General features: G+C 48.8%; 10 protein-coding genes and 6 long non-coding RNA genes across 35 annotated transcripts in view; 5 read left to right on the top strand and 11 right to left on the bottom strand.

Annotated features, from left to right (window-relative positions):
- Positions 1–18415: 18415 nt before the first annotated feature.
- On the bottom strand, positions 18416–20926 carry HOXA1 (homeobox A1). Its single transcript, XM_084508032.1, has 2 exons — positions 20193–20926; positions 18416–19806 (listed from the first exon to the last, which is right to left on the bottom strand). Exons 1-2 carry the CDS (start codon positions 20803–20805, stop codon positions 19451–19453), a joined length of 969 nt encoding a protein of 322 aa, XP_084364158.1. The 5' UTR covers positions 20806–20926; the 3' UTR covers positions 18416–19450.
- A 120-nt stretch (positions 20927–21046) lies between these two features.
- LOC311430992 lies at positions 21047–24758 on the top strand. Its single transcript, XR_014689161.1, has 2 exons — positions 21047–21213; positions 24414–24758. It is a non-coding gene; the product is annotated as an uncharacterized lncRNA (long non-coding RNA).
- Positions 24759–25353: 595 nt separating this feature from the next.
- Positions 25354–50472, bottom strand: LOC311430985 (homeobox protein Hox-A2). 15 transcript variants are annotated; one of them, XM_084508017.1, is made up of 5 exons: positions 50273–50472; positions 46605–46688; positions 34824–35415; positions 26854–27073; positions 25354–26103 (listed from the first exon to the last, which is right to left on the bottom strand). In XM_084508017.1, exons 3-5 carry the CDS (start codon positions 35296–35298, stop codon positions 25380–25382), a joined length of 1419 nt encoding a protein of 472 aa, XP_084364143.1. In that variant the 5' UTR covers positions 35299–35415; positions 46605–46688; positions 50273–50472; the 3' UTR covers positions 25354–25379. The 15 variants fall into 15 exon arrangements, with proteins under 15 accessions (XP_084364143.1, XP_084364152.1, XP_084364151.1 ...); XM_084508026.1 differs by lacking the exon at positions 50273–50472 and adding an exon at positions 48832–48969; XM_084508025.1 differs by lacking the exon at positions 50273–50472 and adding an exon at positions 48554–48628.
- A 1456-nt stretch (positions 50473–51928) lies between these two features.
- On the bottom strand, positions 51929–54292 carry HOXA4 (homeobox A4). Its single transcript, XM_084508035.1, has 2 exons — positions 53612–54292; positions 51929–53111 (listed from the first exon to the last, which is right to left on the bottom strand). Exons 1-2 carry the CDS (start codon positions 54216–54218, stop codon positions 52783–52785), a joined length of 936 nt encoding a protein of 311 aa, XP_084364161.1. The 5' UTR covers positions 54219–54292; the 3' UTR covers positions 51929–52782.
- Positions 54293–54441: 149 nt separating this feature from the next.
- Positions 54442–76348, top strand: LOC311430991. 4 transcript variants are annotated; one of them, XR_014689158.1, is made up of 3 exons: positions 54776–60326; positions 74094–74887; positions 76028–76348. It is a non-coding gene; the product is annotated as an uncharacterized lncRNA (long non-coding RNA). The 4 variants fall into 4 exon arrangements; XR_014689159.1 differs by having other exon boundaries at positions 54777–60326; positions 74094–74567; XR_014689160.1 differs by having other exon boundaries at positions 54777–60326; positions 74094–74173.
- Positions 65293–68028, bottom strand: HOXA5 (homeobox A5). Its single transcript, XM_084508033.1, has 2 exons — positions 67249–68028; positions 65293–66272 (listed from the first exon to the last, which is right to left on the bottom strand). Exons 1-2 carry the CDS (start codon positions 67808–67810, stop codon positions 66022–66024), a joined length of 813 nt encoding a protein of 270 aa, XP_084364159.1. The 5' UTR covers positions 67811–68028; the 3' UTR covers positions 65293–66021.
- On the bottom strand, positions 69860–76213 carry HOXA6 (homeobox A6; the record flags this gene model as incomplete). Its single annotated transcript, XM_084508036.1, has 3 exons — positions 69860–70151; positions 71505–71762; positions 76021–76213. The coding sequence occupies 3 exons, from the start codon at positions 76211–76213 to the stop codon at positions 69892–69894; spliced, it is 711 nt and encodes a 236-aa protein (XP_084364162.1). The 3' UTR covers positions 69860–69891.
- A 925-nt stretch (positions 76349–77273) lies between the features above and the next one.
- Positions 77274–80696, bottom strand: HOXA7 (homeobox A7). Its single transcript, XM_084508034.1, has 2 exons — positions 80199–80696; positions 77274–79092 (listed from the first exon to the last, which is right to left on the bottom strand). The coding sequence occupies exons 1-2, from the start codon at positions 80572–80574 to the stop codon at positions 78809–78811; spliced, it is 660 nt and encodes a 219-aa protein (XP_084364160.1). The 5' UTR covers positions 80575–80696; the 3' UTR covers positions 77274–78808.
- Positions 80697–86411: 5715 nt separating this feature from the next.
- Positions 86412–89828, bottom strand: HOXA9 (homeobox A9). Its single transcript, XM_084508121.1, has 2 exons — positions 88927–89828; positions 86412–87827 (listed from the first exon to the last, which is right to left on the bottom strand). Exons 1-2 carry the CDS (start codon positions 89495–89497, stop codon positions 87589–87591), a joined length of 810 nt encoding a protein of 269 aa, XP_084364247.1. The 5' UTR covers positions 89498–89828; the 3' UTR covers positions 86412–87588.
- Positions 88926–92272, top strand: LOC311431023. Its single transcript, XR_014689194.1, has 2 exons — positions 88926–89056; positions 90270–92272. It is a non-coding gene; the product is annotated as an uncharacterized lncRNA (long non-coding RNA).
- Positions 92273–94719: 2447 nt separating this feature from the next.
- Positions 94720–104918, bottom strand: HOXA10 (homeobox A10). The gene is made up of 4 exons (XM_084508119.1): positions 104805–104918; positions 104505–104612; positions 97649–98608; positions 94720–96227 (listed from the first exon to the last, which is right to left on the bottom strand). The coding sequence occupies exons 3-4, from the start codon at positions 98466–98468 to the stop codon at positions 95953–95955; spliced, it is 1095 nt and encodes a 364-aa protein (XP_084364245.1). The 5' UTR covers positions 98469–98608; positions 104505–104612; positions 104805–104918; the 3' UTR covers positions 94720–95952.
- A 1941-nt stretch (positions 104919–106859) lies between these two features.
- Positions 106860–118849, top strand: LOC311431022. 3 transcript variants are annotated; one of them, XR_014689192.1, is made up of 4 exons: positions 112812–113013; positions 115105–115195; positions 115732–116532; positions 118711–118849. It is a non-coding gene; the product is annotated as an uncharacterized lncRNA (long non-coding RNA). The 3 variants fall into 3 exon arrangements; XR_014689191.1 differs by lacking the exons at positions 112812–113013; positions 115105–115195 and adding an exon at positions 106860–106900; XR_014689193.1 differs by lacking the exon at positions 112812–113013 and having other exon boundaries at positions 114618–115195.
- Positions 107343–110269, bottom strand: HOXA11 (homeobox A11). Its single transcript, XM_084508120.1, has 2 exons — positions 109556–110269; positions 107343–108096 (listed from the first exon to the last, which is right to left on the bottom strand). Exons 1-2 carry the CDS (start codon positions 110217–110219, stop codon positions 107864–107866), a joined length of 897 nt encoding a protein of 298 aa, XP_084364246.1. The 5' UTR covers positions 110220–110269; the 3' UTR covers positions 107343–107863.
- Positions 118850–124503: 5654 nt separating the features above from the next.
- Positions 124504–126653, bottom strand: HOXA13 (homeobox A13). Its single transcript, XM_084507666.1, has 2 exons — positions 125876–126653; positions 124504–125298 (listed from the first exon to the last, which is right to left on the bottom strand). Exons 1-2 carry the CDS (start codon positions 126546–126548, stop codon positions 125054–125056), a joined length of 918 nt encoding a protein of 305 aa, XP_084363792.1. The 5' UTR covers positions 126549–126653; the 3' UTR covers positions 124504–125053.
- Positions 126654–136217: 9564 nt separating this feature from the next.
- Positions 136218–137130, bottom strand: LOC311431025. The gene is made up of 2 exons (XR_014689196.1): positions 136888–137130; positions 136218–136776 (listed from the first exon to the last, which is right to left on the bottom strand). It is a non-coding gene; the product is annotated as an uncharacterized lncRNA (long non-coding RNA).
- Positions 137131–137636: 506 nt separating this feature from the next.
- Positions 137637–137876, top strand: part of LOC311431024 — a 3029-nt gene continuing 2789 nt past the window's right edge. Inside the window, exon 1 of the long non-coding RNA XR_014689195.1 lies at positions 137637–137697. This is a non-coding gene — a long non-coding RNA (uncharacterized lncRNA). The remainder of the gene's footprint in view (positions 137698–137876) is intronic.

A 137876-nucleotide genomic window follows, 5' to 3' on the forward strand; every position in this document is an offset into this window, starting at 1 on the left:
CAAAAGTTTAATTAGAAACACATTAAGATAGACTAGAACTATGCACCAAAAAATTAATTTAATGCTAACTGCAAATATCTTGTCACATTTTGGCCATATTTTCTCCAAAATCTTATCTAACTAATGACTTACCAAATTTTCCATTGCCCAGCTATGACTATTCTCGTGTGTCCATGCAGCTTTTCTGTAGCTGATCATTTCAGGTCATTTCCATTTCCCATTGGGATAAGCATGTGAGCAATCATGAAGCAAATACTCAAGGGTACTTCGTACAGATATCTACATACTTCATACTAGTGCTATCTAGTGACAGGAACACAAGGGCTTCCATGTGAAATGGCTATAAATAGAGCCCGACCATGAATTTAGAAATGTAACCACTGGAATTCATATTTGTTAATCCTTTGAGTCCTTCTCAGATCTTCCTCAGAAATATTTTCTCTCTCATCAGCTAGCCTAGCTATGGGTTATGGGTCCTTTTTGTACTCTCTGTATTCAGCTGTGGCAGAAAGTCACAGGAAATGTGTACGATAGCTACTGCTTTGTGCTCATCTGCAGACAAGAGGAACATGTCATACATACTACCCCATGTAACTGTTGTGCTTGTTTTCAGTGCCCAGGCAGAGAATTTATGGTGTTGATTTTGAGATATCTAGGTTTTAAGTAAGTACGTTTTAGATGAAGGTGCAGTGCACAGCACAGAGGAGTTTGCATTGCTGTAAGAGTGAGCACTCAGCCTTTGAAACTCATCCTTGGCCTCTATGCTGATAAACCCTTATAGATGTAGCTGTATCCTATAATAACAATTTTTGGTGAAACCAGCTTCCCTCAGCAAAGCCATACTTTAAAGGATACTGTTATTCAAGTCATGTTCCCTTCCTCTGCAGAGTTACAAGGGGGCAATGCCAGCCCACTATCACCATCCTGCTGCAATTCCATTTGAGTTTATGATGCAGAGCAGTCAGCCCTGGCAGCTGCCACCTCAGAAAGCTTTCATGTTTGAGTCAAGTTAGGTCTTTCAGCAGTCCTAGACCTGGGGTTGCCTAAACAGCACTGATAACAAGCTGAAGAAATCTGAAGCATGCAAATGAAGAAGTGCTGTGATGAAACTGCTTGTTCCCTCTTATCAGATGTTTTTACTGGGCTTTGGGGAGTATCTATAAATCCCTCCTCTGGTGCCTTGTATTGTTATACCCCTGCTCCTTATCTCCAAGACATCTTACATAGCTGTTCATGCAAAATTCTGTTTATTCCATACCAAGAATTCTCAGGTAGCATGTAGCTATGTGTCTGTCTCTCCCTGGGAAGCCTTCTCTCCTCACCAAAAAGCCCTTTCTCCTGTGAAACAAGCAAACAGACAGAGGGATGAAAAAAAATAAAAGAAAAAAGAAAAAAAAAAAAGTCCTAGGAAAGCAGGGAGGGTGAGGTAAAAAAGAGAGGTAAACTTGCCAATGGAGGCCAACAGGGCAACACAAAAACTCCATGTCCTACTAGACACCAAGACACTGGTCAGTAAGTTAATCAAAGAAGTTATTTTCAGCTGACTACACTGAGGCATCTTCTCATCACCATAACAAACAGTACAGCAGCAGTGTTGATTATTTCAACTTAGTTACTTAGTTCTGCATCCAAGTGCTTGGCCGTGATGCCATGGCTTATGTTCACTGTACCTGGAATTTCTGTATGGTCATTTGAGTCCGCTGGTAAGGCCTGAGTGTGCTTATTTTCCAAAGCAGGTGAGAAACAAATTCATTCAGCTCATTATGGGTGAGGCTTGCTGAATTCTTTATTGTAGTAGTGCTTCGGTGGAACCCTGCAGCTCTGAGTGATTCCCAGCTAGGGACTCTCTTTACATGGCACTACTGAGACTTGCATTACAATAATAAGCCATTGGAAAAATTATTTATTATATGTAATTAAGATGTTGGTTAACCATGACATCCAGAATGAACATTAGAGCAAAGACACTATGCTAAATTTGCAGCGGTATTCCAACCCATCAAGATATCAGTGTGACTGACAGATCAGATAATCTCCTTAGTAATCCTCTGAATTCTAAACACAGACATCCATAACTCATCATCAGATAAGAATATGCTACCGTTATGCTTTACTGTGATGAAGAATGGAGTTTCAGTTGACTGGCTTTATTGCCTTGCTGTTTGCACAAGGTTCTTAGAGCATCTCTGTTTAAAAATAAAGTTTAACTTTAACTTTACTAAAGTCTGGCATATTCATATCAATGACAAGTTCTTGCAGGGGTTCTGCTTTTTTTTTTTTTTTTTTTTTTTTTTATAAGGCAGTAATGATGTAATAAAGATTAATTAATGTAAGTTATAGTGTCTGAAGTGTATACCTTCAAGCTGTTAAATGTGTCAGTGGAGATCCATTATGACAACAACAGGCATATTATTCTCAATAGGGATTGCTCTATTTGCCAGTATGAGCTGTGTGCTTGTTATTAAGACAAAACCAGTGAGGAGATCTCAGATCTGAATGCAGCTGAAATAAGAGCCTTGCTTTACACAGCATGATAAGCCTTGATTTTGTAAACACTATTACTTTGCTTTCATTACATATTCCTGCTGGTATTATTTCAGATCGTCTGCTATTTTATAGGCTTTTATCTGTCATCATACAAAATCAGGCCAACAAAACATGCTTAGCACTTTGCAGCTACAAAAATAAATAAAAGCATCGTGATGATTTATGAAGGATAAGTAGTTGAATTTCAAATAGGAACTGTGTATCCATATCAATATCTGCCTAGGCCTAGGAGGCCCATCAGATGAAATAGGTTCAAACTTATTTAGTTACTACAGCCAAGAGCACACTAGGGTCTGTTGGCATTCTTGGAAGAACATTCAGACACCAAGATTAGATATCCTTTTCTATGTTTTTTTTTTTTGTTTTGTTTGTTTGCTTGCTTACTTGCTTGTTTTTAAGTTGTAGTCTGTAAAAAGGCTAATTACCTTACTCTTTTGTGAGTTAAAATTGGATCAAAGAAATTTTCTTAAGTCTTCAGCAGGAAAAAAAAAAAAAAAAAAAAAAAAAAAAAGTCTTTTTATATCCTGAGATCAAGCATGAAAGCTTTCATGCTTCAGACTGCTTTCAGAGTCTGAAGCAACAGGATAGCTTTCCGTAGGTAGAAATCCAGAGTAATGCCTGTGCTTTGCTGTATATATGTAGGAAGGAATTGCCTGTGCTTTGCTGTATATATGTAGGAAGGAATTGCTAGTGTCACAGCCTAAGCAAGTCTGTAAGATTGGGTAGCACACCAAAAATTATTTCCCAGTACTGTCAGGAATTGAAGAGTTGGTGGACTATGGCTCAACAGAGCTATGAAAACCCAAAACATTGTGTGTACTTTACTGACTGTGATCTGTTTGTTTGATTAAGGTCTCAAGATTAAACCTGTGTAAGGGAGAAACTCTCTCCACAGAATCTTTCCTTCCTCAGAAACAAAGGGACTATTCTGACCTGTATATAATGAAATCATAGCTTCCTGAAAAAAAGCGTCAGGGTAACCAACCCTGCAGGAGCACAGACAGACACACTGAGAGTGGGCAGTGTTTGTAGATGAGGTGAGGGTTCCCCTGTACAGACTTGGCCACTGCAATGTGGCCGGTCCTGGGCCATCAGCCACAGCTCCCACTGATGCTCATTGAGCCACAGATCAAGAATGCTACCAAAGTGCCAGCATCTGGCATGGCTTTCTGTTACAGAAGAACAACTGGAATTACTACTGTGGTATCGATTAACCATCCCATTTGTGAAAGGTACTGAACAAAGAACCAAATATCTTTTCCTTCATAGGTTTAAATTTAAAATAAGACTTAAACTATCATAAGGTTTCCTACCTTGCAGTCTGTAGTCCAGGAATTAGCACATCTAAACTACAGCTCATGCTACTTTCCATATATTCATCATTCCTAGAGTTCAAAATGTTTTTATTTCCTTCATATAAATCCATTAATATACTGGCATGAACATGTATTTACTGAAGATCACATCTGTGCTTTGGCATATTTATAATTAGTTGTACAGTTTATCAGGCACTTACAGAAGATCTGTATCTAGCTCCAACCCACTTAACGATTCCAACCATGTAACTTCCCTTTTTTTTTTTTTTTTTTTTTTTGGTAAAACAATCTTTGCTACTACTTAGAACTATATATTAAAAAATGCCTGAATTATGTGCATTTCACTATGAATGAACCTATTTCTAATAAAAGCATTGCACCTGTAGTAATTAAATAGCTGTAGAGCTTATAATCACAAGAGAAATTGAATTCTCAGTTAACATATCCAAGGTCCTATTGATGAAGATTCCTACTGATTACAATTCCTATTGATTGAAAATGATTTTAATCAGTTCAGTTGTTTTTCTAGGGGATTGACCACAAAATAAATACTCTTTTCCCCTATGAGAATATTTGCATTGCTAGGATCCATAAAGGGATGAAGCTTAAAACTCAGTCTTGGTTTACCTTACCTAGCTGTCCCCCCTGAAAAGATAAAAACAATTCTTGTTTGAAGACACTCTGCACCAAATTTTAAGTGCATGGATGTATATATTCTCTATGGATAAAACATCATGAAATTTTAACATTCCATTTCTGGGATTGCAATAAAGCTCAGCCAGTACAAACAAGCCATACTTGCTTGAGTTCCTACGCATTGAGAAAGTATGGAAATTAACTATAAAAAATCAAAGCTAATGGCTTATCAAATTTAAAACTCAATTTCACTATGTAACAAGTAAGCTCTCTAAAGAACAACTAATTTGTTCATATTATATGCCTACAGTATTTTTTTTTTTTCCTAAGAAACATAAGCCCTGTACTTACAAACCAAACAGCTGCCTAGGAAACAGCTGCCTAGGAGACTTAGAGACAACTCACTGACTGACTCCATTTCAGAGGCATGAATTTCACCTCTGGAGCAGAAGTTTTGCCAGCAGCCTGCCTATTCAGGGGTACATGGAAGTAGGCTTCCTGAAAGTCATTGAAGAAGCAGCACTGAAGTCTCCACACAAATAAAAATTTGTCTTTAAGTCAGTCAGATCTAGCCTGTAGAATATAAGACCATAATATGTGGTAACAGCTGAGCTGATCTTGTCCTAAACCACAACACTTTCCTGACTTTTCCATGATCAGTACAAGTATAGTCAAGTCAAAAATTCCACCACAGCAGGGAGTACTCACCTTCTCTCACTCTTAGGCACAGTAAGAACAGACTTACAAAAATGTCTGTAACTGAAGCCCCGAAAACTCAAACTTCAATAAAGGGCCATTGTTAAAACATGGAAAACTTGTATTTGCCCCTAATATCTTAAATGGTTCCTTTGCATAGACAAATATCTTTGTTTAATAACTATAGTACAAAAGTATTCTTAGAAGGAACTTGGATAAGATGAGATAATGCTCTATCTTTTAATCTTTTTAGTACCTTGATTCCATAAATTGTTATTTGCTGACAACTCCAGAATACTTCAATATTGTGAATTCATCTTAGTGACTAGCACTAGGTGGGGGATGCACTTTGCTTCCCTCGCATTGTAGTGCTATAGCTGAGGACAAAAGGTATAACATCTGTAAGTGTTTTGATAAACAAGGTTCCTCTAAAGATACTTTTTTATTATTAAAAAAAAATATTATTGTTTTTAAATATTGAGTGAATTAAAAGCATTTGGATAGTGTGATAAATTATCAGAGAAACTGTGAAATACAGAAAAGATTCAAGATGCAGAGTCTGTCAATTTCTTTAAAATTTCACACAAGATGACAAACAGATGGTACAGTTAGGAAAATCTAGAAGGCAAAATATAGCCCCCATGTCACTTTAATGATGCCTCTGCTTATCACAGCCTATATTTTAGATCAACTTATAAAGTATTTTTCTAAATCATAGAACTCTCTTGAGCTCTATTTGCTAAAGACAAACTGGTCTGTAAAGATGCATCAGTCAAGCAGAAGATTAATTCCTGTTGTACCAAGTTGTTGTTTTTGGCACAGAAGTCAATATTTATAAGACAGAAAGCAGCTGTAGTGCACAAGTTAGCATAGTGCATAAATCTTTGCAGCAGGTTATAGCAAGATTATGATACTATCCACAGGTAATACGATGGAAGCACTGCCACAACAGAGCCTTCCTAATGGTGGTCATCCATTTACCAGTGTGAGCCGAGCTAATGAGGTCACGCTGAATCACTTTGTGTCGTTCCCCCTTTGGAAGCAATCAGCCCAAATATAAACCAGCCATGTATTAGGAGAGGTCACCCCGCGCAGCAGCTCTGTGAAGAGTGAGCTGTTTGTACAGGACTCTGAGCCAGGTTCAAGCTTGCCCAGAGCAATAGGACGTGTGGCTACCGACATGGGGGCCTGGGAAGCAGATTAACCCCCCATCCCCTCTGAAGCTGTTGGAGGTGAAGAGCCGCTCCCGGCCTTGCCTGCAGTGTGGTACGTCATCGCGCCACTCTCCTCACCCCAACACATCGGCCGGGGGGCAGTGGGGAAGGTGGGGGGTTAATGCTCAATTTTCCTTCTGCTGATTGAAGCCTTTGCCTCCTACCCGGCAGAGCCAGACCCTGGGGCAGCAGAGGAACTGGGGCTCCACACCATCTGCGGCTCCAGCAGCCATGGTTGTGCCTTCCTCGCAGAGACTTGTCCTCCGACAGACATGATGCTCCCGCCTCTCTCCTGTACCACACCAGCAGCTTAACCACCTCAGGCATTACTAGCCATTTGGCTTGTTTTGGCAGAGACCGTGCAGCACTGCACTCCTCCTGGGTGCTGAGTGCTGCTCTGAAGCATCACAACACCCAGCCTCCCACACCTCTGTGTCAGAGATGGGACGTGGGCAGCAGCAGAGTCAGGACGTGGAGGCTGGGGACTGACCAGCCAAGTGGCTCAGGCAAACCTCTTCCCTCCCCAGCCTCCAATTCCACATCCTCAACATGGTAATTTCTCTCTTTCATGGCATACGATGAGCTCTACAGAGGGGAGGCTGGAGCTAGTCTTGTTTTTAATGTGCAAGGTTATAGATTACCACTGCCTGTGTCTCCACCAGCTGTTTACCCTGTACTGAAATGGTGGATATCAGATTCCTTGCTACAATATCTTATTCTTAAGAGTAGATGTGAAGGAAGTTCAGTGTGGAAAGTTACTCAGATTTTTCTCCTCCTTCTTGAGAACTCTGTCACACCAAATTGTGTTCTCCTGGCACTGCTCACATGAGCAGTTACACACATACAAGACCGTATGCAGTTTCAAGCCCATGGCTTTCTTTCTCCCCTGCTATTCCATTCATTCTGACATTCCCAGCCTCACTTGACCAAATTATATGTGGTTTTAGGCGAAGATGTTAGAAATCTAATGTCGAATAGATGCAGATTGAGCCCACATGGGAAGCAGGAAATACAATAGAAATGTGCAAGTCCATTATATGAATTTATCAGTGTACATTCTGCAAGCTTTATAAATTTTGCTAGCATGATCATCTGTTTCGTTCCTAGAAGAGAAAAAGCTAGCAAATATGAATTTCTTGAAATAGGCGGCAGAAAGAGATTGACTTGGAATAAACAAAATAGTTGAAATTAAATTTTCTTGGCAAGATTTGCTTGTGTTGTTCATCAAATAAATGTACATTATGTCTTGCACTGTTACTCAGCTGTGATCCTATAATGTGTTCTCTGCATCCTGTCAGACATATGATCCTTTGTCCCATAATAGACCCAACTATCTCACAACCAGCTGAGCTCAGGGTCATCCCAGGGGCAGGCTGGTTAAAGATGGCTGTCAGTTCACCGCCTGACTCACAGACGCACTTTAAATCACCTTTATCTTGCTTGTGCTGATGCTTTCCAGCAGCCGCCGTAGCGGGAGCATCTCTGTACAATGTAGGAAAACATTTCACAGCATCCCTGAAAATTTCTCTTTGGCTACACAAAGTTCAGTGCAACCAGCGTAAAGAAAGTACAGCCTGATGCATAATGTGGATCGAGGGCTATTTCAAACAGCATTTTGCAAAGTGGGTAAACAGTATGGTCATCATCCATCTTGCAAATGAAAACAAAAAATCCAGAGAGTGAAATATCACCTTTCAGATCAGAAATATAATTATTACTCAGCCTGAAATTTCCAGCAAAAAAAAAGAGTATTTGCATAAAAAGGTACGATAATCTAGGAAATGCATCACCTGATGTTTTTATTGTGATAAATACCTCCCTTCAGTTCCTGATGCTATACAACTTCTTAATGTTTGTCACTACTCTCCGAGGTATAGAAGAAAGACAGGCCTTAATTGTAAATTTACACATGCTTTATTGCCGGTGCAATGGCATGAGCACATTTAACAGGATTGTCATTCCAGTTAATTATGCTGATTCTGACATGCACCTATCACTTCTAAAATTGATAGTGCTTTTCGGCCAGTTAGTAGCATCACAATATGTTGTGTCTTTCTCTCTAAGGTTAAGCATGTTAAGGGCCAGAAAATGGCAGGAAAAGGAGTCGCTGCATACTAAGCAAGCGCCGCTAGCTCAACCTCATTCTAGGAGAAAAGTAGGTAGCTGGAAACCAGCACATGTTCTGCATTTCTATGCAGAACCCAGCCCACCTGCCCCAGGCAAAGACAACAATCTTCATTATGCACAGTAGTAAACAACACCATCCCAGCCCCTCCAAAACTGTTGGCCCTGTTCACAACATGTAATACCAGGCACCCAAGCAGATGGTAACACTTATGAAAGATATTAAAGCCGAAGAAAGGACAGAAGAAAAGGAGGCAACTATTAGAAAACACATTGTGGCAAGGGAAAAAAAAAATGTTTTCTATGTTTCCCCTGCAGCAGGAGTCTGAGTCTGTGAATTACAGCATGAAGGAATGAAGGGAAGTCATGAAACCAACAGCAAACCACAAACAAATATCAAATGAGAGTAAAACACCATCCTTGGCCTCAGCAGAGTTATTGTTGATCAGATCAAAGCATTGCTTTAAAACCATGCACAGAAAAGGCCAATAGATATCTGGGGAAGTACACAGCATCCTTTCCTTCCCATACATACACCCATGTAAATCTTTTGGGGCCTTCCAGAGAGGAAATGGAGGTGCATGCACCTTACATTCACACCTGACTGACTAGGGTAATAGTTTCAAATTGTCTGAAGGGGAGGGAGGGAAGACAGAAGGAAGAATGGCAAAGCAGAAGGAAGGTAGGAAGAAATGAACAAACAAATGAGGGAAGAAAAAAAAATGTTTGCTTTTATTAAAAAAAATGGATAAAAACGTCAAGTCATTCATTTTCAGCCACATGACTTTTAAAAAAAAAGCAGTTTTTAAGTTACGCACAAAAGCACAAAACTATGGGTAATGGGAGCCAAGCTAGAGTAACCAGTGCAGAAACCTGGAAGGAAAAACCTAAAAAAATGATAAGATGCATTAAGGGACAACATTGTCTCATGAGATGCAGCTTAGAATACCTGACCATGCATCTCAGCAATTTCAGTGTGACCAGGAAAGGAGGTGATATCTCCTCAACCTGCAAAGTTGTCCCCCTTCTTGACCCACATCAGCTTTGCCTTTTGGCCACTCTAATCCTAACATGGATAAAAGCAATGGAAGTGCTGCACTACGAGCACAGGCTGGAGAAAGTAAGCTAATGAAGTCCTGAAAATACTTGGATCCTGCAAATACTTGGAGCACTGATGAGATCCTGAAGAGCTGGTCTCATAGATGTGGATAAGCATCTGGAAAACATATAGATGAATCTTCCTCCCCTCTCTACCTCCCCCAATTTCTTTTAAATACAAGTGTAAGCTGTATACAAGGAAAAATTCCTTTCCCCCCTCTCTCTCAGTAAGAATTTTTGCAAGTCTTCACCCTTTGAGTGTGTCCAAACTGGACAAGAAAAAGCAGTAATTTTAAGAGTGACATTCTGGCTAAGCGCACATACTCCTCCTCACAACCAAAGGGGTCTTCACACGTGCTGGCTGAAGGAATGTCTTGACACCTAGTTGACAGGATCTTTGGAGCAGACTGCCGTGCCTGCCGTGGGACAAACCCACCTCGGGCAGGTTTGTTTCAAGACAGGGCTGCTGACAAGCTTCATTCCTTCCTCCCACCCTCTTCTCTTTGAGATCAGATATAGTTTACCTCACAGACAGTGACTCTGGGGCTACTTCCACTGTCCCATTTCTGACAGTTCCCATTGGAACTTCTGGGCCTTTTATACAGCACAAATAGAGCAGGAGCTAGCCTCTTGTGATGAAAGGGAATTTTCTATTTGATGCCTGCAAGCATTTTCTACTTTAAATGTTTTACTCCAGTGAAGTCCTACCCACTGAGAAGTGAATGATAAATCTTAGATTATTTAATCTTCTCTTAAATGCAGATTGTTTTTGTTTTTGTTTTGTTTTGTTTTGTTTCAAAGGCTGATGCTTATTCCTCGCCTTGGAGAATGTTTAGAGACAAACAAACCTGATTTTGAAGCTCAAACTGGACTCCATCACCTTTAGTGCTGCTACTCTGGACTGATAGGGAAATGCGCTAAACAAAATACCTGCTCCAAGGATTAAACCCAAATCCTAAATCCTGAAAGACACACCCATGCACCCATATATCACTGTTCATTCAACGTGGACCCTCCAGCATGCAAAGTAGCTACCAAAGATGCTTCACAGAGAAGAATGGCTGCTTTAATTTCCCCTATTGCTTAGCAGCTTTCTTCTCCCTCTGAGGCTGCATACCGGGTGCAGACACCAAGGGTGCAGAGGACCTCATGCAGCTGCACATCGACAGCAGGGCCACGGGGATGAATGCACGCACTGCCCTCAAGGAAGGGGCCGAGCTCCTTTCGTCTCCCCTCAGCAAACGCACACCTGAATGCAGTTAATATTTCTCAGCTTTTCCATTCATCTCCTGGTCAGGTTTTTTTTCAGTTTCTAAGAGGAAAGGAATTTTATGAAATAAAGATCTAAGGGCTGAAAAAGTGTGTGCGGAGGAGGGGGAGTGTGACAAACCTCACAGCTCATGTGAAAGGTTGTTTTGCTTCTAGACCAAAGGGGAGGAGGCCTGATCCTGCTCCCTTGCTAGATAAGCAGATATCCTGCAGGCAAGCAAAGCTGGCAACAGGCTGAAATCATGGTGAGAGTTGAAAAGCTTGTTTTTCTATATGCACAACAAACCAGAATTGTTGACAGAAAAGCAAAAGAACATCTGCTCGTGCTGATCTATTAAAGCTTTCCCTGGCTCCATTAACCTCCCTTCTTTCTCTGCCTCTCTTTTCCACTAAGCTGAAAATTATCATTTAAGATGTTCGAGGTTTTCATTTCTCTATTAATCAAATTAAATCTCCTTAGCCACAGTTAAAATACTCTGTGAGGTGCTTTGACCAAAGATCATTTGCCTTGCAATTAGAACTCATTTTTAATACAACAGGAGGGAAATAGAGAACCGGAGCTTTAGAATCAATATAGCTATAAATTACATGGAAAAGGAAATGGTAGCATCCTCGCTTGAAACAACAGATTTATTATCAAAGGGGGTAGTATTGTATCGACAGAGTGCATAAGTTTTATAAAGAAAGAGAGAAGGAGACACACAGAGAGAAATCAATGTTAACATGGGCTCACTGTTGCTTTAAATGCTGCATTTGTGGTAACTAATTTTCACTTATTATTTTAAATTGCAAAATGTCACATTGAAAAATGGTTAGTGGCTCAAAAAAACCCTGTCTGCAGTATTTTCTAAGGCAAAACTGCACTGATTGTAATGAATAAGGTCTGCAGAAGAGGGTCCCATTATACATTCTGCATTTAACCCTGGTTAAGACTGGTTACCAAAGAGCCTTCTTCATTCCTGGATTTTGAATAAGATCGTAGCTAAGGTTGCAGATCAGATTTTCATTTAAACCTCAATGATTTGCATTTATTTTGAATCACATGCACTCTGTAGGGTGAGCAAAAATGTCTTTTCTGGTAGCAGAAATTATTTTAAATGCTTTATCTTCCCCTTTCCAAGCAGTGCTAGATCACAAGTGCAATGCAATAAAAAAATAAAATAAAATAAAATAAAATAAAATAAAAAAAAAAAAAAAACTTGAGGGTCTGACCAGACCAGATTGCTTGTTGGGTTTCCATTGCTTGCAGTCTACAGCCTGCCCTGCTGCCTTCTCAGTGAAAAGCAGAGGAGAAATTTTTGCACATTGTTGAATATGGAGCTTGCAGTAGGTACTGATCCAGAGCTCACTTGAATGGTCATGTCTTGTTCTGTCTCAGCCTTGGTGAAAGTGGGAGGCAACCTATATGGTCAACCAGTCTCAAAACACACCACTGTGTTTTAAAGGGGGCTTTCATGGAGACTTTTTTTATTTCTATAGTCTCTTGTCAAATTTGAGATCACTGGAGAGGTCTCAGCAGAATTTTGTGTTTTTCTTTATGCTCCTTATGTGCTTTATCATGGCATTCAAAACCCTGGGGTGAGAAAGATCTAATCTGAAGAGAGAAAAGGTATCTTTACTGGGGGATTTTCATATTCTCTTAGCCTAATCTTTTGATTTGCAGACCAGTGGGGCTCAGGTGAGCCAAAACTCCCTGGGCAATGGGCCACAGCAGGTCCCACACAACATCACTGTAATCATGGACAATCAGGGACAATCCTCTGCTAACATCTAAATGTTTCATTTTATGAGCTGATTTTAAAGAAGCTAGGATGATAGCTTGTTAAATTAATCTATGTTCTTTGGGAAAACATGTGTTCATATATATGTGAGCTGGAATGTTTATCTTCATCCTCATCCTCATCCTTTTCTGACCAGGGGATGGGCCTTCTCCAACCCTTTTTGCATCACTGTGTTTCCATGATCATTGCTTTGCCTCCTAGCACTGCTGGAAATGCCAAAATAAAATATATGGGGGAGGAGGAGGGAAATGTAATAAATTGCAAAGCCCCACGGAGTCTTACTTGTCTGCAATACCCACCTCCATGTCTAAAGATATTGTTCATGCTAATACTGTTTTCTGGAAGGAGGGTTCCTCCAATATAATATTTCTGCACAGTGAAATATGCATGGCTCTTCAATGGCTCAGCTCAGATGGGATCACCTTTCAGTTTCTAGACAGCCTTATTTTTTTAAACTATTTTTTCCCCAACACAGCATGAGGAACACAGCACTACCCCAACCAACACATTTTGTTTTATGATCCATCTGTCCCCAGAACTATGCACAAATGTTGAATCCACTGATGTTACAGAGCAATGCTGCAGGGATTTTATTTCTTGCAAAACAGACTGGGTAAAGTCTCCATCTTTGCTGGGTGCTGGAGGGAATATTTTACAACTAAGTCAAGAATGTGAATTGAGGCTTGCATGGCATTTCCAGTGTAACTGATGTTTTGCATGGGAGTTTGTTTAGGTAGTAGACTTGATGCAAAAGTCAAAAAAAAAATGTTTTATTGGTACAAAGGAATTTCAGTTAAAACTATAAAAGTTCCTACTGTCATGATGGAGCCCCTTTTGACCTTCACCTTCCTAGGAAGCCAGTGAGAAGTCTGGGCAAGTGGTTGTGCTCTGAGGCTCTTACCTCCCTCCTCTGCCGTGCTCACCCTGGTTTGTCCCCAGATGCAGTCAGACTCGCACAGATGTGCTCTGCACCTGAAGGCTCCCTGCGTGCCGCGGCACAGATTCCCACTCCCCCCGTTCCCACCGCTAGCCCCATCCTCACCCCCACCTCCTCTCACTGCTTAGCGAACCTGGTCTCCTGTGTTTTCTCTGCTCTTTATTCCGTGTCACCGGAGCTGAGTGACTGCTGAAGATGAGAGGGGATGAGGAGTGTGAAGAGGGAAGCTCCTGCCTTTGGTCTGAGCCTGACGGGGAATGATGAAAACCACATGGGCTATGAAAAAGTCCAGTCCAACCCTGTGTTTACCAAGCTCCCTAGAAACGTCAACATCTGTCACCGAGAAACCCCCAAAAGGGGCACCTCTTGCTGCAGGACCCTTGGTGGCAGGTCCCATCCCTCTTCCCCGAGCCCGGGCCGGAGCTGAGGGGTGTTGACAGAGGGAGAGGGAGGTTATCGGGGATTTGCTGATAGCTGCATTAATACACAAAGGAGCCCAGAAGCGCGATGCCCTTCTCTCGGTTCTGCGGTGCCACTTCGGGCTCAGGCAGCCACCGGGACGGGGACCCCCGGGACCTCCCCGGTCCCTCCCGGCCCGGCTGTACGCCTTGTCCCGGTGAAGACGGTGCATGCACCGGGAATCCCGGCCCCGCCGCCCCTCGGCCGGCTCCCTCGGTTCCTGTCACGGTGCGCACAACGAATTTTCCTTCTATTAGTCACTTCCCGAAGATCAAACCCGAGGACAGCTGTGAATGCAATCGATCCCTCCAAAAGGCGTTAGCGGAGCATTCAATCAAAGTAGATATTTCCCGGGATTTATTTCTTTTTTATTTTTTTAATAATCGATACCGTATTACTCGGTTTTCCTCTGGCGGCCAGTGGCCTGCCGAGCTAAAACCAGAATAGGCTGGGATTAGCAAACACAGAAATACTTCTGCGCCAAGCCGAGCGCATGGGATGCCAGTAACGGGGAAGCCGGGGCAGGGCTGTCGCTCCCCGGCCGCCCAGCCTCTTCCCACAGCAGTCGCGAAACGCTCCGTGAGCCCCCGTGTGCTCCCCATCCCTCTGCTTTGGGATGCACCGCATCCTAAACCTACGTGAGCTTAGGGGAAAGTTCGTGGCTGAGATTGGCTCCGTGTCCTCTCGCTGTCCCCAAACGGTAGCGCCTCTCTGGGCTCGTTTGGGCTTAAATTTGTTTTTATTTGATTTTTTTTCCCCCGCTTTTACAGTCGTGAATGGAGAGAAAACTTCGCAGCGTTGAGTTTGTATTTATAAACTGAACACCCGCAGAAGGCACGAACTGTTTTTTGCTTTCATCGTCTCTGTTGAGGCTAGTCGTTATCCGGTCACACTTTTATAAGAATCAATAGTCCTGATTTAAATTTACGAGATATAAACTTTCAAGGAATGTAAATCGGAAAGCCAAAATAATTGTAAAAGTAATAGCTGAAACATTCTCCGTGTGGAACAAATGCTTAAAATATGCCACTGCCCTATAAAAAATAGCGCGGAAGCATTTTTCCGGGCCAATTTCTGCTCGTATTACTGAAATGTGTAATCCTTTTGAAGTTATATGGCAAATAGGGCTCCTCACATGATCAAAATCAACAAAGTTTGCCCTCAGATTCTTAAGCACAAGGGAAGACTTTTTTTTTTCCCAGAGCCCCCATTGATTTCAATGGTCTTTCTGAGCCTGAAACAGGAGTAACTGTGACCTGTAATATTTTATGACACATAAACCATAAAAGAATAATGTTAACAGTGCAAGCCGGCCAAGTAGTGTGCCTGGGGGAGAAAAGGAATGTTTGCCTTGGAAAGGGAGAAAGGGAGAAAGGGGAAAAAAAGAAAGATGCAAAGAAAGAAATAATTTGAGTCATTTTCGATATTATGATGTTATTTATATACTATTCATTGAATAATTTCTGTATTTCCTTTTTTATTTCTTGTAGTTTACTAAGCTGGCGCAGAATTGCAGAGGGAAAACAAGCAAAGAACGTTGTTCCTAAGCTTATGAGGAAAATATGCCGAAACGATTATTATTCCTCCCCCAAAAAAAAAAAAGAAAACGTCCCCCGGGCCGAGTGCGAGCGGAGGAGTGGGCGCGGTGCCCGGCCCGGAGATGCTCGGCCGGAGGGGTCCCCGGGCAATACCTCGGGGTGTCAGGGGGTCCTGAGCAGCAATTTGCTGGTGAAAACCCGCTGGCCCCTCCAGCGTGAGCTGCCATTAGAGAGGTACTAATAAATCCCCGTTAAGCATGCATTTATGCAGCGATTGCGTGAACTTTGGCCTCCGAAGGGTCCCTGCAATTAGCAGCGCTGCGCCCGGGTTTCTCTCTCCTCTTTGCCCAGGGAGGACTGAAGGGGGGCAGGCAGCCACCCGGCTCCTCCGGCCGCCCCAGCTGACCCTTATCTCTGCGGGGATAAAGCCCCGAGCATCCCTTCCCTTACCCCAGGACCCCCCTGTCACCCCTCTGGGAAACGCACGGTCCCCGCGTGGGAAGGTGCGGGGCAGCCCCGAGCGGTGCGGGAGCGGCCGCTGCCTCGGAAAAAGAGCGGGTGAGAGCCAAAAAATAGCGCTGGGCTGCAAGGGGAGGAAAGTTGCCGCTGCCGGGGAGACGGCGAGAGGGACGGGGAGAGAGGGATGGCTCTGTAATTGTTGCCTTTGCCGAGGCTGCGAGATTAAGCACTGGGACTTATTTTAAAGTGACCCATCACTGAATTCATTTCTGCTTGAACTTTCGGTGAACCTGAGATTAAAGAGGGGAGAGCAGCTAAGCAGTTTGTTGTTAGCTGCCTTTTCAACAGCCCTTTCAGACTGAGTAAATATTGATCGGTTTCAATCTGATTGCCCCAGAGGAAAACACCAAAGCATCTCAATAGCCTCCAAAAGTAAACTTTAAAGGTGAACAGCAGAATTGGCCTTAAGTATGATAGGAAGATGCTAAACTCCGTTTGACATTTGAACGCGGCTTGGTTGTCTGGTGGGTGGTTTGGGGGTTTTTTTGGTTTGATTTTTTTTTTTTTCATTTTTCCCCTGAGACTCTAGAGAGAAAAATAGAAAAAAATGGTGTAAAAACAAAAGGATCCCTACAACCTGAAGGCCAGTTGAGTGACTCCGTCAGGCCAAAGCACGCTCCGCTTGCCAGTGCTATTTCTCTGTTAGAAACCCCGCACGTGGGGTGGGCAGGAGGTTCTCGGTCCTCTCGCCCACACCACCTGCCCTGGGAGTTTGAATGCATCGAAATAATAACCATAAAATAAGAAAACGAGACAGGATTGGGAGGTTTGGGGGTGTCGTCGCTTGAAATTATTCGGAGCTGTGGAAAAAAAAAAAAAAAAAAAGGGAAAAAAAAAAAAAAAAGGAGAGAGAGAAAAAAAAAGGAGGAAAAAAAAAAAAAAAAAAAAAAAAAAAAAAGGATAAAGTGAGGTTTCGGCTTGGAAGGAGAGGAGATTCTTTGCCGCAGCCCAGCGCAGATTGACGCACTGACAAGTGTCTCGTCTCCCGCATTTAGGCTATAATTTATGGCCGCTCTTTCTAGCACATTAAGTCAACACCGGGGGAGCCGAGTTGCAGATCCGGATTCCAGCAATGTTTAGATCCAGATTTCGATATTGAAATGCCCTCATTGGCATGCAAATGCCACTTTAACACATCCAAGTCCCTGGAAGAAGGCCATCTGTTTTGCTTTGTGGCTTTACACTAATAAACAAAAGGTAAAGTATATGGCAGGCGGGGAAATGAAAGAAATAGAGGCAGTGGCGGGCGCCTTTGGAGACAGCCCCGCTCCCTCGCAGCTAGCTCGGCTCTTGATATGGCCGCCGCGCCTTGCAAATCGGGGCTTGTCTCTTTTGACACCAAAGTGAAGAAAATTTTCCTTGCCTCTCCGCGGGTCCCGTACGGCACAGCCTGCACGGGCACCGACCCCGGCCCCGGGAGAAGCCCGGGAGCGCTCCCCTGCAGATGTGCCGGGTGAAGGAGAAGTCACGAGTGTTTGCCCCAAAATGCGAGGGGCAGCGGTGACTTGAGACACCCTCCCCCGTGCAGCCCAGCAGGTCTCTGCTCTCTCCCGGCACCCACTTTCCGCACACTCACGCTCCCCCCTCCCCGACCCCGCGTTCATCTGACACCTCTTGGAAACCTCAAGCTATTTACCTGCGAGAACTTGCTTTTTATTTTTTTTTTTTTATTTTATTAGGTTTTTTTTTCCCCGAAATAAAAAGTTGGTGGTTGGAAAATGGGCTGGGAGTTGCCAGAAGCAGGCTGCCAAGCACCTGGGAGCCATCTCCCTACCTTGGCAGTCCATCAGGATGGCAGCCGGGGGGGGGGAAGGAGGGAGAAGCTGGCCCAGCTCAGTGCCCGGGCTAATGAAATGTGCAGCCCTTGGCGAGGGGCCTGCGATGTGAGGAAAGACTGGCTGAAGACAGTTTCTGCTTTTGAAGCGTGCTCTGTTTATGTAAGTGTCAACATCCATCCCGAGGTGAAAAGGTTAGCACTTGACCCAGGAAGCTCTCGTGTTTGTGCTTCAGAAATAGATCGGGGTCATAAATTCCTCCCAGTTACAGTGGAGGGAGAGGAGGGCCTTATATCCCCTAAAAATAATATTATTTGAGCATAGAAAAGGAAGAAGGTTTGTGTTATGAGTCAGCCTGGGCAGCCCGGGAGGAGGAACGCTGGGAGACACTTCCTCCCCCTCCGGCCCTACAAAAGGCCCCAGCAGAGGAAAATTGGGGAAACCGAAGTGCTGGGCCCAGGCTGGGGCTCCTCGGTGATGTCACGCAGAGGCAGACACACGAGGTATACCTGAAAGCGGAATATATTTATTACAGACATTATAAGGACCCGTAAATCCTGCCCTGGGTTCCAGCAGCGGGTAATCCCAGAGCTCCGATGATTGTACAGAAAATCAGGAGGTGTCGCTGACACGCGACAACTGATAGACCTCAGTGTACCCGGGGTACATCAAAGCACGGGGCGTCATGCAACGGTCCAGACACCAACCACAGAAATGATACATTCATTTGGCCATTCGTCACATTCACGAGAAGGTTGAAAAGACATCGAGTCTAAATAATCCGAAAACGGGAAGAGGTGAGGTCTCTCTCGGACGGGTGTACCCTTCGGGCGGGTATAACCCGGCACAGCTTTAGGGCGGGGGGGCAAGCACACCGGGTAAGGGTTACAAAACCTAGTGCAATTGAAGCCTTGCTTGTCACACGGAGAGGAACAGCGCTACTCTTTGAGGTATCTGCTCGAGCTTCACGCGTTTGCTTGATGTGGTCGTCGGCTTTTGGCCGGTACAAAAGTGGATCCGGTTCTGCGAATGCACTCACCCTGCTCAACCTGATCATCTAAACGTCATTTCTAGAAAAATCTGTAAAAAGATAAATCTCTCGGACAAAGTATTTACAAGCAACCAACTCATAGACACGAACAAAGAATACATTAAATTAAGGGATGAAAGTCCTGTAAGTCGTGTAAACACTCGCAATAGTGCAGCTCTTCGTGAGGTCGTGTACCCTATGTAACCTGCCTGTCGCTCGGGGAAGGTCAGAGACCCGTCCTTGAGCGGGTAAGGGGCTCCTCCAGCGAAACGGGACGGGGGGGGGACCGAAAAAGGACCTTTGGGAGGCGAGGTGCGAGCCGGCACCCCGGGGCCCGGCGGCGGGGGGGCGCCCGTGGGAGCCGCGGGCACCCGTGGGAGATGGGGGCACCCGTGGGAGATGGGGGAACCCATGGGAGATCGGGGCACCCGTGGGAGATCGGGGGAACCCGTGGGAGATCTGGGCACCCGTGGGAGATCGGGGCGAGCCCCCCCGTCGGGGCACGGCGGTGTCAGTTGGAGGCAGGCAGCGTGTCCGAGGAGGATGAGGCTGGCGAGGCGCTGCAGGGCGACGAGCAGGACTTGTCCGAGGACTCCTCCGCCTTCTCCTCGCAGCCCGTGGGGGTGGCGGGGGAGATGGGCAGCAGCCCCTCTTTCTCCCTCTTCTTCTGCTTCATCCGCCGGTTCTGGAACCAGATCTTCACCTGCGTCTCGTTGAGCTGGAGGGAGGCGGCGATTTCCACCCTCCTGGCCCTGGTCAGGTACTTGTTGAAGTGAAACTCCTTCTCCAGCTCGGTGAGCTGCTTGGTGGTGAAGTTGGTCCGGACGGTGTTGGGCTGCCCCACGAAGCCGTACTCGCCGGCCTTGCCTGCAAAGGGGACACGCGGCGTTAAGTGAGCGCAAATGATTTATAGGCGACGTAATCAATATGTCCACACCGGCTAAGCGATAGGGAGCGGGGACTTCGCAGGATAAGAGGGAAGCCCCGGCAGGGTGAGTGATGGAGTGCGAGGTGCTAAACTGGAGTCAGCCTCTGGTGTCAGAGGAAACTTGATAAGTGGGTTATGAATTACAAGACGTACGACCAAGGGAGGGGAGCGGGGGGGCGGCAGGGGCCGGCGCTGGCTCCCAGCGCTGCGGGCAGACGGCTCCGGGGCTCCCGGGGGCGCGGGGCACCTGCGAGCCACCCCCGGCACCCCGACGGCAGGGAGCTGCCCCGACCTCCCCCCTTCCCCTCCACGCCGGGCCACTGACCTGTTTTGGGTGGGTTTCTTTTAACTTTCATCCAGTCGAAGGTCTGCGCCGGCGGCGAGGTCTCGGCGGAGGGGGAGCGGGAGTTTTCCTGCTGGTGGCCGGCGTGGAGGGGGGACAGGGCATGGTTATAGGTGCCCAGGGGCAGGCTCTGCTGCTCCTGCCCGTAGGCGGGGGGCACGAACTGGGCGGGCGCCCCCGCGTAGCCCTGGTGCGGGTGCTGCGCGGCGGCGGAGGAGGAGAGGCTGCCCGAGTACACGGCGGGGGCGCAGGGGGGGAAGCCGGCGGCCAGCTCCGCGTCCTGCCCCAGCGGGTAGGGGCCGTAGGCGGCGCCGAAGCCCTGCGAGCCGTACGTCGGGGCGCAGCCGGGGTGCGCGTAGGACACCCCCAGGCCGCCGTGGTGCTGGTAGGCGGCGGGCTGGCCCGGGGGGTGGTGGTGGCGGTGGGGGCTGATGGGCACGCCGCGGCCCACGAGGAAGCGGTCCTCCCCGCTGCAGCTGCCGGCGCTGACGGCGCAGGGCTGGAAAGTTGTAATCCCGTGCTCGGGGTGGTAGGCGCGGGCGGCGCAGGCCCCCGCCTCGCCGCCGAGGACGGGGTACTCGAGGAAGGAGCTCATCCTCGCCGCGTCCCGCTGCTGTCACGCCGCCACCGGGTCTTCAGCGGCCAGCGGGGCCGCGCCAACTTTCCCACATCCTCCATGGGGCCGGGAGGAAAATGACACGAAGGTACCGCGAGCGGGGAGGCACGTGGGGGGCGGCAGCCAATGGCTGCGGCGCCTGCGGGACTTTCCCGGCTCCTGCCGCTGATAGATCGCCGCGTCGGGGGCATTTAAACGCCGAGCGCTCCGACGGCGCGGCACGGCACGGCGCGGCGCGGCGCGGCACCGCGGGGCAGGGCGGCGGCGGCCCCCCGGGGGGCGGGGGGGCCGGGCTGCTGCCCACCGGGGGACGCCCGCCCGCTGAGAGGGGAAGGCTGGAGAGAGCCCGGCGGCGGAGCCCGGCCCGCGGAGCCCGGCCCCTCCAGGGTGAGTGCCTCTGCGGCGGCCCCGGAGCTGTCAGGCCGGTGCCGGGCATCTCCGACGCCCCTCGCCCCCCGGTTTGGGCCCCCCGGGGGGTGCGGGGGGAGGTGGAGGGGGCAGCGCGGAGAGCACCAGCCCAGGGGACGCGGATGGGGATGGAACCGGGAATGGGGACTGTTACTGGGGATAGAGACGGGGACGGGGGTCTTCCGGAGGATGGAGATGGGGCCAAAGGACCTGGGTCCTGCCTCGCCGCAGAGCCCAGCGCGACGCGACGCCAAGAGTTAAAGGGGCTTGTCCAGCCGCATCACCAGGCGGCCGCGGGCATTAGCATGGAAATGAGGCGCTTTTGGGACTGACGGCCATTGTGCTCTCCCGGGCACACCGGCCTCCCCCCGGCCCGCATCCCCGCTCCCCCCGCACCTCCGCCGGGCTCCCCCGCGCCAGCCCGGGACTGGGGCAGGGGAGGGGGAGCCGGGGACAAGGGGGGGACGGGGACGGGGCGGGGACCCGCCGGGCTCCGCAGCCCATCTGCTGGGGCGCCGCGGCGCCGCTGCCGCCCGCCCCGGGCCGGGAGGGGGGAAAGCTGCCCGGGGTGCCGCAGGTCGCAGCCCGGCGGCCCGGGGAGGCGGCCCGGGGCCGGGGCAGGGGAGCTGCGGGAGGTGCGGGGCCCGCCGCCCCGGCCCCTTTGTCCCCGCGCTCCGCCAGCACCCGGGCCGGCAGCGGCGGGAGGTGGCAGATGGCCGGTGGCAGAGGCGGCCCCAGGACCCTTGGGAACCGCGCTGAGCATCGACTACAGCTTGCCCCTCCCCACCACCAACCCCCCCCCAGAAAAAGAAAATTAAAAAAAAAAAGGTCCGAAAAAGAGGGAGGGCGGTGGGATGTGGGTTGCGACCCCGTATTCGGGTTACGTATGCGGAAAAGGAAAGGGGAGGTGAAGACCGGGCATCCGTCCGCCCCAGGGCACCCATCCGTCTGCAGGGAGAGGGGATGGCACCAACAGTCCTAACGATAACCTCGGGGAAGGACGGATGGGAAGTGGTTTTCCCAGCCGCCGGCCCCAGGAGGAGCCGCCTCCCGTGCTCCTGCAGGTGCATTCCCAGCCGGCTCCTCCATCGCTGTGCTCTCGTGGTCGGCTGCTGCTCGTTTGGAAATCCAAAGGGCTTCTTCTAACCCTGCCACTTCTCTCTGCTCACCAACACACACACACACACTCACCCGCAAGCTCCTCCCTCCCATCTGAACCACAACATCCTCTCCTAGGTGCAAGCTCTCCTACTGCTGTTAGGTCAGCCTTTATCCCGTGCCATCTCCAAGGCCTCCCTATGGCCAGCAGACACCGAAGGGCTGCTCCCTCCACCACGCGTCTATCCGGATGCTCCTACTATTTCTATTTGTTCTCATTTACTGCACAGGCACGAATGGTTGAGGGCCCTCTGGAAAGGTTCCTTTTCTTAAACTCCGGGGGGGTCGGGGGGAGGACAACAGAAACAACACTCCAGAGGCGTTTATGGCATTATACTGCATCATTTTGAGCTATGGAAAGGGACATAAACATATTTATTTCATTCCTGTAAACCTGTTGTGATAAATACTGCATAAGGCAGAGGAAAAAAGGCAGGCCGCTGGGACTGTTTACCAATAAAAGAGCTGACATCTTTTCAGCTTTTTTTTTTTTTTTTTTTTTTTTACAACAGCCGGCCAAGAATAATGTATATTTTACTCCAAATAGATTATTTTTACCCGTAAAATCCGACAAATTACAGCACCTCTCTTACAGGCTCCAGCATCCTGAAATCTGAAATCGTTTTTTTTTTTTTTTTCCTCCCTTTTCCGTGCCATTTTTGGGAAGAGCCCCCATCTCTTTTGTTGCATTGTCTCTCTCGCGATGCCTTGGGTTTTTTGCTGCCGGTATTGTGCGTGGGGCAGCAGGGTAAGAGCCGAGGGGGCAATCCCCCATCCTCGGCGAGGAGAGCTGCCGCCCCCGGCCCCCGGTCCCGCTCTGCCCTCCGCTACTCCTCTCCGGGCCGGGCCGGGAACTGGCGTTTCCTGTCCGAGACTGGGGCCAACGGGGCGATTCCGGCGATTTAGGCTTTTTCGTGGGAGTTCGCCTCCGCCCCCAGTGCCCCCGCTGTGGCCGCAGGGCTCATGGGAGACTCTGAGGCGAGTCGTGATCTCCGCATCCCCCCATTTATTTAAATATAGCGAGCTAAAGGTTTGAGCCTTGTAGCGTATTTTTTTTCTCCCCCATACTTTTTTTTTTTTTTAGTCCTTTTTTTTTTTTTTTTTTTCTTTTGAGTATTTTCAGCATCCAGGCATCTGGGCACAAAAGCGGCCCTGACCCGGCCGATGCAGCCCCGTGCCACGGGAGTTAAACTGCGGCTCGCCTTCTGCAGGGCTGGGCTGGAGCAGAGAGAAGGACAAGAAGCAGGGCCGAGGTTTCGCCGCGGCCGCAGCTCAGCCAACTGTTGTTTTAAAAGAGCAATAAAAATGAATTATGACTAAACGCCTTCTCACTTAATGGTTTTAGACGGGGATCCCCAGCCCCGGCAAATACGTAAGAGGATTTTTATTTGTGCATGTGTTCCTGCAATTGATCTCTTTGATGACATTCTCATTCATAGAAAGAGTTTGATTTATGACTTTCGGAAGAATTGCGTTCAGCCCTTCCAGCTATAACCCACGCATCCCAGCTCCACAGCGTGTTGCCGAGCTGGGAAGGCAGCAGCACTCCTCGCACGGACGGTGCCTTCCACGGCCCCCGCTCCAGCCATTCTCTCCGGGATGCCCCCACTCTCTCCGGGATGTCCCCACGCTCTCCGGGATGTCCCCTCGCCCTCAGCCCTTCGTGGAGAAGCCCCGCTCGCATCTGTTGCTCGCCCGCCGCCCCCGGACGGGGCTCGGTCCCCTCCCGAGCCCCCCGCCACCGCTGACCGGGGCCGCACGCACTTTGCCGGAGATTTTCTCCAAGCCTGGCTTTGCTGCCCCAGGGTTGGGGGGATCCCCGAGGAAATCTCAGCTTGGGAGTCACACCCGACCCTTTTCGGGAGCACCCCTTCGCCCCACAAGGAAGGGTTTAAACGGGAAAAACCTTCCCTCAAGAGGACCGAGCGGAGGGTGCGATTCCGCCCTAGACGCTTTTTTTCCTCGCTTTTGTGCCTTTTGATTTTGCAAACGCTAACTTCTTCTTTTTCCTCTCCTTTTAGGGCTGATTTCTTGGACCGCTCAGCACGTGAGGACTCACCAAGCGCACCCTCTGTGAGCTCTCGTATCTTTTAAGATCCCTGCATCAGCTTGCTGGCTAAGCGCTGCATTCTAGAAAAATATGCCCCCCCCCCCTCAAAAAAAAAAAAAAAAAAAAAAAAAGGTTTTCTTGTATGTAACAGGCTAGTTTCTGCAGGAGACAGCCTCCTGAATCTGCCTCACGTTTGGTCTGTAACAGAGAAAGTGCTCGCTTATGCTTTTGTTACAGTTCAGAATTCCCAAGCTTGGTATCGGCACGGAGATAAGATGCTGCGTTTATACATTAAAGGAAAGAAATCTCCGTCAAATCTGTGAACGGTTTTAGTTTCCTTTTTTTTTTTTTTTTTTTTTTTTTCCTTGTGAGAAACTCTTGCAATAAAGAATTTGAACGTTTTTTTTTCCTCTCTACTAAATGTCCTAAATTGCCAAAAGGGGAGAGATCGCAGTCAGAATGTTGGATTTTGATTATTAGTAAACAGTGGAAGGGAGTGGGAGAAAAACCCGTAGTGTTATCAGTGCTGGAAGGAGAGAGAGAGCAAGAGAGAGGCAAAAAGGGAAAGAAAAAAAGAGAAAGCTCCTTGTAGCAAACAAGAATTTATTCTACCAAAAATACTTATGACAACGCATCCTAATGCAATACAAAAATAAAAAGAAAGTGACGATACAATTCCTATATGATCACTTTCTTACAGACCTCATATATTGCTTTCATAGAAGGACCTAGAATGTGGCTAGGTTAAAATTGAACACAACTAAAACTTCGTAGGAAACGGTAAAATGGCACAGCAAAAGGGAGGTAATAAACAGAAAATACTGACCGGGAAAAGGGGTGGGATGGGGAAATAAAATTAATTCACTGAAAAAATAAAAATAAAGAGGGAGAATAAGGAGGAGAAGGCAGGACCCTTGGAGAGGACGTCTTTAATTTCTCAGTAATTCAGATGCTGCAAGTCTATTGTGGTGAGTGTGTCTGTAAAAAAGTCAAAACTGTCAGCTGAAATATCTACGGGACTGTCCAGAGATCCTGGCAAACTGGGGGAAACTGCATCTGAAAGCTGTAGGCAGGAATCTGTGGAGAAAACGTTAAAGTCCTGTAAAGAAGGGACATCTAGGGCCTCAGGACTGTCATTGTTTAGGCCAGCTGCACAGTTCTGGGCCATTGTTGAGAGGCAGTTTTGAACAGTGGGTGACTGATGTTGAAAATGTTTCAGATTTTTCTCATTGCTCGTTAAAGGCGAAACGGGGAAACTTTGGGACTCGCCATTGTGCGCATTCTGCGCCTGCTGCTGCGACAGTGCATTCTGCTGGAAAGCGTAGCCTTCCCTTTCCAAAAGAGCGCCTGAGACGTTGCTGAGGGCTTGCTCGAAGAGGGCTTTCTCCTCCTCCTCGTCCTCCGCCGCCTTCTCCGGGTCCTCTAAACTCTTAAATTTCCCCTCACTGTTTTGGTTCTCCTTGCACTGGGTCTGTCTCTTGTGCTTCATCCTTCTGTTCTGGAACCAGACTTTGACTTGTCTCTCAGTCAAATCCAGCAAGGCTGCAATCTCAACCCTCCTCGGTCTACAGAGATACTTGTTGAAATGAAATTCTTTCTCTAGCTCCAAAAGCTGGGTGTTGGTGTAAGCCGTCCTCAGCCGCCTAGATCCACCGTTACCACTATCGGGGATTTCAAGGGGGTCTGTTAAAAAAAAGAAAAAGAAAAAGAAAAACACCACCACCACCACCACCACACGCACACACCCCAAAAGCACCAGCACCAGGAAAGCGAAAAGCCAAAAAAAAAAAAAAAAAAAAAAAAAAAAAAAAAAAAAGCACACACGCACACACACAAAACGGATAAATGCACGGATTGAATTTCAGCATCCGAGCCCATCGCATCCCGGGGGGGGGGTGTGGAAGGGGGGGGAGCGCTCTCTCCCTCTCTCCCCGCGTTGGAAGCGGCTCTATCTATATGTCCACATAGCATAAACCAGCAACTGCAACAAAATGGCCGCCCTCGGGTGCTGCGAGCCCATTGTGTCGCCCTGCTGAGCGGCCGGTGCTGCGTGCCCCTCGGCCGCCTCCAGCTCGTCGCCTGCAGCTCGCCAACCTCCCCAGGCCAGAGCAAACTTTATATTAGCCATAGCGCAATTTATAATTAATGCATCAGCCGCCGAGCTGAGCGGGAGCAATCTATCACTCTTCATTACTGTCAAATACCCCGAGTCTAGGACAGCGAGACAAGAGAGGTCAGCTCCAACTCAAATAAATCATCCCGCGGCGGGGCAACTTGGGGGAAAAGTTTGGGGTTTGAGCCCAGCCCCGACGGCCCCGGCCGCCCCGAGCCCCCCGTCCCCCTTCGGGCCGGCCCGGGGGGCTGCGGGGAGCCCCCCAAAGCGGCCCGACGGCCAAAGTCTTGGGACTGACCTTTGTGGCTGAGGCAGGCAGGTCCAGCGGCTGAGGCGGAGGCCGAGGCGGGCGGCAGGGCGGATCGCTTGGACGCCTTTTTCTCTTTCATCCAGGGGTACTCCGGGGGCGGCGGGGCGCCGGCGGGGCCCGGGCTGCCGCTGCGGCCGCGGGGGCTCGCCTTGGGGCGGCCGCCGCCGCTGTGGCGAGGGTGGCTGCTTGGGTTCAGGCTGGGGATGGTCTGCTCAAAAGGAGGAGGAATCAGTGTCGAGTGTGAAAGCGTCGAGTTCTTGATTGATGAACTTTGAAATGTATCACCGACAGGGGGAAAAGATGTCAGGCACTCAGCAAGCGATGGCTGACTATTGATAAAACCAATCTCTCGCTCGAATTCGAAATTCATGGCCTTCAACTCGCAGCCCCCGCGGAGAAAAAGTTCCCTCGGATTCAGGGGGCTCGGGGGGGGGAAGGCCCAGGAAAAAGGAGAGAGAGAAGAAAAAAATATATCATAGAAGATCGCTGGTGGGGTGTTTTTTTTCTAATTCACTGATTACAGCCGTATGGGGACCGTGCTACTATTAAACTATTGAATTCATGGAGACAAGGTTGAAATTGGACCGAATTGGCTGTCACATGATTGCCTCTGCCCAATGACAATTTGGGCTTTAATCAAAAGAAGCCACTGTCTGTTTGATTGATCCAAAAAAGTCGGGAAGGAACGCCTCATTGGGGGCCAGAAAGGCTTTATTTACACTTTTTTTAAAGAGGGAAATGATATCTCTAGTATCTATCCCCTTGGCGTCCTAATCCGAAATGATCGGGGGTGGGGAGGGAGGTGCGGGTGCGTCTCTGTGTTTGGAGGGGAGGCTGCGAGTGTGTGTGCGAGTGTTGGTGTGTGTGTGCCAGCGTGTGTGTGTGTGTGTGTGTGTGTGTGTGTGTGTGTGTGTGAGAGCGGGCGAGTGTGTGTGCGGGTGTGCGGCTGCTTGTCCTGCAGCCTGCTGCCTCCCTCGCCTCCACCCGCACACTCCTCTCTCATTGTTTGGGACTGTCAGGAAAACGCTTTGCACCTCACAAATCATTTAAGCACCTCAATCTGACGCCTTGAGTCATTAACAAAGTAATCCATTAATCTTCAAAGTTTTGACACCGCCAGGCCCCCACATAAGAAGTTGCACCCAGGCAGGAGTCTGTAGCAGAGAGTCTTGATTTTTTCCTAGGGAATAGCACTTCCTCCAAAACTACTTTATCGCTCCCGACTCAGCCTCCATTGGCTCCTTTTTCTTTTCTTTCCTTCTTTTATTTTTTTGTTTGTTTGTGTCTTTTTTCTTTTTTTTCTTTTTTTTTTTCTTTTATCTTCCTTTTTTTTTTTTTTTTTTTTTTTTTTTGTGGCTATCGGGCGTACAGTACGGAGAACAATTGGCCGCCGGTGCCGAGCCATTGTTTAACTGGATCTTCCTCAGCAACCTTGCTTCTAGGGGAAGAGTCACATAGGCAGCAGCCCTTGCGCTTCGTGACTTCCCTCTCCAGTTGGCTTCCCGGGATTGGACCATAAAACATACCCTAGGAATACCTCTCTGGGCGAGCCAAATCGCGAGGCTGCGAAAGCGTCTGGCTGTTGCCTCTTTAAAAAAAAAAAAAAAAAAAAAAAAGACCAAAATCCTGTGCCTTAGCTTGCAAACGATACTCCCGTCTGCTGGCATAATTTGCTTAATAACCGTAGTAGGCTGGGTCTGGTGAGTATTTTCGATTACCAGGAAATATATGGGCTGGTAGCGGGTTTGTTTTCACGGGGCCAGGCAGAGCGAAAATGCTGCGGGGGCGATAACTTGAGGCACGGCTCTCGCCTCCGAAGCTTGGCTCTCTGCCGTCGTTTCCATTTTCCTCTGCCAAGTCGAGCCCCGAATTTGGAAGGTTTGGGCACAATTTTCCAACCAGACCGAGGCGAGCGATGACAATGATGGCCATGGAGCCAGCCCGATGAGTCCTACGGTCAGAGCCGGGCCGGAGCTCGCCTTCCCGCGGAGCCGGGCCGGGCCGGGGGCCCGGGGGGCCGGGGGAGGCCGGGGGGGCCGGGGGAAGGAACATCCGAGCCGGTCTCCGTGTCCTCGAGCAGCCGGGGACCATCGCCTGCGCGATGCGTTGCTGTCTCTCTTTATTTTCGGAGTTGCCAAAAAGGGGTCGGCAAGCGTCTTCGTATTTAAAAATAATAATAATTATAATAAAATAAAGAAGAAGAAGCAGAAGAAGGAAAAAAAGAAAAGAAGACCCCCAAGCATTCAGCGGATCAGTCTCCGTCCAGACTGCACGAAGTGCATTTAAAAAATCGGTTTTAAGTTAATGCACCCACAAGATGTAGCATATCTGCGAAGGCATTGGAGAGAGGGGGAGGGGAGGGGCTGGGAGGCTTTAAATGGGCTTTTTGGTGGTTGCTTGTTTAAATAAAATATAGAACGAGACTTGTCATTTAATCCCTCAAAAGGGATGCCTTACAAATATCGATGCTGTTGGAAAATGCGAGGGGTTTAATTTTCTTGCTTTTAGTCCAAACAAAGCTCTGGTGGTGTCTGCGCGCGATCAATCTTGGCCGCCAAAAGGTTTGACAGCTACTGGCCCTTAAGAACACATTTAAAGCTTCTTGCTCTTTCCAAGATCAAATGTGGCCGAGAAAAGAGGCAGAGCAAGAAACGCGAGTAAACAAGGAAAAAAGCTGCTTTTAAAATATGCTGGCAGAGGACTGCTCTGCTTGTGGGAAAGCCCGGTTTTATTTTGCTTCTCTGCGCCTACCTTGGGGTCGGGCTTTTCTTTTATTTTTATTTTCTTTATTTTATTTTTTTTTTCTGGAAAATATTGGGATTAACAGCAGGATGGCAAATAATAAAGAGAGAGGTTTGGACTTTAACCAGGCTTTGTGAGTAAAAACCTGCGTGGGTGTCTCTATTCTGCACATTTGTTTCTTGTGGTCATTCTAATACAAAAACCACCTGGAACAAAACCTTTGGAGAGGGGACGCGAAATTCTTGGGCAAATCAATTACTTCTGCCTCCAGAGGGATCTTTTAATCGGGAGAATCTTAAATGCAAAAATACAAATTGTTACTGGTAACGTAAAGCCTCTGAAGATGGGGTAGGGAACGGTTTCTGGAAAGAAGGGGCAAAATCGCCTGTATTTTTCTTTCTTCGGAGTGGGAGGGGGAAAAAACGCCAAATTCCTTCTCTTGAACATTTTCAGAAATGTTATTATTGCTGCTAAAGTAACCACACGTTAGGAATTCACCGGCTGTACCGTTACCTTTTGTTTTATCTAACGCAGCTTATCGGGGCGGGGAGGGGGGGTGTTGAATTTTATGTATGTGCGCTTATTTGAAAGGAGCCATGTCTTGTAATGTGGCAAAAAAAAAAAAAAAAAAAACATTTTCTCCTCCAAAATAATCATCAGTCGTTGGTCTGTATTGGGTAATAACCATGTTTCAATGAAAAATATCAGACTAAATAAGCCTCCCTTCCATGGTTACATATCTCTCTATGTAATAAACCGCATGGTATAAATATATTTACAATCCCTTTCTTTGACTGAGCATGCTTTATCTATTTATGCAGAAAAGCTCTATATAGCTTCGTGGATGCATGACAATGTTTCAGCATCAGGCAAGGATGGCTCTGGGAACAAGATAAAGCCCAAAGATTAATAATATTTCAGCATGAGACCAAAATGGCGACATTTTTTCTGTGCTCTGGAAGATACAGATGGTAAACAGCGTGCGTTGTTATCTACACAGCGTAGGAATATGTCTTTATAAACGTGCACGGGTATATTTTACCTAGTCTATTAAGGTCCCTTTTGATTTATCTTTCAAGTTTCGATCTAAAAATTACGGACATTTGGCCTGAAAAGGAAGAAAGATGGGATTTAAACCCACGTTTCCAGTCCCTGCCATCCCCCTTGGACCGATTCGGCCCGGAGACCCCGGGGGTGTCCGTTTGGGGCCAGTGGCCCTCCCGCAGCCCGGTGTGCACCCCACACACACCCCCTAACACACGCACGCACACACGCACACCCCCGCGGGGGGGCAAGGATGGAGTGGGAAGGGGGGGGGGGCAGGGAGAGCGGGGCTCCCCTCCCCCACTGCTTCAGGCTGCAGCGGGGAGGGGAGGAGGCTGGGGAGAAGGGAAAGGACCCCAGCATCAAATCAAAAATTAAAAAGGAAAAAATAAAAATTAAAAAAAAAAAAAAAAAAAAAAGAGAAAAGAGAGAAGCTGCTCGCTTTAGGAAAAGAAGCAAAACGGCAGGGGGGAGGAGAGGTGTCCAGAGGCAGCTGCGCCCGGCAGCCCCCCTCCCAGCCGCCTTTGGGGTTTGCCTGGGGGGGCTCAGGCACCCCCGCTGCCCAGAGCCGGCGGGGCTCAGCCGCCGCCCGGCTCCCCTCCTTCCTTCCCCCCGCAGGGAGCCCGGGCATTAAGCGGTCCCTCCATGCCTGCGCCTGGCTCTGTTCCGGCCTCCACGCCCGTGGGCTCGCCCCCGCGCACACGCGCGTGCACACCCACGCGTGCGCGCACCCATGCCCCGTCCCCCCGGCTGGGCCACGGAGGGGCGCGGGGGGGGGGAAGGATGCAGCCGCTGGCGGCTGTGAAACCCCGATGGGGAAAAAAAAAAAAAAAAGGAATGAAAAAAATGAAAAAAAAAAAAAAAAAAAAAAAAAAAGGAAAAAATCCACCATCCCTCTCTCTATCGCTACAACGCTGAAAAGGAGCTACGGAGCCGTTCGGGGGGGAGAGCCGGTCCTCGTGTGAGCTTCCAGACGAGTTACCGGCTCCCCACGTCATGAAGGGCTCTCCCTGCCCTTCCACTGCAAATAACATGTTCTTAACTCTTTATTATTCAGAATAAAAACTTTATTTTTTTTTCAGAACGTGAGCAGCAAGGAATGTATAACTTTCAAAACAAATCTAGCCTTTTCAGCTTTACACGCTTTCCGCCTAGCTGGATGTTACAAGCATAAATTATTCAAACTGTGATCTTTTTTTTTTTTTTTTTCCCAGATTTTATTGCATCGTCATCATCATCGTTACCATCACTTTGAATAAAGGAGTTATAGTTTCCTTTCAAATGATATTTCCTACGCGTGCCGATATGCCATCTAATGTATGGCCAGGTAAATACCTCCTGAATATTCAGGGTACAGATTTTTTATATATATATAAATATGAACAAATGGGGATAAATAAAATTTTAAACACTTAGATTATTCAATGTTTGCAAAAAAAAATATAAATAAATCTGAATGTTCACCAGCATACACACATTGAAAGACTTACACGTATTAATAATTGTCCAGGGAGTCCCTGTCCAAGCGCTTTTGATGTCTTTCTCGCTATTTAAAAGAAGTGCAATAAAAAAAATTGCTTCCCCGTGGGATCAATCATGTACGAACAAATTCACATTTAAGAATTCCTTTTATAGAAAATTTGTTCATATACCCTGTTTTGATAAAAGTGTAGAAGGTAAAGTATAAAGCCTATGTATACTCCCAAAGTGAGACACAAGGCTACAGTTCAAGAAGATAAATATCCACTAGTGAAACTATAGAGCAATTCAAGCAACAAATATTGCTACGTCACATGAACTAGAAAACGCTCTTACCAAAGGAAACAAAACAAACTAAAACGAACAAAAGAAAGAAGAAAGAGAGGGGAGGGCACATGGCAGGGAGGAGAAAGAGAGAGGAAGGGGTGAGTACTTCTAAAAAGTTGGGGGCTTCGTGTTCCACTTAGTGACTCCTGTCTCTTACAGATGGGTGAGTTTGGGCGCTTCCTGAATTCTTCCCTGAGAAGGATGGTGAGCGGTAAGGTCTGTGTATGTTGGGTGCGGATCGCAAGGTCCGTGGTGGTGATTGTTGCCCATTGGCCCAGCCCCGCTGTAGTCCATGTTGGCAGAGGGAGGATGAGGGAGATGAGTTAGACCAAAGATGGAAGGCCCAGAATTGGTCATGGTCTCCACGTAGTTGCCCCCTACGTAGACGGGGCTTCCCTGTATATGTGGATTCCCATAACCGTTGCCTTGAAGAGGATGAGTATCGTATTCAGGTGTCACAGCTGCTGTCCCCGTGTATCTCTTTTGAGGAGGTGGGCAATTATTAATAGGAGCGGTATACGATGCAGGGATGCCATAGGTGTTTTGATGAGGCTTGTTAAATGGCGGAGGCGACTGGGGCTCGTAGGGGACACTGTTTACTAAAGAATGCATAGAGTTTAGATATCCCCCCGCGGCTGGAGGGACAGGGCTTCTGCTTGGGGACTGTCCTCCTGAAGAGGTCATCATGCCCTTGCCCTTTTGATCCTTTTTGTATTTCATCCTGCGGTTCTGAAACCAGATTTTGATCTGTCTTTCTGTGAGATTGAGCAAATTGGCCATCTCTACCCTTCGTGGCCTGCAAAGGTATCTATTGAAGTGGAACTCCTTTTCCAGTTCTACCAGCTGGGCACTTGTGTAAGCTGTACGGGCTCGCTTAGAGGAGGCTTGCCCTGGAGGGCTTTTATCACCAGCACAACTCTCACCTATGTAAATCACACAAAGAACACAATCAGATGGTGAACCTGGACACAGCAACCACAGACAGCACCCTACAACACCAGCACCTGCACGGTCCAGCTCTTGGCCATGAGATGCCCACATGTGTGATGAGTACTTGCCCTGGCATGAGCTCAGTCACGCCAATCTACAAGCCTCAGTAGATTTTCTTCACCTCATTAACATCATTATATGGCTATCCTTGCTCCCTGTAAGAATGACAGCATGCAACATAACATGAACACTGCATAAAAGAATAAGAGAGGTTCAGAGAAATAAAGCTGAAAGTTTTAGAAACTCAGAAGGTGAATCTATGGCTTTGCTTACATACCAGGCTCAAGCAGCTCTTCAACAACTACCTGTCTTCTTCACTACTGTGAAGATCTGCAGCCCTCTTTTTCTGAAAACCCTGATGTATACACATCAGCTACAGAAGTTTGCAGGTCAGGTATCCACATATAAAGTTATAACATATAAAACTGACAGTATACTGTTTCTAGGACATCTAGCATAAACATATGGTAGTAATTGGGAAGTATAATGCACGTAAGAACATACGGTGGCTATGCTTGCATAAAGGCGTACAGACATATTTAAATGTTATTGCTTTTTAATAAAATAAATACATGATATGGAAGGCTGTAAACAGCAGTGTTACCAGAGCTCTAAAAAGCACACTGGAGAAGACATTCGCTAAAGTTTTGGACTCTATTTCCAAGGCATGTTTAAGAGAAGAAGAGGAAGAGGTTAATATAAACACAACTCCTGGGCATTGGAGCTAGCACTGGTGTTATCGATTTGGGTTTCCTTGAGTAATAAAAGTGTTAATATACACTTCCATCCCTCAAATAATATTTTATGGGCTTACGTTTATGGCACTACATAAGATTTTTGTTTACCAGGCTTGTAACTTTGCCAATCAGCCTGTTAAAATAGGAAGAGGTTCTGACTGCGTGCAGGGCATTGATCCTGACTGCACATGATTATGAGCTATTTTATTTGTGTTACACTTCAGCAGAGATAGGTCACTGTCTTATTAATCTAGCAGCACTGTGCCAACAAAGTACTTGGGATGGGCCTCTGGCTTAAGGCCTGGGCTGCTCCGCACTGACATGATTTACTGGAGTGGGGATTACCTACGAAATGCGATAGACACAGGAGGGCACAAGTACTAGAGCCGCAAGGAAACTGGATCACTTCGGATCCATCCTGCAAGTCTGGGAAAGTTTCCCAGGGGGGTGATCTCTCACTGAGCTCCCACTGCAAGCAGCAGAAGCTCCTCTCCAAAAGCCCAAGGGGGTCAGCTCAGAGAGGAAAAAAGTACCCCTCCCTTCCCTCCCCGTAGTGAAGGTGGCCAGGGCTGCCCTCCTCCCCGCAGGACATGTGGCTAGCCCAGGGGCACCCAGGGAGCAGAGGAGCATGGTTCATACCTGAACTGGAACTGCTGTTTTTCTGCTTTGTGTTTTGCCGAGACTCTTTCATCCACGGGAATATCTGTTTGGACATGGTGGGCGAGTTAAGAGCCGGGCTCTTGGTGGGGTTGGCCGGGGCAGTGTTGCTGCTGGCATTTTGAGATGGCGAGGCGGAGGACGGAGGTGGAGGAGGCTGTGCCTGCTGGGCCGGAGGCGGCTGCGGTGGGGCCTGCGGGTCCGCGAGGCCAGGGGGCTGGAGAGGTTGGCTGGGGAGGGTCCTCATGCAACTCTCACTGATGTCATTGGCCTTGTGGTGGGACACGGAGCTGCCAGGGGACTGGAGGGAGCACGCGGGGCGGTGGTACTCAGTTTCCACAAGTGACGAAGACGGAGGATATTGCTGCTGACTCGCATTATAAGTGAAACCATTTGCTCCTTGGTAGGGGTAGGCACCATAGATTGCAGAGCTGTCGTAGTAGGTCGCTTTTTGCATTTCGTTGTTTCCCAATATTTATTTCGCAAACTGACAGGGTCTTGACACCCTTGGAGAATAACATTGGCACCCCTCTGTCACGTGGCACTCTTCCTCCAATGGCCTCTCCGGGCAGACCTGGGGTGTGGGGAGAGCAGAGCAGGGTGAAGAAATGGTACAAATCCATCTTACTTTCAATAGCTAAGTGACATGAAAGCCATAAAAGAAAAAGTGGTCAGCAATATTTAGCAGCATGACTTGGCCTCAGGCACAGAGCATTTCGATATAAAAGCTGCCTGGATTTACTGGCAGCTACAAATATGTGCTTTGCTGCACCGGGATAGGGGCTTTCTAGGGTTTTTTCCTTTCTTTCTTCCTAAGAAACAGAGCTGGGCACCACACGGCACACGGGTTGATCATTTATCACCGTGAGGCTGTTTTAATACCGGTCTCTGAGATAAGGGTGATCGAGGAATCGCTAATGCAAAGGGGCTGGGCTATGCCTTCATTCCAGCTCCAGGATCAAACCCTCTCCTGTAACCGGCGTCATTTTATTTTTAGCCTTTCTCTCCAGGTTACGGCTCTCCATCCAACTTCAAAGAAATACATGAAATTGTTCCTGTCTACGTGTGGCAGGGGGCAGGAGAGGGGTGGAAAGGTTTTCTAGCCAGAAATATTTACACACGCCGATCCCAAGTGACGGATTTTGGCTTGTCTATGAAACACTCGATAGGAAAATAAACAAAGCCAGCGCCTTCTCCCCTCCGTGCTCGCACACCACCTCCAGCCGCCCAGGTCAAGCACCCTGGCAGCAGCGGTTCCTGCCCGGGCGAGCCCCCGCACCCACCCCGCAGCGGCTCCTGCACGGCCCCGGAGCGCAGCCGGAGCCCCCGGCCCTGCCCCCGCAGCCCCCACGCCCGCTCCCACCCGCGAGGGGCTCTGGAGCCTCAGCTGGACCTAGCTCCATGCAAAGCCCCTTCAGCAAGGCCAGCCGGGGCAAGTTAGGCGCTTTGGAGGTTGTTGTTTCGGTTTTTGTGATTTTTGTTGTTGTTGTTATTTTCAAGACACTAACTTTTTGTGGAATCAGCCAGATTCTACCTGTTAAAACATGATGGATTGGAAAGAAAAAAAAAAAAAAAAAGAAAACAGGAACCTGAAAAACCAGCGTTCATCTCCATGACCACGGCTTGAACTTTCCTTCCAACTTAGCGATAATAGGTTCTGTCTTGGAAACTGCTATGTAATTTGATGTATGAGGGTCACTTGGCTGGGGAGAGGGTGGACACAAACCCAGAGAATGCTTCTCCTGCCCGGGCGAATCCCTTTCTCCTCCTTTTCTTTTCCCCCCAGTCCTTCTGTTCTCACTGCTATTCTTCAAATTAAATTCTACTGCTTACCTGCCTGAAAATAACCAGCTAAAGAATTGCCCGCACTAATGAGAGCAGAGACCTATGCGCAATTTCGGATCTAGCAGCTCTTTCTACATGCACACACATTGTTCCAGAAATTAAATGTGTTGCTCACCGTCCCCCTATCCTCTTGCTGACAAACAACTCCGTCTTTTCGGGAGTCACATCAACCCTCATTTCTTTTGCCACTTCCCCTGCACTTAAGCAGCTGGATATTTTCCCCAAAAACATCTAACGACGACAAATGCTTAGGGGCGAAAAGTCTTACACAACACATACACCAAACGATCTCATTCTAAGCCTTTCAAGTTACACAAGTTCTTAGAAAACAGTATTCCCTTTGTTATAACACAACAAAATTAAGGTAGCACACCTACAGCAGGGCGGCTGCCCTATTATTGCACTAAGCAAGCTCTCTGGATGTTATTAAGCTAATAAGCCGATGGAGATCTGAGGCGCGCACACAATTTCCAGCTCCTCGCCTCCCTTTCCTAATGATATCTTCTGGGCCTGCTGTGATTTTTCTCAATTCCTTTGCTTCCAAAAAAAAAAAAAAAAAATGAGCACCGCTGCCAGAAGAGAATGAGGAGCCAGCAGCGATTTTTTTACAAAAGGCACTCGCCTTGTACGGTCGCGACATCAAATATTTCGCCCTTCCCTGGGCTCTCCAAGTTGGGGCGAGCCCCGCACCGCGCCGGGGGCTGAGCGCCGCAGAGAGCTGCGCGCCCCGAGCGCGAACAATGGGCAGCTCCCCTTCGGAGGCAAAATGCTAGTGAATCTTCGGCCCTCTGCCAGAAAAGGAAAATCGGCACCCGCCTTTGGCTGCGAAAGTTAATCACTTCCTACAAAGTTATAAAGGAGCGGGGTAACCTGAGGAGCGCACGGCCATTACTCGCGAAAAGAGCACTAGCGGGATTTATAGCGCCAGGGATCACGATAATAACAGCGCCCTAGCGGGAGAGGAGGGGGAGAGAAAGTTTGCCACCCAAACTGGTGCTTGGGATGGGAAGAGCTCTCCTCTCCCCCATCAAAGACAAAAGGCCAGCTCTCGCCAACACAGCTGGGCCCCCAAATTTTCCAGTGCCCGTTTCAGCGGCTCCATCTCCATTTGCGCAATACACCTCTCTGCCCTTCACCAACCTCTCCCCCCGCCAGACAGACCGGAGACAGCAGATGAAAGCTGCCTGGGGGAGGCATGTCCCCCCCGTCTCCCCCGCTCCTCAGTTCAGCTCTCCCCTACCCTCTCCTTCCTCCCCCTTGCCCGTCCCTAAAACCACCACATCTTTTCCCTCTAACTCCCAGCCGAGCCCCAAACTCTGACTCCAGGACGAAAAAAAAAAAAAACAGGCAGCCCCCCCGAAAGATTTCCTGAAAGATAAAGACAAAGTTGAGAGAAGGTGGGGGGGTTGGGGGGAGAGGAGAGAGAGCTGCCTGAACACGAAGTGTAAGGGTATCAGTCACTGCCTGGAAGGAAGCCCCAGCTTGTGAACTCTTCTTGAACCGACATTTAAGTCTACGGTCATAAATCACTGGGACATAAACTCCGCCATTCACGACTGATAGCAGCGTATTTGTGGCCTGCTTACCTTAACTTCTGACGACTGAGGCGGAAGCCAGCATGCTCTCTCTCTCTCTCTCTTTTTTTTTTTTTTTTTTTTTTTTTTTGGAAGCTCGGCGACACAGCCCAGGGAGAGCAAGGACTAGCTGCCCCAGCCAAGTCCCTGCGGCTGCGGGATGGGCACCGGCTCAGCTCCTCCGCACCCGGCCGGGAGGGGCGAGCCCTGCCCCGCAAGGGATGGGGACGGCTGCTCCGGGCACCCGCCTCCCCTGGCCCCCTCCCGCTCCACGCTGCCCACCCTGTCCCAGCCCGTCCCCGGGCTCCCCCTGCGAGGGGCACCGGAGGACGGGGACGTTTCCCAGGGCTGCTCCCCGCGCCTGACGGGGATGGGAAGGAGAGAGAGGAAAAGAAAAAGAGGGGGGGGATAGGGAAAAAAAAAAAAAAAAAAAAAAAGACAAATTAAAAAAAAAAAAAAAAAAGGAAGGAAGAAAGAAAGACGGCCGCCTGGGGAAGCCTGGGGGCTGGGGGAAGGAGCGGAGGAGTGTGGCAGTGAAGGAGTGCGGCCCCCCCCAGCACCCGGGCGTCACCAAAGTCCAGGAAAATTATGCTAATGAAGACAAACGGCGCTCACAAAGGGTCGCTCTCACCAGCCTCCGGGGTTGCTGTGGCGGGGTTGTTTGTTTTGTCCCTCTTACGAGTGGGGTTTGGGGGCGGCCGTGGAATAGCCCCGCCGCCGGGAGCCCCACGAAGCCCGGGAGGGGAGAGGCCGGGAGAGCCGGGTCCGGGGAGCCAAGAAAAGCCCACCAGGAGCCCCGCTCTGGGCAATGCTTCCAGAGCCACGCTGGAAATCATTAGAGTTACTAATTATTAACTCATGCATGCGTGAGCGCGCACACACACAGATGGACGCCCGGACACCCCCCTCGCCCCCCCAAATCTCCCCATTGCCCGGGACGGGCGCAGAGGCGCTCCCACCCACCCACATGTGCTGCACAGGCGGCCCGGGGTGCCCGCAGCCTCCCGGGGGGGGGGGGGGGGGCCGTGGGAGCCCTCTCTCGCCTCCCGCTCCTCGGCAGCTCCGGGAAAGGCATTCGCCTTTATTCTTCCAGCACCCCAAGCTGCGGGGGGCGGTGTCCCCCCTTTTTCCCTACAAGAGAAACCCGGGAGCGAGGGCGCAAGCCGGGCTCTCGCACGGGAACTTCAAGCAAGTGGCAGCCGCTGCCCCCCAGGCATGAGGGTCTGTGGGCTCCGCGCCCTAAGAGGGGGCTCCGCAGAGTGCCTAGGTGTAAATTTGACGTTACTTGGTTAATGGAGGCATTAAAAACAAAACTTGTCCGTTAAAAGCACGAGGGAGCCCGGCGTCATCTTAAAGCACAAACAAAGCGAGGGGGAAGCGAGAAATAAAAAGCACTATAAGGCTGGGGTGGCCTCTTACGCATACCAATGGTTTTTGTCATTTATGGCTATGCAAGATTTATGACTTCATGCACCAAAGCTGTAAACAGAGCACTAAAACAGAAAACACTTGCTCCTTATGGCATAAGTGAGAAGGCACCACATGAAAGGGGAAGCGGGCAGCGTAGGAGGAGAGGAGAGGCAAAAATCCCGCGTATGCATTTTGCTTCAAACAACCCCTTGAATGTTGCATCGGAAGAAAAGTCTTTTTAGTCAATAATCAACCCCACACTTTCTTCTGAAACTGCTGAGCCGCCATTCGCCCTGTTTGCCGACCAAAAAGCCAGAGGCACCGCTGAGCCCCGACGGAGCCCTCCGGGATAAAGAGGAGAGATTTGGCCAAGGGGGAACCGAGGACTGCAGAAACCTGCGGACGCCGGGGACCGGGCCGGTTTGGGGAGCGCTGCCGAAAGCTTGTGCCATCTTTTCCTAGGAGTGCACTGAACCGTCGGAGCTGGCTATTCGGGCTGCATGTCTGTATTTAAAAGCGGGGACGGGGAGGGGGAGGGGGGCTTTTTAAAACTGGAGGGATTTGCAAGGGACTTTAATTGTAAGAACCGAAGTGGCTCCTCGCAATACTGAAGTATTTCCTCCCTTCGTCTCACTGCCTGCAAAGAGTGTTTGCCTCTTAGTCCCGTTTCCCCACGCCCCCTCTCTCCCCAAAGAGGTCATTTTAAACACGAGAAGATGATTTCTTTTTTATGTGCCTTATGATGGAGGGATAAGTGTCCCAACGCACAGATTCCTGCTGCTTTTATCTGCCTTTCCCTCTCAGAGGCCGAATATTTTCTTTCTGCCACATTCCGCAGGGAGCGATAGGGCTCTGCTCGGGGAGGGACGGGGAGCCTTTGGGGCTGATTCCTGACACGGGAACGAGCCGCGTTTTCTTCCAAAAAGTCTCGTTTTCGGGACTGTCCGCCTTCGTGGAGTTATTCTTAGTTTCCAAATAAAATAATGCCCGGAAAGCGCTTTATCCTGGGATGCTCCGAAGAGCGGCCAGCGCTATAATTCAAGGTTGATATGGGGGAGGCTTTTAGGGATGAAAGGGCAAGGCTGCAGGAGAACGGGACAGACTCTGGAAGCGGTGTCTCTGAGAGTCGTTAGGGAGTTAGCAGGGGATAGTAGAAGGACTGGGCTATCGGACAGTCCAAGCAGACGTGGTTAATCGCGATTATTGTTTATGTTCTCTACCAGCAAAGAATCGCAATGGACAATTCGCTATTTGCTCAGCAGACCGAGGTTATTTACACAAGCCGCCGAAATGCCCCACTCCTACAAAACTCTCCTCGCTTTCTTTCGCTCCAGAGCAGGACTGTATTATTTATGAGTGTTTTAACTGGGTCAATATGCATCCGAACTGGGTCATAAATCAGAGGAAACGCTGCCAAGTAATTGAGCTGCAATTAAAGCTTACATTTTATTTTTGAGGCGCGTTTTGGCCCGTTTCAAAACATGGCAAAGCCAACCTCGGCTTTTAGACATGCTAAAAGAGCAAAGCAGCTCTCCTTCCCTGGCGTAAGAGATACGCTGTGTCTGATAAAGGACAACGTGCTTCAGAATGGTCTGAAGGGGAAATAGGGAGGAATAGGGGGGAATATTTGGGTCAGTTCTGTCCTGAGAGCGGCTTAAGGAGCAAGAAAGCGAGAAATCAGCGCTAGCATCTCGGCCCTGGGGGTCCCTGCACAATGGCCACGAATAGGTTCAAGGGAAATACTTTTTTTTTTTTTTTTTGGTTTGTTTTTAGTAGGTTTTGTTTCTCATCCTTCTCTTTTCTACCTCTCTCCCTCCCTGACCCCTTAGAAGACGAGTAATTGCCAGTACCTGGTAACAGGGGACAAAATGGTACAGCAGAAATAGGCGCTGACCAAATTGGAGGAAAGAAAGCCTCGGCGCTGTGACCTTTCCCAAAGCCGGGACCCACCGGGGAAATGTCTTTTTTTTTTTTTTTTTTTTTGTAACACTTTGCCCTCCTTGGATAACCACGTAATTCTTCAATACTCGTCATTTTAAGTGCATTCCTTATAATGTAATTACATAGACATATTTATACATACATGCATATACTCAAATATTTATACATACGGATATGTATATATTTATGTAAAAGACAGTACGAATATGAATTTAGGACTAGTATATGTTATCCTAGAAGATAATTTCCACTGCTATCCCTGTTATTCTCGCTTTCCAGATCCCCGTTCAGAGGGGAAAAAAAAATCAACACCACATTTCCAAGGCTGATTTATTGTTAGTAGCCATGGCTGGCTCTTGGTTCAGCTCCTTCTCACCGAGGAGAAATAAAGAGGAGCCCCTGGCTCATTTGGAAAGGGGAAGCCACAGAGCTGAGCCCTCCGCTCCCGGTAAACAAAGTACCACTAAAGCATCATAAATAAAATGGCAGCACAATTGCATACTCATCGATTTCCAGAGCGGCAGCGGCCGAACAAACACACATAAAACAACAACCGCCGCACACTCGAGCGCGACCCCAGCCGAGGAGCATCCCCCCCGCGCCGTCCTCCCCGACCTCCCCAAATACGTCCAGAAATAAACACACAAATATCAAAATTAAAAATTAAAAATTAATTTAAAAAAAAAAAAAAAAAAAAAAGGAGCCCGGCAAGAAAACAATACAAGAGGCTTTCCCATCTCTAGCCGATCATAAATAACGATAACATGGCAATCGAGGGGCTGGAGCGGAGGCAGCTGGCCATCAACAGCCGTGTGGGATCTCTATGGAGAAAAATAAATAAAGAAGCAAACTCTCCCTGCTCCGCTCGCTGCGAGGGGAGAGTTGAATATTTACCGCAGCAAATTGAAACAAAGGGGGAAGCAGCCTGGCTCCGGGTGCACACACACGCACGCACACACACGCACTCGCTTCAGCCTTTTCTACTGACCTTTGCCTCGAACAGCAATAACTCACCACATAAATGAACAATCAACGGAAATACCTTAAAATAAAATCCATCCTTTCTAACGAAGCATTTCGTCCTCTCGGCTCGACAATAATCTTTCCATAAGGAACGAAAGCTGTCAGCGAAATGGCCAGCTCTTGCGGGGACGGTGATGGGGGCAGGAAAAAAAAAAATAATAGAAAGCAGTGCTTGCTCTGAACAGAAACTGGAAAAGCGTAATCGCAGACGGAGCCAGACCGGGTCTCCACTCCAAATGCCACAATAATGCGCTGTATTATGTGCTCACGTGGTCATACGTCAACTTAAATCCTTTTATTTGAAATAGGGAATCATTGAAGGAACAGGGTTTCTTAGAGCGAGCCTTGGCTTTTTAAAGCCTTAGCCCGGTATGTTGAAGAAGAGTTTTAAGGGAGGGAAGAAGAAAAAAAAAAAAAATCAAGAGATGTAGCTGACTAAGGGGGGAGATTGGTTTGAGTCTTTTTCCTCCCACATCAATATTTCTTTATACAAAGCCCATTGGAAAGTAAGAGGAATCCTTCTCGTAACATGGGATTACTCTGCACTTTGCTACTTAGCCTAATTAACCGGCATTTGCTCCCCAGGCCCGCCACTCTGCTCCACGTCGCGTGTCCTCTGCAACCCCCCGAAGAAAGCCCAAACCCTAATACCATTATTTCCAGCCCCCTTCTACACGGGACGACCACCAACCTCCCCCCACCCCCAGACGTCTTTACCCTGCCATTGTACAGGGCTTGCTCAACTCCCACACGCTACATCAGGGCTCCTGTAGAAACTAAAAAGACCTATAATTACCTGACAAAGGCAAAAAAGAGTCTCTTCTAAGAGGCTAGTTGATTTTTGTCCTTGTAACACACTATGAAGAATACACCTTCCTTCACTGGCGTGCCTCTGAATTTTGCAAAACCTTTTGGGACCTTGCTGTTAAACCTGTGCTTACGCATTTCCTATACAGCTAGTTTGAGTGATGCACAAAATTATAGGTTTCTAACGATGAAAAAAAAAATGGGAAGGGGGAGCTCTCTGCCTAAGGGGGGGAAATAATAATATATATATATATTAAAAAAAAAAAAAAAAAAAAAAGAGCAAAGCTCTATTCGGTCCCCGAGCCAGCCTACCACGCGAGCCAGCTTCGCCTGTGTGTGAACACACTACATCTTTCCTGCAAGATTGTTTAACTTTTGCTATTGACACAATAAGCTAAACAAACAAAAGAAACCCTAAACTCACATAACTTTTCTGGCTAGAGTCAAAGAAAATCAGATAGTTCACGCTTTTAACGTGTTTCTGACCAAGTTCTGTGAGTCCAGCATTTTGCATCATGATGTATATACCTTATCCTAAATCTTTCCACCACCCCCCATAAGCTCGAAGAAAATTTTCAGCTAACTGCATATCCCCTCTTAGTGTTTCACCTGCACTTCCTTGAACAGAATGGAAGGCGATTTCTTTTTAAAGGTAACTTTTACAGTTACAGGCGTGTCTTCCATACCCTCACTTGGACTGCAAAAGTGGGCCACTGGAATTTAAACCCATCAGTAACAGTGTATATGAGTGGACAGTGCAGCAAAGTCAGCGTGACATTACAACAGAGGAAGAATTTGCAATTTTTCATATTGAAGTGAGCTCCTGACAGGAAATACATATATTACCCCTCACTAAGAACTGGAATAAAAATTATATACCTCTGAACGAAAGAGAGTATTATCCACACACAACATGTCTAAGGCTGCAACTATCATCACGACTTGAACTCCATTGCCCTCACACTAAATGCAAACCAAGACTGTTATTTACTGGATGTGATGAATTCGTGGCTCTTTTAAATCCAGTGCGTTTAGATCTCATAAAAGAAACACAGAGAAAAGTTCTTCTGCAACAATGAAACCGAAATTAATGGGGAACGGAGCAGATGTTGAAAAAAGCAGAGCAAGACTTTCTTGGGTCTGTTGTAAAAAGTTATCGACTGCTTTGCGTCAAAAGCAGAAAGATGGCTTTAGAAGTTGCAGTCCTGAGCAAATAGAAACTACAAAAGCAATAAATCACAATCATAAGTCAGCTTAAATGCCTTAACGCTAGCTATGGCTATTGGCTTCAAACCCCTGTTTCTATGAACATCTTTATTAGTATTAATGGTCAAGTTAATGCTAAAACTACTGTTTAACAATTAACTTCGTGTATGTAGCGGGGAAACTAATTAATTCTTAAGAAAAGTAACTTTTTGACGTGTGAATACCTTACACAGGGTGTACTTTGGGAGGGCTGAAGGGGGAGTCTTCCTAACTTTACACTGTCCTGGGTCGCAGCTGAAAATGATTCCCTTCCGCCGAATTTGGAAAAAGCTTTCTTTGCTCTAGTACTATGATTATAAGATTTCAAATACGAATTCAAATGATCTTGTAAGTAGCAGACGCTAGATTTCCCCCGCCAACCCCTATATTGCTTTGTTCCTGTTCCTGGACATTCAACATTGTGTTTTATTACCTCGATGATTTGGAGACCTGAAACAAGGTTTCTAAGAGAAAAAAAATAAAAAATAAAAAATGTGGCGTTTATCAGTAGGTCTGCTTCTGATTTTTCTGCACTTTATACACATGGCTTCGAGCTGAGCTGAAATTCCAAGCTCAGTAACAACAAACAGATCTGGGTTCATAAAGTACATTCATTAGGCGAAAGCCTTTGTGCGAGCTCTGGCACTAATAGCCACTCTTAGCACTAATGCTATTTAAAGTTACCTTCAATACAATTAGATTTAGGATTTTTGCCTTCTTTCATGTTTACGTTTATGCCAGTTGTTAAGAGGTAAGGTGTCACTCCCATGTGGAGAAGACATAGGAATGACCATACGACACAAGCATTTATTTTCTTGCTTCCTCGAAAGACTGGAAATCTGCTGGGATGCAGAACTGTTTACCTACATCTGTGCGTCTGATAGAGATAAAGTTGCTCTTTGATCACTTCGAAGCAGATAAAGAGTAGAGCTATCGACTCTGCCCTCGTGGAAGAAGTTCTGCTGGGAGTCAGCTGAGGCTGGGAGCGCTGGGTCAGTTTAGGAATCCCAAATATCTCTGCACGAAATACCGTGGACGCATGCCACCGGAGGAAGGTTCCTTCGTAGCGTGTTCTCCCTTTTAATTTCCTAACGTAAGCGTGAACAGACATTTGCAGCGCCTTTTTGTAGTTAAGATTTAAGCAGCCCATTAAGCCAACACAAAGAGCCCTTGTAGTCCTGTAATTTATGGCCGCTTTTAAAAGGTAGTAAAATATACTAATTGTACATCAGCGTCCAAAAATAAGCAGGTAAATCTAGCAGGAATTTAAGCTAATTCTCTGTAATCCTCCCTCCTCTGAGGCTGGCTCTAGCAAATGCTCGCTATGAGAAGCATCGCGTTCCTCCTGCCAGCGGAACAACCGCATCCAGGAGGCAGGCACCAGCCACCACCCCACGGCCGGGGCGAGGCAGGCCGGGACGGACAAATACCTGAAACTTATCTGCGGTCCATTCTGGTGCGTGCACTCAGACAAAAGGCAGGTTTTTCTAGGGTCGCCACCTGAACTCAACCTTTTCCCGTCGCCAAGCGCGCAGGGCTGGCGACACCGCTCCTCGAGCAGGAGGCAGCAAGCAGCGCCGAGCCATCCCGCACAGCCATGCCTCCCGCTATCTCCCTCGCCCTTTGATTTGGGAAGGAGCTAAGAAGGGACAAAGGCATTCTCAACCTCTTTGGCTCTTCCAATGACTTGCATCCTTCCTGTCCCCTTTATAAGGCCGGCTATCACTCAGGTCCCGCACGCTTCTTTGTCTGCCCGGACACGCGCATTCACCAGCCGCGGAAGATGAATAGAGCCAATCCAGAAAAATCCCGGCTGGGTTAAATATTTATCACACCAAAGCCCGGCTCCGGGGGGCTTTTCCCTGCGCGCAGGTACGGGGCAGCGTCTCCCTCGCCCCCCAACCCCCGGGGCTCTTACCTCGTCCCACCGCGAAGACTGGGGCTGAGGCTCTCCCGGCTGCCGCCGCCCGCCCGGACCGGCTTTCCTGGGTGCCCGGGCTCTCTGAAAACAAGCAACAAACAACGCCTTAACGGGGAGCGCAGGGGGAGGTAGCCGCTCACTCATAGGCGACACCGGGCTCGCCGGGAGAGCCCCAGCGCCGGGCGGGCACGGCCGGAGCGGGCGCGGGTCCGAGGCGAAGCGGGGCGAGGAGCGCTGCTATCTGAGAAATAAAAGAGGGAGGCTTTTTTTTTTTTTTTTTTTTTTCCCTTCTTTCTTTTTTTTTTTTTTTCCTCTTTCCCGTAGACAGCTATGCCTTCTGTCTCCAAGTGTTTGGAAATATTGTCATTCCAAACTCTTGTTACATGAATGTCTGCTTTATTTTCCTCTGGGAAACCTTTGTTTAGGATCATTTAATCAAGAACAGACATTAAACACAACTAGTGGTGTTCATCTCTGTTGAATAAAACGCGGAAAGAGTTCCAGTTCTAATGCGGGGAGTATTGTGGTTGGGCTTTTATTCAAACAGTTAGCCAGGGCCCGATCCTGGCACCACCAGCGCAATAAGAGACTAACAGTTGACTTCACTGAAACAGCATCGGGCCCGAAACTTTCCTTAAAAAAAAAAAAAAAAAATACACTGAAAGCCATTGAAGGGGGGTGGAAAACTGGACAGTCTCTCTTCCCCTAAAACAAACAATATTGCACAATCCAAAAAGACAATAGTCAGATTATTCGGATGCCACTTACTGAATCACGTTTACATATGAATTTGTCAGATATAATAACGTACCCCCTGTATTCATTCTCACTAATAAAAGCCATCTAACGCATCTTAAAATTGTCAGTAAATGTAAATGCTAATAATTAAATAATACAGTTCTTGTGGAAGGATGTCATTGGAAATATTAAGTCTGTCTTGGGAGAACTTTTCGAGCAGATACTTTGCTTTGGTAATTTAGTAGTTCCGTAATTACTCTAATAATTTTAAATTTGGTGTTGAACTCCAGTCTACATAAAATCATGCAATAATAGCCTACTAAGCTGTTTATTGCCGTCTCATAAATTTCAGAGCGCTGACTGTTAAAATCTACTGGCAAACACAAAAGAAAATGGAAAGTTCAATCTGCGATCTCTGAGCCCGGGCGCTGTTGCCTGGCGTTGTCCTTAGCTCTACCTTGCTCTCCGCTCAGCTCCGGAGCAGAGGGAACCCCCCTGGCATTTTAGGCTCCAGCTCATACCTTAGCCGTTTTGATCCCTAATCAATAGTCATGTTACAAGCGGCAATAAACATTGATCAAGCACGCCGTGACTGTATTGCCCCACTCGTGTTAAATATGGAGTGTGTATCTGAAAACGGTGCCAGCGACTTTCTGTTATTTATTTTGGAGCTATTAAGCCACACCACCATATTTTACACTGCCACAGTCCTTTAAACTATGCTTCTTCTTGAAAGAGTTGCTAAGTAGCAATAAAGCACTTTACAAACGCTATGACATTTTTTTTTTAATTTGTTGTTATCCCAAACTCTAATATTCATTGCGGCACTTTAAGTTCGTACATAAATCGTTCAGACTAATGAGTCATAGAGAAATTCGCCCATGACTTTTCCTTTACAATGCTCACTGCCTTTCCATTGCTTTTTTGGCCCTGCATTAGGAGCCGGTGATTTATTAACGCCAGGAAAATTGAACAAAGCAGGTCCTCCTGCACTGTGGCACCCAGCCTTCCACAGTGTGAATTAGAACATTATCAAATGTGTTTGCCTCGGTAACGCTTAATCACCAAAAGCCGTAATGTGACCACAAGGCAGCTAAAACAAAGATTTAACATTTCTAAATATTAAACTTGTTAAGCAAATGCTCAGCAGACAAAGCAAGCACAAACAATTAAAGTCATCAAGCTAGAAATACACACTACCTACTTACCAACACAGACCCTACTGCTTGCTTAAGAAGTTTAGAATCTTTCAAGATAAATCAGGTGGGATTTTTTTTTAAGGGAAAAAAAAAAAAAAAAAAAAAGGAAAGAAAGAAAGAAAAACAAACTCCAGTAATAAGGAGTTGAGTTTCACTTGTGAGAGAATCACTCCTAGTGAGGACTGACGGCCACAGATCCATTCCTGACTATCTGCATTAATTATTTAATGAGTCACGTGACTCTAAAGATTAAAATTTCAATATCTCCCCCAGAACAGACGCAACACCTTTATCTGCGAGCGCAAGGATCCTCGTACTTGGGTCCCCTAATCTCTGCTGGCTTTGACAGCTCCTCAGTTTCTAGGGAGAGCTCTCGGACATGAATAATACGGGTTTGTCCTGCTCCGTAGCGAGATGGGGCAGCCTTGCAACCCCCCCACCCCCCCGCAAACACACGCACACACATCAGCGAGTTGAAGCCAGAGCCTCATTGTATGCGGCGTGGTGTACTAATGCCGGGGGGGGTGGGGGGGCTCAGGATGCTGCTGCCCGGGGGAGCATCGGGGCGGTACCCCCTCCGGCCCCCCCACGCCCCCGGGCTGCCCTCCAAGGCACGGGTCAATCCTGCCTTCGTGCTGCCCCGGGCGGAGCCAGGAAGGCTGCCCGGGGCCGGAGGGGGGGGCGGGGGAAGGCGGCCGCCGAGCTCCCCCTGCCCACGCGGGGAGACCCGGCCCTTGGCCCTGCCGGGACACGCGTGGGCCGGGCTTGCCCGAGGGGACGGCCCCGGGCCACCCCCGCGGGAGGTCCCACCCTCCCCTGGAGAGGCTCTGGCGGGGCCAAGGGGCCCGGACCGCCCGGATCGGGCCCCAGAGCGGGGCCAGGGGGCTGGGGGGAGACACTGGGAAGGTGGGGGGGGGCGGTTATTGATGGCGAGGCTGCCAAGATCTCTGCCTGTGTGAGGGCTCCCCCCATCCTTTCCCCGTTATAAACACTGAGGAGCAAGCCCATGGGACGGCCAGCACCCTGAAAAAAAAATATAATATATATATATAAAAATAAAATCGCAGGATTGGGTAATCCTCCGATGCAGAATGGGTCTAGTTATTAAATACCGCAAGGCGCTTGTCACAGCTGAGTTCCCCGTGTAATAAAACACCAGGTATAGCAAGAGATTGCGGGAGAAACGGGGAGGGAGACCTTGGAAAACTCCCATTTTTCTTGCTGGGTGGAGGGGAGGTGGGGAGCGGGGTTAACGGCGTGGCGTTCCCTGCGGCCATTAAATTGACTCCGAGGTGATTTTGTCTTTCTTTGAGATATTGACAAACTTCCACTTCCAGCGTTTTGGGCCGCGCTCGCCTTTGTGGCCAGAGCAGATAAATACATGTGTGAGAGACACCGGGAGAGCGAGGGAGAGGGAGGGAGAGAAAGAGACATTTAGGTCCAAGTGCCGGATTAAAAAGAATACTGTCTTTAAAGGTCAAGGGTTTGAAGGGTCAGTCTGCTTCTCTAAAAAAAACAATTAATGGGATAGAAAATTTGTCCTCTCGGTGAACTCCTGGTTGCCCTAGCAAAGGGAGCACAATGCGAGAATTTAAGCTGGACGATGTAATTTTCGAAGTTATTGTAAGACGGGCGGTGTGGAAGCGGGAGCAGAAGGCTCCCAGCCCGGGAGCACCGCGCTGCTCCCAGCGGAGGCGGAGGGGGAAGGGGGGAAAAAGGAAAATTTACCTTAAACGACGAAAATCTGCCATGGGGTATTTTGCAGTCCGCTGTTCAATCTCCACCAAGAGCGTGTACATTTTTTTAGCAGACAGCCAAGATGCTGTGTCTTTACACATGACCACTTTTTTTTTTTTTCTTTCTTTTTTTTTTTTTCCAGGAAAATCCTTTGCGTCTTCACAGACTTTTCCAAGAGAATGCCTTTCAGAACCGCTGTTGAATTACAAAGAAGTATTTATTGTAGGAGGTGATTAATGATTCTCGCTAAAATTGCTATTTGCAGCGTGATTTCATTTCTCTTTTCAATGGGAGCAAACAGGTTTATACGCATAGGCTGCACACCAAAGAAATCCTGCATTGCCAGTTAATACGTTTCAGCTGGAATTTTGCTCGCTTGTGCTAATGTGGGCTCTAAGTATATGGAGGGACTCTCGAGCAACGCACAATACACGCTTGCAGATAGCAGTCGCCTCACTTACAGCTATATTCTCCCCCTTTATAAGGAGGCAGCTGGCAATTTAGGGTTTAGCAAACAGCAATACGTGAGTGCAAGCGCGCTTTTCAGGCCTGCTTGCTGGTCGGGTTCGGAGACAGCGGTGTTTGCTCAGCGTATTTACAACCGCCATATCTCTGATGCTGAACATACTCTGCCAATGACACGTTAAATTTTTCACCCGGGCGCTACGTGCTCCTCGGACAGGCAGGGATGCTCAGCATAACCAGGGCCTGGTGCAAGGCACCCGAGGGGTGGCGAGGCACCCACTCCTCCGGCCTCCACCACGTGAAGGGTCCAAAAACCCCTCTCGGATGTGTTTGGCTAAGCAACTAAGTCTTGGCCTTCGGTGGTGCTTCCCTGGAAGATTTACTAGCGCTGGAGCTCCTTTCCATGTTTTTTCCTCCCCAGCTCGGTGCTGGTCTCGGAAAGAGCTGTGAAAGCCCGCGGAGGCAGCGAGGGGAGGCTCCGAGCTGCAACCTCTTGGCCCCCGGTTCGCCTCCATCGTTTGGAGGATCTCGGTTAGATAAACGGTTCGAGTTGGTTGTGCCTGGCTTCGTGTCACTGCTAAGGCTTTCTCTAAACGTTTCGAAATGGTCTTAAAAAAAAAAAAAAAAAAAAAAAAAAAAAAAAAGGAAGAGAAACAGAAAAGACAGCTAGAGAAACTTCAGGTTACCGCCCATGTATTTCCCTTCGAAGTGCTAGCCAATTGAGAAATCACAATCGGATGAAAATGAACGAATAAATCACGACTGGCTAGAGATTTAAAGTGTTATCATGGGGAGCATGTGTGACTTCTCCTCCAGCAAAATCCGCCAGGGGAGCTTATTGGCTCCCAGTAGAAGCTCAGTTTCTCTGTGCTGCGGTCGAAAACAGTCTCAAGCCCAGCGATGGAGAGCCGGATTAATTTTGCCACAAGTCTGCTAGAGAAGACCACTCACCTACACAATACAGCAAGACCTTTCCTCGTCCTACTGTGCCTTTTTTTTTTTTTTTTCTTTTTTTTTCCAGGCAGGCACTTAGGATTCAAGACGCTTTGCACTATATTTAAAGCAACCATTACCTTATTGACAATATTAATCCAAGTTAAAACAATGCCTTAAACCGTTGTTTTCCGTTCCTGGTGCCAACACCAGCGAAGCACAAGGTGTAGGAAACAGCACTGAGGGGACTTGTGTGTTTCAAGCGTTTAATTCTTTTGTACAGGATAATCTTTATTACCAGCATTTGGCACTGTTTACATTACACCAAAAATCCACAAAATTGTACATGGACCCAAACGATTGAGACGGTGCCAAATATGAAGACAGCAACAGCCTTTATAGCATTTTTTTGTTTAAATAAATGCAACAGGGAACGTGGAGAAAAACTAATATATCACAGCTACAGCGGGGGCTACACTTAAAACCAGTTAAGTTACCTTTGATACATAAAACACTTCCCTTGAGACAGCGTGAGGGGACAGTTTTCTTAAGTTTTTGACCTCCGTGAACGTGTTCACTCGCTTTCCTGTGTTGGCGTGTGTGCAAACGTGTATGTGTACCCTCACACGCACACACACGCACACGAGAATCCACGACCACGCCACGAAACACCGCTATTCAAGTCAATGCCTTACACAAGTGTCTCACGAGGTCTTGGCTTTGTTTTAACCGTCTTTTTATTTTTTAAAGTGTTCTCTACAAAAAAAAAAAAAAAAAAAAAAAAAAAGTCCGTCTTAGGTACAGAGAATTCGTCCGTGACAGCATCCAGCACTCTCTTACACCGAGGGCAAGAGAGTGTTTCCATAAATAGAAAAAAAATGATGGGCATGGAACCATTATCTATATACAATGTAGACAATCGTCCGGGTTTTGGTTTAAACATGTGCCCGTTCTTGGGCACGTCTCGTCTTCCTTTTCTGCTCCTGTTTTATTTTACACAGTTGTTTGGTCCAAGCGGCCAACCACCAGCACGGGCAGCTGGAAAACCCCAATAGATAGGTAAATATATATATATTAAAAAAAAATAATAATAATAACCGTATTTATAGCGCGGCTGCGTTGGGTGTAGACCCATCGAGCGGATGGGGGTGGCCCTGTGTCTGTGCTTTGGACTGCTGGCTCAGTGTGGACTGGTTTGAGGAGCGCATCTTTGTGTTAGGCAGTTTATGGTCTTTCTTCCACTTCATGCGCCGGTTCTGGAACCAGATCTTGACCTGGCGCTCGGAGAGGCAGAGGGTGTGCGCGATCTCGATGCGTCTCCTCCTGGTCAGGTAGCGGTTGAAGTGGAACTCCTTCTCCAGCTCCAGGACCTGCTGTCTGGTGTAGGCAGTGCGAGACCTCTTGGGTTCCCCTCCGTTGTAATTGGGATTGACTGAACGTGTACACACGGACACACACACGCGGAGGGGAAAGAAAAGGGGGGGGGGGGCGATGGAACATAATCATTATATAATAACTTGACACCAGGTTCAAATAAGATACATAACGGCAAGAAAAATTGTTTCGCAGCCTATCGACAGTGGGGACAATCGAGGAGCAATAAAAAATGGTGATGGGCATTTGGGTTAGAAGAAAAGCTTCAAAGACACATGGCCCAGAGCCACTGCAGGGCAATTAAATTTATGGGGGCTATAATTACTGCCCTAACAGTTTGGCGTCTCGTAAATCTTTTGATAAAGGACCCCGGATACAAAAGGTTTCTCACTTTTTTTTTTTTTTTTTTATTAGGAAACGCGGAGGGAGAAGGAGGGAAGGAGGAAAAAAAAAAAAAAAAAACACACGCAACGACCCGTCCCGGCCCCGGCAGCACCCTCCCCCCCTTCCCTCCTCTGCAGGCTCATCCCAGCCTCCCCCTTGCCCGGGGCAACTCACCCGTGCTCACATGGATCTTCTTCATCCAGGGGTACACCACCGGCTCCTTCCCCTTCAGCCCGGCCAGGCTCTTGTCGGGCAGCAGCGGGCACCCGGCCCCGGTGCCGGCCCCGGCGGCGGGGGCCGCTTCGCAGCGGCGCTGCAGGGCATGGCCGGGGAGCAGGGGCTGGGCCGGCCCGGGGTGGCCCTTGGCGGGCGGCGGCGGCGGCGGCGAAGCGCCCGGGGGCGGCTGCTCGGGGCCCGGGGCGGCGCTGCCGGCGCTGCTGTAGCTGTAGGGCGCCTGGGGGTAGGAGGGTGCCTGCGCCGGGTACAGCGCCTCGGGAGGCGGCCCCGGCGGCCCGGGCGGCGCCGCGGGAGCCTGGTAGCCGGGCTCCCTGCGCGGCCGGGGGAAGTACTCGGGCAGCGGCGGGCCCGGGTGCGCGGCGGCGTGCAGGTGCGGCGGCGGCGGCGGCGGCGGCGGCGGCGGGGCGTGCGGGTGCGGGTGCGGGTGCGGGTGGTAGCTGGCGGAGGAGCTGCCGGCGCTGCCGCCGTGCTGCGTGTACTCCTCGCAGGGAGGGAATTTGGGCTCGATGTAGTTGGAGTTTATCAAAAACGAACTCATGGTCATTAATTTGTGAAGTGCAAAAATACTAATTTTTCTCGCGTTGTCGTTTTTCTGGGCTCGACGAGGCCCCTCCCCTTCCCCCCCCTCTCCCTCCCCTCCCTCCCTCTCCCCCTCCCGCCGCTGTCAAGTGCTCGCCGCTGCCAAAGTTTGGGCCTCCAGCTTTCTCCCCCCCCCCCCTCCCCTCCGCACTCCCCTCCCTTCCTCTCTTCCCACCCCTGGAGCGCGTACAACACACACACACAACACACGCGCACACACACACACACACACACCCCGACACACCATCACCACCTGACCGCCAGCGCCAATTACCGCGCGGGGCCGCGGACCCCGGATCAGGAAATGGAAGGAGGGCGAGCGGCCGCAGGGCTCGGGGCAGCTCCGCACCCGCGGGCCCTCCGCGGGGGCCGCTCCCGGCGCCGCCGCCGCCTCCGCGCCTCCTCCCGGGGCGGCCCCGACGGGGGCTCCCCCGCGCCCCGCGCCCGCTCCTCACCCCATCCCATCCCATCCCCGCCGGCTCGGGCCGTCGCGGTGTCAAGCGAGATAAAACTAATCCAGACCTGACAGTTTCGTGTTTTTTTTTTTTTTTTTTTTTCCCCACAACACTTTGGGTTCGATTTTTTTTTTTTTTTTTTTTTTCCCCTATTTAGCGGAGCGCAGCCCAGCTGCGTGATCCGGAGGGAGGCAGGCGTTACACGGGGCGTTGCACGATCGGTTTAAGCGAGCCCATCTCCAAATAGCCTCGAGTCGGGGCTGCCGGGCTGCGGCCACCTCCTCTGCTCCCCCCCCTGCCCCCGGACCGCGGAGGGCCGGCAGCCCCCGGCCCCCAGCGCCTCTGCAGCCGCGGTCGCTGGAGGATGAGATGCAAAAGTTAGCGTGGACGGCGAGGGAAGGCCGAAGACAGCCCCTAAGTGTCTTGTGGGGCAAGGGAGGGATACAGCGAGGCTGGGAATAACGGGGAGGAGAAGAGGAAGGGGGAAAGGGAGGCGGACACGGAGGTCCCTAACACTTCCTACCGGCGGCTCGCTGCTCCCTTCCCGCAGAGCAGCGTTTGCCAAACTACGAATTTAAGCCCGCCGCTTTGGTGTGCGTGGTGCTGGGTTTATTTCTGGATTTCTAATTCCACGAGAAATCGCCTGAGCCTTCGCAGAAGTAACTCAGAAACCCTGGTGTAGGAGGGAGAGGGGGAGAGGGCACTCGGGCACTTCTGCCGTGCTAAAACTGAGGCTGTTAACGATATTTTCAGCTCAGAGGGAGAAGAGGCAACCGCCCTGACCTTAGGTAATTGAAATTTGATGGTGAAACTAATTACACTCTTATTCTAAGGGGAAAAAATACTTATTGAACGCCATCTACTCTCGTAGATTGGGAGTTAGAAGCGAACTTCTCGGATTTTTTTTTTTTTCACCTTTTCACGAAAGCATAAAACCACGTATAAATATTTACCGCACCCCTCGCGAATATAATTGCTGAGTGGGTAATCTCATCCCCTGGTATGGGAAAATACATCTAATATATCAAGCGTAAATACGATACGTTTTAGATCTTGCCCTCCTAAAGATATTACATTAACAGTTAGCCTGGTTTAAATTCAGATTATTGCCTTTTGCAGTTTTATAGATAATGGATACATGCAATAAAATTCTATTTGAATATATATTCTATCTAACTAGACACACAGCGTATCGATTTATATTTTCTACACACGCACACACGCACATTGCAGGCGGCTTGTAATATGTTAGAACATTTCCAGCACTTGGGTATACTGGGGTACTTATCTAAACAATCACTCATTTCCTGCTCATATCGAATGTCTAATTTGTAAAGAGAGTTAAAACACATTTACTTACTCATTTCCAACAGCACATCTATGGAACTCTTTAACTGGTGTAATAGATAAGTTTCTCTATTTACTCTGCATGGAGAGGAAATGCGGTTACACACACGCACCCAGAGAGAGAGCCGCAACTGTGCAGCAGCACCCATTTGACGGGAAAGGCGACATTGTTTTATTAATAAACAAGCAAACAAACAAACAAGCAAGCAAAAGCAACACGGCGACTCATACTGTACAAGACTAAAGCTCCCACCTACGTTACTGTAAAAAATGAAAGATTGTCAGCGACCCCCGCGAGCAGAGAGCAGTTTCCCGGCGTCCAGGAGATGCATGCACGCACACAGACACACACGTACAAATACCTGCTGGCCAGCACCAGATGAATTACACTGGATTACCGTACCCATTATCCTCGGCATAAGGGACAAGTCCTGAGACACTATGGCTAGAACACTACAGCAGATACCGTGCTCCCGAGCCACGGTAAAACACAACGAAAACTGGTGTCCTGATTTGTAGGCTGAGCGCTCTATTCGGAGAGCTGACCGCGTTCTGCTTCCTATTATTTACCGTGATTAGATCTCAAAGTATACTTGTTTCACTGCACCTCTTTCTACTGTGTGTCTCTGGCGCTCGGTTAAACGGAGAAGGATGCGATTTTGTATACGACTGTAAATCTGCAAGGTGACCTGAGCTGCGCGGCTGCAGTCTGTTTTTTCGTGTGGTTCTATTAGTCTGCGAAGATGTGCTGAGGCAGGACCTCCAAAAGGCCTGTTCCATGTCTTTGTGGTTTTGTTATCATAAACAAGAACCCAGCCAAGACCACCAAGTGTTATCTTGCACACGGCCATTTCGACATTTTACTGCAAGATTTATGGCTGTAATAAACAATCTCAGAAACCCTTTTTTTCCCCCGGTACTTCCCTTTAACAAACTTGTAGCATCATCCTAACCTCTCAAGGAAAGAAAAGGAGAGGAAAAATAGGCCAGGTCCCTTATTTTTGCAGGAGGATTGAAGGCTCGGTTTCGCTGGTGAAGGAGACTTTAATCAGTTAATAGAGGAGCCAGAGTTTCCTGGCCGAGGCTGGCCGAGGAGGAGATGGGGACTGCACTGGAATGAAGTTGAGAGGGAGAGAGTTAATTGCCATGCACCAAGAAGAGCCAACCTCATGCATACCCAAAGAGGAGGAGAGGGGGATCCCCCTTTTTTCTAGGGAAACGTCTGAGCACCCCTGCTCCCCTCCACGTGCGCGGCTAAACCGTAATGACAACGAAAGAGAAAATAATAACAAGAATAGCAATAACAGCAGCAATAATAGTAATAATAATAATAATAATTCAAGTCAACCTTTCGCCGTGCCCGGGCACCCTCCACAGAGAGAGTGGTAGGAGGAGGAAGAATCGCACTAGCAGCCTGGTTTGAATTTGATTTGAACCATTTTGAATATATTTAGCCCCAGCTTTCCCCTCTTGAATGCGAGGCTGTCCCAAGTTTCAAAGTGACCGAAAAGTGACACCGTGTGCATTTTGTTTCTTATTAATCTTACACATTGACAGTCTTTGTTAAATAACAAGGCGTGCCCTTCACCAGGCGACATTTTCATATTTGTTAGACGCGGTGACCTGAAGTTCACCTCGGCCTTGGACTTAGTTTTTCTAAAAGGTCTATAACAGTGTCTTTTAGATAGCGGGGTGCTTTGCCCAGGTCACTACTTCTAAGGGAAAATTAAGAAAAAATCGCGGGAAAATGTAAACGTTATGGAATGTATCGACTGTATTCCCTCCTTTGTTCCTGGGAATCATAAAGCCCCGAGGCAGCTACTGCCTTCCGCGGTTGCAAGCACTCGCTCTATATGGTCGCTACTGGGGCAATGTTCATATTTTTGCCCAAGTTCATACTTTTGTGTAAGCGGGGACTTCACTGGCACTGGCTCTCTTCTTAACAACTGGATGTTTGGCGGGATTTGCTTGCTCTGTCCTGGCATGGTTAAATAAACACATAGAAAATGTGATTTGTGCCCGGATTTGAAATGAATGGTCTTTTGACCATACCTTCCATACCAGAGAGCAGTGTGCTGAATGCAGAGAGTGAAAGGGGAGAAATAGTTTGTCTCAATTTATTAACTTTTTTTTTTTTTTTTTTTTTTTTTTTTTAAGGAATAATCTAGACACCGATTCAGAAGATTCAATATTCGCTGAAGTTTCAGCTTCCTTGAAAATATTCCCATTATTCCCATTGATATTTTTATTCTAGACTGGATTGAAAAATATGGAATTCGAGAGGCTAATTGTTTTGGTAAGGAAGCAAATGAATTTCAGTCACCTTCTCTTGAGTAACCCAGTTATAGCAACAGCTTTCATTCTGGGTGTATCAAAGACGCATTGTTGTTCTTGGAAACAATCTGCCTGCTATTCTTTAACAAAATAGATATTTGGCTATGGCTTTTAGCTTGTTATCAGGCTTCGCTCTTACACCAAATAAATACTCTAGATGTGAAAGGTTAAACAATATCTCCGGTGAGGGAAGGCTCCCCAAACGCGCAATGCCAGGGCTCTCTGCAAGTTAGCAGCAGCAGGGACATGCGAGCAACGTCTACACGCCGAGCAAATACTTGCATGCACACCTTTTCTGCGCTTCGGCAGGTACTTCGGGCAAAATCTCCAATAACAACATTGGCTAATCTGAAATCTAACACCTCGCAAATTTCTTCCCAAGAAATATCGCCCGGCTGCCACGATCCAGCTGGGTCTGTAGCAAATAATTCACGCGTGCCCAATGCATCGAGGACGGTGTAGCCTCCTGCCTTTGGGGTCGAAAGGCGTGGATGGCGGCGAGGTGCGCTCCTTTTCTGCATTCCTCATGGCATTGTCCCCTCCTCCACACCTTTCACAGCTGTTTATCAATATTTTGGAATCTCCTTTCCCCCTTCCATCATTGCAACCTGAATCCGGCGGCGCCTTGCAGTGCTCTCCCCAAAATGCAGTTCCCTGTGCAATATTGGCCACTTCTCCCTCCAGACCCGCCTAGCCGAGGAGCTAAAGCTTCAACACCGAGGCAGCACTGGGAACAAAAAATCCCAGCAATGTGGAAATAACTCTCTGCGCAAAGAAATTCCTCTAAACTTTTTTTTTTTTTTTTTTTTTTTTTTTTTTTTTTTTTTTTTTTTTCTTGGCGGGGGAGAGGAGGGAAAACATCCCTTCCTGCTCCCCATTTCACTGGCAACTGCTGCCTCGGGTAATTCCAGTAGGCTCTGAGGTCCATCCAAATCACGGAGCCGCGCTGGGCGCCAGCTTCTCCACAATATTTTCCATCGGTAGCACAACATGGCCCCATCGCTCCGCGGTTTTAAGCGAGCTCCCTCGGACTAAACATATAACCCGCCCGTATTATCTGCAGCATGTCCTGTTTAAGCACAGTTTAGTGGTCGCTACAGAAACGAGAGCAAAAACAAAGACGCGGCTAGGATCGATACACACGTTAATAGCTTTGCTCCTATCTTATCTTCCTGCCATTTTGCAAAGTGAGAAGGCTTAACATTAAACCTCTTAAAGCGGGTTATTATATAATAAACAAGGGTGAAACATTTTGCTACCTGACTCTCGGAGGAGGCAGCACCAGCGGCTGGCGTGGGGGTAACATGCGTGTTTACCTGCCGCGCCTGAACCCGAGATATTCAGACACAAATGTGGCCGATAATTCAAGATGAAATACAACGTGTATTACTCTTGAAAAGAGGAATTTTCTATCCTTTCCTCGGTAATTGAGGTCATTCAGCCAGTAGGGTTCACCTGGAGTCCATACTGTGATACACACGTAACTCAAAGCTATTTTATCTTTTGTGCTGATAGTCAAGATCTCGGCTATAACATTGACATCAAACTCTGTCTGGGCGAATGACTAAGAGTGGTGCAAAACGTAAACTTTTGACCCTCAACTTTTTGACCTGCAGTTGTAACGCCCTTAACCACAAAGATATACAAAAGCTATGCAGCTTCTTTTAGGAGTAAGAGACTCGCACTGTTTGTTTCAATAGTTCTGCCGTTTCCCCCCGCTTTCTAAGGGCTTTTTTTTTTTTTTTTTTTTTTTCTTCTTGCTGTTGAGAAATCGGATACGTTTGCATTTTTAATTATTGCTTTTTTTTTTTTTTTTTCTTTAATCTGGCAGCTTTGTAAAGTGCTGTTAAATCAGTTTGCACACCCTTTCGGCAGCGTTGGAGGAAAGCCTGTTACTCAAAGGCGCTATATGGTTACAATTGCAGGTGAAATGCTGGGTAAGTTCTGGGCGTGAGGTTGGAAGGATGTAGAGACTGGCGTTGGGGGAAAAGCTGCAGCTCTCTGCTGCTAGGGTCTTAGTCATTTCTCCTTGATTTAAACATAAAGAAACAACTCTAATTGTTTGCGAAGCCTTGTCTAGGCAAACGAGTTGACTGTGAACTTGGTCTAAAGCGAGCTCTGCTGGTGATTCCTAGGGTGTGCAGATTTATCTTTTCTGCATTTACTTAACCTGGCAGTGAACTGCACGGGCTGCCATTTGTTATCTAGAGACAGACTTCACCTCAAGCAAGGACTGTTCCACAAAATTGCAATAATTACCCAATAACCTTCATAGCAAATATTATTATTGAAAAGACATTTTTGGGGGGTTATAGGAAAGATTCCTTATGCGTGCTATAAGGCGAAATCCTAGCAAATTTTACACGCTCTCCGTGTCAGATTTGATATTGTTTGTGCGTGTAGCTACACGAACATGTGACTATGATGGTCCATGAGTATGTGCCTTCCAGAGAGACGTTAGTGGGGATGCTTTCATTTGAAAGGAATAATATTTTCGAAGATGATCAGGCGGCTGTGGGAGCTGTATTTTTTTTTTTTTTTTTTTTTTTTTTTTTTTTGCGCTCTGGGTAGCAACTTTAACAACAAATTGGGGATATTTTAAGGGCAGGCAAGAGAAAGAGCTAAGAAAGCAAGGCGATGCCTTGACTTGGTCAGGAGATTTACTTATGTCTGCCTTTAATGCGTTAAATCTGTATTTGCGGGGAGGGAAAAGGCATTGCTCCAGTATCCAGGGTTTGAAATCGAAACCTCCTGATCCGCCCCTCCTGATCTGTTCCATTCAATTTCCCATGGAGCAGATTGCAAACCCTTCTATTGTCACCCTTCCACAGATACACACTTATTAAACGTAAGGAAATGGCAGAATAATAATTTCCCCGTAATGTTCTGCAATTAGGGCGTTTGCGCGGCTTAGGAAGCGCTTCAGAACTGTAATTTACGGATGACTTTCAAGCGAATTGTTCTACTTCTGGTTTAGAGAAAGTTACGACTTACAAAGTCACTAGTTACACACATTAAGAGAGTTGCCTAATCTTTAATTGGCCTAACGCTTAGACATGACACACTACACTCAAGTATTTCTTTCAGAGGATTAAGTAAACTATATTTCAGTGCGCTCAACGCCACTTGCCATGCCTAAAGTAAAACAAACTCGCACGCATTAATCCCCAAAACACAGCAGAAAAATAATGTGCGCAGATAAGACCTCTCTCTCGATTCCAGGCGATTATTCTCCATGACATTTTTCACTCAGAAAACAATTAGGACCTGGGAATATTTTTGTAGAGTTCGGCAGTCTGGAGTTGTTTGAATTTAAAATTTAAAAAGTGGATTATAAAATCTTAATGAGCTTCTGGTTTTGAGTGACTTCGACTGCTCTGCTTAGAACAAGGCAGGGCCAAAAATATTGAGAAGTTGTCATTGCTAGCTAACTTTCTCTTGTTTTTAGTGTGCTTCTTGCAGTACGTGCGGGTTTATATGCTTATGGGTTTCGTGATATTTTTTCTTTCACCATAGTTCTTGAATTTCTGTTCCCAGCATTACGAGAATGTACTCTAGAAAGCACATCCAAAAATGTGAAAGTAATAGGACCAAATCTTTCGCTTTAGACCATTACAGCGCGGGGTGATATCCAGGTTCCAAAAATATTAGTTGAAAGGGTGTGGGGGTGTGTTTGTGTATTCACCAGATAATTCAAATAATGCAATGTTGTCGACTATTGAGTAATAGTGAATGGTTCGCGCCTAGTATCATTCTCTGTAACAAGAACAGGATTTTCCTTCAGAAAAGGACACGTATATGAATGAAGCCCAAACTTTTAAAGTCCTTTCATGCCTTTGCCTCGAACTATCAATTTTTTATGGCACATAATATAATATAATACACGCCTATCATAAAAAAACTTTCTGGTATTCCTATTGATGAAACTGTGACAGCTAGTGTACTATAAAATCCCCAGCTGTTTATTACGGAAATAATTTTCAAATCTGTATTTGGATATGCGCTTTTAAAGCCTTTCCCATTTTTTGAATATAAAAACATATGCATGTGTGTTTGTTTAGTGCTCACAGAAAGATCCACAGACACAAAGGCTTCGGACTTCATTTATCTTACACAGGAGGCTGACTACAAATATTAAATATTTGTAAAACTTGGAAATCTTTGAGCTGAGCCAACCTTATATACTACCGTTTCTTTAACATGAAAGGGAGACAGATTTAAGAAAGGGATCAGTCGGCAATGTCAGTCGTGGACCCTGTGCAGACCTTGCAGAGGTACGCGCCAACCTCACCCTCCTGTACCCCTCTGCCTTCCTCTCTTTTTGCTCTCAGTGCCACATATCGTCCAAACTGCAGCTTTCAGGCTGGGTAGCGCTAGCAAAATACAACAAAGCCTGTCTCCCATCTCGCATCAAACCGCCCAGTTCTTCTTGAAACTCGAGTTTATGACACATCGAGGAAAACAATGCAACCTGCAGAAGCGATTGCGTTGAATCCCTTCTGATCCGAACCTGAGCGGAGATACCCACAACTGGTTTGCATACAGAAGTATTTTGGAGCTAATTCTCAGATCTCTTCCCCAGCCCCCGAATAGTCCATCCAAACCCCCACGATCCCTCTCTCTAAGGGTAAGGATCAGGCCTTAAAGCTACCCAAAGAGAGACAGAGCTCCTTTCACCCTTTCATTCAAGTCCTGGAAATTCAAAGACTAAAGTTAAATCCGGCCATAAAGTTTATTGCTGAGTAATCACACTCTAGTGAGAACAGTCCACTTAAATAAAAAGAATGTGGAAGTAAACATGCAGCTGGGGCCTACCCCACAATGGCAGCCAGCAATATAAGGCAGAGAGGGAGAGAGCAGAGCTATGGGGATATTTACAATCTTCAATAAACCAAGCCCGTATTTCATAATTTGCAGCACTCTAATGACCTGTAGTCTCTTGTATTAATGCTACAAGTTACAGTCAATTGGTTCGCTTAAAAAAAAAAAAAAAAAAAAAAAAACTCGCAGGAACATATATATGTATACACACGTACACACCCTTTGTATGCATAAATACACCGGTATTGGATAAACAGATGCATGTGGCCAGCTTTATACAGGCGCATATGTAGATTTGTACAGGCATGCACACGCGCACGATTCACATATATTTATATTTGTATATTTACACGTAGGAGCTGGAAAAAGTTACAGCAATGTTCTAAATATGCTCACTCACAAGACACTACACACTCGCGGATGGACGTATACACATAGCTAAAGCTTTCTGCACGACCCATCGCAGAAAATAGGAATCTTAAGCACTCCAGTGCAGTCCGTGCCATTTTAATACTCGCTCTGATGTGCAACATATTTTGCCAATCCAAAGATTATTACCATATCAGCACGCCTCCACCTCTATCATGCTTATTTAAGACACTGCCCAGATAATATCAAGCCCTATCTATTTTGTTTCCCTTTTTTTAATCGCCTGCAGTAACTAGTCCTTGCTAAACAAAACCTCTCCAAACTTGGAGAGTCTATTGGAGCAAAGGAAGTAATTATCTTCTGCGGTAGTCAAAGTGATTAAAGCTAGGCCCCAAAATCCATCTCTGCCAAAGTCGCTTATTGTGGTTTACTTTGATTTGATCGTTAAAATACAGCGCTAGCTGCTGCGAGTGAAGGGATGGGGGAATTTGCAGCGCAACCTGTATCATTAGTGGTTGCTCCTGCCTCTCGGGCTCGGTGGGACAGTCCTGAAAGGCTCGAGGCGGACAGAAAGGGAAAGAGAAAGAGAAAGAGAGAGAGAGAGAGCGAGCGAGCGAGAGCCTCGGCTCCCAACTGTACAAATAAACTTTAAGGAACTTGTGCACAAAACTTACCTTGACTTGCAAGGAGCCATTTTTCATACAGTACTGAGAACTTGTGGTTTGGATACTTCTGTACCTAAAACTGACAATTTGAATGGCCAGGAGGCACACGTAGCCTGCAAAAGAGTCAAATGAAGTCCAGCGTCAGTGAGATTATATGTTATGTGGTATATAATGTTGGATGTCAACTCCCCAAAACCATAAAACTTACTTTAATGGCACCACGTGACTTTTTATAGCCAGTGAGCCTATCTGTCTGTGCTATGGATGATTTTACGATCTAATTCATAGACAAAACCCTATTCATTTGGCACCCAAATGTCATATAGCCGGAACTGGGGCTTATAAAGTTTACTGTTTTATAACTTTTAAGGGAAGGCATCAATGTAACCAGTCAGTAAATGTGCAAATCTTTAGTTGCTCTTAGAAGCTCAGAAGAGTTAACCATTCAAGCTCTGATGGGGTAAGTAACATTGCGTTTATAGAAAACTAATCGTAGCGAAGAAAACCAAAAAAATCTGTAAAGGGCAAAAGTGGGAAAGTGGCTATCGAGTGTTACTAATAGACGCAGAGGGCTCTAACGTGGCTGTCCTGCAAATATACTTAATGAAACCACAGGAGAAAATCTAGAGCGATGCAAACACGTCTTGGAGTTAGCAGGGTGTTTTAACAAAGCACATGTTTTTTCAACCATCAGCAAACAACTAACAGTTGATTCACCCACAAAGGGTGTTGATTGTGGTCCTGCAATGCAGCTTTCCACCTAGCCAGAAACCATTAAGGAGGAACTTATGGTAAAACTTTCAATTAAAAATACTGGTATCGGACAAATGCAGCTCTACCTCTTGCAACGTGCAGCGTGAGCCAGGTAAAATATTATTACAAACTCTGCACGGGTTAATATTTCTAAGAGGCAAATCAGGAAGCACAACTTCTTGCTTTGCACAAACCAGATCACGAAAACTTTACAATAGAAAGTTTATTTTTTTTGTTGATTTCCAGTCAGTTTTTTTAAAAACAAATACAAAAAAAAAAAAAAAGCTGATCACAGTTTGCTCAAACAGCCAGACTTTGACTATATTTGTAACTTTGTTCACAAAAAAACATACATCACAGAAGCTGCGCTTAATAAGAGCCACTTCTAAGAGTTCGTGCAAAGAGTCATATACAAAGGCACAGCAAGGACATACTGCTTGGAATCACAGTTTTCGTCACAGATTCACTATTCACTACACGTAGGACAAGTTCAGTTGATTTCATCATTTCACCTCTACAACAGCATTAATTACACAGGAATTATATAGGTAGTTTGAATAAAAATATTTTTAACAGCTTGGAGCTATACAGACATTAACACTTGACCACACATGCACAGTTAAGCAGGTTGAGTGCAACACATAACATTTGTACTAAACCGGGGGAGGGTTTCTTTCTCTCTCTCTCTTTTTTCCTTTTTTTTTTTTTTTTCCTTTTTTTGTTTTGCTTTTTTTTAACAGTTACTTCAAGTAACACATCTCGCTTCATATAAATAAGTTAAAACATCTATTATTTTTTTCAAGACAAAGCCATTCAAGACAAAGAAATGTACGATAAAAGCAGATCTACTTATACACGCGAGAGAATGGTAATAAACAGGCTCATGATTAAAAGATGAATAAGGGCGACAAGAACAGGGTTTCTTCACAGAAGTAACACAAGGAAGTTTTAGAAAGTCAACTTAGTACTGACATGAGACGCAGGGTCAGCTAATACTGCTCAGTACTTTTAATTGATCAAATGCTTAGGGACGGAATGCCCCTCCTGCAGCTGCCATGCTCATACTTTTCAGCTTATTATCCTTTTTCCATTTCATTCTCCTGTTTTGGAACCAGATCTTTATTTGTCTCTCTGAGAGGCAAAGAGCATGTGCTATTTCAATCCTTCTTCTGCGGGTCAGGTATCTATTGAAGTGAAATTCTTTTTCCAGCTCCAAGGTCTGATATCGGGTGTAAGCAGTCCGAGCCCTTTTCCCTTCTGGTCCCCCTATGTTGTCTGGAAGAGAAAAGTACATGATTTAGATTCTCAGCAGCGACTTGGAGCCTTCGTGTCTTATTGCAGCCACGAGCCACCAGGACCGTTATTCTCAGCCCTGCTCGGTTTTGTTTCTGGTTTGGATAAATGCTCAACAAGTTTCCCCCTCCAGCCCCTTTCCGAAAAGGCTTGGGGGAGGGGGGCTTTGGTGGTCGTGGGAAGTTTTCGCTCGGATTTTGCTTTCGATTTCCCCCAAAAAGAGAAAACTACTCTTTCATCGAGCGCTTAGTGCTCTCCCCCCCCCGCCAACGCCTCCCCCAGCTAAGCTGGCGTGGAGGATGCCCGCGACGCTCGCCGGGCTTTCGGGGCTGGGCGAGCGAGGCTGAGGCTTGCAGCCCTTTCCCACGGCCAAGCTGGGGACGGCTCCGGGAGGCGGCGAGCCCCCGGCTGCTCCCCCGGCCGCCAGGGCACGGCAGGTAGCGAGGGCTGGGGGCTGCTGCGCTCCCCCGCGCCCCTCTGCCCGTTCCCCCGGAGTCCGGGGGGGTGCTCGCCCCCCTCCCCCCCGGCTTCCCGGCAGTGTAAAGTGCCCTCCTCGCCCTCGGCTATTCTCTTTTTACCACGGCTCGGCAAAAGAAAGGGGGTCGGCAGCGCTGTTCCCACTGGAGGATCCCCCTGGAAGAGCAGAGCCAGGGGCAGCCCCCGCTCTCGGTCCCCCCTCCGGGAAGGCGTCTGCTGCTCCCCCGCTCCCTGCGAGCCTGGGGCCGGCGGTGGGAGCCGGGCGGGCTGTGTTCGGGGGGCCGTGCGCTTTGCTTTCGGGGGGGACTTGCCCAGACAACGGAGCGGGCTTCCCTGCGAGCGGAGTTGTGCGCGGAGGCTGCACGCTTCTCACGCCCTCCTCTCCCCCTCTCCCCGACCTTGCTCGGCGCAGACACCCGGTTTACATTAAAGGCTGCTTTTCCTCCAGAGAAATAAAGAAAGAACAGGGTATTTGCTTTACCATGACTTATGTGCAGTTTTCGCATCCAGGGGTAGATCTGGGGCTGTGAAGGCTGGGCTGTGCTTTGGTCGGTCGGGGCACTTGCCTGCTCGCTGCTTGCTGGAGTGTCTTCCTCAGTCCCAGACGAGGTGCCAACCCCGTCCCTGCTGATGTGCGTGTTGCTGCTGGAATTGGACGAAGTGCTGGTGGAGTTGGCGAGGGAGTTTTTCACCCCGTGGTGATTCTCGCTGACAGGCGAACCGGCCACGGCGGTGCAGGGCAGAGGGTCAGGGGGAGGCGAGTGGGAAGACGTCGCGGGCTGGTTGTACCTGGGCTCTGTCGAGGCAGAGGTGGTGTTGGCCGGGTAACTGCGGGGTCTCTCATTGGCACCAAAGTGGGTGGAAGCAGAGCGCCCGACGCTGAGGTCCATGCCATTGTAGCCGTATCCGTACCTGCCGGAGTGCATGCTGGCGGAGTCCCTGTATTGCTCGCTCACCGAGCTGTGATCTCCATAATTATGTAACTGGTAGTCCGGGCCATTTGGATAGCGACCGCAAAATGAGTTTACAAAATAAGAGCTCATTTGTTTTTTGATATGTGTGCTTGATTTGTGGCTCTTGGTCGTTTTGTGCGTCTATAGCACCCTTGCACAATTTATGATGAATTATGGAAATGACTGGGACATGTACTTGGTTCCCTCCTACGTAGGCACCCAAATATGGGGTACGGCTTCAAATCACGTGCTTTTGTTGTCCAGTCGTAAATCCTGCCTGATGACCTCTAGAGGTAAACTCGTGCACTGGTGGGGGAGCTGGGAGGGCGCGGGCGGCCCGGGGCGCGCCGCCGCCGCGCGTCGCCGCCGCCGCCGCCCGCCCGTCCGCCGGCCTCGAGCGCCACCCGCTGGCGGCGCGGGGCACGGCGGCGGCTCCGCGGGGTCGGCCCGGGGTGACGGCCCCCGACGGCGGCGCGGAGAGGAGCTCTCCGCCGGGGAAGGGAAGGGGCCGCCGGACGGCGCTTCCCCGCCGCCCCCCGGCGCTTCCCCGGCGCCCCCCGGAGCTTCCCCGCCGCCCCCCGGCCGCAGCTCGGCGGGGCTCCGTGCCCCCCGGCCGGGCGAGGCTGGGCTGCGGCACGCACAGATCCTGCGGGATCCATCGTCGGATGCCGGCCGCGGGCGAGTCCCTGTCGGGGTTCCTATGATCGTCCCCTTTCTCCCCCGCAGCGGGTTTGGAGAGGCGAGCGGGTCCCGCCGGCCGGCGGTGGCAGGTAGCTACGCGGGCAGGACACGGCGTTTTTCCTAGCTAGGGGGGCAAATTCCAGGCGGCTGCACGGTCGCCGAGACTTTTCCTGCCTCCCAGAAAAAATACGAAGCCGGTGGTAGCCATTTTGCATTAGGATTCTCGAGATGTGGCTTTTAAAATGTTTAGAGCGGTCGCCCAAACTGCGCTTCCTTGCAAACAAAAGAGCCTCGATGCGTGTACAAGTGGATTTGTACACAGCTTCACACGCACACTCACACACGCACAATATAATAGAGAGAGCTATAACGTATATATTAATCAAAATTTTCACTGCGCCTATATTACTTACGCAGAACTCGACATGGAACCATGTTATCGAAGCTACTTTTCCTTAGAGTATCTATTTATTTATTTATTTTTTCTCAGTGCGAGGAAATGCGAACGTGAATCAAGATACCAGAAAAGCTGGGGAGAATATCTCCGAGTTAATCCGACAGACACTTTTCTTTTAATTCAAAATAGGAAGGGAAAAAAAAAAAAAAAAAAAAAAAAAAAAAAAAAAAGAAGACCGACCCAAGCCCACAAATCCCCAAGAAACGTAGTCCATAATTCAAAGCCCCTTCAGTGTACAGCCGAGCTCACCGAAATCTCGGTGTAAGCTCAACGGGAACCACAGAAATTCGCCCGCTTCAAAACCTCTTCCCTCGCTCGTCCTAAAGTTGAACGCCGTGCTCTTACTTTAATACCAGTAGTGCAGATTAGAGTCAGTTTAGCGGCATTTAGAAACCTCCCTGCAATTCATTTTTCGCTTTAACTGCAAGCTTATACGCAACTTTTTATACAACGATTTTTTTTACAGTATTTTTCTTCTTTTTTACTATTTAAATATCTTATACGTGTGTAAAACTTATTTTTTTCTCCCCTACAGACCATAAAATCCCAAACATAGCATAACGAGACGGCCCGCCGTAGCGAGAACTAGTAAAAAGATAAAGCCAAGATTTTCTAAAATCTCTCATATTTCTACAATATGCACATTCATAATCACACACACACACACAAAAAAAAAAAAATACTAGCTTATCTGTTCTCACACAGGCACGCCAGGGACACTCACCCACACAGACATGCTCCCCTCAAATATTTAAAAATCTGGGCCGTGTCTCTAATACTTTAAGCAACACCATTTACGCTTTGGAAAAGTGGCTATGTATATACATGACCGCAGCTCGAAAGCTAGGACTTCTACGTATTTTAGAGAAAGTCACAGTTGATTGCAAATGTACATCTTTTTCACCAAGCCTTTTGGGAATTAATAGGCTGTGACAAACCTATAGGATTTTAGTAGCAGAAGGAACACAAGGTAAATAATAATAGTAACAGTAAGCGCTAAGGAAAGGCCTGGTAGCGTTTATTAAACATGGTTCTACTCCCCTGACTTTTCCTCTGTTTCTTCGCTGCTGGGTTGTGTGGAATTTATGAATTTGTTTTCCTTTTTCCATTTCATCCGCCTGTTTTGAAACCATATTTTAATCTGGCGTTCAGTAAGGCAGAGAGCGTTTGCAATCTCAATGCGTCGTCTTCTGGTTAAGTATCTGTTAAAATGAAATTCCTTCTCTAACTCTAGCGTTTGGTATCTGGTGTAAGTTTGCCTCCCTCGTCTCCCATGAGTTCCATATACTGTACCTGTAGAAGTAAAGACAAAACGATCGCATTGGACAGGGCCCAGTGATTTCAGACCAGAAAGAGCGGTTAGTATATTCTGCCTCCTTTCGTAGGCACAATCTCATGGGGGCGGGGGGCTGGAGGGGGTGCTCTGATTTTCTGGAGGCTTTTTTTTTTTTTTTTTTTTTTGGGTCCCTATTTTTTCCTTTTCTCCTGCCTGAACAGCTGTAAAAGCGGACGTGCGTCGTGCTTCTGGGGTAACCGTGATACAAAGCGAGTCAGTAAGGTGGACCTAGGGGAAGCGAGGTAGGTAACACCCTTATAAATCGCCGAGCAGGAGCTGCCCTCTGCATGCAGCCAGCCTGTGCGCACACACGCACACACACAGACACACGTGTGCGGGCCGGGGAGCTGCACGCATGTGTGCGGGTGGCTGCGGGCGTGCACAGATGCGTGTGTTTACACAAACACGCTCTATCGCCGTGGCTATGGCTACGGAGGGTCTGTAATTTAAGTCTCACGATAGACATCAGCTAAAGATCATAGAACAGCCTTTGCCATTTGCTCCGGAATTTATTGCCCTCGACTGCAAAGCAGCATCAGAATGGTCTTGCTGAAAGTTTAACTTTCCAAAAAAGAAAGGCAAGCCACAGTCCAACAAGCGTAAACCCGGGAGGGGGAGAGCGGGGGAGCCATTAGCGAGCACTGCAAGGAAAAGTGTTAATGGGATGATTCCAAATAAGTGCCAGCCCGATGCAGCCCCCCCCCCCCCCTCCTCTCCACCAGCACCACTCCTAGACGGAACAGTTCGGTTCTGTGAAGTTCACTTGTAAGGCAGAGAAAATCCGCCGTGCCCTGGCGGTGCGCACACGGCCCCAGAAACGTGCTCCCAATATCCAATCCTTCCACGCTAACGAGCTGGGGGAGGGGGGCGAGGAGGAATGTGCCACAAACGCATTGCATCCTCAGCGCAGAGGGCATAGTCCTTACATCGCTCTCTGACAATGAAGGAGCCGAGCAGAAGCTTTGGGGTGGCTTTAGGAGAGGGGCGAAAGCTCTCTGCTCCCTCTCTTGTGGTGGTGTTGTTATTTTTATATTTTTTTTTTGCCTGCTTCCCAGGGGTACCGCAGTAACTTTCCCCAGCGGACCCCCGAGCAGGGCTCTGGCCACCGCTCGCAGGGTGCCAGTGTGCCAGGGCTGAAATAACCTGGGAGGGTTTCACGTTACACGCTGCCCTGCAGAAGCCATTTCTCTCCAGCAGCCCGGACTCTATCTAAGGGGGAAAAATTTTGAAAAATAACAAAAATCCGGGGGAAAGAAACTTTTCCTGTCCCCCCCCCGCACCTCCCCTCCCCGTTGCATTCAATGCCTTACCAGCACAGGAGTTCATCCGCTGCATCCAGGGGTAAACAGGGCTCGTGTACTTCCGGTCGGTGCCTTCGTCATTTACAATTTTGGCTTGCACGCCGCTCGATTTGTACTGCTGCTCGGGAGAAAAGTGCGGGTAGTCCCCGTGTCCCCTCTGCTTGCCACTGCCGGAGGGAGAGGCGCTACTAATTTCCTTGTCCGAATAAAAACAAGAGGCTCCGTACTCATAGGAAGCCCGATTGCAAGCAAGGACGCTGTTGGACTGTTGGTAGAAACAAGGTGAGGTGTAAGTCTTGTCCTGCAGGCTGCTTGCCCCGTACGAAGCCGGAAAATGCCTGAGAGCATCATAGCCCGCCGGGTAAAGGGGGATCTGCCCGAGGAAAGAGTCCTGGCCACTGGGCAGGCTCCCAGGGAAAGTGGGATTCACGAAATAGGAACTCATTTGCTCTCCCCTCGCCCGGCCCGTGATTTGTTGTGTATTAGTACATCTGGCTATAACTATTAGTAGTCATCGAAGTGGTTTGTTTCTGGATGGCCGAGCGCCAAAAGCGACAGCAGAAAATAGGAGCAGCTGACGGCGGGGCGGCCAATGGGAGAGCGAGCGGCGCCCGCTCCCCCGGGGCCGCCGCCACCGCGCCGCGAAGTTACCGGCAAGCCCCGGCCCCGCCGCGCCGCCCCCGGCCCGCGGGGACCGGCCGCGCCCCCGGCCCCGGCGGCGCCGCCCCTCTCCCGGGGAGATGCCCTAAGATCAGCAATAATAATAATAATAATAATGATGATGATAATAATACAGCGAGCCGCAGCGCGCCGTGACAGCGGAGGATGGGGACGCGACCCCCCTGCCCCCGGCGGTTTAATTGGGGGTGGGGGGTGAAGGGGGGCGGCCGGTAAAAGTTGGCGACCCCCCCCCGCCCCCCGGGAGCCGCGCAGGGTGGGAGAGCCGGCCCCTGGCCCTCGGGAGGAGGTGATGGATGCTGCGGAGGGAAAGTTTGGAGCACGTGAAAAGGGGGAGCTGGGCTCCGCGCAGCACCGTGCAGCGCTGGTGGTTTTTTCTTTTTTTTTTTTTTTTTTTTTTGGGGGGGGGGGGTCTTGCCGGTGTTTGAGCCCCCGTGGCCGCCGCTTCTCCCTTCATCCCACCGCCATGCCACGGCCGCGACCCTCCGGCTTGGAGGCGATTCTCCGCGGCTGCCCCTCGGCTGAGGCTTCCAGCCCCAGCGCCAGCTTTTGTGTCGGGGGCTGCACCTCCTGCGTGGGTGAGGTCTCGTGTCTTGATGAACGCTCCGGTAATTAACGCCGAGGTTTTGGCTGGGGCAGGAGGCGGCGGCCTTCTGGGGAAGGGGATTTTTGGTTTGCACCAAGTGCCCGGGAAGGCCCTGGGAAGGGCCGGGCGAGCCCTCGGAGCCCCGCAAGCAGCCCAAATAAACTTCCACGTGTCTGCCTTCCCTGAGCCCCCCCCCCGCCAAAGTGGAGCTGAGTGAATCAAACATTCAAATTCAAAAACGAGCCAGTAGGACTATTCCTAATTAATATAGCCCCGCTAATGAGTCAGCAGAAGCCAATCGGTTTCGTTGTTGCTCCAAATAATTGGATCAAGCGCGGATGTGTGTCTTTAAGAGGGAAAAAATACATGAAACAAGCATTTCCACGTTCATTTTTCAACATGGCAGTTACCCCATAGCGGAAATATAATTCTTGGCCCAGGGCAGGGACAGTAACAGTGCTGATGAAATTCGCTGAGACGCTTTTAATTCAGCCGTAACCCTGCAGTTCCTGGGGATAGCACGAGGTTGTACATTGCAAGCTGTGTTTACTCATAATCCTTTCCCATTACAACCGATTGAATAGCCTAATTTTAAACGTGCTCTGGCAGAAAGTGGTATTCATGCGAGCCCCGTTTCTTAAAGTAGCTTTAAAAGGCGAATTTTGTTGTTGTTGGAGGACTATTTATCTCATTTCCGGGGGCGGATTACGATACCTATAAAACAGTAGTGAGTTAAAACATCTCTCCACAATAGTTTGTATTGTTCGCAGTCTCAGCTGGACTTTCACATTCAGATGTTGATTGCCTCCGATTTTTTTTTTCAACTTCCTTAACCTCTTCATCCCAGCTAATCCATAAACACACCTGGTAGAATTACATCTCTCTAGCTACAGGCTTTGGGAGGTCATTCGAGCAACGTGTATTTACTGCAAGCCAGCCTTCTCAAAAAAAAAAAAAATAGAAAAAGAAAAAAAAAAAAAGTTTTATACTCTCGGCAAACAGAGTTATAAAATGAGGGGAAGGACAGCAAAAAAGCACACAACACGGCAAGCACAAAGAGGTTTTAAAACGAGCAGATTTTTGCCAACGTGGGTCAGAACGAAAACGCACCGTGAAAAATCAAGACTTGGGGCAAGCGAAGCCCACCGCCCCTACTTGAAAAAGTTGTGGCCAGACGGCCTTTTGTTTGAATCCATCGCACGGAGACCAAACTAGAAAAATCGCTCAAGGCTTAGTTATATTTACATTTTATAGCATTGCTTACGCACTGATTTATTTCTCTCTCTGTCTTTTTTTTCTTTTTTTTCTTTGACTCTTTCCTTATGTTTCTCAAGTTCTTGCTCGCATCCAAATCAAACCGCCCAAAGGCCGACCGCGGGCAGCGAAAACATTTCTTCGTTGATCCCATAATATTGTAAGGAATTAAACGTGCACGTTTGCCTGGCTGGGTCGTGTTAGAGTGCTTACAGTGACAGCTAAGCAATCTGCACTGCAATCTCCGCTTCGGTCACATTCATGCGTCCTCTCCGCTCCTCCCCCTACCCCCAGAAAACCCCAAATTACACCGACCCGTTACCCCCGAGCTCTGGCCCTCCCGGACACATTTCGCAGCACTTTTCCTTCCCGGAAAGCCAGCCGGCGCGTTTTGCCACCGCCACAAAGTCACACTTTGCCACGGCCACTTATCCCATCCGCCTTTTATTTGTTTGCGGACTTCCCCGCACGGCCAGCGCCTCCTCCACCAAGCATTTCGCCTTCCTCCCCGCGCCGAGATCCCCGGCAGCGGCTCCAGCCACCCTCGGATGCAGGTGCGGGGGCAGTTACCCTCTTAAGCTTCAAAGCCTCCTTCTCCTCGTATACAAATCCACTTTACAAATCCTTCTTATGCTCGGCAGCGTCCCCAAAAACAACCTTTAACTAATAGCTTCTAATCCAAACAGTTTGGGCAACGCGACCCGGTGTTTAGACTGGAGGGGTATTAGGGAGCTCGCTGGGGGGATTCGGGCTCGTCCTGCCCAGCGTGATATTTCGCAGTTGACACACACACCGAGGGAAAAGCGGAGGGGAAGGGGAGGGGGCAGCTGCCGGAATACCCGGGGGCGAGCTTTGATGCTGCCATAGAGGTGAGGTAGGCCGGATTTTTTTTTTTTTAATCTCTCTTTTTTTTTTTAAAGTATGATTTAAATTTCAGTCTTTTTAAAATTATTATTATTTTTTTCCCCCCCGTGGGCTCCCGCAGGAGCGCTCCCAGCGCTGCCCTTCGCAGGGGCTGCGGGGGCCGCTCCGCTCCGCGCCCGCCTCCGCCGCTCGGCCACGCCGTGGCAGCACTGAGCACCCGCGGCCCCGCAATAAATAATCCGCCGCTCCCTGCAGCTCCACTCCGGCGGATACCGCAATGCAATGCAAATGCGATGCTTTTAGCAGCCCGGCTGCACAAACAGCGCACATTTCCAGCGCTCCGAGCCGCTCACCCGTGATGGCTGGCACCGAGAGGAAGGGAGCGGGGAGGCGGCGGGGTCCCGGGCTCCATCCCGGGGGTCGTTCCCCGCCCGAGCCCCTCTTCCGAGCCGAGGGGAGAAAGGGAAAATCTCCGTCTCCGGCGCTGAAATCGGTTTCACCGCCGCCAAACCCGCTCCGCGCAACCGGGGCGCGCAAAGCTGCCGGGGCGCTGCTCCCACGGCCCCGCCGCGGGGCGCGGAGCTGCTGCAGGCAGCGCCCGGGCTGATAAAGAAAATCAAAGCCACATTCCCCGCTCTAGAAATAACCTGAGGAGACATTGTGCTGATTGGTGTGATTTTTCTTTCCTTCCCCCAACCCCCCTCGAAATAATCACAAATAAATTACATCTACAATTCAGCTGCCGCAAATGAACTTTAAGCTAATGCTGCGAAAGACAAATTACAGCTTTTATATTTCTATATAATTATTTTTTTTTCATCCTGCGGGGGAAAAAATATTAAATATCTCCTCGGATTGATATTGTAAACCTGAAAATAAGCTGAATGTCACAGCAACCCCCAGGCAAATGCAAACAGAAATAAACTTCGTGAAAAATCCACGGCTTCCCTATTAAATAATAGCAAGTAGACATTTTATTTAGGCATATTTTTGCATGCACTGGTTAAACCGAAATAAGCTGAGCTGTGGCCACATCTATTTTTGGCCGGTAGCATTTCCATTTGGTTTAATTGCACATGTCTAATATTTAAACGTATTAAACCATGTTTCCCTGCTTACGGTAGTGTCATATACATTTCTCACCTTTTAGGTTCTGGCTCACAGGAGCCCCTGCGACTTTGACAGCTGTCGCTTTGGCTGCACAGGAGACGAATCGCCCTCCTTTTGGTGCCAGAAGAAGCAGGAAATTAGCCAGGTTGCAAGTTGAAAATCTGCCACGCCAGTGCTTTGAATCCAATATGCCACACCTTCCAGCGGGGGAACTGGAAATTGCCATCCCGGATCTGTGTTCTAGGCGGCTGCTTATGCCGAACCTCCGCACACTTTGTTCACTATTGCCTTACAAAGAACAAATGAAATGGGGATTGAAAGCCAGAGAGATCCGAAGCAGGACAGAGCTCAGCAAAAGAATGCGGCTCTATTCTCGCAAGGGAAATTATAAAAAAGTTCATGTTCACGGTTACCATCCACATGACCGACAACGACCAATGGAAAAACCGAACAACTCATAAAGTTGTATTGCAAAGTTGTAAATTTTCATAAACAACAACGGATTTATGGCCTTTTCCTCATCACTAAGAAGAGGCAGGTCTTAGAGAGGCGCCATCTTACCACAGAGGCAGCTCTGGAGTTTTTTAAAAGACCTGGAGTTTGCACTAATTTTATTAAAATTACAATTAGTACGTTGACCAGGAACTGAGCGCAGCAGAAAAAAGGAACTTCTGCGCAAATGATGCTTTCCTTCTACCTGTATTTATCCCGTCGAATAAAGGGACTTATCGGGCTTATTTTTTTCTTATTTTCATTTTTTTCTTTTTTTAATGATTGAAAATATTTGATCAACTTGGCGTTATGTGGTACATTGAAAAAAATTATCTATTTTTAAAGCAGGCTTGTTTTTCCCCTTTTTAATCCCATTCTCATATCCCCCGCATCTAGAAAGCCGCCGGCGCGTACCCGAACATTTACACTTGGAAGTTTCGCATCGCACTTTTTGTTCATTTCTAAATATTATTGCACTGCCTACGATTTCGGCTTGGTCACGGGCCGCCTGGGCTGGGATCGCGATTTCAAGAGGACACTGGAACACGGTGGAAGGAAGCCCTCCCATACAGAAGGCTTTCCGCTTTATTAATCAACTGCGCTAGGGAAAAAAATCATGAAGTCGAGATAGAGAAATTGACTGATTCCTATCCATTCATCACTTTAGATTTTATTTTTTTTTTCATATCGATTACGAAAAAAAATAATAATAATGTGGTCTAATTTCTTTATTTGTCCATGTAAATTATTTTTTTATGCTTCCTTCGAACTGTATCACTAATAAAGTAACACAATTCATTGTCAACAAGCATATTTATTTTCTGTGTAACATAAAACACATTTATCGTGGGAGATACTTGAACACGGTATCACTTCCAAAGAGAGTTCACAGACATTTTTTTTCCACTTCCAATACTTACACGGCATATCCAAATGTTCACAACGAACACATCGAAACACATTGTAACATACAATTTTTTGAATAAACTTTAGCCAACCTTCGAGACGGATTTATACAGAGTTCTTAACGATACATCATGCTACAAACTTTCCCAATTAATTACATACTTCCCAATTTATGACATGATCTTACAAATGAGCTCCAAGACAAATATAAATGACAAAAAAAAAAATTGTTCAAATATACAGTATCTGCTATTGTAGGAAAATTCACGGTATTACATATTAACACATTCGGATAATCAGGACAAACAGTTTTTGTTTTTGTTTTTTAAAGGTGGTTACATGGTCATTTAAATTCACTTTTCAAAGAACACTTTCAGCTATATTAAGTAAGATCAGCCTAGAATACGAAAACGGCCTTTAGCTGAGGCAGCCTAAGGTAGAAGCCAACGGAAGATAATAAACCGCTTTGTACAATATTGGCATGTGTTTGCTTCCTCACTCGGAATAGTAAAGATTTGAGAACAAAGATATATTGCAGCATATGGTTTTCATTTATAATTGCTTTGGAATAAATATATTATTTTAAATTTAAATATATTCAGCCTTTTCAGTACCAAATTCTATACCAAAGCTATTGATGCGTGCTTTTCGAACAATTACACTTACGTTTCTAAAAGCATTTTGCGATTCACATTAGTACGTTATCTTCTTTTGACTACTAAAATACAGTATACTTTCGAAGATAGGTAGGCGGAGCAAGATATATAGGTAGTCTGGAAAATAGGTAGTACAAATCATTGCTGTAGACTGTAGTGGTTTGTGGAACATCTTTTATTCCCTCACTTGCTGTTTAACATTTTGTTAGTGTAGCTGTTAGTTATGATATTTTTCTAACAATAATAAAATTAAAAAAAAAAAAAGAAGAAGAAAAAAAAAAGAAGTGCAGAGCTACTTATTCAAAATTAGGTAGTTTTTCTTAATGTGAGCCTAATGCACTTTTCCCCTTAGAATATGATTGGGACTGTTGAGTCAGGTAGTTACTTCGGAAGGTCACGTTTACTTTATGTGCAAGCAGCAGTTCTCCCACTGAAATGTCCCCTGGACAAACCCACCCAAACTTGGGTGAACGAAAAATAAAATGATTGTAAGATGCGCTTAGGAGATACTACCGAAGAGTTCGGCACAGGGTAGGTTTGGGGAGGACGGGAGAGTGGAGAGAGGGCTGGAAAGCCAACCCAAGAAACGCTTTAATGTTTGCAAACGCTTGCTTGCAAGATGATTATTAAAGGGAACTGATTTTTTTTTTTTTTTAAATAAAAACAGTGAGTGTCTCTCTCTTTTTTTTTTTTTTCTTTAAAGGGAGCTTTTATAACTGTCACGTGCATACATTATAGTAAGAGATTGCTTCCTCGAGTGGGACTCCCTAGTCTTCCTCTTCTTCGTCTTCTTCCACTTTCTCAACAGACGGTGCTGCTGACGTGGGCTCGTTGGGAGCCGGAGTGCTGGAGCTCTCTTCCTTATGCTCCTTCTTCCACTTCATCCTCCGGTTCTGGAACCAGATTTTGATCTGCCTCTCTGTCAGGCAGAGGGCATGGGCGATCTCTATCCTCCGCCGCCGAGTCAGATAGCGATTGAAGTGGAATTCCTTCTCCAGCTCCAGGGTCTGGTAGCGGGTGTAGGTCTGGCGCCCTCGCTTCCTATCTGGACCTGAAAGCAGGCACACACGTCCAGGAGTTAGGCAGGAAGAGAAGAGGAAAGTTTTCTTTTTTCTTCACTATTTCTACTTTTTTTTTTTTTTAAAAAAAAAAAAAAAAAAAAAAAAAACAGCAACAACAACAAACCAACTAGCCAACCCACCAAAAATTAAAACCGGCCAAGCGAGAGTGAATAATTTCCTTCTCTCACTTCCACCCCACACACACACTTTACCCTAACAAAGACATTTCAGCTACACGACTTGTCCTGCTCAGGCAGGGCAAAAATTAAGTTGCCTGAGACATAGGAAAAGTGAAGAGAAAGCATTCAGGAGAGGAGGTGGGGGAGGAAATTGCTTTTGGGAGGAGGAACTTTCCCCCAGGCGATGCATTTCCCTAAAACCTTCCAGACTTCGGCGTTTCACAAGGGGAAATAAAAATCTGGAAGGCTGGGCTGTATTTATTTTATTTTAATGTCGGGGGCTCCCTCCACCCCCCACCCCCTACCCCGCCCGGCCCGTAAACAATACATCGCATTTAGCTCCAGAAGAGAGCTCTCGTTTTTCACACACTCTCGCCCCCAGCCTCCCTCCAGCCTCTCCTCCTCCCCCCCCCCTCCCCGTTTTCCTGTTAGTCCATTTCTATAGATTCTTATCTCCGTGGAAAGGGCAGGGGGACGAGGGCGGCGTGGCTCAGCGGCGTGGGCCGGCAAAGCCCTCAGCAGCCCGTCCCCCGCTCCTGAGCGCCCCTCTCCCCTCTGCCTCCCCCAGCAAGCGGGAGATTTCCTTGCCCGACATGGGCAGAGGGCAGGGGAGACACTCACCCGAGGGGGCTCGGAGAGCACGCAGCCAACTCTCCACGCTCCTCTAGCAAACAGCGCAAATAAACTCGATGCTAAAATTCCATAGCGAATGGAGTTAAATAAATTTACGAGGCTAGAACCCATTAATTGGGCAATAAAAAGTTTTATGATACTCATTTACATACAATGCCACGGGCTTTCTACGCAATGGCGCCTCGGCTATAATTAAAACCATAAAGGCTGTGCTGACAGTAATTTTGGCGACACGCTTTGCCTGGCTGCCACAGCTCCAGCCCTCTTTCTCCGCTTGCCCCTACCTGAAGACCTCATCCAGGGGTATATCCGGAAATTAGCCTCAGCCTGGTTGTGCAGGTTGCTTTCCTCCGCTTTCTCACAGCTGGGTTTGGTTAGGTCATTGCAGAGGACGGGAATGTTCTGATCAAAAGAGGAACAATGCAGGTTGTAGGCATCAGAGCCCAGGCTGTATCCGGAAGAGAACGGGCTTTGATATATGGTACTGTTCACATTGTACAAGCCGGGCATGGAGGAGGCGAAGGCACCCGCGCCTGGTCCATAGCCGCTTCTCTGGGAGTTGCTTGCAAAGGAGCAAGAAGTAGGCTCTGCATTTTGGAAAAGAGAAGCCCCCGCCGTATATTTGCTAAAAAGCGCATTCACATAATACGAAGAGCTCATAATTTTGACCTGTGATTTGTTGTCCGGCAGGCTTCAGTGTCGGTTTTACGAGGTAGCGTGATATATGATAACATTACCCCCCCAGATTTACACCAAACCCCATTTTCTTTTGGACTGAGCTGCCTCCAGCACGTGACCGGTCATATGACGCCGCCCGCCAATCCCCGCCCGCCTCACAGGTGGTGCCGGCCGCGGCCCGCCGGTGCCCGGCCATGGACGGGGCCGCCGCCGCCCCGCGCCGTCGAGGCGCAGCCCCCGGCCCCCCGGCGGCCCCCGACGGCCCCCGACGGCCCCGCCGCCGCTCCCGGCGCGGGGGAGAGCGCTCAGCACCCCCCCCCCCGCCCCTCTCCGCCGCCGCGGGGAGGGCTTAAGCCATGTGGTCCTCGTTAGACGGGGAGGGGGGATTAAAAATAATAATAATAAAAAAGCTTTAAAGGAGTCAAAGAGCTGGGTGTTGGTATTGCTTAGTCTTATTAGCGCTCTCTCGTCCCTAAAATGCTGGGGGGCTGTTGGGGTGTCCTCCCGGCCCCACCACGCCTGCCGCCGGCGGTCCTGGAGCGGAGGGAGCAAAGAGGGGAGCACTCCTCGAGGGACCCCGAGCCTCCCGTCCCCCCTGGGAAACAGCACAGCCCGCCCCCCCAACAGAAAAGTAAAACAACAAAAAAATCGAGGAAAGGGAAAGTATGCGGGGAGGCAACTTTCTGGACGCCTTAAAAGAAAAACAAAAAAAAAAAAAAAGGGGGGGGGGAATCCCTAAAAAAAAAAAAAAAAAAAAAAAAAAAAAGGAAAAGCAAACTCCCTAAATTAAAGGAATCGTCTGCAAATCGCCTCACTTTTTATTATTATTTTTTTTTTCTAAATGTCCCCTTTACCTTTCCGTCGTACGCACCTTCCAGTCCTCAGCGAGAGGCGGCAACGTTACGCGCAGACCGCGGGGAACGTTGCTGCTGCTTTTCTAAACACTCGGCTCCCCAACAATGAGAATGGCTCTCCATTGAGGATGCTGCACCGTGCCCTTCCTTTAAACGGATCGTAAAATGAGTTTCCTTCCCTCAGACAGGGAGTCCTGGTAAAGACAGCTTTTACTGCCTGCCTGTATTGCACATCATAAACTGGAAGGAGCACAATGGAATTGCCCCGGAAATTCTCCTTTCAATTATAGTTTGGTGCCCCGTGTACAAAGACTTTCTCACCAGTTAAAATTGTTCTTGGTGATATTTCGCACGGACCCTAAACTTTACGTTTTGTAAACGTGGAAGCCCCTCTCCCCCCACACACACACCTCCAGCACGCACGCACCCTTTGGGACTCTTTATGCGCGGTTATTGCAGCCCCATGAATATAGGATACTGACAGAAGCGAGTAAATTCTCTGCGGCGAGGTCCCTGAGATATTGGTGCTTCGGAGTATGCAAATGTGGCGGCTCTATCTAGATATTTGCCAAGTGTTAAGCACGTGAAAACGCAGTCGTTATTCGCAGGCGCAAGGGGGAATCTGCAGAAAGAGGCTCCTTCGTTCATTTATTCCAATATTAGACAATATCCCTGCGGTTGCGAAGTGCAAGGGGGGAACACGCCGGCAGAAGAGGCTGCTGGAAAGGAATAAAGGCCCAAGAAGTTAAACGAACGCGAAGCAAACAAGACGACGACTTAGAAGATCAAAGAGGCTGAAGTAGATGACATTAAACCAATAAATTGCTCCTCTGGTGACAACATACCAAGATGCAAGAAGAAAGGAGCAGCAAATATAACCAATGTCTAGACTTAAATATTGATAATATAGAACCGAATAGATTAGTCGGGCGAGTGTATTTCGGGGTCTCTGTAAAATATGCGCCTTCATGTATTTAGCTTTGTGTGTCTGTTTTGTACCGCCGCCTTTTTTTAATATTTCACTTGCAGCTTTATTTTTTTCCTTTCTTTTTTTTTTTTTTTTTTTTTTTTCCCTGCCAAGCCGTCAAAAAAAAATCTCAAAAAGCCTTCACCGAATAAATCTTAAAAGGAGACACAGACATCGGTCCCCACCGCCTTATTTACTTCCCCCTCCCTTTGCGTGTTGGTCAAACAGCAGCATAACGCTGCCTCTGAAATAGCCCCCCGAAATATCTCATTTTGTCGCCTACGAAACAACGCCGGATCCCCGGCGTCTGAAAATGCACTTTTCATTTGAATGCACTTTTTTATTTATTTTTTTTTTCAGTCGAGGAAACAGCGAGCGAGCACAGATTGCAAGGTTTCCGTCACCGCAATATTCTCACACGCTTTAAAAATAATCCTCCAGGCGGGATTCATTGTATTTATTTTTTTCGTGGGAGAGCTGGACTACCTCTCTTTGCATTCTGAGCTTTTCCGGGAAGTAAAAGGTAGTGATAAAACGGTGCTCATAAGTTATAAGCGACCTGGGAGCACTCCACGGTTATGGCTTGTGTGTTAAGCAGTATCTTGATGTGGTTCCTACTAGACAGGATTTTGTTGTTTTGGAATCTGTTCTCGCCGTAATTTATCCACGATTATAATGGAGCACGCTGTGCCAAGTTATTACTTAGTATGACGATGCATAAACACTTTTTAATTTTAATATAATTTTACTGCCCAAGGAAAAAAAATAATTAATCATAGTAAGTTTAACAATGCCATTGTAGACAAACATTTGATAGGAAGGCTCTTATTAGAAAGCAGGGAGTGGCAGTTACTCTTCATCCCTAGAAAGAATTAAATCTTTGAAATAGGGTGGGGAAAAAATAGCACAGTGCTCGCATTCCTTTCCGATGCTGAATTTCGATGTTAAGATATTGGCTTTGATTTAAGGAAATGTAAATAAAACGCAGAAAAAGTAGTTCTCTTACGGGGTACTATGCAGCGATTTATTTACTTGTCTGACTTTAACTTGAAAAATACAACGTTCATACTTCAGACCACATTTTATGCTTCCTTCCCTCCTGCCTCTATTTTCTTTCCAATTACTTTTTCCCCCTCTCTTTTTGGCAACCAACGTCTGAAAATGCACCAGAGTTCCCACTAAATCTCATTCTCGAGACGCGAAAGCCAACAAAAGCAAAAGGGAGAAAAACTACGAAAACGACCCGGGGAAATCAAAATAGCAGGGCAGCAGAAGTTAGGAATGACTTTGAGAGACCCGTCAAGTTTGTAGAGCATGACTGCTAGCATCTGTATAATATAATTACAACGGGTCCCACAGAGCTGAAATTGCTGAGGACGCAAGCGGGGCTTTTTTATTTGGATCAAAGACAGCTGTTGAAAATTTTCATTCGCCGGTAAATAATTTTCAAATTAAAGCTTTGCAGCGCTGCCGCCTCCCCGCACGGCTGCGTCTCCAGGCACGCCGGGCGGGTTTCTCTCGAAACCCCTTCGCCTTGCGACCCTCTCTGCGGGCAAGGCTCCCTCCTCGTCCCCTCTCCTCCTGGGCTGATCCAGGCAGACCCAAGAAGCACCGTGGAGCCGTGATTTTCTTTCCGTCCTGCCCCAAACCTTCAATTTCCCTCAGTTTTCCAATATTTCCTTTTTCAACCAACCCTTCAGGACACCCTGTTGGCAGGCTCAAAGCTTCACCAGGGAAGGGCGAAGGTTTGAGGACAGGGGAAGGTGAGCTGGCACTTGTGTGACAGGGCTCCATGCGGCTCTGTGAAGTAGTAGGTAACGCATGGGGGGCTTTGAGAATAATAAACGCAGGATACGGCCGTGGTGCAGAGCAAGTTTTTACCTTTGCTGTTGCTGCACCGAGTGATGCCATCCCGCCCGTGCCATAATAAGCGGGGAATAAGGGAGGAAAAAAAAAAATAAGTGGGGGGGAAAAAAAAAAAAAAAAAAAAAAAAGGCAATTATCGGCCTTAGTGGGGAAGAAATGAGCGTGTTCAGCCCGAGTTATGCTCCCGCAAAGTCGACATTTTAGGATGTCGGGGAGGCTGTCGGGGAGGCGGCCGAGCGCTTGATGGCGGGCGGCGGGCCCGTTCCGCGGGCTCGGAGCGCCACCTGCCGCCGCCCCGCCGCCGCCGCAGCCCCGCCGCCGCCGCCCGGCCCCGCGCCCCGGCCCCGCCAGCGCCCGGCAAGATAAATGTCCGCCGCCCGGGCTGGATTTAAGCAGGGGAAGGCCAATAAAAGGTTGTTATTTCCGCTCGCCCGCTTTATCTAAAACAGCCAGACAAAACAAATGAAAAGGCTTTTGTGGAAAATCTTAATTGTGGCTGGACAGTTGTAAACTCATTAAGAGCCGAATTCCAGACAGTTTGCAGACCCGTCATTTATTACACACTCTTAATGCTGATTCTTTGAAGTTGCCTCTGTCTGCAACAACAGAGGGCGTCCCAGCATCCCCAAATACTGGCTCAGGGATCAATTAGGGGCTTTTTGTGTGTGTGCACACCAGAACGAGCTCCCTTTCACTAATTAGAACTCATCAAATCTTAGCCCGGATTTCTTTTTTTTTTTTTTTTTTTTTTTTAAGGTGAAGCCGAAAGCATTTTTTCCCCCCGCAGTTCTGCACATCTGTAAACTTCTTGCCGGTTCCCTAAGTTTTGTCTTGAGCCCTGCAGCGTTTTACACCCCATAAACGGTTACAGCAGTCATTTTCTTTTATTGCACTGTATGGCTCTGAATTTTCCTAACAACAACTTCTGCCAAGACCATAAGTGTGTTCCGTCTTATTTTGCTTTAAATACATACATAGGTAAGTGGACGTCCGTAAACCCAGGCGGCTTTTATTGTTATTCGACATATTTGCAAACACGGGGCGGCGTGGCGCAGGAGCGCGCTGGGGATCAGATTATGGAGGACATTCACCCCGAGCAGTAAGATGTCTGCCCAAAACAAGGGAAAATTTCAGCAAGCTCACAGACTTCGCTATTTTCTTTTGTTGCTGAGCTTGGTTTGGCTTGGGGCGGCGGGGGAGGGGTGGGTGCAATGGGTGTGTGTGTGGAAATCTTCCGCTCCGAAGAAACCTTCCTTCTGGTTAAAAAATTAAAATATATATATATATATATATAAAATCCTATTTTGCCTTCTCCGCTCTCGACGGCTGCCAGCCCTACTCTTTCCTTCGGCTAAATCACCGAGTAATATTGACACCATAAATTCCACCATAATTGTAAGAAAAAATTATCTGTACCTATATCTATATACATACATATATAATCTGAGGCGCTAGTAAAATGCAACGGGTTGTTTTTATTTGCCACGGGACATTTAAAAGGAAAAAAAAAATCCCAAACGTGAAGGCAAGGGAAGGAAAAAAATGGGTGGCGTTTTAAATAGCATATTTTGCATGGGCAATTATGTCTAGAAGGGAATTTAAAATGAGCACACGGGCAAGGCGAGCCTTTCGCAAAGCCTACTGAAGAACACTTAGTTCTGGACATTTTCTCGGAGACTAATTAACCATCTCGGTTTAAATGTCGCTGCCTAATCGGATTTACACTACTGTCCGCACTCTAGGAAGTTGGGCATTTTGGTTTGATCCGAGCCCCCCCCCTCCCTGCCAGAAGAATTTATTAAAAACGCGTTAACTTCAGCCTATGCCCCCGCTCCTATCTGCCAGCGCTTCCTTTTTACATCGCTAAACGCCAGCTTACGAAATTGTATCCGGGAGCGCGGAGTTATGTCTCCTCTCCATGAAGGCAAGGCGTTTAGGACCCACATCGGCCCGTTTAGGACCAAAATAAGTCCCATATTTTCCCGAGCTGCGTTTATAGGGCGGTAAATTTGCCTTGGCTGAGGCTTAACGAAAACGCTCGCCTCGCCTCCGCAGCCTTGCCACGTCTGCTGGTGATTTTCGGTGGGACATCGGATAACCCCTTCTTAATAATCTTAAAACATCACAAAATATAAAAGAATCAATATATTTTATTTGGCAAAAAGTTAAATATCATTTCAACACAACGATTTGGTCAGTAGGCCATGAGGTAACCATTTCAAAATAGACAGTGTACGTTCTGCATCGACATCACTTCCCAGATTTATTTTTTTCTAAGCGATACAAATTTACAATAACCAAATGTAGGTTTTTATAGCGTATAATTTATTATCAATAAAATTAACCTTCATTACAATAACCATCAAATTATTCGATTAAAATTAAAACGTAAACCATAGGTAGTTACCCTTTTCACATATACGTATAGCTCCGAAATCTGATAACTGCTCACTGGTGCAAAAACAATATTTAAGCTAGTCTGTTTATTTACTTTTTAATATATAGATTATATATACAACTGACAAAGACAGTACTATATATATATCAACTGTGCATACTAAAACGACTTGCTTCGAAATATTTTGAGAACCGTAATTCCCAGACATCCCGGACAAACTTCTTTTCTACTTTTTTTTTTTTTGTGTTTAAATTGGGATATATATAATATATATATTTTACAATCAAAGGTTAACTGTCTAATTATACAGAAAAGACTTAATACACTACAGAGCTATACTCTATGCAATTTTTATAATAAACAACCTGAGTTCAAATTGAATTCTAGCTTACACAATTACATCCGGTACAGCACCCAAGCACATAAATTGAGTCACAAACATAATTACCACAATAAAACACAGTGTTCAAGTATTAAAGCAGAGATCTCTCTGCCGCGCAAAGAGCGAATAAAATTAACTACGTAGACTAAACTATACAGTCCGTAAATAGTTGTGCATTATGAAAAGGTAGTTTTTTCTGTTCTTTTTTTTTTTTTTTTCTTTTTTCATAAGTGAAGAAACAGGTAGATTTATACAAGCCAGCTAGACAGCCTTTTCGTGCTAATGCCCCCTTTTTCTTTCCTATTAGAAAATTAAAAGTCTTACTGTACCTCTCCTGGCAAACTGGCCTCTCCATGCTACAGTGACAATCAAGGTACAATCATAAGCAGAATATGCCATGGAAAAAAATGAGGCCTGGACCCAGACGCATTGCATGGCAGGGCTCGAGGGGAGGATTTTTTGTTGTTGTTGTTTTTAACTTTGTTTTTGTTTTACTGTACGCATTTTCAGTGTAACCCGCGTATCACCATCATTCGTCCTTCGCTCGGTCTTTGTTGATTTTCTTCATTTTCATCCTCCTGTTCTGAAACCAGATTTTCACTTGTCTCTCAGTTAAATTGAGGAGTCTGGCCACCTCGTATCTACGGTCCCTAGTGAGATACATATTGAACAGAAACTCCTTTTCCAGTTCCAGCGTCTGATGCTTGGTGTAAGGGCATCTCTTTTTCCTGGTGGACCTTGCGTGGAGCCAGTTTGCAGCGGGGTTATCTGCAAGGGAAACAGCGGGAGAAGTTCAGGCTCGGGGGGGGCGAGAGGGGGCTGGCGAGAGAACAGCACGCAGGACCACCGAGGGGTGCCCTGACTTTTTTAGGGTCCCGCCTAGGTGTCCTGATTTGGGGGTTTACGACGTGGCTCTCGTTGCCCCAGACATGCGGGACGGTGGGGCACAATGGGCTCAAAGCAGAGAGAGGTCACACAGAACCACACGCAGCACAGCCCCGCCGCCCCCGCCTCCTCTCGCCCTTTTTTATTGTTAGGAGGATGCAATTTTAAAATCCTCTTTCGCCTCCTCTCCCTGCTAGCTCCCTCCCTCCTTCCTGTCCTCCCCACACACTCCCCCCCCCCCTCAAACGGCCAGCCCGGGGAGTGCCCAGCCAGAGCAGCGTGTCGTCGAAATTGTTTCTCTTTTTAATTTTCGACCTTCTCCCGTGTCATCACTGGCACGATGCAAGGAGCTGGCGAGCCAGTCTGCGGCCGGCACAATTAAAGCCTGGGCTGCTTCAGAGCTTTATTTGCATAGCGTTGTTAGCAGTAGCAATTCCGAGGTGCCCTGCTACCGCTCCCGCAGCCCTGGGAGCACCCGGCCCAGCATTTTCCACCGAGGAGACGGAGCGGGGGGAGGAGGGCACCGAGTCAACGGCGAGGTTTCTGCTCCCAGCCCCGCGATAATCCTTCCCCCCCCCCCGCCCCCCAGGTCACAAAAAGATCAGATTCACATCCAATGCTTTCCAGGCACCCTCTCCCCGTCCCTCGCTCACGCCCGTGAGCTCGGCGCAGCAGGACGATGCGAGCCCGTCCCGCGGAGTTTGCTCGGGTGCTGGGCTGGGGATGAGGAGGGGGGGCTTTATTTTATTTTTTTTTTCCCTTTTAAGTTGCAGGGTGGGGTTTTTGTTCCCCATGCAGCATGGGAAGCTGGAGCCGTCCTGGATGCCAGCAGAGCCCACGAAAGGCAGCGCTGCCTTTCTCGGGTGGCTCCCAGCTGCAGCAGCCGGTGCTCGGCACGTCATTAGCCCCGGCACCTCGACACCTCCCCGCGGCCGGCGCGGCGCCCTGAATGAAGTCCATTGCCCTTCGCGGTGCCACTTACTTGGATCGATCTGGGGTTTCTCTCCGTTTGCCTCACTTTCTCCATTGCTTTCAGAGAATGCGCCTTCGTGGCTTTGCTTATCCCTATCAACTGGAGGAGAACCACAAGCATAATCAGACAGAGACAAAGTGTGAGTGTCAAACGTGGTACAGTCACCCCTTCTGGCCGCCAGCGGTTCAGGTTTAATGCCGTAATGCCTGCTGGTAGGTAACCCGGGGAAGGACAAGGAGCCCGGCACAGGCTCAAGCCACGAACGCATGTACCTGCCGTCGGGCGGTGCCACGGGCGCCTGGTGGTGCGCGTAGGGGTGGTAGACGGCGGGGACGCCGCTGGCGCCGCCGGGGTGCGCGGGGCTCCAGGGGGGGCCGAAGACGGGCGCCTTGGGCTGGAAGCTGCAGGGGGCCAGCTCGGGGTGCTCGCCCAGCGCCGCCGGCCTCGGAGGAGGAGGAGGAGGAGGAGGCGGCGGCGGCCCCAGCGGCGGGGGGGCGTAGCGGGGCGCCGCCAGCTCGTCCCCCTCCGGCACCAGGAAGGAGTCCACGTAGTAGTTGCTGAGGGTCCCGGGGGCCGACATGGCGCGGCTCGGCGCGGCGGGGGCGCCGGACCCGCCGCAATTCGGGGCTGCGGGGCTTCCCCGCACCAACTCGGTGCCGGCGGAGAAGTAGAGTCAGTAATAAGTTGGGGGCAGCCCCGGCGCCCATTGGCTGCCCCGGTCACGTGGCGGGGGGGAGCAGAACAATAAAGTATAAATCAGTCCGCGGGCTATTAACGGGGCAGTGTTCTCCAGCCATCATTTTTATAGCGAGGCCATATGTTTTTATGCAAAGGGATACGCGAGTTATACGGCGGAGTTTGTTTTAATTGCGGCCAACTGAGATTAAAAGATCAGATTCCGCCTCACGGCCTCTCCCCCTTTTTCTTTGCCTCCTCCCTCCCCCCCCCCTTTATTTTATTTTATTTTTTTTTTCGTTTAAGCGGACTATTTTATATCACAATTAATCATCCCATCAGTGGGTCGTGTTCCCTGCGAAAAAATAAAAATAAAAATCACAAAACAAAACCCCTCCCGATCGGAGACCTTCACATAAAATTATACAATAATTGAAGCAATAAAAAAAAGGAAAATAGCAGTTGCGGTATACTGTATTTAAATATATATTTATTATATTTCATAAGGAGTTATTGTTTCGGGAGCCACGGGGTTGTTATTAAGTCAGTAACTATGAGCGCGCTCATTTGCATCGCTGTGTTTCACAGCAGTAAAAATTTACGAGTGCTCGGAAAGGTTAAATTATACCATTGTGTTTAGTTTGGGAGCTCACTGTAAATAATCCCGTTCCGTTCAGTCCCGGGCTAAGCAGAGAAAAGTCAAATTCAACGCATCCCCTTGCCGAGGCCGGAGGAGGACCGGGGCGGCCGGCTGTGGGCTCGCCCCCTCGCCGGGCTCACCGAGGGCAGCAGTGACCGAACCAACTCCTCATCCTCATCACCGAAGCCCCCTCCTCACCCTCAAGACCGAAACACCCTCCTCGTCCTCCCCGTCCTGCCCTTGGACCCCCTCGGGGAGAGGGGCCGCGGGGCTGGCCGGGCTTTCTCGCCACGATTAATCCTTCAATATGCAGCGAAGCAGCGGGGGGAAAGGGGAGAAAAAGCCCTGTCTTCCCCGCTGCCGAAAGGCACCCTGCTTGCCGGGGCGGCTATAAAAAGGGCGCTTGCATTCGCTCGCACCGCATTCTGCCGACCCCAAAATATTTATGTGCGAATATAGTTATTTATTTGCTGCAGGGCACACGCGAGCAGCACCAGCCCCTAGGCACCGGGCTGCGGTCCCCCCGCGGAAGGAGGGGAGGGCGAGCGGGGGGAAAGTAAAGCCGCGGCCAGATCCAAGTCCAGTGTTAGGAATTAAAGCAGGGGCTGAGCTGCTCGCAAACGTGCCCGCGGGTCCGGGCTTCTCTCCGGCGGCCACGCAGCCCGCTTCTCCCCGGGGCTGGCCAAGAAGCCTGCGAGATCCAGCTGGGGGGCACGAGAAAAATCTCCTCTCGATTTAGTCGAAATATATTTATTAGAGCCTCGCGAATCGCAGGGAAGGCTGAGGCAATAATTAAAATCACGTGTAAATATTGTGCGTGCAAAAGTGTGGTTCTAATTAGTTTTACATCGCTATGTGGGCTGCCTCTTCCCCTCTCCCTCTCCCTCTCTCCCCTCTCTCTTTCTCGCTTTTTCTTTTCATGTCTTCCCAACGGTTTAATCAGAAATCTTACGGAGATCCTATTTTAACAACGCCCTCTCTCCATTCAGGATTACAAAGGCCCATAATGAAACTATTATCCCATATTAGAGTTAGAAAATTACAGAACAGTTACAAGATCTCCGCAAACAGGGAGCCCGTTATTTTCTAACCATTTAAAAAATGCAAATAAAGATCGCCTCTGTTATTTTTTGTGGCCATTGTATAGACACGCCGTAATAGAAAAAAATAATTGTATTTCTTTCCTGGAAAGACGGAACTCGACGTCATTTGTATTTATTAGTACGGAGTCAGCTGTGGTGAAATGTGATTGTAGAACTTCCTTTTTCCATTCAGAAAAAAATAATCTTAGCTGCAGGAGTCCTGGATGTTTATATTCGAATTTGGGTTCTCAACTTGCAGCGGGTTTCATTTTTTTGGTTCCTCACCAAAACTAATAGCAAATGAATAACAATAACAATAACGTCTTAAAGAACGCGCCTGTATTTTTATTTCCCTGTAAAATTCTGAATTTGTTCACTGCCAGCAGCCAAGCGGCGGGAGAGGGAGTACAGAAAGCAAGAGTTAAAAGACGGCAAATAATTACAGACATTTTTCACGCGGTCATGTTGCAGATAATAACACTGGAGCATTCGCCTCCTTTTTCATCCTTTTAGACCCAGTTTTCCCCAAAGTACATTTTGCATACGAGCCACCACAGCTCGTGGGGGGTACCACGGGCTTCGTACCCTTTGCGTTGCGAATTATTTCGGCATTTTGGCCACTTTACACGCTTGGGCGCAGCACACCCCAAGCAGCCCAGAAATCGCCCTTCCCATCAAATCGCAATACCAAATCGCACTTTCCAGGAACGAAGCCCTGCTGTACCTCTCGCGGCTGAACCCAAACGCTCCCTGAGCTCCATCCCGGCGTGATCAAAATAGTGGAGCTCCCACGCCGTTAGCAGTGAGCCCCAGCTCCGAGAGGAAGGAGGACCCCGGGATTTTTAGGCTGGGGGCATCGGTGCGCACAGCTCCAGCAGCAGCCCACCGCGGAGCCCCGGCGCAGGATTGCGCGGCCGTTTGCGATCTCCGCTGAACGGGAAGTTCAGGATCGCCTTTTCCTGCCGGTGCTACCAGCGCGCAGAGGTATTTTGGCAAGGCGGGCAGAAAAAATGATTCAGAGTTTGGGGGAAGCGGTCCAAAAAATCAGAGTGATGCGATTCAAGTGGACAGAGGCGAACCTGTGTGTAAAGGCTGGAGAGGCACGCACGCACACACATGTGCCCTGTAAATACACCCGCGTATGTACACAGAGCCAAGACAGACGCGCAGTGTGTATAGAGGCAGACACAAACACTTATATTGGACTGCAGCGTAGACATCTGCTGCTGACCCAGCCGAGGCGTCTCCTGCGAAGATCCAGCTAGGGTAGGTCTGGCTAAAATCCGCTCTCTAACTACTCCGAGTGCCTGCAGCCCAGTTCGGACTTTCGAAAAAGTTTTTTTTTTTTTCTTTTTTGAACAGCAAAAATAATCAAAAAAAGTTATTAGTTAAAAAAGAAAGAAAAAAAAAAAAAAAAAAAAAAGACAACAAGACCCAGACGCGTGACTTTTTCTGCCCTTTTCTGCATCAGCCTTTCCGCTCTCCCGGGCACCCCGGTGGCGGGGCTGCCCCCCGGGCGGGCGGCAGGCAGCGGGCCCGGAGGAGCGGCCGGGAGGCGGACACAAAAGGCGGCGGCGGCGGCGGAGGGCCCGGAGAGGTCGCTGTTGCCCGTTCCGCCGCCGCGGAAGAGCGGCCCCGGGCTCGCCACAATCGTGATCGTAACCGAGGCCTTGTGGGCCGCGGGGCAGCCGCCGCCCCCGGGCGCCCAGCCCGAGGAGAGCCCCGGGGGAGCGGCCCCGACGGCGGAGCAGGGTTTCGGAGCCTTTCCGCCAGGGTTCCCGAGGGAACCAGCGGCCAGCCCGGGGGGGGCTGCGTGGGGGAGATCCGCCGGAGGGGGCCGGCAGCCCCTGGCACGCGTGGACCTTGCCGGCGTTGGTGCGCGGAGCGGTGCGGAGCGGAGCGGAGCAGGCAGAGCCGGGCTCTCCCCTCCCCCGGGCGGCCGAGAGCTTTCTGCTGGCTGAGTTTTGATAAATCCGGACAGCAAAAGAAAAGCAGCCCCCCCTCCTGTCCCCCTCCCGAGCTCGACCCGGGCCGAGCAGAACGCAAAAACGCACCTGACCTTGAATGCAGCCTACGAGACATATTAAAATCCCGCAAGCAGGCAGGGACTCGCTTAGGAGCTAGCTAACCTTGAAGAACTTGTCAAGCTTCCCCCCTCGGCTGCCGTGTTTATCTGAGGAATCAAAGGAGCCTCCGTTGCAGATGGGGAACAATGGCATTGGGACTTGACGCCTACAGATAACTTCAGCGTTAAGATTTCTTCGGGCACAAAGGACCCTCGCACCAAGCATACCTGGTGATGATATCAACTGAAGTAATTAAGGCAGTTTCGTGCTGTAGAGAGAAAGGTGGAGCCCCAACAACATGAAACTACCTAAACCACAGAGCAGTTCTCAGGCGCTAATTATTACTTTCCCCATAGCCGTGGTCTTTAACGCAAGGATCCCGCTACGAAAATAAAACCAGAGACGTGACTACAGCATCCCTCTCACCCGCCCGCCCGCCCGCACACCCCGCCGGCGCCCCCTCCGCGCACCCCGGCCAGACTCGGGTGGGTTAATGAAAACGAGAGAGAAATATCATCATAACCTCCCCTCCGGGCAGCTCTGTCCTCTCCATGCAGATGCAAACGGGAAGAAAAGGCCGTGCACGACAATGTTACATCATAAAAAGCTAACGGCTCCCACTAAGCCCGGGTTCAAAGTCTACCCCCCCCCCCTCCTCCCAGCATACACATACCCGAGAAGAAAGCATTAGCTGTCGCTCTTCTCCCAGCCCTCGTTTTGCCTTTCCTTTGTGCAAGACTCTGCTAGCTAAGCATGCAGCAAAAGAAGGGAGGATGCAAAAAGCAGCCCGGGTGGAGTAAGCTCTCCCGCATGCAGCCAGGTAGGGAACAGCCTTGTCTAAGGGGGGGTGGAAGCGGCCCGGTGGCACGAAGGCGACTCTCATGTCCCCCGTCCCCCCCCCTCCTCCCCATGCGCTCTCCTTTACGGTTTCTTCTGAGCCCTGAGATAAAGCTAGGTTTTGTCACCGTCCTCTGGAGCTAAAAGATCTCCGCACACTCGTAGGTGCTTGATTAAAAAAAAAAAAAATCCGTTCCCGACCCTCAAGAAATAGTAATTTGCTTCCTCAGTCTATGCAGCTCCTCAGTCAACTGAAACCACTCGTTCAAGACAGCAACAATCCAGATATACTAGCAAGTCATAAAACTGAACAAAAGCCGACAAACCTTAGAGCACCATCGCTATATGGCCCAGACAAATTACGACCGTCTAGGTAATATTTAAATAGATTCCTAAAGTAATTGCAGGGGGTTTAGGCAACTATTCCTGTTGTAAAAGTTCTTGAAGACATAAAGTAGAACCTGAGGATAAACAGTCACAAAAAGAGGTAAAATTAAAAGGATTCATTCCACTTTTTTTATTCTTCTATGAGAACATAAACATCGTCTTTTTCACGCACAGCAGCATTACAATATTAATTTATTCCGATTTAAGGTAAGAACTAGATATAGCTAGAACTAACATTTATAATAACGATAGAATGCATTTGCTTAAAACAGTATCGGCATTTTAATAATAATAGACATTTATACATATCTGTATTTATAGTTTTTCCCCTTCTTTCTTTTTTTTTAATCTTTTTTTTATTATTTTTTTTCACCTATATGCTTGACCCTTTGATGCATGTAACTTCACAGTATAAAGGAAGACGAACATATTCTCCCTCGCTATCTTAGACTCTGGCTCAGAAAGTCCTTCTGATGTTCAGGATATACACTTTGCAGTGAAATTAGTGAGGAAAAAGTGACTATTTTTTTCTCAAGGGGCAATTGTTCTGTGCTTGTCCTGTGTTACCAACGGTAACGTTATTTATAGACAAAAAGAAATCACTAATTCCACATATTTAAGCAAAACTACATTAAGTAAATATCTACAACCAGAAAGAGAGAGAGAAATTCAGAGGTAAGTGTCATAACTTAGTCCATGAGCAACACGAACTCTTTTATACCTTTAAAGAGAAGAGATTTCATTTTCCTGGCCAATTTTAAAGCTGTAATGTTGACTTTCAAGGTAAAGGGGGGAAAAAATCGCTCTTAACGCCAGTTCCCATGAAGCCCTTTTAAAGGATGCCTGCATTTCATTATTGTAAGTCCTGCTTTTCGAAGGAAAAAGGGGGGAGGGGGGAGAAAAGGAAAGGAAAACAGAGGGGGGAAAAGCTGAGCTCCCAATATATAGAAATATGGCAAGGCTTAAATTATTCATTCTGAAGCTACATACAGTCCAAGTTACACCGCCTATAATTTAAAAGAATGCGCCTTTAACCGAGCTCGTTTACTTTTCGGAGAGATATGAAGGGGAAAGATATTTGCAGCTCCTGAAATCATATTTCTGGGTTTCAAAGCTTGAAAGAAGAATTCGGGCCCGGGGAAGCCTGCAGGAACCAGGGAGGTTCACACATGGCATTTTGTGCATTAGCATGGCTTTCTTTCACCCCCCCGCCACCCCAAAGTAGCTATTAAGAGGTTAAGGACATATTGAGAACGTCTAAAATCGTTAATCCATACAGGTGCAGATGACTACAGCCTAGGAAAATGATACTGGCTCTTTAAACCATAAAGATGTGTTTATAGGTTCATCAAGAGAAATTAAAGTTGGCTGTGAGCTCCCGAATCCTATTCTCTCTGTTCATTTTCTTCAGTTTCATTCTGCGGTTCTGAAACCAGATTTTAACTTGTCTGTCTGTGAGGTGGACTGTGCGGCTGATCTCTAGGCGACGCTCACGAGTCAGGTACATATTGAACAGAAACTCCTTTTCCAGCTCGAGAGTTTGATGCTTGGTATAGGGGCACCGTTTCTTTCGGCCACTTTTTGCGGTTAGCCAGTTTGCTGCATTTTCTCCTTTTGAATTGCCTAGTTTTGAGAAAGTAAAAGAGGGACGTTACCAGCGGGTAGGAGGCAACGAGCTGGGGAGAGAGAGGGGGAAAAGTGTGCGTGTGTGTGTGCGGCTGTGCGCACAGGGGCTCGCTCCTGCAGCTGCGGCCTCAGGGCATAGCTGAGATGTGGGGAGCCCCGGGTGGGACCTCGCTTCCGAGAGCTTCAAAGCGGTTTCCTAAAGGCCCTGGAGCTGGCCGGGAACAGCCTTGCCTCTGCTGGGATGCTCGGCGGGGAGCGTGGCCCGCTGGGCAGCTCGTCTCCAAACCCCCAAAATAGGCTTTTACCCACTCCGACCCCATTGCTGCTGGAAGGCGACTTAGTGGATGTCCTGGGGTCTTTTTTCACCCTCCCGAGACACCTGTTTCCTCTCAAAAAAACAAACAAACAAACAAAAAAAAACCTGCAGATCTGAACTTTGTAAATGTGCTCTGGAGGCTGAAAACAAGGTGAGCTGCAGAGCAGGAGCCTCCCTGCGTCCTGCCCCTGCCGTCCCAGGAAGCTTCGCCATGGCCCTCTCTTCTCCAAAGATTTGGGAGAAAAATACAATAAAAATAAAAGAGAAAGAAAAAATAATCACCCGTTGCAGGGTGTTTATTCCTATCGCTGGAAGCGGCTGGGAAAGAGATAAAACCGATCCCTCGGTGGCTCGGAGTGTTTCGTTGTTGTGGGGGCGACTCTCTAGGAGTTTTTTTTTTTTTTCCTTGCTTTTTGTTTTAATCCTATTATTTTCCAACGGGGCGCCTGAAGGAATAACAGGGCGTCTGAAATGCAGCCAGAGGGAAGCGCCTGAAAAGCCTGCAGCCCAGGGAAAGGGAGTTATTTTTTTGCCATGGGGACCAGAAAGGGAAATAAATAAGCAAATGAATAAATAACAAGCCTGTTATCTAGTGTAGACGCTGAAGGATATTCGCGGTGCATTCATCAGTCTAATTTGATAGCAGTTCATAGATGGCACATTTCAGCGCGGCTGTTATTCCGAAAAGCATTCTGGATCGTAAAATATAACTTACCGCGTTAATAGGTTTATTTATTGGCACTGCCTATTGCTTATTTTGGATGCTTTACAAACATCTCTGTTATCTGGTAGGCACCTTCGCATCGCAGGGGAAAGATTGATCTCGCTTTGCTATACGTTTAAGCTGCATGCAGGCTAAAGTTGCCCAGAGCGGAGGCTCTAAGGGTTTTAAACTATAGGACGGACATTAATTTTTACGGCAACCCCATGCCCGAATATTACAAAGTTCACAAGGTCAGTGTGAGCAGCGCTTCTTGGCAGCCCCGCAGGGCTGCTGGGATCCTCCTTTCGCCTTGCCACGCTCCTCGGCCGCTTTTCCTTTCTCATTACCACCGCTACCATTCCTTAAGCCTCACCGCCACCGTCACCGTTATTTGCTTACCTACGGGCTCTTTCTCGGGAGAGGCTTTGCTGCTCTCCGACGGGGCTGGGGAGAGCTCCTCGGCGGTGGAAGACGAAGCCTGGGTCTCGTCCTCCCGCTGGGAGCCGCACGCCAAGGGGCTGGGGGAGCGCTCCTCGTCCTCCTTCCTCCCCGCGTCCGGGACGGGAGGCAGAGATGGAGGCGTCTGGAAGCGGCCGGGGGGCTGCGGAGGAAAGGGGGCAGCCCCGGGCGGCCCCGCGCCGTAGCTCTTGGAGGTGCCATAAGCCTGGGAGAGGCGGAAATAGCCCGGGACGGGAACCCCGGTGCCGTTGCTTGCGGGGCTGACCTCGGCGCTCAGCCTCGGGAAGGGAGCGAGGTCGGTGGCGGCCGAGCCTTTGGGGCATTTCTCTGAGTCATAGAGGCAGTAGGAGCTCTCCTCCTTAATGTTTTGAGCGAAGGAGCACGAGGTGGCCTGCTGGCTCTCCGGCTCTTCCATGCGACAGGACCGGGGGGGGTCTAGCCACACTTCCATCCCTGACACGTAGGGGTGCGAGGTGGGGACCATGCTTTGAGAAGTACCTTCATTGCGTTTGCTCAAAACGGGGAAAAGTCCGCAGCTTTGCAGCCCGTAGGACAGATCGGACGCTTGTGGCAGGTAGATCCCACTGTTGGGATAGTAGCCGCCTCCGCCTCCGCCTCCGCCTCCTGCTCCCGCCGCTTCCCCTCTGCCCGAGCTGATCAAGGAGTCTACCAAAAAAGAGTTTGCGGCCGGGCTCTCTGAGCATGACATTGTTGTGGAATAATTTGGCGAAGGGAGCAGATAGCCCTTTCTGGCTGACATTTCTTGTGCAAAACATGCTGAATATGATTAGAGATACCCCCGCACCACGGCGGACGCTTGCAGCCAATGGAAGCCCGGGCCTCCCCAGCAACCCCTCCCCGTCTGGTTTCGTATGCACCGAGCTGCTCTCAGGTCGACCTCTGAATTTGGGATATGGATGTATATTAATGCGGGAGATGGATTTCCACCCGCACGCGCGGCGCACATGGGCGAGCGCCTGCGCCCATGCGGGAGCTGCGCGCCGGGGAAGGGGCAGGAGCAGGGCTGGGGGGCACCCACCCCGAGCCGTGCTCCCCTGCTATGGCCCGCACAGCGATAAAACAGCCCCGGCCGCCCCGATGTTTATTGTACCTAGGCTGAGGCTGCATCCAGATGAAGTTTTTATTAGCGCTCCTCTCCCCGCGGTTGGGCTTGCCGGAAGCGATGCGCGCTCACCTCCCCGCGCAGCCCGCGTGTGTCGCGAAATTAATAAAGCCGCGGGTTTTATGGCCGGGCTCTGCTCGTTTTATTTGATTGTCTCGTTTTTTAAGGAATAAAAGACGTGTTATTGTTTATCACGGATCATTGGGAACCGTAAAGGGGCCTGGTGTCTCTTGCGTTAAAGTGCCGGGGAAGGGGCTGCTTCCAGCCCAGCATCACCACCACGACGCCAGGCTGGGCTTAAATTTCCTAGAGATAAAACGCTCGCTGCTGCGCTCGGGGATCTCAGAGGGAGCAATGCCACTCCGGGAGGATTAATTGTGCGGTTGCAGCTTCTAATGCTGTAGTTAACGCTGGATTCTTCCCGAGGTCTGATTGCCATTTAAAATCTAAAGCCAGACATATGCCACAGAAAGAATCCAGACGCGAGCAGTTCAAATGGATTCTCGCATGATGCTGCGCACCCTGTTTATTGACGTGTTTATATTTGGGCCGTCGTTTTGATTTCTCCCTCCCTCCCTCCATTTGGGTCATTCACTTTTCGCCTCTTCAAAAGCACCGTCTCTGTCACAAGCACCGTACTAAATAATAGAAAGAAGGATAAGTAGATGAATCCTGAGATACTAGACAGCTCTGTCCAGCCAATATGTAATTGTGGCAGAGGGAGCAGACAGATAGCAGACAGACAGGCACGCAGACAGAGAGACAGATAGATTTTCTAATGAATCGCTTAATGATCGCTTGCTTTCACTTCCATCATCTCTCGCTTATGCCATTTGGAAGTCGCCTAACAGCCTGCCCCGAGGAATTAAGCCTCCTTCAGCCTAAGCGGAGCCTGGGGCTCTCAGGGCTTTTCCAGCGCTCGCTGCCCACCCCGGAGGAGCCGGCCTCGCTCCTCTCCCCCTCGGCAGCCCGGGGAAGCGGAGGCGGCCGGCTCCCCGCTCCCGGCCGGCTGGGCGAGCGGGGGCAGCGCCGGCACCCGCGGGGCCTCAGCGCTGCCCCGGGCGGAGCCACCGGGCCCGGGCACCGGCCCCCGGCTCCTGGCTCTGCGCTTCCCAGCCCCCGGTCCCTCGGTCCCCCAGCCCCTCGATCCCCCGGCTCCTCGGTCCCCAGCCCCCGGCCCCTACCCTTGGCTTTCGCAGCGCCCCGCAGGCGGCCCGGGGCAGGCTCTGCCCTCCGCCCCGCGGCTCTGTCACGCCTCACGTGGTCGCCCCCGCGAGCCTTTGCCTTGCCAGGGGGAAATTCTTGTTTGCCACATTTTGACATTGGCCCGGACGAGTCGCTCCGTGCTGGAGGCAGCGGGACGTGCCTGTCAGCTTCCGCAGGCGAGTTAAGCTGCTGGGGCCCTCCCGGGGCTCCGTCCTTCGTCAGCTGGGGCAGGGAGAGGTTGTTACAACTTTGCAGGACCCATAAAACCTTGATGGAAAGGCGTCTTATTTTTCCAGCCTTCTCGAGTGAGCACCAAGGCACCTCTCCTTTCTGAGCGCTGTCGGATGGGGTGATAGGAGCCGGTCCGACAGCCTATAGAAACCCTCCGAGTTTTTCCCCGCATTTCCTCCTGGAATACTGTTTGTGTTTCCCAAAGTCGGCTAAGCCCACGATGTGTTAATGTGTGATGGACAAACCCTTATCAGATTCCTATGAGGGCCGTATCGCTGCTAACAAAATTAATACCATATAAGGGACCGTTTTATTGGCCAGTATACAGGAAGGCCATTATCAATAGGCTTAGCGTTATAAATGCAGATCTAAATAAAATGAAACGTGAGCCCCGACTCCTCGTTCCCAATACATTTCTCTACACGAGGCAGGTATAAAAATTACTCCGGGGAAGTCCGCTCTTGCGGTATGTTTATTTTGCATTTGCCAAATTAAATAGAAATGGATTGCAAACCCAAAAGCCATACGGAATCGAGGAGTAACACTTGAAATCCTTCCAAAGCTGTTTTTAAAATAAGCAGCTCCCTTTTAAAAATTGGATTAAAGGGGGGAAAGGCCTATAAAAGCACGTTACGATCCTCGTCAGCCTGAATAAAAAGGACTCAAAATGCATCGCAACAAACACGAGCTGGCTGCTTCTCCTCCTCGGAAGGCGAATGCAGGCAAAAACAGACAAAAGGCGCGGAGGCCGGGGACAGCTCGGAAGAAGAGAACCAGGTTTTAGAGTAACTTTCCCTTCGCTCCCCGGCCAGGCCCCCGCGGGTTTCGTAGCCAAAGGTCTGGCGATGCAGGGGCTGGGGTTCAGCCCTCGGTCGCTATGACCTAGGGGAACGCACAGGACCGGCAGGAACCGCCGGCCGGTGCCGCCGGTCGTTGTGCTTAAAATAACGCCTGGTGCCGGCTTGATGGTCAAGGCACTCCGCCTGGATCATGAACTCTGCTCGCCGTTGCATTCTCCCCGCTTTCTTTAATCGCTAACAAGGCCAAGGCAAATAGTAACCAGCATCATCAAAGCCAGTGGAGTAAAACTAATAACGTTCACTTGATTCTTAACTATAAAAGATAATGGTCAATTCTGCCTAAACTGAACTAATTTGGCATGCATTGGGTGTTGCTACCGCATTTCCAGCGCTTAACAATGTGTCCCTTGGAGCTTAACCCCCATTTAAAAGAAATTTTAAAGAATATTGTGGACGCCAGGGGACGAGAAATGCTTTCTTTTTAATTCTGCTCCCGTAAGGAAAGCTATCCCAGGGTCTATAAAACCGAGCAAATAAAATTCTGATAAATATCAAAAGCAGCAAGTAGGTGATTTCGCGCAGAATCTAAATTCGCGGCGTACATAGACAACATTATCAAAATAAAACTTTATTGATCTAAGAAAAATATAATAGATGCATTAATAGCGTCGTTAAGCCGTTTTATTGGTTGGACTAAAATTAAAAACAAAAAGGGAATAAATAAAAACCGACAGCTCAGCCTAAGCAAACTCTGACTGGAAATTTCAAAACGCATCATGTTAAACCGTGATTTATCTTTTTATTATTAGCCCGTATAAACCAAAAGATCAGCACTGTTAATCCAGAGACCCATTTTGTAAGCTAATTAAAATATGCTTTTATTTGTAGACAGGGGCAAACTGCAATTTGCGAAAATGTAAATGGCCTTGCAGTTTGTTGCAGGAGTGCATGCGCCGCCTATCTGAGAATATAGCTGCAGATTACATTTTATACATCTCGAAAAATTAATGCAATCAGGGTATAGTTATTTAATATTGGAACTGTCAGTTGTCAGGAACATGTATGTGTGCCAGATTCCTTCTTTTCTTTCTTTCATTTTTTTTTCCTTTTTCTGGATTTGCTCCAAAGAAGGCGGATTTCAAACAGGAGGTTTAGGAACTGCGTCCGTGCCAAGTTAGGTGACAAATGACGGCCCCACTAATTTTATCTTTACTAGAAATTCTTTCACGCTGGGGGGGGGGGGGGGGGAGTGACGGGGAACTGGCTTGTTGTGGCGGATTATCCTGTTAAAAATTAGGCTGAGATTTAATTTTATTCCAGCCATCCGGAGGCTTGTTCTCCTAACTATATTTCAGACTGTATGTGTATCAGTTTACTCATTTGGATTAGGAACATATTTTGCAAGTAATTTTGACGAGCTCCGAATTCTAGTATGCGGCAGAACAAAATACACCCCGACCAATTAATGAAGGCTTTATCTCCTCGCCATTCCTCCGGCACTGGTAAGGAGAACGGTGCTTTCTATTGTCTGGAGAGCCCCAAACACCGTGCAGAAGCAACAGCGGTATCGGGTTATATCTCTATCGGTAAAATCTTAAATATACAAATCTGTCTTTCAAGTGTACCCTTTTTGTTGAGAGAGATGGGCCGCACAGCTGTATTAAGCGTTTGAAACTGTATCCCCTCTCCTCCTTTTTGTAGTCCTCTTTTCTTTAATATCTGGATGCAAGTACAAATATATTTTTTGGTTGCGGTATAGCTTGGCTCTCAGACACACACGTTGGCTTGAAGTTTCGATTTCAGAGCATTTAATGAAAAGATTGTGACAAAAAAAAAAAAAAAAAAAAAAAGACAACAAAACACAAACCCAAAGAGCTTATGAAAAAGCCTCCCAGGGGTTTGGATGTGGTATGTGAACTGAAGTTGAGTACACGATTAATTAAACACAGTGTAGACACTGAGTTGGCCTCGCCTCTTCCCTCCAAAACATGCAAACCCAAATCATGTGAAATAATAAACAGTTATTGTAAGAAACAAGCTTGTTTTTTTAAAATATTATCCTATGACCGCGGCCGTCAGTAAACAATTCGTAACCAGAGGGCGCTTTAACTGCTGCTGGGGTCCCTTTGATTTATTCAGTAGAGTAGTGAATGGGGCAGGGAAACAACAAGGGGAAAAATAAATATTTGATCAAATATGTTGAGTATAACTCGACTGGTGTAAAATGAAATGTTGCAAAGGGACCCTCGGCAATTGCTCTGCTCCTTCTCGAGACGTGACTTCTTACGTCCTGGCGTTTCCGAGGGGAGGTCAAAAGAGATCAGCGTGCCCGAGCTTTTAATGGAGCATCTTTGATGAAATCGATAGGTTCCGATAATCATCTGAAAAATGCTCTCTGCCGACTGAACATGTGCTTTTAACTACGCTTGCAACAGTTCCCCAGGAGCACAATTTTAAAGGGCGCTCTTTTAAGAATACTGCAGGCGAGTTGCATTAGTTTACATACGAAGACTCCTTGGAGAGCAAGGACAAAATGATTTTTTTTTCCCTCTGATAGTTAAATACGGCATACCCTCTCATAGGAAACAAGCGGATTAAAATATGTAGCCAAACCAGTATCTCCATACAATACCACCTTTCCTCCTCCCCCCTTCTCAAATGGAGACATAACAAAAACATGTGAAACTTTTATGGGCGAGAAAAGTAACCTGGAGTTAGGGATACTCGTAGCGAGGATAGAGTTTCAAAGCTACAACCCCGAGCAACCCTGAGTACATGAGAATGTGTGACTGTTGTTTGTTTACAGCACATGGTCTAGTTCGGATGGATAGATGGGTAGATAGATACCCAAATCTGGTCCTGCACGAGCATTGACTTAACGTGCAACCGCATGCGTAGTTTTTAGCACAAATGTGTCAAAACTTGTTTACCACAGGCTGTGTCCAGCTGCGAGGAAGCAGGCTATCCTTTTAAGTTACCAAACGACCCTAACCAAACTACAGTTCAAGTCCAATAAGATCGTCAGAATTGTCTGTCATTTGCAGTCTGGGTTGCCATAGATCTAGTTGATTGAAGACACCTACTGTTCCACACATAAATGTCAAGTTTCATAATATTTCCACCGCTACAATTTTTTATAACTGGAAGAAATCTACAAGTTTCTCTGAAAAATATTTCCAGATCCCCTGGATTTTCCACGCCGCTGGCCAAAACTTTATAAAGAGACAGAAAAAGGTCAGCTGCGACTTCGAAAGTCGCTGAAATATTATTGCCCGGGTTTAAGCCCTGAGTTTTTTTTTTTGCCTAGCTCCCCCTGCCCGCGGTTCTCCTCCAAGGTGCCTGACGGAGCCAGGTCGGGGCAGGGGCCACCCCGGCGCCCTGGTGACACCCGGGTGACAACAGCACACGCCTCGCAGGGCACCCGGCGAGCACTTACCTTCGCGCATTTCCCAACCCACAGCCCAGCGGCTCTACCTCTCCACCTCTTCCTCCCCTTGACTTTCGCAACGCGGAGCCCGGAAAGTGCAAAGAATTGAACGTGCGGCTGCAAAGTGAACAAAGGCCAAGATTTCGCAGGGCTGCTCCCCTCGCCCCGGGCGGCTTTGACATTGATCTGAAGATCGCCATCTTGTGGCAAAGCGGCCCCGACGCCGCCGCCGCCGCCGCCGCCGCCGCGGGCGGCCCCGGCTGCAAGCCGTCGGGTGGCGGCGCGGGGCGCCGGGCAGCGGCCGCTCACCTCCCCTCGCCTCCCTCTGATCCGCAGGAGCAGGAACAGCCGCCGAACCGCCGGCCTTTATAGCGGGGCATTCCGCCTGTGCGAGCGGACAAGTCACGGACACTTTTTATGGCCGCATTGTCACAGCGGCACAGAGGATGCGATTTTATTGGGCTAGGAAATCAAACCCCGAGCAGAGAAACTCCATGGTTTAACTGTCTCTGGGATTGGCCATGAATGCCAGTTAATTTTTAACCGGGAAAGGAAGCTCTCTCGCTAAACTTTCATTGCCCTTCAGCTCTCCATCCGTCCCTCTGTCTCTCTCCCGCCGCCTGTCCACGTCTGTCCGTCCATCCGTCGCTTTCGAGCTCGCCTTTCCCCCAGCACGCTGGACAAACAAACAAACAAACAAACAAACAAAGTCTCCTTTCCCCCCCTCGCTCTCCTAACGTTTCCTTCGACGGGACGTCGCCTGGCTGGGTGGCGGTTGTCAGCAGAGGCCCCAAGTCAGTAAGTCCTTCACCTCAAGGTTATGGGTGATGTCCAAGCAATACAGAAGTTCAAAGCCAGTAAACAATGCGAAAACGGAATGTACTTTCTTCTCGCGATTAGGAATAGGGTCAACATTAAAGATCCTAGCCCTCTTCCCCAAACACATTCCCATCTCAGCTATTGTTTTGCTTTGGTTTTCCCCCCTCCTTACTTTCTCCCTCCCCCCGCCCGCCTCAGCCCACCCCCTCCTTGCCTTGGAGATCAAGGACAATTTCAAACAGGCCATTTCCACCACACTGCCATGCGGATTTTTTTTTTTCAAAGACAACAGTTTTCTTAGGGCTCTCACGCTCCTCAGCACATCCATCGGCTGGCCCGGACCTTCCCTTTGGTGCTGGGCACATGAAATATGCCCCAAGCTCTCCCGACACCGCGACCACTTCCAGAGCAGCCCTCCTGGCTGAGGGTGCTGGGGAGCAAACAACAGTGTCACAGCAAGCCCGCCACACAAGACCTTGCCCTACCGGCACTGGCAGGACAAGGAAAGGGCCTAGCACGTAGCCAGCTATGACCATGCTTCATTTTCCATTCCTGAGCCGGCACGGTGCTCGAACAAGCAAGCCCAGGTTCCCTTGTTTACGCTAGAGCAGAAGATTTAGCAGCGAGGGTTCACAAAAGGATAAGCATCTCTCCCGAAATGACTGACCAAGGTCAGGAGGAGAAACTCGGGTCCCAAAGCTCCATCAGGCAAAATAACGTTGCAGTAACGTAACACCAGAATGAAAAATATAAAGTTTCCATTTTTTTTATTTTCCTTGTGCGCTGTTCCACTGTATACATGCAACCAAGTACTTTCGCATATTAAAAGAAAACTGTATATACATATAGTCGATACATATTGAAAACAGTGATGTCATATAAAGATACTGCATTTTGTGAACCGTGTCAAAGAAATTACATCCATTCAGTAAATTTATTAATCAAAAAACATTCTTATCACCACTTTGTTGCACATGTAAAGAAACCCCACACCCTCTAGCCCCAAAGGAAAAAAAAATCAGGAAAAAAAAAAAGCATTCGAACAAAATAGGTCATGGGTTCTTTTTTTTATTATTTACAAGTCTTGTAAAACACCGTTCCTGTATGAAATATACATTCAGATATTCTCAACAGCAAATTACCTTAACGATAGAACACCGTATCCTTTGTAAACTGATATAGAATTTTAAATATTTTCCTTTTTTTCTTTTTCATTCTTTTTTTTTTTTTTTTTAATTGCATTTTTTTTTCACGCTTTGGTTCCTGCAGGGAAATATATATATTTATAGATATTTAAAATAACTCCAAACAACTCTCCATTCTTTGCATATGTCGACTGGGCGACAAAGTCGAGCTCGTGACATTTAGAGTAGACAACAACAAAATTACCATATTTACATTGTTTGGCTTCTGATTAAACTCCTCACTAGCCACCTTTAAAAGAACAGGCGATTGAGCTATTTTAATGATCCAATGTGAGTGCATTGCACAACTCCAAGTTTCAATTAAGTGTTGTGTGGTATTTGCTAAACTGTCGTTCTCCACAGGTATTTCCTGAAGAAAGTTTGTGAGCCAGAAGCCAGAAGGTTAGTTTCCTTTATGTATTTTTTTCTTCTAAAACGCTGAAATTCACACTTTTCTTTTGCCGTGTGACTTTATTTTTAGCATTTAAATATGATTTGTCTCCAGAAAGATGGCAACGCGTGGTCAGTTGTCATAAATAAAACGAGAGCTAGTTAAAATTTGCTAAATCTTTGCGCTCTTTTTTTTTTTTTTTTCAGTGATTGTTTCTTTACGATATATGGCAAATTTATACCTGATTTTTTTCTTCTTCTTCTTTTTTTTTTTTTTTAGTAAATATTTCTTTCACTTAGTTTTCTTTCTTCCCCCTCCCCCCTTGCTCCCACCCCCCCCAAAGGAAACACTATTATACCCATCACTACATCCATATTACAACTGCTCGTGGTTGGCCTCGTGAAGGTGTAGGCTTGTCACCCCCCCCTTTAATTTTCTCTTCCCCCCCTCCAATTCCCGTCTCAACCCCACGGGCGATGGTGGAGAGTAGCCTGCGAGATAGAAAATCGCCGCCAGGAAGGGCAGGAGATTATTTCGGAAAGTTTGCCTCCTGCAGCGGTCCTGGTTGCGGGAGCAGGGCCCGACGGTGTCCCCGCACATGTTGGGCACCGAGGGTTTGGGGTAGGGGGCCGGGGGCACCGTCCCCGCCCGCGGCTGCCGAAATCGGGAGCAGGATGGGGCGCGGTGCCTGGGAAGGTAAGAGGTATGGGCTTGGCGCTCAGAGGTGACGTGCACGTTAGAAATGGATGCCATGTGTGTCAAAATCAAACCGATTCCAGTTGATATGTAAATATATCTATATATATATAAAAGAAATCGTCGTGGAAGTCCCAGAGCGGATTTACATGTATGTAAAACCTCGGATTCTTCTAGTCCCGTCAGATACACACCTCCTTCCTCCGTGTAACCCCGTGGCTTGACCTTGTCAAGGGCGAAATCGGAATTTAATCTCGTCTTGAAAAACCCTATGAGTTTTAAAGTAGTGGATTAGCTGAGTAATATTGTAATCGGTCCCTGTTAATTTTTTTTTCTTTCATTCTTCTGTTTTGAAACCATATTTTTACTTGGCGGTCGGTCAGATTGAGCATTCGGGAGAGCTGCAGGCGTTTCTCTTTGTTTATGTAGACACTGAAGAAGAATTCCCTTTCTAACTCTCTAATCTGGTATTTGGTGTATGGGCATCTCTTTTTACGTGTACGTTGTCCACCTGTGGAGCGAGAAAAGGCAGAAGGGTTTGTCACTCGGCGCTGCCGCTGGTGGGGGCCGAGGAGGGCCGGGGAGGGGTTAGGGGGCCCGGGACACCAGGACAAAACACGTTCATATGGAAAAGACGCGTTTTGCCCGCTCCGAGGCCGCCCTCGGCCGGTCCTCCGCCTGGGCGGCTGCGGGGGGACCCGGGCCCGGGACCCTCCGGGACCCTCCGGGACTCGGCGGCTCCCGCAGCGCCGCGGCCCCCGGCACCGGGCAGGGCGCGACCCCCGCCGGGAAGCGGGGCTGCGGCCTCGCTCGGCGGGAGGAAGGGGCAAAAGGGTCGAGGGGACGGCGGCCGCTGCTCGGCAGAGCCGGGAGCAAGCCTTTGTAGGCGGCCTCGGCGGGCGCCAGGCTCACGGAGGCTCCCCGGAGCAGCCTCCACCTGGCTGCCTCCAGCAGCGGCCCGGGGGCAGCGGTCCCCCGCCGCCAGCCCTGCCGGCTCCCCGCTGCTCCTAGCTCGGAGCCCGAGCCCTGCCGCCCGGCCCCAGCCCAGACACAGCCCCGGAGCCCCGGGGCTGCAGCTGAGCGCCGCCCGCTCCCCCCAGCCCGCCGCCGCGAAGCACAGTCTCGGCTCTGCCGAGGTCTTCTCGTCGCGATTAGCCAGCACGGTTTTAAAGTTCATTAAGCGGAATATAAAAGGTTTCAGGGTTCAGGAGCTCTTTACATGAAACGCAGCCGCTATCCCTTTAAAAACTTCCTTTTCTGGTACAGTTCATTGTCGAGGTATTTTTTCCCCCAGCCGTATACTAGCTTTGCCTTTTAAAAAGCCCACATAAAAAAATCAGACTTTGACAGATTGAATAACAATTGTAAGTAACAAACTGTTGGACAGAAGGCAACACGTAATTGCCACAGCGCCTTAGTAAAATGGCTTCCTTTAGACAAAAAGGCCAGCTTTAGGTTAATTTGTTTCTTTTAATATATTGCTACAGTTCAGGCGGCTACTTTATCTGTTAAACGCTATTCTAGCGCAATCGTTAAAACGGCGATGGCTTTGAATTCGGCTCCTAACTAGACTCCTGGTGCAACACATGGCTTTTATAAAATCACTGGATTACATCGATATCAAAGGAGTCGGGATCCCCCCTTTTCGCCGCATTTACAGGCACCGAACGTCCGTTATTATATTTTCGAGAGCTGACCGCAGAGCCCCTCTTTCTTCTTATTAAAAAGAAAAGAGGAAGGAGAAAGAAATTTTTTTTAAAGGCATCCATTGCCCGGTGGGTATTTCACGGCCAATTTCAGCACTAAACACGTGATCTCGCCTTTTATAACAAAGTTTTGTTGGGGGAAATCTAAAGGCCCTTCATAAACCTTATATGCTTATAAAACAGCATATAAAAATTTAACAGCGGCGGTGCGCTAGATTTCAACCTCCCTTTCCTAAAGCGCTCGGGCGCTGCCTTTATACGTACTGGAGCTGCCGGATTTCTCCTCATTGTTGCCGGAAGATGACTCGGGGCTGCTGCTGCTCTCCGGCCGCCTCCTCCTCTCCTTCTCCGCGGCCACCGCCGCCGCCGCCCTGCCGCAGCCGCCCTCCGAACTTGAAGTTGCCGCCGTCGCCCCGGCGGCCGCGGGCGCTTTGTCGCCGCTCTTGTCCAGCGAATAGTCCGCTGAGGACAGGTTATCCGCGGTGCCGTAAGCCGTCTCGAAAAACTGGTCGAAAGCCTGGGGCAGGACCCCATTCCTGCCCACCGTGCTATAGAAATTGGAGGAGACGTTGGCGCTGGGGTGGTAGACGTTAGCTGTGTTTTTGCCGAACATCTCGCCCATGCTAGCAGTGGTGGTGGAAGGCAAGCAGTCTCTGTGCATGATCTCCTCTGCGGAGTAGCAGTGGGGCAGATTGTTCCTGGGGTGCCATTTACTGGAGGGATCAATGGCATATTCCCTGAAGGTAACTTCTCTCACAGGTTGGACCTGGGGCAGGTTGGAAGAGTAGGAGTATGTCATAGGGCGAGAAGACGGGGTCTGGGGCAAAAAAGAAGGGAGGCTGGAAAAATCAGGACCCGAGACGTAGTAAGTACAACTTGGCAAATACATGTTAGAGGAACAAGGAACACGCTCATCAAAATCCATCATTAGGGCTACCTCGGCTTCTCCGCATTAGCTGAGCTTAACATGATTCTCTAACGCAGCTGCCCCTTTGAAGCGGATCCGTGAAGGAGGAAAATTGGGAGACGTCGGCTGACGTGGAGAGCTCGCCCCAGCCCGGCAGGGAGGTGCGGTCACGTGACGCCACGCCAAATTGACAAGCGGCGGCTCCGGGCCCTCGCCCCTTCGGAGCCGGCTCGGGGGATGCAACAGATCGGCACGGCGCCGGGCTCCCCCCCCCCCCCTCCCCGCCTCGGGGTAACGCAGCCCCCCTCCGGGGCATCGCCCCCCGCTCCGGGGGATGCCCCCCCGAAGGGTACGGCACCCCCCCGGCCGCCCGGTTCCCCGGCGGAACGGCTTAGCCATGCCCGCAGGGCTAGGTGAGAGCTCTCTGTTTGTTTGTTTGCTCGCCGGGCTGGAAAAAAAAGAAGAAAAAGCAGGGAGCGAGCAGGAGGAACTCAGCGCCGAGCCCTTCGAGGAGGCTGCTGGCTAGCAGGAAGCTCCTCAAGGAGCGGCCGTGGCTTTTTGCTTTTTTTTTTTTTTTTTTTTTTTCTTTTTTTCTTTTTTTAGCTCGCCTCGGTTCGCTTTGCCTGCCCACCGACCCAAGGGAAAAAGAGGAGAAAAAAAAAAAAAAAAAAAAAAAGCCCTCGCCCCGCAGGGTTTTGCTGGAAACGTTACTAGGAAGAATGTGCCAGGGTCAAGTCTGTACTGATTTTCATGGTGAATAGATTACATGCTTGCATTCATGTTCACTTCCGAAGCGCTTAGTGTCTTCCTTCCCTTACTTACATATTAACCTCAAATACCCCGCGCGGCTTCATCCCAGCTTTACTAGAGGTAGCTCCCGAGATTTCACTCCCCGATCGCAGGTTCCCTTCCCTCGCCCCCCCAAACCCTCGCTCGCCTACGTGCGACGCCAGAAAGCCGTTTAAACTGCAGACCGCTGAGCTCGAAAGTGTTTGCTGATCTCTTCGCCTCCGTGCTGCTGCTAAATACTTGGGAAACCAGGGGATGTTGGGCTGCCCCGCTTTGACAAATATTCGGGGTTTAATTGCCAGAAGCCTAGTTAAAATGATTTGACATACTATTAACCCCTAGGAACAAACTCGCCGTACCGAGATACTTTCCTTTTCGCCTCGTACCGTCGCTAAAGGCTGAGACCCAGGGAGACCTATTTTAAAAACGTGGTTAAACTTTTACTATTGTTGCATGAAAGGGATGATATAGAAAGCGGATTGTACAGGGCAGAGACTAAAAAGCACTTCTCTGCCAATAAAAATGCACACCCCACCGAATGAGCAGAGCCAAAGAAAACAGAGAAATACGCCAAAGAATACAGCACCTTTTCAGGCATGGACATCCCTCGGCTGTTGGAAAAAAATATTTTTTTGCTAGTCTGATGCTCGATTTCAGAAAAGAAATATTTGGGTTCCGGCTGGATTTAATCAAAATAGAAAAACAGAACGGCAGAAGGCTATTGTGAAGTCGGTGCTCTTATGAAATTAGACGTGCTTTGAGATCCGTCCCCCCGTGGGCTTGGGAGGCTAGTGGAAGGGAAGCTAAAATGCTAGGGAAATAATATTTGGATTTTCCCTCCCCTCTTCCTCTGCAGTGCTGTGGAAGTATTTATATATCCGGAGAAAGTTCTATAGTAAATTCTGGAGATCTTCGGTATTTAAATGTCAACATCGATTTGTTTATTTATTGCTTAGCTTATCGTAACTGACTCAATAACAAATCTAATCATGTTGTGCACAGAAAAAATATTCTCATTATGTATTTTCCCTACATTATAGTTAACTATTACATTTGAATTCAAGCTGTAAATTCAATATTATCAAGTAATTACTTTGTAGTGGAGTAAACTAATTTATTAGCATTAATGTTTATATGCCTTTTTCTTATTTTACAAGGGTTACCATTCACAAATCAAATGCTCTGGACGTATCCCCGTAATGAACTCTTTATTTTGGTTTGCTGCAAGAACTTCTCATGCTTGCTGCATGTCTGCGAGCTGAACTTGAAATTAATGAATTAATCTTCAAGCTTGACATATTTGCTAGAAAGTGGATGGAAAGAGATTGCATGTCGTCAAAACCGCCAGCAGAAGACTGCATTGTCGTTTAGGGATTGTAAAAGCGTTTGGGGATTTTCCCTCCCTCCCTCTCTCTCTCTCTCTCTCTCTCCCCCCTCCCTCCCCACACAACTTGGGCTTGTGGGGGGGTGCAAGATCTCTGGTTGGCTTTTTCCTTAACTCTATACTTCTGCTCGCATCTCATTTCTCCCCCAGCTTTTGTCGGGGGGTGGGGTGGGTGGGAGTCCTCTTTTGGTACCCGAGCGCTGTTTATTTTTCCTCTGTCCCCCCACCCTCCGACTCTGTCCACGAAGAAATCTCCCCCCACACCCTGCTCTCACACAGACACCCCCCCCCCCCGAAACAAAAAGGAATGTATAAGGATTTCAGTGACTTTGAGATAACAAAGGCGCCACCATTGCAGAGCCTCGCCCCGCCTCTGTGTGATGGCAAACAAATTCTTGCACTTGTATTAGGGCTTTTAAGGCTATAATTGAACACGGCGCGTCTAGGAGAACCGAAAACAGTTCTAGACTGACCTGCGGTTTTATAGCACTTTGGCAGTCAACTTCAGCTTGTGTCAGAGCAGACATGACAGAGCTGCCCGGCGCTTAATCGCGGGACGCCACCTACTTGGACTCACTGCAGCCCCCCTCTTGCACTAAATAAATTTTAGGGCTAGGAGTGGGGAGCAAAAAGCTGGCACAGGTTTGTATGCGGCTCTTTCCTGCACCTCCCTGCGGCCGGGGCTGCCGAGCCGTGCGGGGCTCGGCCGTGCCAGAGGTCGGGGCTGTCTCCGGGAAACAAAGGGAAATTAAGGCAAGAGGGGCGAGGAGGCACCAGCAGACCGGCCACCCTCCTGCGAGACCAGGCGTGTGTGGGAGAGTGTGTGGGCATATGTGTGCTTGCACAGCCTGCACACGTGCAGCCCCGATGCCTGCTTTTGTGTTGCTCTCGGGCTGCACCCTCCCCCCCCCCCCCCCCCAAAAAAAAAGGAAAAAAAAAAAGGAAAAAAAAAGGACAACGACCCCAAGCAACGTATTTACTCGATCCTGCTTGCAACGCGAGGGGACCCCAGAAATCAGGGAGGGTGATGGGGAAGGCTGCGAGGGGCGCAGCGCGTCTGGGAGCGAGTAGACACCCAAGGCACACAGACTTCTCTGCTTTATTTGCTGTTAAGTGAAACAGAGATAATGTACGCTTAAAGCCCCGGAATGTGTGGGTAATTGCAGGGAGCCTGCTGTTAAGTTGCTGTGTTCAGCACAATTATCAATGTTGATTATTTGGTCTAATGTTGAATTGCTCTTTTAATACAGTAATTGGGACTTCCGCGTTGAGGAAGGGGGGAAAATCGAGCCTTCCCCTTCCTAACCTCAGTGAAAACAACATCAACAAAGGGAGGCATTTCGTTTTGAGAAGCAAAATGCATTCGTTACGCCTTCCCGAGTATTTCGGCCGGATTAGAGAGGGTAACGTGGCTAAAAACGCTATGAATTTTGCAGCTCCGCTGCAGCACATTTTGTGCAGGACGAACGTGGCCAAGAGGTGGGGAGGCTGTGAGCACATTTACCCATTTAGCTAAGCTAAACAAAGCGAGGAAAAAGCTACATCTCTCCTTTGGAGGAATATAAACAGAGCTTGGACGCCTCGATAGCCCAGCTTTTATATATACAGATCGCGTGCAAAGGGAACTGTTTAACTTACTACCGCTGTTCTCCAAAAGGTCAAGTTCTATAGTATCCAAATTGTTGTCTTTTTTTTTTTTTTTTTTTTTTTTTTTTTTTTCGTACTGCGTTTTCTTTTAAACATTTTCAGCCCACCGTTTACCGTGCCCATAGGGTGGGTGCCTGTAATTAACAGGGGAAACGTGTGCTAAAAGGAATTTGTGTCAAGAAGAGCTAATTAAAATATTGCCCGACCACTGCTTTAACTTTCTTACTCTCCCTTCGCCTAGGCACGGCGAGGATTGCTGCGAGTCAACCACAGGAAAGTATCTCAGGAATTAGGACAGCGTTTTGTAAACTTACGGGACGATTACAGTGTACAAAGACTTATAGGAAAAGTGTAATACGAGGGACTTCAGAGCGTTTTTGCCTACGAAAGGCACGTCCCCTCCCCTTTTTTTCCAATGAAAATAAGGCCATAAGGCGATAATTCTTCTCAAAATTTGCCAGGAATGTAGCTTCAGAAACGCACGGTGATTGTTTAGATTTAAAATATTTCGGGCTCTGAAGGTCTTCACCGACGTTTTTTCTTTTCTGTGCGCTTTTTATATTTTTTTAATATGTTTTTTTTCCTGTTATGGAAAGGAGCTATACGAATCCATCTATTAGAAAAAAAATAATCTAAATACTTTTCCTTCAGCACCATAATAGAAGGAAGTGGAACAATAGCTATCTACGATTTTTCAAATATTAATTTACTTCATAATTTGAAGTGATTTTTGATAACGGCAAGGGGGAACCCTTGTGCTGTGATACGGAACAGGCTATGTATTGTCCCAAACCTGAAGCAGTATGGTTGTTATTTTGCTAGGAAACTGCAGAATACGTGTAAAGAGAAAGGGCAGATTTAAACAGAATCCAAGGCAAGGTTATTCTAACTTTTTTGTTGTATTTAATCTGATTGCGTTATTTCAAAGACTTGAACTTCTCTCGAAAGGCTGTGGTCATCTGGGAGTAGAAAATTTTAGATTGTTTTTTAATATCAGTTACCAAAACCCTTTATTTACTCCGTCACCTCTCTTTTTAGTCGCAGAGATGGATAAGTTTTAGGTGGGTGTTGATTTTTTTTTTTCAGCCTCCCAATCCTCCCATTTAGTTTGAACATTAGAATAAAATGGCTTCGGACCGAAAGAAAGAAATCTACCCTGGTCTGGAGATAAACCACGGTAATTTGCATCCCTTTGCAACGATGGACCGGTCCATCTACAGTCAGACTCCGACTCCTGTAGTTGCAACAAGCAAAAATATTGGGGGAGTTTTTCAAAACAGGAAGCTTATTCCAGCAAGATAGCTTCTCTTTCTCGAGCACTATTTTCTTGCCCTTTAGCAGCCAAACTATTTGTTGTTCTAACACACTCTCAGCATCTTTACAAGCGCGGAGGGTTTCTCATAACGCTGTGTGTCCTAAAATCCTGCCTCTCCAGCACTCTGTGCCCCCCCGTTCTGCTTCGCTGAAGCCCTTCTAAAATTTAGTTTGTATTTACTGCTCGTAGCTTGCTGCTGGGAGACAATAGAGGCAGATTTGTCAGTAAAGGGGGCGTAAGGAATTATTATCGTAGACGGTCAAATATTTCAGAAATTGACCGACTGGCGATACTGCCATAAATGTCTCTTTTTCTGCACATGAATGCTCTGCGAGGCTTTCCCGACACGTGAAAGTGCGCACTCATTCGTTTCTTTTTTTTTTTTTCCATGTACCCAGATACAGGTGCAGGAGACTTCTGACAAAACCAGGGTGCGGGAGAGGGGTGTCTGGACCCAGCGGCGGGCTCTAAAACGGGTGCGAGAGCCAATTTCCCTGGTTATCGCCTCCCGATACCGAAAACCAGCCACTTCCTACCGATTCCCACCCAGACCCACTGGGATCTAGGTCATTAGCGTCGGTGGCAGGAAGCAGGTTCCAGTCACCTTTCATGTGCCAGTATTTTATGTGGGATTAATCCGAGCGGTGGAGGGAACATCCCCAGCGATTCCTTGAAAGTGCGGTGCTATTAAACAATGAGGTTATCCCTGCGGCCGGCAACATCTCGGGCGATGTTCCCATGCAAAGTTCACCCGCAGCCCGGAATGCCGCTTTACACATTAAAAAAAAAAAAAAAAAAAGAAATGAAAAAATAAGAAAAAAGAAGAAGAAAAAAAAAAGAAGAAAAGCCCGCCCAAACATTCCCATGTCGACTTACATTTAAAAGTATTGCTACAACTGATGCCTTGAACTTGACCTTAGATTTGTTAATCCAGGAAATATATTCAGTTAGGGAAAAAAAAAAAAAAAAAAAGAACTCCAATCGCGTTGCCTCTGACAAACGGGGATTCTTCTGCCTCCAAGCTCAGGATGCAAACAACGCAGGCGGGTTATGAGATATATGACATGCCCTCTGCATTAAGGGCAGAAAGCTACAGAAAGCGAACTGCCCCAACGCCGAGACAAGCTTGTTGTAGTTAGGGTTTTCTGTGATGCCAGGCTCCAGAGTTTGCCGCACTCGGTACAGAAATTCGAGTCAAGGTAATCGACCGGGATTCTCAGCTTAATTGAATTTTATAGGATGTAATGTTCTCGCTAACGCACACTGAATGTTAACAGTGATTTATAAAGGCTTTTTATTTTTTATTTTTATTTTATTTTGCCCAACTCGCCACGAAACACATCGGATTTTACTGTACCACACCGCTAACTTTATAGGAGAGCCCTTTTCCCATATCGTGAAACCCACCGAGGTAAAGAGGTTTCTCCATCAGGATAGTTCCCGGGGGCGGGTACAGGAAGTATCACTGTGCCGGGGCTGTCAAATCAACGACTTCAAAGCCCCTACTTCATATTTTGATAGACTTTCCGAAGTGCATTGTAACGAAGGTACCTGTACGTGGGTAACCTTTACAGGGATGTATTTGTCTAACACGAGCTGAAAACATGCGAGGCGATTCGCAACGCGGTGCACAGAGCCCTGGGAGAGCTGCTCGACGCCTAGTTTGTGATATGTCCCGCAAAGATACCCATCCAAAGAGCTCTCCCTCTAAGCCTAACATGGCTGCTCTCGGCCGTGCCGGGGTGCGTACAGGCTCAGGGCAGCGGTGCTCGCCTTCCCCGTTAAGATACCGCCACCGCTCCGGGTGGTACCGCCACCGGTCCCCGGACAGCGGCGGCGGAGGCTTGGCACCGCCACCCGAGGCCGATCCGGCGCAGTGTGCGGCTCATGCCTCCTTTCTCTTTCGTTTTTGTTTTCCCTTCGAGTGCCCAGAGAGCACGGGGTTTGCATTTTGCAAAACCGGGTGTATTTAAGCCTTAGCCAGTCACTAGCTGGAGACGGAGCAAGATCTCTTTGTATTAAAATCTAACATTTTTCATGCCTATCCGAACGCACGTCGAAGCCTAAAATCAGAGTGCCTTAAAACACCCTGCTTTTCCATTACTCCTCACCCAAGCCGACTGTAGAGGCCGATTTATACGGTCAGGAATAAATAAAAGCACTTTGCTGGATGCGGAATGGAGGCGATTACGACGCGGCTCGGATTAATTCAAACTGGCAGGTTACACCGCCCGGCTGGCATTTTTTCCCTCTGGATACACACACGCACAACAGCAGGCAGGTTAAATAGCCTCTCCAAGGGAACACATCCTTCCCCCGCTTCCACACAGACCCTCCTCCCCGTCTCACGAAAGAGTAAAATCATTTCGGAGGCGACCACGCACAGACGGCCGGGAATAAAATCCGGGATAAATTTCCAATGCAGCCCGACCCAACTTTGCAAGGCGAACCAGCACAACACAAAGCACAAAGCCAAGCAAGCAGCAGCTCTATCTGCGAGTCTGCCCTCATCTTGGGCGCTCACCCCAGCCTCTCCTGGCCCACTTGCCTGCCAAGAGGCTTCTTTGCTTCCCACCTATGCTGGACTGGGAAACAGCATCGCTGGGAAAGGTTGAGCCAGGCTAGGAGAAGCAGTCTTACTTTTCTAAGCGGGCTCCTCGTCCCAAATAGCATCACCCCAGACAGCCTTCCTCCTCTCTCTCCCAGGTCCCCGCGGCAGCAGCGGTCCCACTGCTCATAACAGCGTGGGAGAGAGGGAGCCGGGTGGGTGGGTGGGCTCGGGGAGGACCGGGGGCCTGGGAAACCCTCCACAAAGGCCTTCCGAAGGACTTTGCCCCAGCCATGCACGGGGCTTTGCGGGGGGACAGGGTGGGTGTTTGTTGTTGGCTTCTTTGCTTAATTCACCACCGAGCACGGGGAGAGGACAAACATTCAGCCGCTTCCAGGAAGAGCACGCAAATCTTACCCCAGCATCCAGACGTCTCTCGCCCGTGCAAAAATATATCCCCACGGAGACTGACAGCTAGGATCCCGCGCTGGGCTGGAGACCTCCAGATCAATGAGGATGGACTGCACAGTTTTTGGTTTCCTTCCCTACAGCTTAAACATACCCGGTCCACAAAACATTCCTTCTCTTCTCCCATTGACTTGGGTTGCTGTTGATTTGGGTTTTTATTTGTTTTCTGCTCTAATTCTCGGTTGTCTGCCTTTGAGCGGAGAGAAATGTAGCCACTAGGGCACATCGTCCTTCCTACCAGCTCCAGGCTGTCTACAAAATGCAGCAATATCACAGGCTAATTATTATTATTGCTGTTATTATGACTGCTATTATTGCTGTTTATTTTTTTCCTCTCTCTCTGTCTCTCCTGGTCCCCTAGGAATTCCGATGGCGATTTGCACACAAACAAGGTGATTGCAGGAGGCTAAAATGCTGTCTAATTCCTCGGATTCCCATCGCACGAGAAGGAGGGGAAAGAAAAAAAAAAAAAAAAAGAAGAAGAAGAAAAAAAAAAAGAAGTCCAAGTGTTTTTGATCACGGGACACCCGGCCGTTCCTCCCCAGTACACCCCGGGTCACAGTACAGTAATGACCGTGGGTTGTGCGTTGTAGGACTTGACCTTTCCTACGTAGAAGAGGGCGCTTTCCTCCGCGCTACGGGGAGGGGAGGGAGGGGGGAGCGGCGGGAGGAAGGGAGATGCTCTCTTTGGGGATGTTTAATCACAATTCAGATCTAGGAACGGGCAAAGCTTCTGCCTTTCAGCACGCCATGTTGAAGCTATTCACTGGAAAAAAAAAATCCTTTTTTTTTTTTTTTTTTTTTTTTTGGGGGGGGTGGGTGGGAGACGAGAGGGAGGCCGGAGGGAGGAGGAAAGACTTAATGAACATTTGCATTTCGTAGCCTAGTTCATGAATCAACTGCATTCAAGGGGGAGGGGGCCCGGGGCAGTGAGGCAGGGGGCAGGGAAGGGCTCGCAGCGTGGTTAAAACACCCGCGGCCCGGCCCGGCCCCCACGGCCCCACCGGGCCACGAGGGACAGCCGCCCCCGAGTCCACCCCTTCTCCTTGGACTCCTTTACCGGCCGAGGACGCGCAGGGCCATCTCTTCAAATCATCATTAAAGTGCATTAAAACGCATCTAAAAGTTATGAATGGCAACAACCGGCCTTTTAGCGCCTGCCAATATTTTTTTTGTATTAAACGCTGTCTTGATTTTATTGCTAACCCTGCCCACGGAGAATGCTGAAATGCACGAGGAGTGGGGTTTTATTTAAGCATTAGCCAGTTCTTTTTTTTTTTTTTTTTTTTTTTTTTTTTTTTTTTCCTAAACTTTAATTTATAGGCTAAAGGCCGAGATGCTTACCCGTTTCGTTCTGACGAATACAAAATAAAGTCGCTGCTCTGGAAACGCGGGGCGTTTTTATTTTTTATTTTTCCATTTTTTATTATTTTTTTTTTCCCCGAGTATTTCAATATTGTACACCATATTTTTTTCCCTTCGCTTCAGAAGTACTTCTCAGCTAGCTAGCATTTTTAAGCGGAAGTCTTTCTGAGAAAAAGAAGGCGAAAAAAGATACAGCTTTGCAGTTCGATTTATCATTCTTTTTCGGAAATATGCTCCTGTCAAGGTTTATTTCCCATAGCAAACCACCTTTGCTACTGCCAAGAGCTCGAGGCGCGGATAGATTAAATACCGGATTATTCTCTTGGTGGGAAAAAATACAAAACATTTGCTCTGCCCTTCTGTCCGCATCCAAAACGTAAACCCACGTTTTGTCCATGGGAATTGCAAATTGCAGGGACCAAGGACGCCGAGGATTAGGTGATTATAAACCAATATATCCAGACACTCGAAATTAAAATACACGCCGTTGAATCTTGCAACAATTATTTGAAGTGAAACTGAAGTCATTTTTTAAATCTTTAATTATGCTTTGCATTTTACACCGGGAGTGAAATATTGCTCTGACATTGATGTTTCAATAAATACGTTAAATATACAGTAGTAACATGCTCCTTCTGTCCCCTGCGTCCCTCCACACAACCACTACTATACACAACGTTTTTATTTCTAGGGGAGCTGAAAATATAGAGACTATTTTGTTTGCTCACGGTTCGTCTTTTAATTTTGTGTTTGTTTTGCTTCCGAATCCTGCTTCCAGGACATTTTTTTCTTCATGTCTCCAAATAAAAGTCCTCGCACGTATAACTCCACAAAACAAGGCAGGCACAATAAGCTCCCCACCACCATTTTAAAGCATTCTCGGTAGCGCGGGGAATATAAATAATGTAAATAATAATTCTCTCGCAACCGCGTGCATGGACGTGAAGTAGTGTATCACGGCGGCTAATTATTTTCGTCGGTGATATATTTTCTTATAAAACATATTAGGGACGTATTTCAGGACGCTGGCGGCAGATTGGTGAGAGGGGAATATGTAATACAACAGCAATTTGTACTTGAAAATGTATGTGCCAACAGCTTTTGGACGGTAAGCGAAGGCAATAAATAACGCGGACACACACACACCTACACGCCCGCTCCCCCAGGCCCCTTACACCCGGCGGAGGGACTGAGCGATGGGTGCGTGGATGCCGGCAGAGGCCGGGGGGAGGTCCGGGAAAGGGCAGCAGGCACCAAAACCCGCAGACCACGCATCCTCCGCCGCTCAGAAAACCGCAGGCATCCCCATCGCGCCTCCGGGCCGGTGCGGCGGTGAGCGAGGCGCGGAGCTGCCGGCTTCCCCTCACCTGACCGAGCCTCTGGGCTCCGTGGCCGGGTCCTGAGTGGGGTCCCGGAGCGCTGCGTGGGTCCAGGCCGGAGGCAGTGGGGTCACCGAGTCCTCCCGGCACCAGCCGCAGCCCCCGCCGGGGCGGCCGGGGGAGGCACAGGGCGGCCGGGGGATGCTCCGCGGGCCTGATCCTGCTCCCCGGGCCGGGGCTCTCGGCTGCCAGCCGGGAAACACGACCTGCTCCTCCTGCCCAAGCCTGCGAGAGCCTCGACGCTGACTTACATGGTAGCGGGGGTCCGATCCAAAATGTTACCTTACTCCTGCCAGCGGTCGCAAGTCAGCCGCTCCCCTTTTTGCCCTGTGAAATATATATGCGGCGCAGCTATTTGAACGGTAGTGGGAATTTAAATTCGCTAATCCACGGTCTAGAAATGCTTGGGAGATTTGAACGGTAAGCACTTCAGTGTGAAAACATAATCTTCAAACGGTAGCACAGACGGAGAATTTACTTTTTTTTTTTTTTTTTTTAAACTGTTATTTTACTAAAGTCAGCCATATTCTCGTTGAGGCTTTCTTTCAAGGCGCCCCTGAATTATAACGCTCTGGGGCACGGTGTGAAAATAGAAGATACTGCCTAAGATAGGCAACACAAGTCACCACGGGCTCGACTTGCGCGTATCACCCTCATCTCCGACCTGAAATGCATGCAATTTGCGGCGTGTCTCATGCCATAATTATACACGTTGCGAAATATAACGGAATAAATAGAATTATCCACCCGGAGCGAGAACAAGTGTAATTCACAAGTGGCTTTCTCCAGGCCATTTAGCTCCTGCGGGAGCAAGCGGGGCAACGAAGCGGAGAAACTGCGCCTGGCCCTTGCCTGCCGCCGCGGCAGGTATCTGCCCAAGAAGGGCAGGTACCGTCGGTGGGGGCTGCTACCGCCGGCCCCCCCCCGTCCAGTCTGCAGCCCCCGACCTCCTCGAAGGATCCCAGCGCGGGATTTTGCAGCTAGAAGCTGAAAATCCGCCCGAAGCCGGGCAGGCCGCCAGGCTGCTGCGGGGCCGCGGAGGCTGCCCGGCTCCCCTCGGCTTCGGCGGTGCCCCGGTGGGGTTTTGCCTCGTAGCCTTGCCGTCGGGGCTGCCTCCTCTTCCCCTCCCGGGGTCACGCTGTGCCCCCAAAGCAGAGCCTGACTGCAAGGCCTGTAAACCGGCCGCCGCGTCGCTCCGTCTCCCCGGTTGTTTCAGCAGCGGGGCTAGGGAAACCTCGCTCAAAAAGTCCCCGAGCGGCCCCCGGAGGGATGCCACCGGTGTTCCCACGCTCCGCGGCCGCAGGTCACCCACCCGAGCATCCGCAGCGCTCCGCGCCCCGCGCAGCCCCAGCCCCGCAGCCAGCCCGCAGCCAGCCCGGGAGGCTCAGCTCCAGCCTTGAGCCAGGAGCCCCAGGCACCGCAGCTCCCTGGAAAACAGATCTCTCTCTCCTTCAGGTACTTTTCGTGTAAGTTATTGCACGAATGCGTTACGCTCAGAGCCGAGCGCCAGCAAGCTCCCCGCGCTGATCCCCGACCGAGGTAGGCGCTTTTGAATTTCAGAAATGTAAGGCTAGAAGTCTACACTTTGCGCGGCACATGATACCCTCTAAATGCACCGTAAAGGTTCCCCGATAGCTCTAATTAGAGCTGCAGACCACCTCGGGAGACAGGGCAGCCAAAGCGAGCCTCCCTTTGTGCCCCCACTGAAGCCGGCCGCCGCTCACACCGCCACCAAGCTCGCAGCACCGCGCATCACGGGGGCTCCCCGAACAGGGCACCCCGATTTCACCATCCGGACCCCCATTTCACCATCCGGACCCCAATTTCACCACCCGAACTCCACCTCGCACCTCCCGCCGCCCCCGGAGCGGGGGGGAGCGGGTCGCAACCTGCCCGGCCTCGCAGCCCCCTCCGCAGCACGCCCACGGCCGCGCCGAGCCGCGGGGCTCCCCACGGGCCGCGCACGCCCACGCGCGGTGCCGCGGCCGCGCAGCGCTGCGCGGATCCACGGGGACGCGGCGCGGGGGCGCGGGCGCGGCGCGGCCACGAGGTGGCGCCGTCGGCTCGCGAATGCCGGCGGCGCCGGGAGCTGTCAAAAGTCAAGGTCACAAATCGGCTCTTTTTTTTTCCCCTCAAGGTCAAGGTTTCGGGCCTTCCCCGTCCTGTCATCGCCGCGAACGCACCCACCTTCCCGCGGCCGTCCCCGCGTCCCAGGGGCTTGGCAGCCCCGCTTCCATTTCCCGGCGAGGGCTGCAGCGCTGCGCTGCTATCATCCTCCTCTTCCTCCCCCTGGCCCCAGCCCCTCTGCAAAACCTCTCCTTAACGTTACGAAAACATTTCGAGGAAGGCTGGATACCAGGCATGCCTGCTCCCAGATAAATACCGTGCAGGAAAAAAAAATATCCACATATCCACATATATACATACGTAAGCATATATGTGTGTGTATATACATATATATATATGCGTATCTATATACATATAAACTACATAAAGAAAGATAACAATATCACAATTATATGACAGATAGATACATTATGTATATATATATACATATATATATATACACACATATATATATATATGTATTTCTTATGGAATGCACGTAGGTACCGAAAAATAAAGAGTATTTCTTTCAGGTTTTATTACAGTGACTATTTTATTAACAGTATTAATACTACTATACCTATCTACACGTCTTGGATTTTCACTTTTCAGTAGAAATATAAAAAAAAAAAAAATGAGGGTGCACAAGTACATTTTCACAGTGCGCTGATTTTTTTTTTATTATTTACAAGATAGCTTCTTATAGTGAATAAAAACAAAATAATGTGCTGGTTGAAATAACTGATTGGATTAAAAGGTGCTGTAAAAAGAATCCCTAAACGTTCTACTGCGGCCTCATAACAGACAATAAACAAGGAGAAACGACTAATTACTTATAGATCAAAATATAGATTATATAAATCAAAATACTTCTGGGGAAAAATGTATTTCAGTTCGAAGTTCTCGGATATTTTTTTTTTCCAGAAAGGGATATATATATATTTTTTAACTATGAAGAAATGCCAATGCTCACGTTTTTGTATCCACCCAGAGTCAAACATTTAAAAAATTTCCGGGGACTTAAAATATTAATTCTTGAAGATAGTTTGAGGTTTAAAATAGGCAGAGTCCTTTAAAAAGTATCTATTGTACGGTCTGCAGGAGAAAAAAAAAAAAAAAAAAAAAAGATGACAAGAAATCATCTTTTGAAAATAAAAATTAAAACCAACAGATATCTCCAAGCAAATATTTTCCCTTCTATCCCCAATAGTTTGCGATGTTTCTAATTTGCTATCAGGATAGATCCTCCACAGAGCTTCCTTCATTACTGATGTCTCTGAAATCCTTATTCAGTACCTTCGAGGTTTATTATTACTTTTTTTTTTTTTTTTTTTTTTTTTTTACATTAAATGCATTGCTTAAAAACATACAGTAATTGTACATTTTTTTTTTTTTTCACTATGGTTTACCTGAGCAGTCATTCAACATACAGTTTGGATTGCAATGGAAGAAAACAAGCTTATGTGTACACATCGACCTCCTCACGTCAACCAGCTCTCACATCGTGGCCACGAAGAGTGTTCTGAAATAGTAAGGTCATAGAAGTACTTACAAGTTTCTCAGAAAACTGTGTGTCTTAATTGAAAGTGTATCTCTCGGGGCTGGGCATGTGGGCTTTACAGTTTGTCAGTTACACTGTCTGCTTGGGATTTCAGGAGAACTGTCAGTTTTAACCATTTGCTACAGCAATATTTTAAAAAATGCTATAATTCCAAGGATACAGATCTCTTGTTCTGAAAGAAGAGGTTCATTGTCTTTTCTTTTTTTAATTATTATTAATAATTACTTTAATCTGAACAACAAAAAAAAAAAGTTCTGAAACTTTCGAGCTGCTGCTTCTCCATTTTTAATCCATTAACTGGTCGTCTTCAATTTGTTGATGACTTTTTTCTCTTTGACCCTTCTGTTCTGGAACCAGATTGTGACCTGTCTCTCTGACAGATTCGTGGTCGCCGATATCCTCCGCCGTTTGTCTTTGGTTATGAATTTATTTGTAGCGTATTCCCTTTCGAGTTCTTTTAACTGAACCTTTGTGTAAGGCACTCGCTTCTTCCTCCCCCGCCTGTACGAGTTCGCATCGGAGGGATGCGAAACGACGTCTGGAACAGAAAAACCGTGCACGAAAGCGTTAGGAGAGCGTTACGGGGACCTCCCGGGACATCTTGGAGCGGCGCAGGGGGGAGAGCCCCGCTCCTCGCCCCGCTCCTCGCCCGCCCGGAGCTCCGCTCACGCAGCACCGCCCCGCACCCGGGGCTCCCCTCGCCTCTCCGCTGCGGGTGTTTTTCCTTCCAGCCGGGCAAAGCGAAGCCGCGGAGCCCCTCGGAGCCCCCCGGAGGGGACACCCACGACTCCAGCGGGAGTTCCGCGGAGCTGCCACCGCTCCCCCCCCTCCCACCCCGCTGCGGAGCTTGTGGCACCTGGTGGCCGGGCGCGGAGCCCTGCTCCCTCCCAGCGCCCTTCTCAGCTGTTTCCTCTCCCGGAGCCTCGGGCGGGATGCGCCGGGCGCCGGGGAGGGGGCGGCACCGGTGCCATCCCCGCGGCGCCGGGGCGGGCTGGGGCCGGGGAGCGCGGGCGGGGCGGGGACGGCGCGGCCCGGGGGGAGCCCGGGGGGAGCGGGGCGAGGGGCGAGCGAGGAGGGGGGGGGGGAGCCGGGGAGCCATGCAGGTGTATTATTACCCGGGAGGGTGGACTTCCAGAGGTGAGGCGGCTGGCTCTGCTCCTTGGGGCAGTACACTTGCCCGTTCCACCCGTTGGTGATGGCCCAGGGCTGGTAGCTGTCCATGGGGAGGAGGGGGTCGTGCCGCGGCTCGCCGGGGCCGCCGATGGTGGGCACCACGGGCATATCCAGGTAGCCGGGCACCGGCTGGTAGGGCCCGGCGGCGTAGCCCTGGTAGAAAGCGAACTCCTTGGCCCGCGACGTGAACTCCTCGCCGGAGACCGACGTGTCCATGTACTTGTCGGCGAAGGTGGAGGCGGGCTGGGCGCAGGACTTGATGGCGTTGTGGTGGGTCATGCGGCACGGGTAGTAGCCGCTGCCGAAGTAGCCGTAGGGCAGCGCGGCGCCGGAGGAGCTCTGCACGGCGGCCGAGCAGGGGCTGCACTGCTTGACAGCGGGCTCGGCCATGCCGGCGGCGGGGGCCTCGCTCGACGTGTAGGCGGCGGCGCTGGGGGCGGCCAGGGGCGCGGGGTGAGCCATCAGGTTGCGGCAGGGGTTGGCCGCCGCCGCCGCCGCGAAGTTGCTGCCGGCGTGAAACCCGTCCATGTTCTTATTGATCTCATCCAGGCTGTTGTCGTAGAGGAACATGACGGGCTCGATCCAGCGGGGGTGGAGGAGCACGGAGGCTGTCATAGCCCGCTCCGCATTGAGACTAGTGGCTCTTTTTTAAAAGCCCCAAAGACTGAAAAAAGAGATACTAAATCTCCGGGACTTGACCAAGGCTGACGCGCCAGTGTCGCGCCAGGCGGGCCCTCATTGGGCCGCCCGCCCCCACGTGATATGCAAAGCAGCTGATAAACATCGGAAGGAATAAAGCGGAGATAATTAAATAATGCCACAACCGCGCGGGGACGGCTCCCGGCCCGGGGGCGCGGGCACGGGCGCGGGCACGGCGCGGCCCGGCCGCCGCCGCGCGGGGCACGGGCGCCGCGGGGGTGGGTGGGGGGGGGCGGGGGGGCCTGCCCTTCTTCCTCCCTCCTTCCTCCCTCCTTCCTCCCTGCCTCCTTCCCTCCCTCCTCCCCTCGCCACCGAGGCGTGAGCGTTTCGGCCCTGTTGTTGCCGCGGCGCGCTCCCCGAGGTGCGCGGCTCCCCCCGGCACCCCGGCCTCTTCCCCCCCTCCCCGAGCCACATCCTTGCCCCCTCCCCACCCCGGGAGCAGCGGGAGCCCCAGCGGCCCCCTCCGGCCTCTGGGAGGGCCGCCCCCAGTCCCCCCGTCCCTCTGTCCCCACGTCGCCCCTCGCCTCTCCCCGCCCAGGTACCGTGGGGACCCCGCGGGGACCCCCCCACCCCTCCGGCCCCCCACTGAGGCTCCCGAAGCGGGGTGTCCCGGGGGCCTTCCTGGGTGTTTTCCGCCTTCCTTCCTGCCCGTCGAAAGCCCAAGAGCCGGCTCGCTTCTCTCGCCACAAAGCCTCGGCAGCCAGATAAGAGGAGCGGAGCAGGAAATCCAGATTCACTCTGTTTACTGATTCGTTTCAGGCCGGACTCGGGCAGCGGGAGGGTTAACTGGATCTCCGCCGTAACTCTGCTCTAGTATTTGTTACTGTAATCATAATAATAAAAGCCGGGGCCTACAGTTCGGCTTGCATCTTCTTTGGCCGTAAAATAGCACGTCGGCTTGTATAGCGTGCGGACGGACCCACGGCGCCTTTTTGTGCTGGGAAAAAATGGTTTATGGGCTGCTTACTTTTTTTTTAAGGTCATTCTTCTATGCGAGCGAAGACAAGGAAAAAAAAAAAAAAAAGAAAGAAAAAAGGAAATCGCCTTCTCTTTTTCACGGCAAACGCTGATATTTTTCATGAGGCGAAATGACCCCCACTTTTAATATCCACCGCACCTCCCACCGGCTCGGATGCGTTTCCCCCCAGCTTTCAGCTATTTGCGCCCAACCTTGAACCCGCAGTGCTCTGCCACGGAGCTCTCAATAAACTTGACCCAAAGAAGCGTTCGTCTCATCGTTAACAGCTCTCAGCCCTAAAGTGTGCGGGCAAAACATCCCCAAATGCTGCCATACTGAAAACTAATTTTTGCAGTTGCATGTTGCTTTGTTTTGTGCCTGACAGCTCGGCGTATTTATTAGACTATTGTGCTTCCCATTGACGTTGTAGCATTGTTTTGCCCGCATTGCTACGAGCGCAGAGTAGTCCCGGGACGTACATTGTTACCGAGCAGCCTTTTCCTTGCCTATCGCAGCCGGCAGATCTGCCAGCCCTGAGAAAGAGGCGACCATCTATTTTTCCAGGCGATTTTTACGTGAGATGGGCTGGGATACCTGGAGTCGCTGTCATTCCCCCCGCTAATCTGGCAATGTTTTAGCCCCATTTTTTCCTTCATTGTAGCCAATAAACGGTTCCCATTTTGCCTTAGCGTACTCCTTTCCGCATTCTTCCTCATGGCCAAAAGCAAATATTTATTCCCCGCATATTTTTCCCTTTCTTCCAGGCTCCAGTTTTGAAACCTGTGGATTCCCCCGGCCAAACGTTGTGCTTGACTGGCACGAATCGGGCCGGTTTGTTTTTCCCTGCTTTCTGGAGCTGCTTCTCAAAATCGCCCTGCAGCGGGGCGGGGGGGAGAAGGGGGAAGGGGAGGCTGCTCTATGGGGCAGCGCTGTTTTACATACGGGTTAGACGCGGCTAGAGGCCAAGGTCAAGTTGAAAGTTGCAGTCTAGCCAATGTGAGAACTGTCATTCACAGCCCGGAGATCTGTCTGATTTGTTAAATCGGGTGGCCGTGAGAGCTGCAATCTCTCCAGCTCGCCTCCCCCCCCCCAGCCCGCCCCCCTAGCCGAACTAATTCTCCTCTCTCGCAGCAGCGGAGCTCCGGTTCTCGCTTATCTGCCCCGACTTTTCCAGCCTCTTTCCATAGGGAGGGAGAAGCCATGTGAAACTGCCGCTCGGAGACCCGGTGCAAACTGTACAAGTGGTGGAGTGGAGGGGGGGGGGGGGGGGGAAGAGCGGAGAGGGGGGGGCATCCGGTCTGCTGAGTTTTGGTGGTTGTTTTTTTGTTGTGTTTACCCACTTGGATTTGCTCCAGCTCTGTGTGCAAAAGGGAGAAGGGAGATCAGATTAAAGAGATCTCTTTTCTCTCTTACACGTATCTCTCCCTCTATTTCTCGTTAGGGAAGAGGGCCATGCTTCTCGGTGCTGATAAGGGCGGTGATGCAGCTCTACCCTTCCCTTGTTTGCTGTGACGTGGGTGGGAGTCCTGTAATGGTACCGTTTTCTCAAAATAGTCAAAATGGCATCTGCAGGGTGCGTGTGCAGCCCCAAAAAAGAAGTTATTATCGGATAAGAGAGTTGATGCGTTTGTTTTCCTTCCCGAATTTTGTCAGGACTGACTTTTAATAAATTATTGACACCGATAGAGGAGAAAAGCCTCGTCAAATTGATTTTTTTTTTCCTAAAATAAAAAAAAAAAATTCATTCCCCATCTATGAGGCTATAATTCCTTCCCGCCTTAATGGGTATCTGCCATTAAATATCAGAAAGGAACCGGGAGGGCTGAAGGCATCGGGCAGAACAGATGTTCTTCGAAAATCATGGACCCTGTAATGAACACCAGGGATAAAAATATGCTTGAGCCTATCCCCCCCGCCTTGAACATACATCATTCTCTACCAATTCTTGAAGAGCTTTTATTTTTCGCAAAGCAAGCTTGGAGATGTGCTAGCTAAATCTACCAAAACTAAGGAAGAGTTTACTTGAACCCACCGATTGGATTTGGCCATTGTCTACAAAGACTTAATTTTGGGAAATTAACTTGGTAATCGAAGGCTTCCATTTATGCAACAGAAAGCCCAGTAGGATTTTCTTCTTTTTTGCCCCCTTTCATGTGAAGTAAGGTTAAGATACAGCAAATACAGAACGAAGATAGAGCGCCAGCATTTTCCAGGAGTTTTCACGCAACCCCCCGAACCACTCTGTATTTACATAGCCTGTAAAGCTTCTCGGAGAGAAATACGTCTGTTAAGTCGTTTCCCCTAAAATGAGTATTAATTCCTCAGGGAGCAAGAGGATGAACAACCGTGATCCGCAGGAGGATTTTAAAAGGTGCAGAATCCTTTCAGAGCCAGACGGTTTTAAACTGGTTTTCAGATTCACCACAGTGCCCATGTGAGATATTGCGATGTGCTTTAGTGGCATATTCGTCCCTTGGCTGCACTGCGAGTGGTGACCCACCTCGCAGGTGTAAGCAAGGGCAGAATTTGTCCCTTACAAGGCACTTTGTGCTCCTGGAGCCACGAAGCCAAAGATAGCCTTGCCACAGGGAGAACCGCAGGATTTTGGCCTTAAACGGGAAAATATAAACGATTTGTAAATCTCCCTACGTAACAGGAATATGGCCATTCATTTTTCTGAAGAGGCCTTACAACTTCTCTTTGCTTACGCTACCAAAAAGTACGTTCGGCTTAATGTCAGGTTTTGCAAAAATCGAGTTTGTCGGCACAGATTATCTAGACAGCTTTCTTAAAAAGCAGCCCTTTGTGTGATAACACACACGTTCCTGCTACAGGAGTGCCCCACTGAGAGGAGCTTTAATTTCTTGTAGGATAATCAAAATCGTACGAATACAGAAGAAAATGCGTAGTCAGAGGAAATCCACTCTTACTTTTCCCTCCATTGTTTAGAGCTAATTAATGAGCATTAAGAAAAAAATTGTGACTGACTGCTGAAAATATGTGTTTGTCGCAGAGTTAAATCCCTCTAAACCCGCTAAAAGATCTTCGCTGATAATAGAGAGGATAGAGGATCTTAGTTACTAATATTATTCTCCGTCCTTCAGAGTCCAGAAGTTTTTGGAAGATGCAGGAGTAAAATGATAGCAGGAGCGAGATCCTTAATCGAATTTGATTTTCATGAGCAAATGAAATTTACCTGCCAGAAGGTTAATTTGGACGCGAACTGTCACCGCTGGTTTCGTCCATAATTTCTAAAGCATCAAGGTTTGAGATAAACATTCCTGAGTCCGTTTTAAAGACACTTTGTATTTCAGGATATTCATGTGTTTCTAATGGAACTGAGCAGCTTTACGAGCAGGGTTCGCAGGACATCTTAACTCTCTCCCTCCCACTGCGTGCTGGGGGGGTCCGAGATAATTGCAAAATAAGAAGAATTCGTAAAAGGAAATGCAGAAAGGGAAAACGCCGGGAAGATTTGCGAAAAACTTAATCCCACATTTCTGCTAGGTATAAAAAGCGTCACAAAAACCCTCAGCCGCACAGTAGGTACGGACCTACCTACTTCAGTCTACCCAAACTTTCCAGTTGCCACCTCCTATAAGTAAGGTGTGCTCGAAAATAATGGAATTGTGTCCCGAAGTGTGGGACACAGAGTAATTTTTGTGGAGGGAGTTCTCAGATCACTCCTCTCTGTATTATTTTTCTTGTTTCATTTCTAGAAAACACGCAGGAGGTATTTCAAGTGCTTAAAGTGAAAATGGGAATGATCCTGATTTCTGTCTCACCGACAAGGTCTCTTTTCTAGGTTTGTTTTGTTTATTTTACTTTATTTTTTGTAATATTTTCACTAGCGTATTTCAAGGGGGGATGAGATTATTTTCTGTTTGTATTTGGCGGCTGAAAGTACAAGAAATCTGTCGTTACATGTTGGTAATCAGCAAAAAATCTTTCTCTTAAACTGTCGTGTAAATGCACCGATGAACAGAAGCCCTTGCAGGCTCTCTGTCAGCCGCAGACTGCTTGAATGCAGTGATAAATCCCACCTACAATTTCAATTAATTTTGCCTTGCCATGCAAACAGACGGATTCCTTCGCAATCAGCTATCCCGGTTCGCACAAATGAACCCGAGAACATTTTTATTTTAGTCTTAGCAAATTCTGATAAGCGAGGAGGCCAGGCTGTCTGAGTAGATACCCACTTCAGCAGTTTTTATCAGGTCAGATACATCTTCCAGTTAAAAACTTTCTAGTACGGCCGGGTAGTAGCAATGGATAATACAACGATAGTCGAGTTAATCTTTCTTGATACTGTTGGGCTATCCTCCGGTTTTCAGGATTTAGCGTTTGGAGGGTAAAATCATTTTTCGCCTGATAGATATATCAGTGGGTCATATTTTTTGAAAAAGAAAATAAACCCAGGCTACAGTGAGCTGCAATGGCATATCCTCTCTCTATTTCTGCTGGGAGCTTGTAATAATTGCTACCACATGATCACATGGTGTATTGTTGCAGCCTGATTACAATTAAACTTATCCCTCCACCTTTTTCATTACAAAAAAAAAAAAAAAAAAAAAAAAAAAAAAAAAAAAGTTCTTCCTGAGCTTCAGGCCCACTTTGCGCCGTTTTTATTTCCCTCTGAAAGGCTGTCGGAGGGAAGCTGAAGTCGCCCTTTCCCTAACAATGCGGGAGAAAGCATTTCCACAAAGCCTTTCTCACCATAGCATTCCTGTACTAGCGTGACATGTACACAGCGTCCCTTTAGGAGGGCTCAGTGGCAGCAGTGGACGCTGCTGTCTCCTGGAGAAGTTGCAGGGTCTTTATATTTATTTATTTTTTTGGATGCAGACGCCAAAGCCGTATCTTCACCTAGGGGAAACAGCGAGGCTTGTAGTGCTAAAGGCAACTGGGCGCAGTATCTAGAGAAAGAAAGAAAAGGGAGAAAAAAAGTCATACAGGAAATATTGGACATGTTTGCCTTTACTGGAAGACAGCTGTTTGAGTACATTCTCCAAGAGTTTTTTTTTTTTGGTTGCCTTTTCAGAAGTGGTTTTAGCGATTAAAATGTTGACTTGATGGAGGCAGTTTATCTCTAATGTCTGGGTCTGTCTAACAGCTCTTTTTCCTCACTTTTCCAGTCCTTTGCTCAGATGAGACTGTACATACGTGGGGCTATAATCACGGCTATCTTAAGAAATACCCTTCAAGGGCCGGGGGCTCACACACCCTGGCAGGAGCAGAGATTTACCTTCTCAGGACACCCTCAGTGGAAGTTACCCCAGCACGGGTGGGGATCTTCTCTGCGGAGGGAAAAACAACCCTTCAGATGCAACACCCTGCATCTGGCAAAACTCTGCAATTGTCCCAGGGCTTGAAAGAAGGGGCAGAAGTGGCTGCCCTTCCCCTCGGGGGCCCCATCTCCATCTCCATCCCTATCCCTTCCCCGGGCAGCTCTGCCTAGGCCAGCCCGGTGCGGATGGGAGGCAGCAGGGGCACGGCTGCCCGACACACCTGGAGCTCCCCGCCCCACCGAAATCCCTGCCAAGCCAGCCCGGCCGGCCTTGAAGAGTGCTGGACTGCGGCCCCAAACCCGGGGCTGGGCCTTTTATACCGCTACACCTGTGCCGGGCTGCTGGCCCCGCCAGCCGGCCGCCCTCCTGCAGCCCTGTGGTGCCCACGGGAGGCGTCTTCCCACGGCGTGCACCCGCGCAGCCAGCAAGAGCCCACACCCCCAGTGGGTGCCGTGTACACCTCAGCCCTTTCGGGGTGTGTGTGAGCTTGTGTGCACGGCCACACCCATGCCTTTTGCTTGGCACATTGTGCTTGTATCGAGTTAGGGGATTGGGGCACCCCTCCGTCCCGGGATGGGGTTCCCATCACCCTCCCTCACCCCCAAGCACATCCCTCTTCGTGCTTGGCGACAGCCTTCTCCCCTCGTGGGTGGGATCCCATAGGGACAGCCCTCGGGGAGCGCTCCACGAGCAGCAAGGCGCCATCTGCACGGCTCTGCGAGCGGGTTCGGGGCAGAAAAAGCCAGCTGGCTTCGGCTGAGTCCTCGGCAGCACTGAACTGCCCTTGCTTTATGCCGTGGGTGCTGCCTGTGTCAGCCACCTCCCAGCAGAAAGTTACCCGATACCGTGATATGATCCCGTGTTCTCCAATTAGCTTTACATTTCACCACGCACACGCATTTCTGTTAAAATTTTATTCGGTAAAAAGCTAGTAAAACCGGGGTCTAGAAAATGCTTTCTAGCGCCTAGAGTACATTTCTCAGGTATATATATTACGTGCTGTCTTTAATAACAACAGACGTTTGCTACTCTTCATGTTAGATGGAACTAATGTTTTTCCGTCCATACCGTGAACACATTCTCTAAATAGGAATTATACAGTGTTTTCCTTTAAACATAACACCAGCCAAATGCACACTAGCTGATAACTTGCATCTCAGGGTGAGTATATTACTCCCTTCATTTTTGCTGAATCATGAATTTTTCCAAAGCTTATTGTATTTTATGTCTTCTCTAGATAAGCAGTTACATATGTGGCCCTGTGGAAGGCTGAATCCGATTCTTAAATACACGACAGCTGACTGTACTTCCAAGAGGTTATTTACTCTGGAATCGACTTAAACCTCTGCGTTTGAGCCTCGTGGTTCCTCGGGGAAGGCGGGAGCAGAGTCGGTCCTTACTGACCCCGCACGCCACCAGCTCCAGCTGCCCACACCTGGGCAGGGCGGCGTGGGGCACTAACCAGGACTCCTCATTTGGGGCAGGGACTTCATGGTGGGCGCACCGGCTCTCCTTTTCATCGCCGTCCTTGCCCAGATGCCACAGCCTGGCACTGCCACCTTGTGCCCCCAAATCCACGCGCGGGTGTGCACGGAGCTGGAGACAATGGGCCAGGCTCTCCCATTGTCTCCGGGGCAAGAGGGACGGGGCCGAGCCCAGCACAAGCAGCCGGGGAGATACCCGGGGAGAAGGAGGGATGGCGGTGCCAAGCGGTCGGAGCGGAGCCGAGGGCACACGCCAAGGTTCCCACGCTCTGAAGACAATTCGCGACGTCCCAGGAGCCAAAGTATATTTAGTCCAATAATGGCACAGAGAAAAGGGAGTGGTTTCGTAGCAACCTCTGCGACATGCGAAATAACGAGCGGCTAAACAATAAAGGTTAGTCGCTAGTCAGGCATGCCCCTTGGTCTTGTAGCACAGATACCTAAAGGAAGAAATTCCGCAGTCCCCTTGCACGCAACCCGAGGCCGCTTTCCTGCAGATTTTACTGCCGTTGTGCCAGCGACCGAGTATCCTTGCTCAGAGCCACTTCCTTCCCATTGTGAGGAAGATCCTCGCTGCCTGCCAGTAATTACCAATTGTCATCCACTTTCACAAAGCCATATTTCTTCGCAATTTCTCTTGCCGAGTGTGTGGGGACTGTCTGTCATCTCCTGGCGCAGCCCGCTGCCAACCCGCCCCCCTAAAAAGAATTAAAAAAAAAAAAAAAAAAAAAAAAAAAGAAGAAAGAAAGAAAGAAAAAAAAAACAAACAGCTGGATGTAACATGGGTTCCCCGTGTCCTCTGCTCGACAAATCCTTGGTCCGGGGACTCGACCTGGAGAAGTCTGTCACGGCCCCGGTCTGAAACCCCACGAGAAGATGTGCGGGGAAGGCTCCTGCCCCTGCAAGGCTGGGAGAGCCCCGCAGGAGCCGGGGGCACGTACCGCAGCCCCGGCCTGGGAGCCCACCTGTGGCGGGGGGGCGCTTCGCTCCCGTAACCCTTCCCAAAGCGTTACCCACAAGGAATAACTCCTCTGTGAGGTGATGAAGGCACGAACAGACACGTCATCACCACTTCGGATGATGTAAATATTTGGCAAATAAAGGAGAGGCAGCGAGTCGAACCCATTAACTTTAGCTGGGGACTGCGGGGGGAGAGTTTCTGCGTCTGTGAGTACCCCGGGGGTCACTAAAAGGGAGGTCACAAGTTTGCGGTGAAGTTCCCCCGGAGCTCGGACACTGCCGATCTAACCTAGTAATCGTCATTTCATCATTAGCTTTCAATAACGTTAATTATGCATCTATTATCAGTATGCATCTTTTATCATTACGCATCAATAAGGTATCTTCAGTAGGATGGCAAGACCACGGAAAAATAAAATTAAAGAAAAGAAAAGAAACAAAACCCAACCAAAAATAATTTGCCACTTCAGCTGGGAAGAAGGCGCTGTGCATACAGCTACTCTTGTGAGAGCATTACGATGAAGTTGCGTTTATCAGGAGGGGAGGATGATGGATTGTACTTTTTTTTTTTTTTTTTTTTTTTTTTAACAATAACCACAGGACCGAAACCTTAAAAACTGTGAGCAAGAATATCCCAGCTAACATAAAAGTTGCCTATATATAAAAAGAGAATCCCATATAACTCCACAGCGGAAATCGGTTAGCAAGTATCTTCTGCCCGTTTGCAAACATCAAATGTTCCTGCCATATGTCCATTCTTATTTGTATAGCGGCGGAGAAACCTGAAACGTATATATGCGATATTAAAACAAAACATGAAAGATTTTCTCAGAAATCTGTGAGAGGGGAATGTAGGTCTGAGGCGGGGGATAAAGGAAGTGAAAAAAACAAGTGATGCGATTGCCAAAAACTTTAATATTGAACAACACAGCTGAAGCTTTTATCACGGTACGAAATTTACAGCCTAATAATTCAAACCCGCGTGCTCGTAGCAAGATGTCTCTTCCCCTCTCTGGGTACCCAAAGGGATGGTTTTGCTTTCTGAGACGAGGAGCATCCCTGCGAGCCAGGGAAGTCTTCGGGGACTGCAGGTGACTGACGACTGGCGGAAATAAGAGGAGGAGGAAGAGGAAGAGGAGGAGGAAGAAGAAAAAGAGGAAGGTGGTATTTAGGATCTTAAGTAGGTTCTGATACATGGGGTGGAAAGAAAAATGTGTCCTTTACAGAACTCACGAAGGAACCAGGCTACGGGGAAAAACCCGCGTGGAAAAAAAAGGAACCCAAAGACAAATGTGTGGGCTGGAAGAGCAGAAGTGTGAGTCCTCCCAAGGTGGAGGAGATGTCCTCGCCTCCACCCCTCGGCATCCTCATCATTCGGGCAGGTGATGGGGCTTCCGTATTTCAGTCACTACGTGATTAGGTATCAAGTAAGAAGATGGTGGCGATCCGAGCTCCTTGGGAAAAAAAAAAAAAAAAAAAAAAAAAAGAAAGAAAAAAGAAAAAGAAAAAAAAAATAGGATAGGTGGGCCGGGGAGGGAAGACCACCACATTTAGAAAATACCCACCCAGCTCTGCGGGAAATGCGAGCAATTTTGGTGTCAGTGGGACTCACTGCAGCTTGGAAACGCCTTTCGCGGCCGAGTATAGGCCACCTGTTAGACGGAGACAGCCTGGGATGCCCCCCACGGCGGGCAGCTCAGGTGCCAGCAAAAGTTTCACAGCTCCGGGCCGACCTCTGCCTTTCCCCTTCCCGGCTTTCTCCGTCCTCTGCCCCCGTCCCGCGGGGTCCGCGAAGGCAAATTTCTGCCCACGGCTGTGATTTAGCGACCCCCCCTCCGCCTGTCCTGTCCTGCATGCTCCGGGTAGAAATGCAAGGCAGGAGGCGGCAGGAAAGCTCTCAGGAATCCTCGGAGCTGGGGTGCGCTCCCGTCCCGTCCCCATCCCCTTATCGATCCCCATCGGCCGTCTGCAAGGGGAAGCCGAGAGCCGGCGGCTGCAGGGGGAGAGAGGGAGGGGGGAAAGGAGGGAGGGAAGGGGGAGATCCCTGCCTGCCTCGGCAGCACCGCCCGTGGCACAGCGAGCGCGGCAGCGGGCAGAGCAGCACGGCGGGCTGCGGGCAGAGGGGTCGCGGCCGCGGGGGGCCGCGGGGGGCCGCGGGGGGCCGCGGGCCGCGCCCGACCCGTGGGGGGGTTGGACGGGGACGAGGGGGGGCCCGTCCCGTCGGGGCAGGGCCCGGGAGGGGCCGGGCTGGCATCGGCGGCCTCCAATGGGGGCGAGCGGGGGCCGCCCGCGGGGCTCCGCGCAGCTCTGCGGCGGCTCGGCGGGGAGAAGGCGGCCGGAGGAGAGGACAGGAGCCGGGCGTCCGAGGAGCCGGGGTAAGAGCCTGCCTGCGGGGCGGAGGAGGCCGAGCTGCAGTGGCGAGGGTTTCCCACTAGATGTCTGCACAGCTAATGGTTGGCGAAGGCTCTCCGCGCCCGGGTGTATCCCCCCCGAGTGCGACCCTCCAGCCGCTTTGAAGTCTGGCATCCCCTTTAGAAATTAAATCCCCTTTCCC

This window comes from Aythya ferina, assembly GCF_964211825.1.
Source record: "Aythya ferina genome assembly, chromosome: 2".
Taxonomy (NCBI): domain Eukaryota; kingdom Metazoa; phylum Chordata; class Aves; order Anseriformes; family Anatidae; genus Aythya; species Aythya ferina.

Excerpts from the sequence above, each read along its gene's own strand:
- HOXA1 (XM_084508032.1), bottom strand. The coding sequence starts at position 20,805 with ATGAGCTCCTTCCTCGAGTACCCCGTCCTCGGCGGCGAGGCGGGGGCC. Across the intron at positions 19,807-20,192 it reads AAGAAACCCACCCAAAACAG|GCAAGGCCGGCGAGTACGGC; the intron begins GTCAGTGGCCCG and ends TCCCCTTTGCAG.
- LOC311430985 (XM_084508027.1), bottom strand. The coding sequence starts at position 35,298 with ATGCAAAAAGCGACCTACTACGACAGCTCTGCAATCTATGGTGCCTAC. Across the intron at positions 27,074-34,823 it reads AAACAGCAGTTCCAGTTCAG|ACCATCCCCAGCCTGAACCC; the intron begins GTATGAACCATG and ends CCTTTTGAGCAG. Across the intron at positions 26,104-26,853 it reads TGCCTGCCTCAGCCACAAAG|TGGTAACGGTGGATCTAGGC; the intron begins GTCAGTCCCAAG and ends AATCCCCGATAG.
- HOXA4 (XM_084508035.1), bottom strand. The coding sequence starts at position 54,218 with ATGACCATGAGTTCGTTTTTGATAAACTCCAACTACATCGAGCCCAAA. Across the intron at positions 53,112-53,611 it reads GAAGATCCATGTGAGCACGG|TCAATCCCAATTACAACGGA; the intron begins GTGAGTTGCCCC and ends GTACACGTTCAG.
- HOXA5 (XM_084508033.1), bottom strand. The coding sequence starts at position 67,810 with ATGAGCTCTTATTTTGTAAACTCATTTTGCGGTCGCTATCCAAATGGC. Across the intron at positions 66,273-67,248 it reads AAAACTGCACATAAGTCATG|ACAACATAGGGGGACCAGAA; the intron begins GTAAAGCAAATA and ends TTTCTCTTCCAG.
- HOXA7 (XM_084508034.1), bottom strand. The coding sequence starts at position 80,574 with ATGAGCTCTTCGTATTATGTGAATGCGCTTTTTAGCAAATATACGGCG. Across the intron at positions 79,093-80,198 it reads CCCCTGGATGAGGTCTTCAG|GTCCAGATAGGAAGCGAGGG; the intron begins GTAGGGGCAAGC and ends GCCTGCTTTCAG.
- HOXA9 (XM_084508121.1), bottom strand. The coding sequence starts at position 89,497 with ATGTCGGCCCCCGGGACCCTCAGCAACTACTACGTGGACTCCTTCCTG. Across the intron at positions 87,828-88,926 it reads GAAACCCCAGATCGATCCAA|ATAACCCCGCTGCAAACTGG; the intron begins GTAAGTGGCACC and ends TTTCCCTTGCAG.
- HOXA10 (XM_084508119.1), bottom strand. The coding sequence starts at position 98,468 with ATGTCAGCCAGAAAGGGCTATCTGCTCCCTTCGCCAAATTATTCCACA. Across the intron at positions 96,228-97,648 it reads TCCCGAGAAAGAGCCCGTAG|GCAATTCAAAAGGAGAAAAT; the intron begins GTAAGCAAATAA and ends TCTCAAAACTAG.
- HOXA11 (XM_084508120.1), bottom strand. The coding sequence starts at position 110,219 with ATGATGGATTTTGATGAGCGTGTTCCTTGTTCCTCTAACATGTATTTG. Across the intron at positions 108,097-109,555 it reads GGAGAAATCCGGCAGCTCCA|GTGGACAACGTACACGTAAA; the intron begins GTACGTATAAAG and ends CTCGCTCCACAG.
- HOXA13 (XM_084507666.1), bottom strand. The coding sequence starts at position 126,548 with ATGACAGCCTCCGTGCTCCTCCACCCCCGCTGGATCGAGCCCGTCATG. Across the intron at positions 125,299-125,875 it reads CTGGAAGTCCACCCTCCCGG|ACGTCGTTTCGCATCCCTCC; the intron begins GTAATAATACAC and ends TTTCTGTTCCAG.